The sequence below is a fragment of the Cupressus sempervirens genome, chromosome 3, assembly GCF_028749045.1.
Source record: "Cupressus sempervirens isolate cs-2001-9-10 chromosome 3, ASM2874904v1, whole genome shotgun sequence".
Lineage (NCBI taxonomy): Eukaryota > Viridiplantae > Streptophyta > Pinopsida > Cupressales > Cupressaceae > Cupressus > Cupressus sempervirens.
In genome coordinates, this window is record NC_143120.1 from 403,108,347 (window position 1) to 403,252,525 (window position 144,179).

Consider the following 144,179-nt stretch of genomic DNA (forward strand, 5'->3'; position numbering starts at 1 on the left):
TATATTACCTTAAGCCCTACTTATAGTGTCCCCTTAAGAGAAGTCATAGACTCGTGGCTCACTTTGATAAAGATTCTTCTTCCCCTCTCTTTAGGAACCTTAGCGATCCTATGGTTTCTCATGACCCTAATCCTTCTATGGAGCATGCCTCTTCTCCTTCATCTCATGGTGATGACGAGGCTTTAAGGGTTCCTCCTAAACAAGCTCATAAGATTGCTACTGAGATGGATAAAATGCATGATTGACTTCTTCGAGAGAATAACAATACCGATACTATGGTTGCTTTTGATGCTCTTAAGAAAGTGATCTATAATGATGGACATAGATCTTTTGCGTGGTTTTATTCACCTTGTCCACACTCACATTAAGCCTTCAACTCAAGCCACATCTGAAATAGGAATGGATTCACGTATCACTAGTGTTGAACCTACCTTGTCTCTTTCCAAACCTATCTCTAGGATTCATTCTTATGTTGCTCCTATTGTGAATACTTGTATTCAACCATTTAGTCCTCCTATTAGTGGTCTTACTATTTATTCACTATCTTTGAGTGTTCCACCTGCTTCATTTCCTATCTCATAACCTTTAATAAATAGTGTTCCTTACACTTATCCTAATCCTCTTACTATGGTTCCTAATGTCCCACCCGTAGCATCTTCTATTCCAACTATTTTTTACACTCTTCCCAGTGTATCAAATGTGTCATTGCCACCTATTTCCTCTATTGATTCCACTATCATTAGTATTGCTCAAATTGTTTCTTCCTTGCAACAATAATTTGCTTTCCTTACTCAATCCGAGTTTAATGTGCTTACGTGTGATATGGGTAGTTCTGCACAAAAATAATGCAAACTAGGAAAAAAGGGCAGAGTTCGACAATTTTTTTACAAAAATCTATCATAGCTGATATTTTTAGAAAGAAACAAGCCATAACCCAGTTAAATTGTTCTAGTTTCTGATTAGCTAGGTTGATTACAAATTCCTGGAGAGCTATCATCAAATTAGGTACAATAAAATGAACAATCAACTGTTCCTAGCTAGCAGGATCAAATACAATTTTCCAAGGTGATAAAATTGCATATGTAAATGTATGTATGTATGTATGTATAGATGCATGTATCTATATATGCATGTATGTATGTATGTATGTATGTATGTATGAATATATGTATGTAGATATGTATTTATGTATGTATGTATATATGTATGTATATATATGTATATATGTATGTATGTATATATACATATGTATATGTATATGTGTATATATACATACACACACACACACATTTCACATGAACTATTATTTCTTAGGGGACATTTTATAATATTGGATTCATTTTATGTAGGAGGTGATGAGGATATTCTTGGATGTACCCGTGTTAGATATATGGTAATCACTAAAGAAATGTGATGAATTGCTCGTGACCAACGTAGATGGACTTCCCTTGAGAGTAGCATGAGGTGATGAGGACATTCCAAGTACTTTAAAGGTTGATCCTTTCTTAAATATTTTAGATGCTAATGTGGAATTCAGATGTTGGGGGCGGGTTGAGGGTTGGGGCCAAATGAGTTTTCACCTTGATGTGGTTGGCCTTGATTAGTAGAGAATATTAAACTATTCTCAAAACCAAGTGAAGCTCAACATTAACCTATGATTGCATGCCAAATAATTGTGTGAATCTCTTGGTTTTAGGCAATGTAGAAGGAGGCCATAGTTCAATATGCAATCTCAATTCATATGCATACGCCATTAGGTGGAGCTGAAAAAACCCAACAGGTTTGCATTTTTGTTAGAGGTCTTTAAATTAGGTATTTTAAGTTACAGACCATCACAAACATTGTAACTTTGAATCTTATAGGCAAGGGTAATGTCCTCAACATGCAATAAAATCAAGACTTACTATGTGTTGGCTTGCTGAGGACATTCTCTATTCCATAGAAGTTAGAGTTCTAATGTTCATGATGGTCTATAATTTTATAAAATTATTAGACCTATTAAATAAATGTAAATGTGGTGGGTTTTTTCAGCTCCGCCTATTGTCCATGCATATAGAAGGCAACTACACGTGCATTCTCAATTCAGAGTGGAAAAATCTTATTTTGGATGCAACAGAAAAATGGCATGCACCAGAAGATGGGAAAATGATGTTACTTTTGTAGGTCTAGAACCTTTTTTGTACTTTAAAGATTGATCCTTTCTTAAATAAAGATTTTAAACATTAATGGGAATGTAGATGTTGGGGGTGGGGGGGGGTGTGTGGGGCCAAATGAGCTTCACCTTCACATGGTTGGCCCTGATTAGTAGAGATTATTAAACTATTCTCGAAACCAAGTGAAGCTCAACATTAACTTATGATTGCATGACAACTAACTGTGTGAATCTCTTGGTTTTAGGCAATGCAAATGGACACCATAGTTTAATATGCAATCTCAATTCATATGCATACAATATCAGGTGGAGCTGAAAAAACCCAACAGGTTTGCATTTTTGTTAGAGGTCTTTCATTGATGGGATATTTGGCTATTCTTAATGAAGTTTTGAATGAACACAGTCACACTTGTGTAGAGAAAACAAATGCCAGGGCATAGACTTAACCACTTTCTTATAAGCTATCTCTATGCTCCAATTATGTTTTGTCCATTACAATATGTACTCCTAAAACTAAAATTTAAAAGTACAATACAAGATTAATTGACAAAATAGAATCTTTATGTCTTATAACTGAAATTTGAGTCGAGCTTCTCTTTTCACTTTATTTGGCATCAAATTAACAATTACAATTTTCTTTCTATATTTATATTTCAATTATTCTTAATGTGTTCTATTTTTCTTTTCATTTTAAACCATCCGATTGAATTCCATTTACACTTCACATTTATTGCATCATTGTCATGTAAATGCTATTGTAATTCAAATAGCTTTAAAGTTTTGAGAATAGAACACTATACACAATTATATGTGAATGATAACCAAAATAGATTGATTTGATGGCAAAAACGTGCATCCACACAGATGTCACAACTATAAAGGATACACTGATATCAATTGGCACTTGTATGAAAAATGATTACAAATAACAATAATAGACATTTGTAAGACATGTCAAATCTTTGTCCCTTGTATAACATTTCTTATATTATTGAGCTTTGTATGTCTAACTTGGTCATGTAGCCTCTGAGATTGCTTCAAATGACTCTGCTCTCAAGAAGATCTAAAGCTAAACACGTATTTGGCTCCTTTTGCCTACGGTCTTCAAAAGCAGATGAGCACTCAAATCCTATTCACAGAACCAACTAGAAAAAAGGTACAAGCCACTCATCATTATACTTTCAGAAATATCATCTATAACATGGTTATATAAAACAAATTAGACTCTAATGTCCCATGTGGTATTTTGTACATAGACCATTTGCCCACTGAATTTACAGGTTGGTCATTTATAAATGATCTTCATTGCTACAAAAAAAGTCTTATAATATTCTCAGCAGTAAAAGGACCTCATTAGACAAGCAACAATTTAAAAAAAATAATTTGGCTACCTATTGCAATTGCGATGACTTGTTCCAACAAATAGTTGTCTCTCTCACAGCACAACTGTCGCATACTCATTGCACTTGCGACGACTTGTTACAACAGATAGTCATTATTCCCACAACACAACTATCGCATACCCGTCACACTTGTGACACAAGACTGAAAGATTAAGTTGTTGTAAGTGTGATGGTCTCTTGTTGTAATTGGGATGACGTGAAGATGAACTCTTGCCCTTGTCTTCTTCTAAGTTGCGACAGTTCTATCCGTCGCAATTGTGACAGATGCCCTTACCATCACAAATTTTGATAGCAAAAGTCTAACGTCCATTCGATGGGAGCCAATTCGTGGTATTGTCACTTGGGAAATGGGTGGCCATCATAATTCGGGCCCAAATATAGTAGTGCTCAAAGTTATCTCATGGAATAAGGATAGAGAATGGGGTCATCACAGAGGCACACAAGTTGAAATAAAATAAAAAACCATTTCCCTATACAAAAAAAATTCTCGACCATTCCTAAATTGAAAACTAAACCATAATATGAATGCTTATGGATTGCACCCCACGGTTGGACTGAGATTTAAAACCCACATAGTTTTAGTAACAAAAATATAAAGAGCCAATCAAACAAAAAAACAAAATTCTGGTTACAAACCAAGAAATTAAACAAGACAAAAATAACACATGCTTCAAATCCCTCCCTAGGACACTACCTATAATCTTAAATGTTACATAAAAAGTGGTTAATTATCTTGTACTTGCAACTATACATGTATTACGAGGACAACACACATGGATCATTTTTTCTCCCCTATTTGTTTTCATAATAGTAACAAAAAAAGCCACCAGATGGTTACAAAAACCCACAAAAATTACAAACAAATTCAAGAAAGCGCTTCATTTGGATAGTCATCTATAACTCATGTGGTTTTAGCTATTGTAAGGAAGTCTAATTCAGAGTTTTATTGCTACCAAAAGAAGATTTTTAAGGTAAGTGATCGTATTTGGGTGACTATAGCTAAACAAGTAATCAATTATAACCAATTTTATCAGTGAAGAAATACCAATGAATAATTGTACAATAAGTCACACCACAACTAAACCAAAAAATGAAACAAAATGAAAACAATCACGATACCTTAAAGCCCTCACCCGACCCTCTCTTGATTCTTTCTTGATCCTTGTCCAACTAACAATATTACATAACAAATAAAAAAATCTCATAAAATTTTTAAAAAAATTCAAGAAAGTCGTGTAATTGGACCAAGATCTAAAACCAATGGGGTTTTGTCCATTGCGAGGAAGACTTATTCACAGTTTTTTCCCATTGGTTTTTTTTTCTTTTTTTCCTAAAGGTCGGTGTTCATACTTGGACTACCACAACTAAACCGACAATAAATTGTAATCCATTAGCTGAACCAATTAATGAAACAAGACATAAATAATTACAATACCTCAAAGTTCTTGCCTAGCCTTTGCTCGACTCTTTCTTAGCCCTTGCTCAAAAGGTAATGCTAGATAACAAATAACAAAACAAATTCAAGAAAACCATAAAAGTAGGCTGAGATCCAAAATCCATGTGCTTTTGATTGCTGCGAGGAAGACTAATTCACAAATTTCTTTCACACTAGGGATTATTTTTAAGGTAGATGGTCATGTTTGGGTGACCACTATTAAACCAACAATAAGGTGTAAACCATTTTAACAATGAAGCAACATCAATGAATAATTTCAATAGCAAGTCACATTAGAGCTAGTCATACCAGAACTAAACCAAGAAATTGACTTAAACCAAAAAAAAAAGAAAATAGTCACCATACCTCAAAGGCCTCCCTCAACTCTTGGTTAGCCCTTGTTTCTCTATTTCTCAACCCTTTCTCAAATGACAATTCAAATAACGAGAGCTAAAACAAATCCCATCAAAATTACCTCACACATATACTACCCAAGAAATTAAACTTAAAAATAACACTCACCATACCCTCTTTGCTCAACAACAATAGTGCAAATAATAAGAATTAAAACAAATCCCATCAAAATTAACTTTTGCAAGATAGTACCTATAATCTTAAATTCTACATGTAAAATGATGTATTGTTGTGTTTCTACTACTATGGATGTATTTAGGAAGAAAACACATATGTACACATTTTTCTCACTATTTTTAATAATAAATATTAATAAACCATCATGGATAATATAACAAATGATAAGTCAAATTGGAATATTATTATAGGATATTTTTTATTATTCATGAAATATAGATCAATGAAGTTGAATCCTAATAACAATATCACAAATATAATGAACCTATTTAAAAATGAAAAATATACATAAAATTACTATTTATAAAATTTAAATATTATAAAAGCTTGAAAAATATAAAAAATTACTCACACAAATAAAATAATTTCTCTATTAAAAAAATAGAATAAAAAAATTAAACAAATTATTCAAAACAAAAGTATGCTCTCTCTTTAAAATACGAAGTAATAAAACCTGAGATGCACCTAGACTGGAGTCAATTTCAGATGATAGCGTAGTGCACTGGCATAGGCTTTAATCGCTTCAAAATCTGGCAGCGGGCACTGCATATAAAATCATTACAATTCTGCGTATTCGAGGTTCGGTTTTAAATTTGTTTGGAGAAGGGCTATCAATATATAGGAATTAAGAAGGATTGAAGGAGAAATGGGGAAGAAACAGCATAGCAAGGATCGTATGTTCATAACCAGCACAGAGTGGGCTACTGAGTGGGGAGGAGCTAAAAATCGTGATAAACGGGCTCCCTTTAAGCGTCTTCCTTTTGATTGCTGCGCGTAAGTTTCGATTCAATCAGTTTTTTCCTTCTTCAGGAGACCCTAATTATATTTGCTTTCTTTTTATATTATGCCACACATTAGCTTTTGATGTATATGTATATCAGGCTGACATTTACTCCGTTCGAGGTGGCCGTGTGTACATCCGAGGGGCACGTCTTCGATGTTATGTAAGCATCCTCGTTACACAGTTCAGATTTCATTCTTTTCAAAACGATAAACCCAAACAAAGATGATAATGTGCACGTAACCTTTTTTAAATTGAGATGCCAAATTTCTAATTATTGCCACTCTAGGGTTTTATGTTATTTGAGTGGTTATATGTTTCTGGGAAGCCTTCATATTGTGGACTATTGTTGGATCACAATAGCAAACTAAGTTACTTTTTGATTTCATTATTATCTCACTACAACTTTTTATATGCTTGGAACGTGGTCCATTCGGAGGATATGCGTACATTGTCTGTCTGCTAGTTTTTGCTAAGTCCGGATTACATTTTCAAGATATAGAAACTCATATCGCGTTCTGATGCATTTCATTATTATTATGTGATAACCTTGGTACAGTTTTCTTGAATGATTGGCCTCCTTTTATTCGTTAGGGAAATTTTAAGCTTGTTCATGCTCGTGTGAGTGTCCCCATTACTATTAATTCAGCAGTTTTGACAATCGACTATGAATCTAAAGTAGGCAGAGCTTAGGATTTTTGTAGATGTGTCAAGGAATATGCCATCGAGAATTGCACTGGATATCCTTAAATTTTAATGAATATAAATTAGGAAAGTATTGGTGTTAAGTATTTGCTCTGCCACTGTCTTATGGAATTTGCACATAGTGTCAGCTTGTGATTCTCAAGTCATTCGGTCAGGGTAGGTTGTTGCAGAAATGCAAACTTGTACAAGTTGCAAAATTGCACTGACCTCGTCAGTGAGTGAAAGTATCATGACAAATATTCAAAAACATTGGAAAAGCATTGTTTTATTGTCCCTTTGGAGGATATTACTATATTTTGCTCAAAAATTACAATCCCAACTAAAATAGAAATGTAATATAGTTAAGGATATAAATGTACCAATTGAAATACCTTTTAACGAGGTTAATGTTAATGTTTTGAACCAGAATACAAGAATGCAATATGCAGAAATACAATAACAGAAGACACAAATATTTACCTTGGGAAAACCCTCCTACTCGAGGGAAATCCCAGTCACAACCGAAAGATAGATCCATTATTTAGATCTCAATACAAGTACACATATTCTCGCTTATGATTGTAGTATTAGTCTCTAACCAGTCAATCAGTAAGCCTGATTTTTCTCTTATCAAAACTCTCACCAAGTTCACAAGGTTGGCTTAATGATCACACTCAGGTAAGGTCACACTCAGGTAAACACTATTATTACAATACAAAAAGTTATACACTCAGGTAAGGTCACTTCAAAAAGTTCTGTACTAAGTGCAATGATAACACAGAGCTTCACAGAGTTGAAATTACAATCACAGATGAAAAATACAACACCTATATTCTTAGAGTTGCAAGATGCTAATCTCTGAATGCAATAGACTAACAAAGGAACACCTGATACAGCATATCTCTACAATATACTCAGAACACAAAAACAGTAATAATGCTATCAAACAGCAACAGAAATCCTCAGAGCTATCCCTCTGATGGTATCACTGAGTGCATCCCCCAACACACATGTTGTTTACCAAAAATGAAGAGTCTCACAGAATACCAATTGAGAGATGTTACGGAATGTACACATCCACGTCCACCACATAATAATATAAACATATAATCCGCAGGAACCCGGATGTCATCTCACAATATAAACTGCCAACATAATAATGATGCCATGTCATATTATTTATGGTGCCAGTCATCCAATATTGATACTAGCTGGGCAGTAATGAACAGAGAAGAGAGTCGCAGATGTAATAGCAACTTCAAACAGGAAAAACAAGGACCAGAAATATCTCTTGCAGCTACCAATACATTAAAAGTTAATCCTGGTCTAGATCCTGCATACAGTAATCATAACTGGAAATTGACATTAAATCACAAGCCATACTATCATATATCATGCTAATCATGAGTAAACATTGTGCTATCCATAAACATCATTCACATTGAAATCCAAATAAGTCATTGCCTTTTTAAAGTAAATTGGTATAATAGTCTCATTAGGAATTTGCAAACTGTAGTCTCAAGGTTGGGCACCCTTGTATTGCAAGAGCCTGGAAGGTAGGCTGCTCTTCCATCCCTGAGTTCACCTTGAAGGCACTCTTGCCTCTTTGATTAAGTCCAGGAGCACTAAAAAGCCCAGCCCATGACGCTTAACCCCCAATAAGTGATGTGCTTGATGGACCTCATGCCCAATGACACATGAAGCTCCTTGGCGAACAAGCCTAGCATTTATCTTGGGCTGGCATACTTGATGATATGTCAAGCCCAAGGGCACATGAAGCCCCTTGGCCCATGAGCACAACATTCACCTTGGGGTGGCATAGCCGAGTCTCATAAACTGGAAGGGTTGATTGATCCCACATACAAATCTTCCATTGCATATTTATATTAGAAAGAGTATTAGGATTACTCAATAATCACTGCTAGTATCACTAAAGCACAAATACGTATGCATAGATCTATATTTCCTCCTAGTTTACCAGCTTTATCACTTAATTAACACTGCTAGTAATTGATAAGCAGAAGTTATTTTCCACAGCAACTGAAATTGTAATATTGCTATCAAGATCTAGCTGTGTGATTTTTGAGTCAAACTTATTGACCCATATTTCATGAGTAGTGGTTCATTGAACCCATCTCTTATGAGAATGAATGGAACACTTAGCACTCATTGGATCTAGGTGATGCTCACAGATGTGACCACTAGGACTTCCCGGGAACTCACCCATCCCAGTACTACTCCAAGTCGAGTGCGCTTAACTATAGAGTTTTCCTCCATGGTTAAACCCACTCTGCTTGCAACCCCATTTGCAAAACCTTTACCAAGTGTTGTGCCTTATGAACCATTCATTAGAAATCCCCTTAAAGTCATCAATTGATAAGTAGTAGTTTTTTCCACAGTAAGTCAATTTGTGATATTGCTATCAGGACTTAGTTGTGTGATTTTTGAGTCAAACTCATTGACCCATATTTCATGAGTAGTGGTTCACCGAACCCATCTCTCATGATAATGAATGGAATACTTAGCACTCATTGGATCTAGGTGATGCTCACAGAGGTGAAGCACTGAGAATTCCTGGGAAGTCACCCATCCCAGTACCAGTCCAACTCGAGTGCGCTTAGGGTGCTGTCCCATGAGGGGGCTGCAGGATCGATTTCCATGGATTGGGTGGTCTGATGAAGCCAAAAGATAGTTTGCCATGGGATTAGTTGGAATCTTTTCCTTAAAAATGGCAGCCCCTACTTTTTAGGATGTGAATTTAAGTGGGTGGAGAAGGTGGGGGGCTAGAAATTGCCCCAGCAACTTAGGCTTTTCTTGTGCCACTTGTCAATCATATACCAATTTCAAATTTTTATCAATAATTTTTTTAAACATATTTATTTAGTAAGTGAATTGAATATGTTAAAATAAAAATAATCACGAAACCAGATGCTTCCATAAATTATGAGGCTTAAACTTTTTAAGAACGACTCCACTACAAAATTCATGGGACCTCCCATTTAAAAATAATCCTAAAAAATTTCTAGAGTACTCGCTGAATTTCCACTCTGCTTGCAACCCCATTCTCAAAGCCCCTTAAGTTCATCAATTGATAACTAGCAGTTATTTTCCACAACAAGTCAAATTGTGATATTGCTATTAGCATTTAGCCATGCTCCACGGAGTTTCCGGGACAAGGACGTTTTAGAAGACGAGGACGTGCTTTCGATAGGACTACGTGTTTCCGGTACAGGAACGGGTTGAAGCCAAAATTTAGGGGATGAGATCTTATGGGACGACAATTAAAAATATAGGGGATTTTTTAATATATATAGAGTATTAGAGACATAATTCAAATATGCATATCATAACATTGATAAACCATTCACCATAGATTCATAGACATTTTACAAGATCAATACATGGAAATTGAAAATTATCAAGATTCAAATCAAACTGTCAATATGATATATGATATATCCGAATATTGCATACAATTAGCAAAAATGCCCAAAAGCTCCAAGTATCAATATATCATCATCATGCATTAACATTGAAATCAAAATGACATAATGAAAGTAAATAGTAGAAGTAAAAATGAGATGTCGAACTCCATAATAATCAAAAGCAATAATGTATCTGAGTATCTGCAAAGCAGAAGGCCAAATGTATGGCTGTCCTCTAGGAAGTTTAAAGCTATATCTAAATCAAGATCACCGCCAATCTCTTCTTCCGAATCATTGGCAGGGGTAGGCAGAGGGTCCTCATCCAATGGAACACCAAGCAGCCCTGGAGGTGTGTCATCCTCATCAATGTGCAATGCATCCTTGGGATTAACATCCCAATGTAGTGCTGGAGTTTGTCGATACTCAAGACTTTGCCGCTCCTATAGTCGCAATACACTGTGAACAGCCACAAGCTTCTCCAATCTTCTAGAGGTAAGGTTGTTCCTCTCAATTGATTCGATGAAGCTATATGTAGACCAATTTCTCTCTGTAGCAGAGGAACACGCAACCTGTGAGAGAAGATGCATGGTAAGACCTTTCAACATAGGTGCATCTCTACCATGCCATGTCCACCATCTAATCGGGTCCTTTTCAGCTAATATAGTTCTATTAGTCCTCACCTCTGGTCTACCAAATGTTGGACCACGAAGATTGGCAAAGTCAAGCCATTGCCCACGAATTTTTGCAGCATCCTCTGCATTATACATTTTTGAAAGGTCCTTGAAGAAGCCCTCCTTCACCTACATTGAACAAACAAAAATTTAGAAGTTAGAGTCTCAAAACTTTAAAAACATATTAAAATATCAGAAATCTTAAACATAAATTAAATTCACCTCCTCATCTGCAGATGTAGACACTCTACCAAGCCTTGGTGCATACCATTTCGGATTGACTGCATAGGTTGCCATATGAAGTGGGGTGTTCCACCCTTTCATCACAATGGGCTCAAGATGCTCCTCATAGAACTCCAAATTAGGTTCCTTGTCTTTAATAGCTTGTTTGATCTACCCAAGCATGCTATCAAAGGTCTCATAATCTCTCCAAGACAAGGAGAGTCAGTAACGACATATCTAATGACTTGCACAATAGGGTCAATGAAGTAGCAAATTTATCTGCAAATGAAAGAAAATTACAAGTGAGAAACATCATAATTTAAAAGAAAATCAGCAAGTGCTTAAATAAGAAATATTTTGATTAAATCAGCAATAACAATTATGATGTTAATTATTTAAGTTTCTCACCTCATTGTGGTCCACCGTTTCTCATCCAGGATTCTTCGTTTCACAAGTCTTCCATCCAGGTTGCTTGATTCATACCATTTATTCCACTCTGCATTGACTGCCATGGATTTCAAGGCCTCTTAGACCTCAAGCATTATCTCCAACAAAATGAAGTAGTTAGCATAACTAGTGTCCAAGGGCTTGAGGAATTCTTTTTTGGAAAATGTCCTAAATAATTCAAGAGATGTGTGATGATTGTAAATAAACATTTGAACATCTATAGCCTCAGACACCATAGTCTTTATCCAATCAATTTTCCCAAAAACCTTCAAGGTGTTATTCAATGCATGTACACAACATGGGGTCCAAAAAATGTGTCTATAGGTGCTCTCTACTATCAATCCAATTGATTTACACACCCCGGCTAAATCATTGACTACTTGCACAACATTTGAAGCCCCTACCTCTTCTATAGCATCCTTCAAAATCTCAAATTGGAAGGATGCATCCTTCCTTTTTTTTGAACAATCAATGGCTCTAAGAAAAGAGGCCCCTGTAGTACTAGTGACAATAAGATTGATGAGTGGCCGATGTTTGATATTGGTCCACCCATCCATGATGACAGCACATCCATCACTCATCCATGTTTGTGTTATATCCTCTATCAAAATCTTTACTTTTAAGTACTCTTTTATTGAGGATAGTGGTGCATAATTTAGTCTCTCTTGGTGGTACAAATGAGGGACCAACAGCATATATATCTTTGCATATTTGTTTATAGAATGAGGAACAAGAAACATGAAATGGTATGACATGAGCAAAAAAAAATCTGCCAATGGACTCTTCAGCTCTCTATTTTGCCTGTATGTTAATTAAATCAGCCACATTGGTATCTCTCTTGGCCTTTCCCTTCCCTTTGCTAGTAGTGCTAGTGGGAGTGAATGAGGGTGTGGTTGTGGTACCTATAGGACCCCCTGCTTTCAATAACTCCCCCTCCACATGCAACCTATTAGCCTCAAGTTTTCATTAGCTTTAATTTTTTTGCAACCTTTCATCTCTTGCCCACCTATCCATAGAAAATGACAATACACTTTTGTGTATCTCCCAAAATAATGTTTCTTACATATATGGCACTCCCATTCCCTACTACATCCCAAAATTTTCTTCTTATTGTTGTCTACTTTTGTGGCAAATTGTAGGAGAGGTTTCTTAGGGTTGAATGGGCCTTTGGCATATTTGTTTAGGGATTTGGAAGGGCACTCAAATGTATTAGGATTTGCATCTTCCATAGAGACATCTATATAAGGCTCAATTGAAGAATCATCCATGGCTGCTCTAGGTCTTTTTCTTGGTTTTGTAAATGTGACACTTGAGTTTCTTGCACGACAACATCCAAGCTATCACTACTTCCTTCACTCTCATTGCTGCTCATGTTTTTACCTTTGGATTTTACAATGTTATACTGCTGCAAGTTATGGAAAAAAAAAAACATTTCAATGTTTCATTCAACATGCTCTCGCTATGCCATGCAAAAAATGAAAAATGACAACAAACAACAATAAAGTTTGAATCAAACAAAAAGAAAATAAGAAACATACCTGGAATGAAGAAGAAATGAAGGCAAAATCTCATCTTGCACCTTCAAAATGCACTCCTCTCTTGTTGCTGTTGTTTTCCTCTTCCTCTTCCCAATTAGCAAATAACTCCAAATGAGAAGAGACTTGAGTCTATTGTGTTTTAAAGCCAAAATAGGGTTTGCTTTTTAAAGATTTCCCAACATCCATGTGGGGGGCCCGTGCAAATGGGAGAGAAAACAAAAAAATCATTTTTTAAAAACCTTTTAAAGAGTTGACACTATTGTGGGAAAATGGGGATGGGAATAGGTATTGGGGATGAGCAAGGTATGGGAATGGGTCCCCGGTGGGGATTTTCGTACCCCTATTTCATGGCAATTTGGAAATACCGTTTCAAGGATGGTACCTGATATCGGCCTTTTGGCGCGGCACAAGGGACAGTAAAAAGGAGTACCCGTGCCCCCGTTTCATACCTGGTATTGGTACAAGGTAAAAAAAACCCAGAGGACGCGTCCCCGTGGAACACAAGAATTTAATTGTGTGATATTTGAGTTAAACTCATTGACCCATATTTCATGAGTAGCGGTTCACCGAACCCATCTCATACAAGAATGAATGAAACACTTAGCACTCGTTGGATCTTGGTGATGCTCACATAGGTGAAGCACTAGGACTTCTTGTGAAGTCACCCAACCCAGTTTTTCTCCAGCTCGAGCATGCTTAACTACAAAGTTTTCCTCCATGGTTAAACCCACTCTGCTTGCAACTGCATTTGCAAAACCTTCATCAATTGTTGTGCCTTATGAACCATTCATTAGAAAGCCCCTTAAGCTCATCAATTGATAAGTAGGAGTTATTTTCCACAGCAAGTCAAATTGTGATATTGCTATCAGGATTTAATTGTGTGATTTTTGAGTCAAATTCATTGACCCATATTTCATGAGTAGTGGTTCACTGAACCCATCTCTCATGAGAATGAATGGAACACTTAGCACTCATTGGATCTAGTTGATGCTTACAGAGGTGAAGCACTGGGATTTTTCGGGAAGTCACTCATCCCAGTACTACTCTAGCACGAGTGTGCTTAACTATAGAGTTTTCCTCCATGGTTAAACCCACAACGAAACCATGGAGGAAAGCACTGTAATTAAGCGTGCTCGAGCTGGAGTAGTACTGGGATGGTTGACTTCTCGGGAAGTCCCAATGCTTCACCTCTATGAGCAATACCTGGATTGAATGAGTGCTAATTGTTTCATTCATTCTCATGAGAGATGGGTTTGGTGAACCACTACTAATATAATATGGGTCAACGAGTTTGTCTCAAAAATCATGCAAGTAAATTCTTATAGCAATATTACAATTGCTACTAATAACCAGATCAATTCCGATTTTCATTCTATTTTTGCTTATTTTGTTTGATCATGCTATTTCTTAATCCTTCATGGATAAATTGTTCTTTATTTTTTTATCTTCCATTTGGAGGGAGTCATATCTCTTCATGAAACATTCTGTCTATTACAAGAGTCACACCTTTCCAAAAAAAGTCTTAGTTGATCTCTTTAAAGAAGTCACTATTATTTAAATTTTATTTATAATTCTCCTTATTCCAATCGGCCTCTCAATCCTAGTCAACCCTTTATTAATAAACATGGCCCAATTTTTTTTATTCTTATTTTGGGCTGGCAGTTATATTTATTCAGCCGCCTAGGGTTGGTTATAAAAATCTGAGATCTGTTTCCTTTTTCATTTGAAACACAACCTCTTCCAAATTCTGCAAAGAGATAGGCTGGATGAGAGCCCCATTCATCTCATTAGTAACTAGAGGGGGAATGCAGTCTAGAATCAAGGTTTCCTTTCTTCCTTCTCGCGGTGTGTTGTTTTTGCAACTTGTGTTGGGTGTCTGAAATTTATTGTATTATTAATTTGTGGGGTCTGTGTTTGATTGGCTGCTAGTGCTTAATGCTGTAATCTCAGAAGGGTTTTCTCTGCTGTGATTGGCATTAGGGTTTTGATGACAATGGGTCTACGATTTGTTGCTCCCCTCCGCAACTTCAACACGATTGCTCATCCCTGCTGTGATTGTGATCTTCATAAGTTTGTGAGTTGATGTGTTTTACTGCTGTTTCTTGCTGTTTATAATGGTAGTTACGACGACTATAGGAGATAACCAGAATCAAACCATCACATACCAGCGCTTATGTGATCGCGTTTTGAAGTTGGAGAATGATAACATCTTGCTGAAGGAACAGGTTTCTAAATTGATAGCAGAAATTGCAAACCTCAAACAGTCTACGGAATCGAACACCTTGATTATTCAACATTTTTCAAACACTTTCATCTGTAAAATGACAGGGTTAAAAACTAGTATAGAGGGTGTCATTGAACAGTTAGACAGATTGGACAAAATTAAAGAACAACAGACTGAAATGGCAACAATTCACTCTTCTCTGATTACAAAAATTGAATAGAAGGTGAAATCATGGGCTTCTCTTTGTACCAATATAGATACTACTACCCCCAGGCTGAGTATAGACAAGATTGATGACGAGCGAGTGAGGCGTGCACGTGAGCTCAACTTACGTGTTCGTGGTCTTACACCGACTTCCAACCCTACTGCTTCTGGACATGCCTTTCTCTTTGATCAACTTGGTATCTCGAATATTACCTTGGATAGATGCTAGTTTGGTACGAGAGACACCCTTTTCATCAGTTTTTTTCTTTTTCAGATAGGCTTCGTGCCCTTAGAGCGAAGAGAAAGTTGTTTTCTCTCCCCTCTAAAATTTATCTGGATGAAGATCTTACTAAGGCATAGTTTACAGAACTCAAACAGCTCGGGGAATTGTGACAGATGCTAAGCGTGTTGGGAAATGGGCTGTTATTAGGAATCTTAGAGCAATGGTTCGTGATTCTCCTCCTATTGGTTGGGTAGAGAGGACAACCTCCAAATTAGTATGACGATTTTGACAACAGTCTGACAAGAGGAAGCCCCCTTCTCTTCTTGTCAATTGTTGGAATGGGAATGGCTCTTTATGGTCATTACCCGGTCTTTTTCAGGATGCGGTGGGGTCCTCAAATATTTTGGCCGTTACTGAGACTCATGAGAGCCCTATGCGCCCTCTTCCTGGTTATCCTGGTTATCAGTGGTTGTCAGTTTATAGAGATGAGGTCTGGACTTCTGGTGGGGTCCGTGGGTCTGGGGGGGTTGTTTGCTTGGTTTGTGATGATATTTTCAGCTTCACTTCAATTGTTCACTCTGACGCCTTTGCCAGATTTATGTGAGTCCGGATTGGTCAGCAAAAATACCGACAAAAAGATATTTTTATTGCTGTTTGTTATTTTCCATCGACCTCTCCTTATGCTATTCATGACCTGGAGAATGGAGATCCTTTTTGTGATCTTCTGGAGAGCATTTCATAGTTTGAGGCTTTAGGTGATATTATTATTCTTGGAGACTTCAATGCTCGAACTAGGGATCTTCAAACGCCTTTGCATGATCGTGGTTATGACTCGAAGTGCACTTCTGAGTTAGACTCGACTAGTATGGGACTTCAGCGCACCTCGGAGGATGTTCTTGGACTGCTTTCGGGTTATGGCCCTCACCTCCTTGAGCGCTATGTCTTCTGGGTTGTTGATTCTAAACGGTTTATCCTTCCTTCCTGGATTGGACCTCTTTACTTGCTGGCCGCACTGTGGGGGTGCGAGTGTTGTTTACTATATCATTTCCTCTCATTCCTTCATTTTTTCTATCCATAGTTTCACCATTTCACGTCTCCCTTTGGCTGATCATACTCTTCTTAGTATTTCTATTTGCATTTCACCCCACCAATCGCACTCCTTCCAGTCTTCTCAATGCCCAACTAATACCGTCTCCTTTCCTACCCGCTTTCATTACCACGAAAGCGATGGTGAGCTTTTTATTTGCCACTTTAGGAGACTTCTAACGCTCGCTAGTTTTAGTGAGTCGCTTGCTGCCTCTGACATGTTTGATTCACTTCCCTCTGCCATTTGGGATTCTGCTCTCCTTTCTATTCCTCATTGTTCCCCTCCCTCGCTCAGAGCCAAGTGTTGGAATACTTGTCCCATGAATAAATGGTTTGATACTAATTGCAAAGCTTTCCATCGCTTTGTTCGCGTTGCCTTTGAGACTCAGTCTCCTACTTTCACCCATCTGTGCCTTTCATACCTCTGTTTTCTTCACTCCACTCTCCTCTACCACTCGCTGACCTCCCATATCATTACACTTTACGACATTCCTGAGTAGCCACCTCTTTACTCCACTCCTCCTCCATTCTGCCATTTGTTCACCTACTCCAGTATTATTGAGGCCATCAAATCTTTGAGATGCAGCAGAGCAACAGATGAAGAGGGTTTCCAAGTTGAACTTTTCAAACTTGGTGCTTCGGTTCTTGGATCTTACCTTCCTACACTCTTTAATAGAGTGATTTGCACTGGGTTTCCTGAGTCTTGGTCTAGACATGTGGTTTACCCTATTCACAAGTTTGGGCCTACTTTCGATCTGGGTAACTATAGAACTATTATGATTGGACATACTTTTGCCAAACTTTATGCCACTGTTTTGAACACCATGTTATCTAGTGAGCTTGATAGAAGGGGCTGTAGAGCTAAAGGGTAGGCTGGTTTTTGGGCAAACTATCAGACTATGGATCATGTATTCACGTTATGGGCTATCATTGAGGAGGCTAGACATCGCTCTCAGAAGGTATATTGTTGTTTTGTGGATTTTCGTAAGGCTTTCAATTCTGTTCCTAGGTTGGCCTTATTTCAGAGACTTCATGAGATTGGGATCTCAGATATTTTGCAGAGTGCTATTATGAGACTTTATGAGAGGGTAACCGGTAGGCTCAGGACTCCAGAGGGTTTTTCTGTTCCGATTCAAAGCACCATTGGGGTGAAGCAGGGCTGTCCTCTTTCTCCTACACTGTTTGGTTTGTATATTGATGAGTTGGAGGATTTTCTTATGAACTCCTCTCAATTGGGAGATGGCTGCTATTTACATCAGGTTTTGATCTCCATTCTCCTTTTTGCTGATGATGTGATTCTCTTGGCCTCTTCTCCCGACAGCCTGTAGAGACTCCTTGATGGTTTGGCTTCCTTTTGTGTTTAGCGACAGCTTGTGGTAAATTTGTCTAAGACTCGGGTTATGGTCTTTAGCTATTTAAAGACCTCTCATCTTCATTTCTTCTTTCCGAGCCAGGAGGTTGAGATTACTTCCTTTTACATGTATCTCGGTGTGAAGTTCTCAAGGCCGCGCTTTAGCTTGAGACCAGCTATTCAGTCCAGAGTCAGTAAGGGCATGGGCTCCCCGACTTTACTTTAAAGACAGTGCTTCGAACATCATTTCCAGGATATTTCGCCCAAGTTGTCCCTGTTTGATTCCTTGGTTCGTCCGACAGTTCTCTATGGCTTAGTGGTTTGGGGGCCTTCTCTTATTGCTTTGGATTGGGGTTCTATAGAGAGGGTTCAAACATTGATGCTAAGGCGTATCATCCGATGTCACAGACTCACCCCTCACAGCATTGTTTTAGCCGAGTTTGGAGCTCATCCTTTCAAACTTGCCACCATTTTTGATTTGATTTGGTTTCTTCATCACCTTCGTGGTTTTATGGAGTCGGGTGTTGACCGGCACAAATATTCTCATTTGGCATACTGTTCCTCTGTCGAGATTATGAGCTCTGACACCTCTACTAGGTCCTGTTGTTGGTACGCCTAGGCCACCTCTTTGTTGGGTTCGATTGGTATTGAGATAGATCGTCTTCCTCCCTACCAGTTTTCATTTGATGCTCCAACTCATCTTCTCCCCTCATGTCAGGAGTTGAACGAACATGTTAGACAGGATATTTATAGGCAATACATTACTACTACCTGGAGTAAGCCCTCGGGAGGTTTGAGACCTAGGATGGCCTTTTATGTTGAGCATTTTCTTGAGATTCAAGATGGTATTATTGTTTGCCGTGCTTATCTCTATTGGCGTTGGAATCATGCCTTATGGGTTTCTTTAGGCTCATTCAGAGTTGGTACTCCACCCGCCTTAGGGCTTGGACCGACCACCATACAGATCAGGCGGATCGGATATGTTAGTTGTGTACTTCGACAAAGGTTGAGACTGAGACCCACTTCATTTTTTGATGCCCTCTTTACTATGAGATTAGAGGGAGATTTTATTGCCTTTTCAAAGACTGTTTTTCTCTTTCGATGTTCTTCAGCTATATTGATCAACGATGTCTTGCACTTTATCTTCAAGAGGCCACCCATCTTTGAGAGATTACCTTGCAGTCCTCCATACCTCGGGGGCGTACTTTTGATCAGCTCATTACTGCCTTTTTCTCTCCCTTGTCTCCTCCACAGGGTTTGAAAAGGCCGTCTAGTACTTCTCATTCCAAATCGGTTAAACATTGCACTAGTCTCTACAGGCAACAACGGTCCTATAGCGGCTCTACATGACATTCTAAGGCTATGGATCGTTCACATGTTTACCCCTCTATTATTGATTTCTTTGTGACAAGGAAGGACCCTTAGTCCCTGTCTTCTTGTTTTGGTTCTTTTGAGTCATCATTTAGTGCTTCTATTTTGGCCGTCTCTTCTGTTTGTATGCTCAGTCCCATAAACTTTGTTGGTTTTTCGTGGACATTAATATTATTATCTTATCTTATCATTAGCAAGGAGAGAAACCTCCATAATTAAAGCTCAGGAAAATTGTGGAACCTCCCAAGAAATCTCACTTAGAGAAGAAAGCTGAATCCCATTCAAGGACAAGAGAGAAGTAATAAGATTTCCATTTCTTCTAGCTTAGATAGAGTAATGAAAAAGATAGTTTTCTTATGCTTTTCTTAAAGCCAATCGATACGTAACTTCCGCTTCGAGAAAATCTTGTTACTGAACCCCCATTCCCCCAAATCCTTCACAACTGCTGCCTATTGTCTTTCGAGTTCTTCAAAAAGCCTCTGATCTTGAATTTGTTGAGTGATAACATGTAAGAGGGCTTGAGTAGTCATTTTAGCGAAAAAAAGTTACCAAAGCATAGTTTGGTACATTTTTTAAAGCTTTTAGTTAACAAACTGGAATCTCTTGGTAAAGGAGCATTTCCATGCCATTAATTGTTGTTTTCTGGTGCTCGTTTACCACAGGCAACGACACAATCTTGTTACCGTGCCAATCGTAGATGGTAAAGGCTTATCATCTCCCTTGAGCACTGCTGCTTCTCCACAAAGCAGATTGTATATCTCTTACTAAGAGAAGAAGATTAACCTTCCTTTATACCAAACAAATAGGACCCAAGGAGGGATGCACCCCTTCCAAAGATCGGGCCCTCAAATAATATAATTATTATAATATGATAACACTGGCCCATAAAAACATATTATAATTATATAATAATATATAATTATCACAGAATATAATTACCACAACTCATAGTAATAAAATAATTCTATTATCAATATAATTATTATATTATTGTTAATCAATAGTAATAATTACAATAATGTAATCATATTATTACATGCTATAATTATACCATCTCGCAATGTAATAATTATATTACTGATATAATTTTTATATTATCAATCACAATAATCCATATAACTATTGTACCACAATAATTATATTAACACTTATCACAATTGTATTCTGAGTCAGCCAAGAGGGGATTTGACCTAGCTATCAAATCAACATTCCCTCTTAGCTAGGGAGGAGTCCTTTTGAACAATCAAGACAAACGGTGTCAACCATCGCAGTTGCTGGTTCATCATGACTTGCTACCACAAGAGCTTACTATCATATTAATGTAGCTACTCCAAGAGGAAGAATAAGCACAAGCATGAGATGACATCCACCATACTTAGAGAGATTGATTTCACCATACCTTTTCGTAGTGGGTGGATACATAGAGTTTGCACCTCAGACTTCTCCCTTTCGAAGAAGAAATCATAAAGTATCGATAGATTACTTGAATGATAAGACTCCCTCTTAGCTGAAACTCCCTCTCAATTTGAAATCGACCTCCTAACCTCCTCATCCAAGGTTGAATAGTTAAATTCCCTTTAACTGGAATCTCCCTCTCAACAGGGACAACATTCTCACAGCATATGCTGTTAAAGGTTTGGATCTCTGCAAATGTAATAATATTGCTGTTATAATTGATATTTTTCAAATGCAAGTCACAAACTCTTATAAATATAAGAGTAGGAGACGTGTCTCATGAATGATACATCATTATCTATGATTAATCATTATTAGTTTATCTATTAACAAAATTAATGACAATATAACATATGTATTATATATAGTATATATGTATAATGTAATATATATATATATATATATATATAATATTTTTATTTTTAGTGTGTATATATATAAAATATTATATCAACATTGTATGTTAAGATTAAATCAATCCGATTGTAGCTATAATCTTTAACACTCCCTCTTAGTTAGGGAGGATTGATATAGAACACATTATGCTCTTGAGTATATGAAGAGATATCATCTTAGTATGATATTTCTTGAATGGTATATTTAAGGATGTCAACATAAATCCATCAACACACACACACACACACATTACATATGGAATTTGCTTCAATTCACTATAAGACTAAATTTCTCAATACTCCCTCTTTAGCAAAGAGAGAATTAAAGCAATTATAATAGAAGATTTGAACACCACCTTAAGTGTGGTCCAAGATAGATTTAAGTTATGGTGTCCGGCAAGATCTGGCCCGGAAGAACCATGATGAGTTGATTATCAAGGTGTTTGGCAAAAGCCTACCCAAAGAACCATGTTAAGTTGGTTATGAAAGTGTCCGGCAAAATCCGTCCCAAAGAACCAAGATAACACTTGCTCCAACACATTTTGGTGTTAGGAGATAGGTCAACTATTGATAAGATCGTCACCTTACAATAGTTACCTTCTATTTGTTATCATAACTTCCGGCACTCCAGGACAACAACTTAATGTAGTCTGTTGTGATAACAGGTCCAACTATTGATAAGATCATCACCTTTCAGTAGCTCCCCTCTAAATATTTACATCAATGAAAGATCGTCACTTTTCATGACATAATCACAATAGATCATGTAGTAACTCACATGATATCCACCACGAACCAAGTCAGAGGGTGGACCCACCATAACTGCTACTAGAGGGTGGAACAAGGGTTTTAACCTCAGACTTCTCTCTCATAGAGGAGAGCACATTACAAAGAATTTCACTTAGAACTTCTCCTTGTAGAGAAGATATCATCCACAAAGGATTGTACCTCAAAATTCTCCCTCTAAACATTGATCTTGGGAAGTCAGGTTTTCTAGTTACTTCTTCAAAAGCTCTCTTCACCCAAGGATGTCTGTTGAACTCACTCTGAATCTGATATCAATCTTTTGATTTTCTAGTTATAAGTCAATACACTTCCTCATGATGCACTCAAGAGTAGGCCCATAAAAAACATGTAGTCACACACATCTATTTCAAGACTCCCTTTGAGTATCAACCTTCTAAGCTCCTACGTTGCCTTTGAAGAATTATCTTACTCTCTCTTAATGTGGAAGAATACTTATAATCTCAATCATCAAAGATATTTTCTCAAGAGCTTCACTTTATCCAGCTTAATCACAACTTCTTTGAAGCTACTGTCATAAGCTGCTTAATGTACCATTCTTCTTTTCCTGCAAGATCAACTTTAGATACAAAGGACAAGATCAAGGAAAATATCTCATATAGTACACATAAAAATGCAAATGATAGAGAGATCATAATGAGTAGATAAATGTAATATTAAGAATAAGAATACTTATCTGCACAAATTACACCAATGAAGGTCCAAGTGCATCAAATTAGAAAATACCTCCATACCAGTATTTGTGAAGTAATGAGAATGCAACATTGATTATTGTTCCCCCCATAATGTAAATTCCCACTTCTTCCATTGTTTAAAATTTCCATTCACTTACTCATCTTCCCTTTACTTCTATTCAATGGTATTCCATATGGACTTGTAAATTCATCTACTATTATTTTAACTTAACATTATTGTTGACTATCCAACTCTAATGCTGATGTCTACTTGCCAAAGAGTAAGGTGATGAGTTGAGTTGAGTTGTGTCTGATAAGGTTGATGCTAACTGCACGAGTCATTCTGATTTGTCTTCGCCAAAGTCTTCAAACACTGCAAATGGGTTGCACATTCTTTAAGCTCATTATATGTGAAGGTTCTGTAATTTCAAGGTCATAGAAGTATAAGATGGTGGCCATCTCCACAACTGTAGTTGGAATAGGCCTGAAAATATGCCAAGAAACTAAGATTGAGATTTTTTCCTCTCCATTTGTTAACATTGAAGATAATTTGCACTAAAAATCAGATGACGCGGTCATTTTTCACATATTGCATGGATTGGTTTGAGAGGCTAGTTAAACACTGTTTTATAAGCTTTGGAAGTTTGACATGGGAGGTGTCGTACACTTACACAGGAGTCTTGTCCATTCACATTGTAGGAATTAAAATGATTCAAGACTTTCTATGGCACACCAAACAAAATTAGTTTGTCACATGGAATTTAAGAAGATATTCCAATTAAGATTTCTTATCAGTGCACTTAGACACGAGTCATAATTTACACTTTGTGTATTGGTAAAAATGTTTTTAATAATAAGACCATGGGTGTTTATGTGGAAGGAATAAGCAAACTAGAGACTCGGTCTTTAGTGGCATCTACACTGGTTCTTGAGGTTGGATCTTTACATTGGGAGGCATTGATGACAAAGGTGGCTCATTTTGGTATGCAAATTAAAATGAAAGTTTCCATTATTGTATGTTTCTAAGAAGGGCCAATTCGATTGACCTTTGACCTCCTCAGGCGAATGCAAAGCAAGAGAGAATACAGGCTATGAGAAAGCAGACAATTTTGACACTTTTTTTCTTATCAAACATGGATCCTGTGTCTTAAACCAAGAGTGGAGGACACCGAGAACTAAGGAGAAGTGCCAAATTTAATGATGCCTTTCTTTCCAAATCTATTTAATGCAAAGGAGACCCAATTGGTAGTTCGACATAGGAGTGTCTTTATAATTTTTTTCACTCAATATCATCCCATGTGGTCAAACAAAGAAAATACGTCAAATGGTAAAGGGCTGGAGTTATGATTTCTTAGTCTGCAAAGAATGTTTGAAGTTAATTTACTACTATTTGGGGGGTGGCCATTGGTTTGAGGCTCATATGGAAAGAAACACATCAGCCCATTATGACTGCAACCAAATTCAAAGCCTCAATTATTGAATCCTCCACTCAATATTCTCACACCAAAAACAACACAAGGTAATAAATGAATTGACTATCATTTGCCTGGGTCTTGTGCAAAAAAATGGTGCAAGAGTTCTAAGAAGATGTGATGTCGACTTCTTATATAGATGCCTCTAAGTGTGCCAGTTAATGCATGGTACACGTTGGAACATCTATAAGGAGAGAAAGGGGGTTATATATGCAAACACACAGTTTGGAGGGAGGTGACATTGTAATAAATGAATCTCAAGATAATTGCAGTCTGCAAAGAAAGTCGGGTGGGCACCAAAGCAATGATAGGTCTAGTCACCATTTCCTATAGGATGAAGCCTCGATCCATGAGGTAGTTGTGCACCGTAATTATGATTTTGACCAAAAAAAAACCTTCATCATTGTGCTACCTCCTAGCCTGCTCACAAAAATAAGATAAAACAAGGGGATCGATTCAACTATTGTCCACTAAATGGATGTGGAGAGCCCTGTTACCATGATTTCAGTCCCCTATATTTTTCAAACTTCTAGGATAAGGATTGAGTCAATGTGATGTCATGTCTGTGTCTAGATTGCCTTTAAGGAACTTCTCTTCTCATCTATTCCTTTGTGTACACCTTGGTGGGCATTCAAAAGCAATCTAATGCATTCGTTCATATTAGGTGATTAGCTTAGGGAGGGTAAGTTTATGCATTTCCCAGATGAGAAGAAAGTCTCTAACTCTATGATCAAGTATTTCATTGAAGGCATGATACATCTGAAGGAAGAAATCACGTTGCATTTAGAATAGATGGCGACTAAAAGCATTTGGATCAAAACTCAAGACCAAGGTGTAGATCACAGGAACATCATGAAAACCAGAGAAGTTGAATCGACTGTAGGAGAAACAGATAAATCCTCAAAAATGATGAAAGAACCTGGTCAAAGGTGGTGTGACTTTCTTTGAAATCCAATCGATGGCTTATATTTAATCCGTGCGTCTACGTTGCAAAGTTGACAATTCAAATGACTTAGAGATTAAATCCAGATCGTCGGGATGAAGACCAGATTGATGGATTGTGTTTTAAGATGGAATTATAATGGTCCTCAGAGATGTATCTTCCCAGCCATCAAATCATAAAGATCAACGATCGTCGCATGTTCGTCGATGATTTAAGGTAACCTAGAGTTGACATGGCAAAGCAACGAAAACCATTATTCGCAAGGTCGCAAGGGGTTAAAGATGATCTAAGGTTAGTGTCACGACAGAGCGAAAGGCTTGTGTTCGCAGAGTCGTAGGTAGTTTAAGTCAACCTTGGGTTAACATGGTGCACAAGCAAAAACCAATTCTCACATGGTCGCGAGTGGTTAGAAGAAACCTAGAGTTAAGGTAGCGAAAGAGCGAAAGCAGAATGATCGCATTGTTGCAGAGGTTTAGTCTTAACCTAGAGTCAAGGCAGCGACAGAACGAAAAGAAAAGAATTGCATGGTCGTAAGGGTTAAAGATAAATCATGAGTTAATGTGGCGAAGTAGTGAAAGCCAATGATCGCATGGTTGCGGGTGGTTAAAGATGATCTAAGGTTACTATTGCGACCTGGCGAAAGCAGTAACAGTTAAGCCAAACAGTTATCACATGGTCGCAAGTGGTTAGAAGTAATCCTGAGTTAAGGTAGCGACAGAGCGAAAGCATGTATCCACATTGTCGCAGGGTTAATTGCAAAGTTAAGATTTCAAGTCACAACCTGGCAAATGCAGTAACAGTCAACCTTAAACAGTCATCACAAGGTCGCAAGTTAGAAATGACAGTTAATTTTAATGTTGCGAAAGCATGATAATGGTTAATGTGCGGTTAGCGCTAAGTCACTGTGGTTAGTAGAATGGAGACATGTTAAGTTGCAACTCGATGAAAATGATAATTCTAAGCGGTCATTGCTACCTCGTAGGCAGTTAAAGGTAGTCTGAAATCAAGGTTGCGAAGTTGCAAAAGCTAGTAATCACATTGTCGCAGGTAATCAAGCAATTAAAGGTTTTTTAAGCTGCGAAATTGCGAAGGGTACATAATAGTTAGAATCTCAAGCTCTCGCATGGTCGCGAGGATTTAAAGTTAATTTTGAGTTTAAGTTGTGAAGCTGCGAACAATAAACCAGGATAGTGATCACATCGTCGCAATGGGCTAATCATAACCTGGGGTGAAGGCTGTGAAGGAGCGACAATAGGCATTCGCATATTTGCAAGGGATTAAATGAAACCTTGAGTTAAATAAACAATGAAAATCGATTGATCACATCGTTGCATCGGAAGAAGACATCTTATGAATGACTATGGCGAAGAAGCGACAAAGGAGAAATAAGGAGGTTTATTATGTTTTAATCATGATTGTTGATAGGAGATCGACGGTAGAGATTTAAACCTGCTATGATCATTGAGAGTCAAATTATATGAATTTGGTGCCAACAGATCAGAGAAGAATATGAACCATTTTGAGGATTTCTAATCATTTCTGCTTTCTTTTTTTGATATATTGAATTGTAATCGATGACTATTGGATTTCTAAGCGATTCATGTGCTCTGTTAATAGAATTGATGAATTTGTAATTGGCCAAGAACCCTAAGAGGGGGCCTATATATGTAATTTTCTAAGTTAATAGAAAGGATTGGCAAATTTCATGCATTTTCTCCCCCTGTAGCAGAGACTATTGAGTGAGAATCGAGAGGTGTATGGAATGGAGGATTAGATTGATGTTTGTAACTAGGTATTGTGATGTTATAATTCCACTTAGAACTAGCATGCCTAGGTTTCCTTCATTGTCTCCTTTAGCTGAGCTAACATGCATGTAGATTAGTCTTTTTGGAATTGTAGGACAAGTACTTATGAAGCTGTTAGTATTTGGGCTAATCAGAGTATTAGTAGTATGGGTTTTAGAGTGCTATCTTTCTTAGGTATTTCTGCTCTTTTCCGGAGCTGCATAACATCCTGCATTTGTGATGTGAAGTTAGGATTGAAGTGTGCTAGGAGTTTGCGACTGGGTAACTTTGACCGGTTAGAGAGCCACTTAGGGCCATGGATGTTCTTCTTCCATTACATCTCCTTGCATCTCGTAGTCTTAGATGCATTTAGGAGTAGAGTTAGTGTTAGACCTAAAACCTCGCCTAGGTTGCTTATGTCTATGAGTAATCTGGTTAGCCTCTTCTGCTCTCAGGTTAAGAGCATACCGGTAGTCACCGTTTTGATCACATAAAAACATCATTCCAAGTATATCTTGCATATAAGGGAGTTGTACCTTATAATTCAGAGGGCAGTGATATAACACATACACTAACCCATTTGTTGGTGACATCCTTTTGTTTCCTCACATTCTGGGCATCTAGAGTCAAGATAAAGCCAAGTTAGAAAGAGGGACAAACTATTAATCAACAAGCCCGTTAGAAATCTTCTAGGAGCCCATGTCGCCTTTTCCAAAGTTTGATGTAGATTGTAGGGGAGGTGTTTTAATACAGCAGCTTACTCACAAAACACATGAGAAATTATGAGTTGCTTTGAACATTCTTTCCAACGTGATCAAGGTGGAACCTAATAAAATCAAAATCGATGTCTGAAGGGTGGAAAACGGTAGGTGTTGAGATGTAAAGACCCATGAGGAGAAGGGTTGGTGGTTGTCAACAAAATATATTCAAGACTTTTATCCACATTCGATTTGTTTCCAATAACTTCATTCGATATTGAACTAATCACATATGCATCACTTAATGCTCTTGATAGACTCCTTATGCGATGACTTATATAGTCGCCAGTGCATAACAATTTATCATAGCCATTATGTACCTATTTGGGATTTGCAAAGATATCCATTACTAACCATGTGATGACAAGACCAAGTTCCACCGAATATATTATGGTCTAATTTTACAACCAATCTGGTTGATCGCTAGTTGTTGGGATAAAGGTTTTATGCCATTATGGTTTACTAGATTGTTTGGTCTGTGTGCCATGCAAGAATGACACTTCCCTGATTGTCTTCGGTATCCATTCTCCATATTCTCTTTTGTGCTTGCTGTACGAAACTCGCTAGAAAATTCGTCCTCTTAATGAGTTTGTTGCTGACTTCTCATTTTGCCTCTCAGGAGATTACGACTCCAATCGTATTGCATTCCATTGATTCGCGGTTCTTCTGAGTGGATGTCGTCTCTCCTTTGTTATTCTTTTTCCTAGAGCATCCGATGAGCCTCCCTTCTCTGTTAATGAATAGTTATTGACATGACATTGATGTTCAAATCTGTGTTCCATATAGATTATTGATCCGGAGCTCTAATATGCATCTAGATTTGCAGGGTTAATACTATTTGCAGCCTTGCTCTGATACCATGTTAAGGGTTTGGATCTCTGCAAATGTAATAATATTGCCGTTATAATTGATATTTTTCAAATGCAGATCATGAACTCTTATAAATATAAGAGTAGGAGACATGTCTCATGAAGAGACATGTCTCTATGATTAATCATTATTAGTTTATATATTAACAATATTAATGACAATATAACATATGTATTATATTAGTATATATGTATAATATAATATATATATGCATAATATAATATATTATATTATATATATATATACAATATAATATATTTATAATATTATATATATAATATAATTATATCAACATTGTATGTTTAAATCAATCGAACTGTAGCTATAATCTTAACACATGCTAGAATCCAATCTAGCTGATTTCAACATTAATATGCCTCTGCATGCCACCATTCAAGCATTAAGTCCTGAAAGGAAGGATCCCAAAGCCACATAAGCTCAAATTTAAAGGAGGGATTTTTGATGTTTTGAGAGAAATAGCTGACAATTTGATTGGCCAATGATCTGATACTTTCCAGTCTAAAATCTCTGAACTGGTAGCCCAGTTATCCCCAATCCAATAGCAAGAGACCAAAATCTTGGCAAGCGAGGATTAGCATTCTCTCCACTTCTATTATTTCAAGTGAAAAGGCCATCATTAGTCTTTATATCTATTGACTTATAAAAAGTCTATATTATTCTTCAGAAGATTGGCAGAGGGCTTAAGCTTAGCAGTAGCTCCCCTTTTTCCTCTAAACCTGAGAGTTGAGACAGCATTGAAGTCTCTAGCAATAATCCAAGGAAGGTAATGGGGAAAGGACCAAGCTCGCCTGACTGACTATAGCAAAGAGTTACCAAGGAGATCAAGAGGAGCATAATCATTAAAGAATAGAACAGTTTAACCAGATTCCAAACTTGAGGCAGCCATAGAAATAGAGGATCTACTTGAGATCCACCAAATTGGAACAATCTTATGTGGGTCCTAGACAAGTCACACCACCTGAAGTACCATGGTCCTCAATATATTGGCACTGACGACAGACTAGATTTTAGGAGCTCTAAACAATATACCCTCTACTAACATTTTAGTTTCTTTTATGGAAACAATATAAGGAGAATGAGAACTAATCGAATTACAAATAGCCTTTTTTCTAGGGATGCTTTATACCCTTCACATTCCATGAAATAATAACCTAGTTACCGAATTCGTGCATTTACCCTTGAATCCGGATTCGGGTCAGATTCGGATCCGGATCCGCATATGGATCCTTACGGATCCACAGGCAAGATTATGGATCCTGCCCGGATCCTTGAGGATCCACGCACGGATCCGCGTGAATCCGCAGCAGGGTCCAAAAAAATTTGCAAAAAAGTGGGCCCAGCCTCATTTTTTAATATATATATTTTTTTCTAAAGGTCCTAAACCCTAAAAATGACTCTCTAAGTCACAATGCAAGTTCATTTACTATCTATAATCATGAATGTGTTGATTTTCTTTATAATCATGAAAATAGATTAATTATCAATGTCATTGATCAAGTATACTAGATTCATAGATGCTTACTATGAAATGATTTAGTTTTAGAATTATGTATATTTCTCTTATTTTTTAGCATATATATATATATATGCACGAATCCTCCACGAATCATAATTGGGAAAATAAAAATTCCCCGAATCCACCGATCCGATTCCGTGCCCGAATCGGATTCTTGTCACGAATTGGCAACTAAGAATAATAATCATTTTTGTAATTGGATACCCCTCACATTCCATGAAATAACAATCGTTTTTGTGATTGGAAGAAATAGGAGTCGATAGTTTTTACTGGCCCAAATTTACTAGTGCATCACCAGCTAATCCATTTTCTCCTAATCAGAATCCACAACTCCCTTCTCTTGAGGAGGAGCCAATTCAGTGAAGGCTGTATAATCTCACAATAATATAACTCCGTAGTTTGGAAGCTCTAGGTATCTGAGAAGGCTGATCAGTAGCCATCTGAGCTCCTGCAAATCAACCTGACACATTTGTTTATCAATTCTCTGTCCTTTGACAGAACTGCCCTTAGGGAGCGAATATCAGTAAGCAACTCTGTTGAAATCACCTCATCGTGACCTAGATTCTCGAAGGCATCAAACTGATTGAACATCACATTATTCTATCTATCCTTGAGAGTTTTTATTCTGACCTTTGCCTTGATTGCGTGACAAGAATACAACCCTCTTTATTTGCAACAGCCATCAGTCACAGGGGCTTTCCCATTATCAAACTTAGGCGCAGAATGAGAGGGAATACTGGTTAAAGCAATTCGATGGTTGAACCTGGGACACTTTCTTTGTAGATGCCTATGCTCACGTCAAGTCTGGCATTAGAATGAGAGAGTTTCATAATCCATTTGGTGAATCCAAGAAGAAGACCCAAGGCAATTTTCTACAGAATTTAGGAAGGGTTACTTAAATCAATTTCAACACAGATCTGGGCATAAGAAATACACTTTTTTTCCAGTGTTTGTTTTGCCAAACCTACTGACTTCCCAAGCGGAATAGCAATCATATGTAGAATATCATTCCTCAAAAACTCTAGTAGAAGCTGCAGGAGGCGAATTTGTGAAATTTAGAATCAGAATGGCAAAATCAGAGAGCAGACATATTAAAACAAAAGAATGCCAGAGCTACCCCGGGAAAACCCTCCTTGTTGAGGGGAAAACCCAGCCACACCAAGAAAAACCACTTCATTCAGTAATGAATATGTCTGAATACAATTCACACAACAAATATTAAGACTTCTCACCTTAATGAACATTACACTTTCCTCTTTACAACAATATATACTCAGATAAACTTCTCTCACAGACTAATTCATGTCTTCATAGAAAACTTATGATACACCATACAATACTCACAATGAACTACACACAGATTACAATTTGAATCAGATAGGCATGATCGAAACCGAAGATTTATGCAATAATCGATCATATGGAAATGACATGTTCTGCAGATAGTATTCCTGAAAGCATAAACATCATCCACTTCAGACTTGACACAGCTACCAGTCTCCAAAAACAGAACCAAAGAATGCCAGACCATCAGAAACAAAGTCTTGATGCAAGTAGAATTACCATTGGTTGCACAGACGGTAATACTAATGTGAATAGACCACCACAATAGCCACATAGGAGCAGTTAAACAAAACTCTTTGGGTTTCAATAGCTACGCTGAAATAATGCTCTTCCATATTGATAGTTGACTTAAAGAAGGGAGGCAAAAAGAATCTTGACGGCCGCGACAGTTACAAGGAGGGACCATCCAAGTTGCAACAAAGAAGTTCCTTCATTGTTCTCCAGCATTAGAAAACAAATAGACAAAACTCTACAAATAGATGTATACAACTGTAATAAAGAGTCTTCACAGTCTGACAAGAAATAGATGGCATGAGGGAATGGACATCACAGTAATTTGAACAGATTGCTGATGCATTTATCTCAGGTAAGGAAATATATCTTCTGCAGCTTTAATTTTCAGCACTCCCTCTTAGCAAAGGAAATATAATCTCCAGATTCTCATGTCATGGAGTCTCTCAATGTGAAATTCACAATGGCTACACCCATTGTGAAGTAAGCCAAAACTTTATCACGGAATCTCTCAACGTGATAGCATCATGAAGTCACTCAACATGATTTTCAACATGGCTACTCCCATGTGTTAAATAAATATGAACACATGTTCTCATCACGAAGTCACTCAACGTGATCTCATGGAGTCTCTCAACATGACATCCACTATGACTTCTCCCTTGAGTGGAAAGAGCAATGCCTCTGTCTCAGAGCAAACAAGGGCATTCACCTCAAAATTCTCAGTCCTAGAGAATAGTGCATTACAAGGGCTTTCACCTCAAAGTTCTCCATCTTAAGAGTAAAAATACATTATGAGTGCTTTCATCTCAATTTCTCCGTTTGGGAGAAAAATGCATTACAAGAGCTTTCACCTCAAATTTCTCTATCTTAGAGAAAAATGCATTACAAGGGTTTTAACCTCAAATTTCTCTGTCTCAAAGAAAAATGCATTGCAAGGGCTTTCACCTCAAATTTCACTATATCAGAGAAAAATGCAAATAATAAGAACATTTGAATGCTGAGACTCCCTCTCTGTAGAGACTCTCTCTCAATAAGAGCAACAATCTCACAACTTTGATTATCACAATAAATTACAATGGCTGTAATGTTTGACCAAACAAGGAGCTTTCAAAGTGATGCAATGGAGCCTAGTGGGATTGATCAAAGGGATGATCAACTGGTCCAAAAACCCTCTTCACTGAAGTCCTTTTCAACCAAGTGCCTTGGAATGATGATCAAATGTGCAAGCACCAATCACAAGTGCTTCAAGGATGATATTAGGTTATCAAAACCACTCATCCAAACAAGGAAAACCCTAATCACAAGGGAACCCTATGAACAAGACAACTTATTACAAGTTGCTCATAATGCACAATTTGACCCAATTTGGTAAAACAACCTTAAACTTCATTAAATGACCAGGGGAGACTCATACTCATGGAAATTGTCTATTTAGGTCATAAATGGAATAATGCAATGATTAAAAACCAACTATGCAACTTCTGGCATATGGTTGCTTTGTAAGCCACTCAAAAAGGCTAGTGGCCCTTTTTGATGAAAATTTGACTTAAAAGGAAATATCTCCACACAACCCAGAGAACGAATTACAGTTTTGGATACCCTTTTGGGACTTACAAAACAGACTAAGGCACCAAGGTTTGATGACACCAACAAATGGGCTTTTGTTCAATTTCTCGCCTAGACAATTAGAGCAATTAGGCCTCCATTTACAAAGGAAGTACATGTTCTAAGACTCCATCCTACAAACCAATGATTGTAACATTTGAGGTCAACCCTAGACAAGTCACAAACCTGATTTCAAGCCTTGATGCCAAATCTGGTTGAAGTTGTGGGAGATGCTGCATCCTTTCCTAGCATGCACATGAGTCTTGCATGCCTAGGGCATCAGATGATTCATAGATCCCTGCAAGTACAAACCTAAAACCACTTGCATCTTAACATACATTTTAAACACTAGGATTTCACCAGAGGCCGTTAGATTCCCATGGTGAAATCCCTGGTTATGTTTGAAAACCCTAGGTTAGCAACTTTCTAGACCAACTTGTGCAAAAATAAGGATAACTTGAGTTAAGAGATAGATGGAGACTTCAAACCAGATGCATTGCAAAGCTATTTCATCTACCTATCCAGAAATGTAAGTTTCAACACCAGATGAGTCTGTACAAATCCGTACAACACAGGACATCAGGCAAATTGCATAAAAACAGGGTATTTTTATTGATTTGAAAAGTGAAAGTACATCATTATTGCCTATCACCCGCCTGAAAGGGCTTATTATAGGCCTTCCAAGGGTCATAACAACATTTTGAATTTGTTTGAGCCATTGGGGAAGTTTTTGCAACATTTTGCAAAAAGTTGCTAAAGTTGCTTGACAACTTTTTAGCAATTTTTGAATTTTTAGCAAATTTTGCAAACTTATAAATCAAACTAATGAAACTTAGTCTAAAGGATCCAGATAGGTCCTAAACATGTAAAAACATGAAATAAAACAAAATCTTAAGATTCTAAGCCCTTTGACCATGTTTGACCATAGTTGACCAAGGGCTTATAATTGTGCCAATCTTGGAACTAGGTCTTACAATTTGGTCAAGATGCCTCATTGATTGATCTAACCTATTCTAGGTGTTCTTAGGACCTTGATGATTCACCATTTATTGTGGGTGCTCTTGCAGCATACTCCCCTTGACTTTTTAAACTCATGTTCCTACTTGAGGGCAATTGCTCTACAGAAGTGCCATATTGTTTGATTTGGTCTTCTGTCATCCAAGTTGCATCAATATTAGGGAGCCCTTTCCACTTAACTAAGTACTGCACGTACTTCTTGGTTCTTGTTTGTTTCAGCAACTTGGTGTCCAAAATTTCTTCTAACTCCACTGGTTTGCTTTGAGGGAGATCAGTTACATAGTCTTCATCATTGATCTCTGCTTGCTCACCTTGTTCACTTGCTGAATCTGCTATGCCTTTGTAGGGGGTGAGGTCTGCAACATTGAAGACTGGAGAAATTTGCAAGGCAGGGGGAAGAGAGATCTCATATGCATTTTCACCCATCTTGTTGAGTATACTGCATGGTCCTACTTTCTTCATCTGAAGTTTTGAATATCTACCCTTAGGTAGCCTCTCTTTTCTCAAGAATACCCAAACCTGTCTCAAACTTTAAAGTGGACTTCCCTTCTTTTCTTGTCAGCATGTTCCTTGTATTTCAATGTTGATTTTTGTAATGCTTCCTTGACCTCATTCTGCAAGAAAAATGGAAGAGGAGGCAGGACCAATCCCACTAGGCTCCATTGCATCACAAAGCCACGCTGCTTCACTAGTTTGCTGATCCTCTGCAAAGGAATTGTCACTCTCCATCTGCCGCTAAAGCTCTCCCTGAATCTCTAACACGATATGTAAAAAGAGTCATTGCTGAGTATTTGCACACTCGAGCCAGATAATAGATTTGAAATGCTTTGCTCAATGCAAAGAAAGAACTTACGGATTGCAGTCATATCCAGATAAAAGATGTCTGTAAATTCCTGCTTATTACTCGCATAATATGAATATACTGTGCCTCTGTTGATGATGCCTAGCTTCCATTTCCAGCAGCTGATACAGTAGCAATAAGTAGACACATTAAATTTCCAACTATAGAGAATTTCACTCTTATGTTCAACTGTTTGAGAGCCAAAAACGAAGCAAGAGATGGGCAGCCATAGAAGAAAGATGCACTTGTTCCAGTTGATCAAAGTCCATGCTCAAGTGCAGTACAATAATTACTTTCAGCAACAAATATTCCAAGGACGAGCTTACTCACAGTGCTTGGTAGAACCAATCAACTTTATGTGGTTTCCAGATAGTATGTAGTCACCCTGAATTGAGGATGCAAACTGTTGGTAATATTTAGTGGTGCTGTTACAAATATCCGTTATTAACAGCTTAACAGTGGCTAAAGAATGCTTCCAGCAATAGCAACGCAGATAGCAATACAAAGATCAAACTGCATGTAATGATGATCATAGGAGACTCAACCCAGCTTGACTTGCAAATCATACATTTATAGTATATGATAAAACAAAACACCAATATCAACGAAATAATATAAAATACGACTACTCTAATGTCTAACAAAATCATAGGAGGACTACATTAAACATTCATATAATACTGTATTATCATTAATTAAAAGAACAATGCTAATCTTTAACTATTAAGCATTAAAGAATAAATCCTTTTTTAATATATACAATAAGTTGAAGATTGTGCTAATAAAATACTTATCTCAATGATTGTTTAATCTTTCTCGCAATCCATCAATTGTTCTTTTCTGATCTTTGCAACCAAAGATTGAGGTCACTGGAGTGTTTTGACCCTTTAGACTTAGCTGCTCTCAAGAATAACATGTATTGACTTCCCCTCTGATATGCAATTGATACTCCTTAGTGTGAGTTATTGCAGGACACATCAACACCTCCAAAGTCACCAATTCTTGAACAGTCTTGAATAATACAACCACAAAAGTTGCACTAATGACAGTACCACATAGCTGTCCAGAACTAAATCAGCACTTTGCTACTGTATGAGTTGTGATATTGCTATCAGGATTTAACTGTGTGATTTTGAGTCAAATTCATTGACCCATGTTTCATGAGTAGTGATTCAACATGAATCCATCTCTCATGAGAATAAATGGAACACTTAGCAGTCATTGGATCTAGGTGATGCTCACAGGGGTGAAGCATCGGGACTATCCTGTAATATGAGTTTTGGACTATGACTCTATATTAATGTGACATTACTATTAGCATTTATTTTAGTCTTTTAGTTTTACAGTTTTACTATTTTGTAACTAACAATAGACTCTTTAAACTACTAAAAGAAAATTGCCATCTCCAAGTACCCACGTTTCCTATTTTTGAAAAATAGTCATACCGGCACTAGTACCAAAGACCTCCAAGTCTCCCAATGACCTTGGTTTATTTATTGAAGGGTGCATGAAACAAGTTTTCAATCGATAAGTAGGAGATAATTTCCATAGCAAGTCAAATTGTGATATTGCTATTAGGATTTAACTGTGTGATTTTTGAGTCACTCAAAAATCACACAGTTAAATCCTGATAGCAATATCACAATTTGACTTGCTATGGAAATTATCTCCTACTTATCAATTGATGAGCTTAAGGGGCTTTCTAATAATGGTTCATAAGGCACAACACTTGGTGAAGGTTTTGCAAATGGGGTTGCAAGCTTTGGGTTTAACCATGGAGGAAACTCCATAGTTAAGCGCGCTCAGGCTGGAGTAGTACTGGGATGGGTGACCTCCCGAGAAGTCCCGGTGCTTCACCCCTGTGAGCATCACCTAGATCCAATGAGTACTAAGTGTTCCATTTATTCTCATGAGAGATGGATTCATGTTGAATCACTACTCATGAAACATGGGTCAATGAGTTCGACTCAAAAATCACACAGTTAAATCCTGATAGCAATATCACAATTTGACTTGCTATGGAAATTATCTCCTACTTATCAATTGATGAGCTTAAGGGGCTTTCTAATAATGGTTCATAAGGCACAACACTTGGTGAAGGTTTTGCAAATGGGGTTGCAAGCTTTGGGTTTAAACACGGAGGAAACTCCGTAGTTGAGCGCGCTCAGGCTGGAGTAGTACTGGGATGGGTGACATCCTAGGAAGTCCCGGTGCTTCACCCCTGTGAGCATCACCTAGATCTAATGAGTGCTAAGTGTTCCATTTATTCTCATGAGAGATGGATTCATGTTGAATCACTACTCATGAACATGGGTCAATGAGTTTGACTCAAAATCACACAATTAAATCCTGATAGCAATATCACAATTTGACTTGCTGTGGAAATTATCTCCTACTTATCAACTGTACGAGTTGTTCAAAGCCTCCAACATGCTCAGGCAATATGTTGAAGGGTGACGATTTAAGAGATCAAGTACATGGTCCAGCCAGGCACGGGGAGGAATAATGATCTCTTTAAAATAACACTTCTTTATTCATCACATAGTTGACACATAGGATATGCTGTTTTAATTCAGATTATGCATATCTTCTGCAACAAAAAACACCTGAGCACAAATCCTTCAAGTCCATACCTCAAAACATTCACACACCTGAAGGTTGGAATGCAAGTGAACACAAGCAAAACCAAAGTGATGATCTTCTCTTTGAAAAGAAACAGGAGGACGCAAAACACTTTCCTTTTCAACAACAATCCCAGTGAGATTTTGAATGAATACAAGTATCTTGGGATTGATTTCCACAGCAAACTCAGCTAGGAAGCATGTAGAGTGGAAGGAATTCAGAGAGGCTGGAAAACACTATATTCTTGTCAAAATAGATGTAGGAATGCAGAGTTATGGGATTGGAAAACCAAGAAGATGCTTTTTGGTTTGTTGGTTAGCCCAGTGATCCTCTACAGATGTGAGATTTGGGGCAGCAGCATGTCAGATCAGAAATGGAGGCAAGTATACAGAATCTAAAAACATTTAATCATCAGCAGCCACCAACTAAAACAACAGTCAGGTCAGGAATCTTTTTGGCGGAAACACACATTTTCTTTTTAGAGGCCTCAGCAATCATTTGGTTTTTAAGCTATCTAAAAAAAACCCAGAGTATGAGAAAATATTGGTGGCCTAAAGTGATCATAGAGGAAAGACTTGATAGAAGAAAGAACACGTGGATGAAACAAAATGTCAAATTGATGATAAAATGTAATGTTAATATGCATGATTGTCTGAATAACAAGGATGCAATAAAAAGTTTGTGAACAAAAAATTTATGAGTCTCATATGCGCAAAGCAAAGTGGGTGCAGAAAAGATTATTATATCAAAGAATTTAGCCCCAGGCGAGACCATGAAGAGAAAGCATACATAGGAGAAATATCAAATGGAGATCTAAAATGCTCATAGTGAAACTTAGGACAAATTCTCAATATTTGAGGTGTGAAATGGGTAGATGGATGCTACCTAAGGAAGAATGGGAGGAGAGAGTATGCTTATTTTACAACATGGGAGTGATAGAGACAGAAAAACATTTTATTATAGAGTATCCAGCATACAAGGACATCTGGTCTAGACACGAGGATATTCTGGAAGCTGGCAATTTAGGTACTCTTTCCAAAGAATCATAGAAGACAGGACAACAAACTTAGAGATAAAAAAACATTGTCAAAGAGTTGACATAAAGAAGCAGTTTTAAAAGGCCTAATATTCGGGTACCCTATTTGAGGGTGTGTTATTTCTTAAGGGGTCCCTTAGGCTGCTTTGGCCTCACAGACATTATTAAAATATTTCATTCATTTATTCAAGCATATCTTTTAAAATCCTTCACACCTCTAATGATATCATTCCTCTTTTCAGTCCAAATAAGCAGAAAATATTCTCACACAGAGCACTAAAGTTAGCAGCCTCTCTTTAGAAACTTCTCTATCTAAAAAACAATATGGCAGAATTGCCACACACAACACTACCATAGATGGTTATAGCACCCAACAATGTAACCCACGATAGCCTTCAAAAAACGACTCTTCTGTTTAAAACAGCAGAAGGAAGAAGTTTCTACCAACGGATAAGATATGTTATTACTTGAATGACTTTACACACCCAGTAGAAGAAGTTAGAGCCATAGCTCCAAAAAGTGCCCCTACTATAAGGAGATCGATGCTCAGTACACAACACTCTATAAAGCCATAGCTCGAAAAAGTGCCCCAACAATAAACAAATCGTCGCCCAACACACAACACTCAATACTGCTGCGAAAAGAATCCCAAAAGAGATGGTAATGGTTTTCAAATTCCCAAAAGAGATTGTAATGATTTACAAATCTGATCCTTTAATTCACAAAAAGTTTGTTCCGCACAAAATAAACACACGGCTAAAAAGAGATGGTTAATGCAGACACACAGCCAACTCTGGTTGTTTGCGATATCAATCAAATGTTATAACAGAAAGTGAAGCTGTCCCATTCATACAAGGCAGTAAGGCTGACTTGGGAGGAAAGTGGACAAGCAAGCAGCTGACAAGCTGCTGAAGTAGACACAAAGGCACCTTAAGCACCTCAACCAAGCAAGCAAGTAGTTCAATCAAATTTCTCCAGGAAGCCCCATTACTATCACCCCTGCTCTCCCCAGATTGTATCTGCTCTGATACCCTGTTAAATTTAGAATCAGAATAGCAAAATCAGAGAACAGAAATCTTAAAACAAAAGAACACCAGATACGCCCTGGGAAAACCCTCCCCCTTGAGGAAAAAACACAGCCACACGAAGAAAAACCACCTTATTGTGTAATGAATGAGTATGAACACAATTCACACAACAAATACTTAGACTTCTCACCTTAATGAACACTACACTTCTTGTTTACAATAATATATACTAAGATAAACTTCTTTCACAGACTAATATATGTCTTCATACAAAACCTACGATACACTATACAATACTCAAGATGAACTACACACAGATTACAATCTGAATCAGATATGCATGATTAAAACAAAGAACTCCTGCAATAATTGATCATACAAAAATTACATGCTCTGCCGATAGTATTCTCAAAAGCATAAACATCATCTGCTTCAGACTTGACCCTAGCTACCAAAGAATGTAAGACCATAGATACAGTCCTGATGCAAGTAGAATTACCATCTTTTGTGCAGATGGTAACTTTAACGTGAATAGACTACCACAGTAGCCACATAGGAGCATTCACACAAAAGTCTTTGAATTCCAAGAGCTTTGCTGAAATAATGCCTCTGCCATAATGATAGTCGACATAAAAAAGGGCAGTGAAAGGGATCTTGACTGCCGCAACAGTTAAAAGGAGAGACCATCCAAATGCCAGCGATTAAGTCTCTTCATGGTTCTCTAGTGTTAGAAAACGAATAGAGAAAATTCTAAAAATAGATGTATCCAGAAGTAATAAAGACTCTTCACAGTCTGATAGGAAATAGATGGCAGCAGAGAATGAACATCACAGTTGCTTGAACAGAATGCTGATGCTTTCATCTCAGGCAAGGAAATATATCTTCTGTAGCAACAATCTTCAGCAGAACCCAGATAGGGACCTGCAATAGCCTTGTTGTATTTTCCATACACAAGAAAACCACCATGAATTAATTGTTGGCAGAAAACACTAATAGGTATCTCCCTTGGGGCTCGAAGTGTGCTGAGACCATGATTTCAAAATCAGGAAAGAAACCTGGATCCCAATGAATTTGTAATGATCCCATCTTTTAGCAGTTGACCAAGTGTGTGTGCGTTAGCCTTGTTCTACATGGTCCCAAGGGCTAACGAAGGGTTTAATGGGATCCTGGAGTGTTTTGGCCTAGTCATGTCCAGTTTGGGCCAAAACGAAGTTGATTTACAAAGTTTCAGGTATACTTACTATTTTTAGTAAGTCGGCAGGACACAGTGCATGTCAATTTTGGTGATTGGATTCGATACTCCTCGGTGAGAGCTTTCCGATGAGCTATCACTCGCATTATTCGGAGTCCGATTGCTAATACATTTTAATGCCTTATGTTTTATTAAAGTAACGTCTAATTTAATTGTAAAATATTAAAGTGTTACTTTAATATTTATTTTATGGTGATGTGTACCCAAGGGAGACATAAGGGATATTTTAATATATGTTTTATATATTACACATCTTTTATCCCACATTGCCCATATGAGTTGAGCGGACCCTTGGAAATAGAATAAAAGGAAGCATTTGTGGCTTCATTAGACAGGTTGAATATGAGAAGAAATTGGTGTGAGTTGCAGCTTTGTTCTTGGCATTTGAGGACGTCTATCCTCTCTTGTAACATTCTAGACGTCATTCCCTTGGGGTTTGGCCTTTGGAATTCTTTCTTATTGGCTTCATTATCAGGCAGTTTAGTTGCATTTCCGGCTACAGGCAGATTTGATATTTTGCTTATATCTTCTTCACTACTTGTCCGACGCTTATGCCGCTTGGAGGGAATGGTATTATGAAGGTAGTGGACTGATTGGAGGACAAATTATTGTAGCAGCAAGTTCGTAAGCATGGGCTGGAGTATTATGACAATATTGCTGAAGTAATTAGTGAGTTGATAAATCTGCCATGTATTTGGTTTTATGAATTCTGAAAATAACATTTTATTAACAGCTGTTCATTTCCACTTTGCATATTATTGTAGTTTCTTTCTTGTTTATGTTGTATGATACCAATTCCATGCACGAAACACAACAAACAAATAAACGTTTGATGCAAACTGTTTGACATAATTCCTTTCAGCAATTTGGTTTAGTTAGTTGGGACATCCAAGGGTGTCCACTACAGTGGTATCAGAGCTATAAGTCCTGCCATCCTGTGGAGATCATATTGATAGCTAGATAAAGATGTATATTAGTCTAGATCAAGATGTGATGTTCAGACAGTTATTGGGTACATTAGAGAAGGGGCAACATATGCAACAGGAGCAGAATAGGCGAATGGATATGATGTTACAGCTTATGGCTAGACGGATGGGCATCAACATTGATGATTTGTATGTTGCTCCAGAGCAGAAGGTAGTCGATTTCTCAGGTGGGATCGAGACATGTATAGAGCCAGCCAGCTATGATGTTAGTGATGTGGGCATTTCGGCAAAGTCAGTAGAGACATGTGTGCGAAGTCAAGAGACCACATATGAAGCCTTGTCAGGGGATGATGATGTAGCAATAGTGGAATTAGGAGAATGCAAGGGAATTTTCATATCAACAACCACTTCTATGTTAGTTGAACCATCCAATGAGGAGTTGGTAATAAGCATGCGGTTGTAGATGTGTGCTCTGATGATAGTACACTTGTTATTGCTAATGAGGTGAGCAATATAGTGACAGAGTCATATTATACTATCGATCAACAAAGTGTTAATGTTCACTCTTGGGATAGTACTATGTTCAACATGGATGCAACATTGTCTTATGACAATCTGATGTTTGAGGCTGATGTTAATCATTCACCTGAGTGGAGTTGGGCTCGGTTTTCACTATCTACAAAGATTCAGTTTTGTGTTGCAGCAGTTGGGAGGAAGAGGTTTCATAGATCTTCTATGGAGCCGCCTTCTGGTGACATCCAGACTTATACTTCATCAGCACAAGTTTTGGGAGCTAACTTGCAGGACATGTGGTTGGTCCTAATGATGTTCATTTGCAGTTTGTTTAATGTCTATATGGATATCACACATTACTTCAATTGGGATCCAGGTGGAGGTTGGAGTTCATTGTGTTACTTAATTGCTTGAGGACAAGCAATTTCAAGGAGGGCGGATTTGTAATGATCCCATCTTTTAGCAGTTGACCAAGTGTGTGTGCGTTAGCCTTGTTCTACATGGTCCCGAGGGCTAACGAAGGGTTTAATGGGATCTTGGAGTGTTTTGGCCTAGTCATTTCCAGTTTGGGCCAAAACGAAGTTGATTTACAAAGTTTCAGGTATACTTACTATTTTTAGTAAGTCGGCAGGACACAGTGTAGGTCAATTTTGGTGATTGGATTCGATACTCCTCGGTGAGAGCTTTCCGATGAGCTATCACTCGCATTATTCGGAGTCCGATTGCTAATACATTTTAATGCCTTAAGTTTTATTAAAGTAACGTCTAATTTAATTCTAAAATATTAAAGCGTTAATTTAATATTTATTTTATGGTGATGTGTACCCAAGGGAGACATAAGGGATATTTTAATATATGTTTTATATATTACACATCTTTTATCCCACATTGCCCATATGAGTTGAGCGGACCCTTGGAAATAGAATAAAAGGAAGCATTTGTGGCTTCATTAGACAAGGTTGAATATGAGAAGAAATTGGTGTGTGAGTTGCAGCTTTGTTCTTGGCATTTGAGGACGTCTATCCTCTCTTGTAACATTCTAGACGTCATTCCCTTGGGGTTTGGCCTTTGGAATTCTTTCTTATTGGCTTCATTATCAGGCAGTTTAGTTGCATTTCCGGCTACAGGCAGATTTGATATTTTGCTCATATCTTCTTCACTACTTGTTCGACGCTTATGCCGCTTGGAGGGAATGGTATTATGAAGGTAGTGGACTGATTAGAGGACAAAGTATTGTAGCAGCAAGTTCGTAAGCATGGGCTGGAGTATTATGACAATATTGCTGAAGTAATTAGTGAGTTGATAAATCTGCCATGTATTTGGTTTTATGAATTCTGAAAATAACATTTTATTAACAGCAGTTCATTTCCACTTTGCATATTATTGTAGTTTCTTTCTTGTTTATGTTGTATGATACCAATTCCATGCACGAAACACAACAAACAAATAAACGTTTGATGCAAACTGTTTGACATAATTCCTTTCAGCAATTTGGTTTAGTTAGTTGGGACATCCAAGGGTGTCCACTACAGAATTTGCAAATTAGAGCATGTTTTCTGAGGTATGGGACATCATACATGATGGGCTTTGGTTGAATCACCAAGACCAGGCAACCTTAGCTCCTCTCTATACAAGCTTTGACCTTTTTTAATCTTGGAAGACCATTCAGCGGCAATCCACCTCCATTGTTACTCAGAGATGGGTAAGGACTTTTGGACGTCCTTGATCTTATCCTTGTGTGCTGGATTCCTTTATGCTGAGAAAGGACAGCTAGCCCTCCTTTTATAGTTCCTTTTCTTTGCTTTCTTGATCGCCCTTTCCCAAGTACCGTTTGGTGCTCCTGGTGGGTTGCTTTTCCCTGGTGTAAACTTCCAGTCCTTTGGACCCTTTTGTTGGTCTCTTGTTGGACATTAATAATTTTATCTTATCTTATCAGGAAAGAGATTTCATCAGCAGACGCCTTAATCAAATGATCCACGGGCCATCCATGCTGCCAAGAAGAAAGATCTGTCTGCAAAGAGGGTTCACTAGTTGATAAGTTTAGAGTGGAACCCGGTCCTCCATCTAAAAAGCGAGGACAAGAGCAAATGAAAATATTAGCAAAAGCTGAAGGCACAAACACCATGGGAAAACACGGCAGCAACACCCCTAACAAGCCACTACAAACAAAAGTCTATCTACAGAAGAGGAACCCAAGAACACCATGGGAAAACACGGCAGCAACACCCCTAACAAGCCAATACAAACAAAAATCTTTCTACAGAAGAGAGACCCAAGCAGCATGGAAATTCTTTATGCCACTAAAACTGCCACAGCTTGCAAAAAATTTCTCTCACCTTCTAAAAACCTCGCAGTTTTAACCCTGACTACCTGTGCTTCAAAATATCCCCCAAAAAACTCTGAACCAGTGCACAGAGCAGGGGAAACAGGCGTGGTTAAGGCATAACCCTAGTTCATTCGGCTGGATGAAATGCTCTCCATTTGCCACCTATTTTTCCTTAGTCAACATCATTAATTTTGTAATAAAAGGTTTTGTTTTGTCATAATTGTAAAGGGCGGAAAACAAGAAAAAGTTGTACGAGGTGCCCTGCTGATGTTTACATCTTCTATAAACCTGTTTCAAGGGTGGCAAAATGATTCTTATTGGACCAGTTAGAATAAACTAGCAGTGGTTCTGTGTTTCCACACATGATTAATAAATTTCAGGAAACACGGGTTTCTAAAAAAGGGAGCAAAGCATAGATGGAAGCAACATGTCTGGAATGGAATGCAAATTGGAGTGATGATGATGATGCATGAGGTGCCATCCAGCATCAAGAATTATGAATAACATTTCCCCTCTCCCACATTGCAACACACTTTGGTGACAAATCACCACACCTATCTACTCTCTGTAATTTTTCCTTTCCAGTGAGGAAAGAAATTTTTTTTGTTGATGTTGGCAGCAGTCCAGGGTGGGCACAAGAAGATCGGCATAGTGGTGGATCTGTGGGTTCCCAAAAGGGCCCACAGAGAGCTTGGGATGCCCAAGCTCAACCCTGGGAAAACCCGGGGCCCTCCTGGCCTGTTATTCAGACCAGAAATATGCCCACTAAAATACAGAATTAAAGTGCCGAACCCAATAATTTTACGTAACACTAAATAATTTTCATTTTGTGGGATTTTGGGCTATTGATCACAGATTGCTGTTCATGCAGAACGTTAAGGGTTTCAGATTTTATGATTTTGCATCCATTGTGTATTCATTTGGAAACAGTATGTGTGGAATTGTGCATTTTCAATCATTTTCCTACATGTATTGCTTTAGTTTTCATTTGAGTTAGACAAAGATTTACTTCTGATGGTAGTTTATGCATTTAATTGTGAAACATGATATAAGGATGTTTTTGGTTGGTGCTCATTAGCTTTTAATGTCAAAGGATCCTTTTATATGCTTCAACCAAACCTCTTTTCAAGAAACGAGCTTTAGTTACTGTCTTCTATCTTTCTTTCTACCATTTAGAGTCTTAGACCTTATTTGTTGGAGTTATTAGTCATCTGCCTGATGACATAAATTTGCGTGCCTTTATAGTTTTTAGAAATATGCTTGTGCTTGCTACTGTTTACTTTGTTGCACCATATTTTATTTAGTTGGTTTAGCTTCCTTTTTGGCCTATGGATTTTTCCATTGCTTATGGAAATCCTAGACATCAGTCATGAATGTTCATCTTGTGTTTGACTAGGGTAAGTATAACATGGACTGCATGGGTGCAACATATTATTGCCATTGGTGCTGAGTATGCTGGGTTATGTCAAGCCTAAGATGAGTATGCATTGCTATGTTAGGTGATAGTTATTAGATGAACTCCAGGTAATGTCCATGCACATAACACATGCCGATTGACAATCAAACACAGCAATTGTTGGGTTAATGACTCCTGGGCTTGATTTGTGTATACATTTTGTATCCTTATTTGAAATGTGGCGATTCTTGAATTGGATTATGAATTTGGCTGAGGACCTGGTCTTAGGGTAAATTTGTATCTGAGTTGATTTCTATTTCAATTAATTTTGTTTATGGCATCATAGTTTTATTGATTCCGTTTTGGGAAATCTAAACCATGAAAACAATCAGAATTGTTTGTTCCCAAGATTATGCATATTTTACTTACAGTTAAATGGAATTGCAGGCATATCATCCCTTATGTTCAGAAATATGGGAAAAATCCTGTGAGTGGCGCACCTTTGGCCGTGAAGGACCTTAGAAAGCTCCAGTTCCATAAGAATTCCGAAGGTGAAAAATATCATTTCAAAGAAGTTTGGTTATTTGATATCTATGTTACCATCTTAATCAATGGAATGTGTGCCTTTTTGTTCAGATTTCTATCTTAAGAATCAATGATATACACAGCTAGTATTAGAGTTAAATCTCTATTTTTGTTTCTCTCTCTTCCATAGATTTGTTTCTATTTCTAATGGTCACTCCTCTTCTATGTTTCCATATTCTCACTCTTTTCAATATGAAAACTTTCTTTTTTGTTTCTTTTCAGAATGTTTCAATCTCTCTCTTTGTTCGTTAAAGAAACATTCTTGTGTATACTTGTATATATAGATCATTTATGATCTTTGTCTAATAACACATTCATTATTTTACCATAATATGGTATCAGAGCTATTTTTTACAAAAAATAATAATTTCCATAGTTGAAAAACTTGGTTTTGGCAATATATCGGGTAACCCCAAATTTTAGAAAATCTTGGAATTGCCAATAACTCAGTGAAAGATTGGGCAATAAATCAACACTTTTATCGAATATTTGAAAATATACAATTTATTAACACATTCTTAAAAATTGTGAACATATAATGATTTGAGATATCCACCATGTATCAATCAAAGTTTTGAGTTTAATAAATAGTAATTCATTTCATTTAAAACTTAGTAGATTAACATAGTGATAGACTCATATAGCAAATAGCAAGTACAACATTTGAATAAAAACAAGTTCAAGTTCAATACATATAGAAGTCAAACTCAAGTTCAATACGTATAGAAGTCAAACTCTATGAAACTACAACTTCTGAATAAATTCTAAGTTCAACATTCAGTATCAATAAAAACTAGAAGTAGAAATCATATTTTGCATCTACAAGTAAAGATCAAAAGAGATCGCTGCTACTTCGTGGGTGGTGCTGAAGTAGTTGCAGTCGCAACATCCTCAACAGGTGCCTCAGGCTCAACAAAAGCCTTTGGTGGCTGACCAACCTCATATTCCTCCTCATGTGCTGCCACTTCTGCATACCAGTCATTTGCCTTCATCTCAAATTCAGCTAGGTGCTCATCAGTCAATAAATGATCACCCACAAGCGCATCTGCATCCTCACCATCAAGAGGAGCAATCCAATCTGCTGAATATGGACTAATGTCATCCAAGTCAAGTGCTTCATACGAAGCTTTCCCTTGCACCTCATCTTCGTGCAAACAAAGGTTGTACCACACATAAACCAAGTCATTCAAGTGCTTCTTAGTGAACGTATTGCCCTTCTTTGTGTGTATGTTCTCAAAAGTACTCCAATTTCTCTTGCAACCAGAAGCACTACAAGGCTGCAATAAAATTCGGTGGCAAACTTTTGAAGATTAGGCATTATGGCACCATAATCTTCCCTCCACCGATCTGCAAGGATCAAGAAATGCATTTTCAATCCACAATAATCTCACCAAGATAAGTTTATCAACATCGATTTGCAATGAATCAATATTGATCTGCTGTGACTTTATGTCACTGAGATAGAATTAATTGAATGGCTGTATACTTGTTTTGCTCTGCACTTAAGTGATTTCTGTACATATCTAAGTATTGGAGTGGCTTCAAATAAATTAGGTAACGTGGAGCAATGTCTTATGTAGAGAGATGGCTCTATGTGAAACGACTGAAACCTTGTCTCAATGTGAAATCTTGTGATTTCACATAGAGACGTGACATTGATCAACTTATAATTTGTTACCATTAACAACCGTTCGATTACCCTTAGTCAGCAATATCATTAACATGTCAATCATGATTGATTATATCTGCTGCAACACACATCATAATATATCGATATGAATTAGCAACGCACTTTAGCAATAATATGTTTATTAATTATTTCAATATAATCGATTATGTATATATATTTAATAATATGACTGTTATTACCAATCAAAAAATAGTAATATGACTATTATTAAATACATATACATAATCAGTGATTACTAATTCACTGATTAGTAGTCATATATATTGCAAAGATTAATTATGATAACCATAATCATAGCAGATAATCAGATCAGAATGAGGTTAAAGGATAGAGATCAAATGTTTAAGGCCGATAGGTCACTTATACATTTGATTACATTGGGTAGTGTAAACCGACCGAAGCTACAAATTTCTATTAGTAAGAGCAAAGTCTTCAACAAGTAGTTCCATAAGTTTTTTCCCTATATTTTTTTAATTACATTTTGATTTATAGGACATTGTATCTGCACTTGAAGCATTTGGAAGAAGTGCTTAGCATTCTTTAGGGGGAATCTTTGTTAGCAAAAGAATCAAAATGTGAATTTGGATTAACAAAACTTCTATATCTTGGTTATATAATCAGCTCTAAAGGTGTTTGTTGATCTTGAAAATCAAAGCAATCATTAATTGGCCTTCACCTACAAATTTATTACAGCTTAAGGGTTCCTTTGGTTTGTGTGGATCCTATAGGAGATCTGTAAAGGATTTTCATAGGTTGCTGCCCCACTGACCGACTTGACCAGAAAGGGAGCTTTTGTATGTTTTGAGAAAGCACAAAAACATTTTGATCATTTAAAGCAATTAACGAGTTACACGTCTCAGGTTAGCTATTCTTGATTTTCTATGTTTTTTCAGCTTGAATGTGATGCATCTGGTGAAGGATTAAGTGCTGTTTTAATGCAGAACAAGTGTCCTACTGCTTGTGAAAGTAGGAATCTGAGAGGGGCAGAGAAAGGTTATTCAATTTATGTTGAGGAAATGTTGCCAAATTTAGACCATATCTTGTGAGAGGTTAGTTTACAATGAAAATTGATCACAACTGTATTTTCTGAGTTAACAGGATTTGAGTGAAAGATAACAAAAGTGGGTAAGCAAGATGAAAGCTCATGATTTCGACATAGTTTTTATCAAAGGGAAAAAGAAAGTAGTGGCTGATGGATTATCTAGGAGATCACATTTATGTTCTCTAGTTGAAATTACAGCAGATTGGAGGGAATCAATAACAACTGAACATGGAAAAGATGCTTATGCTTCTATGATTATGGAGGGTACCCCATATGAAGACAGGTACACAAATCAAAATGTGCTCATTTTCTATAAAGGTAGGATATTTTTGGTGTCTACTTCTAAGTTCAAATTTGTTGTTATAAAAAATCTTTTCGTGATAGACCTATGGTTGGTGGTCCTGATTTTTTTATAACATGCAAGGAAGGGAAAGGTTTAGTTGAAAAAGGCTCAAAAAGGAATTTCAAAAGCTTGTTTTGGAGTGTCCTACATGCCAACAAAATAAACATGAAAAAACATATCTTGCTGGCCTATTGCAGCCCCTGCCAATTCCCAACAAAAAATGGGTAAGTATTTCAAGGAATATTATTACCGGGCTTCCCAAAGTCCAACAAAAGAATTGTATTTATGTTGTTGTTGACAGGTTATCTAAATTTGCCTATTTCTATTAGTTGTCTGAAAGTTGTATTATCTCTTGGGGATAGTTAAATGTGTTAGGAAGTTGTTAGTTACCGAAGGGCATTATGACGTGACGGTTGAGTAGCAACCCTTTAGGTACTATGTGTATGTTTTATCATTCACGAGAAAGGCATTTGATGTTATCTCATCTGGTCTTGTATTGTATTGTGATGTACATGAGAGAAGCATTAATGGAATATATAATTGTGGTTTCTTGAAACATTGCATTTGTATTTACTTTTGTGTTGTAGTGCTATTTCGTAGCATGTATGAAACCCAATTTACTGTAACCAGTAAACATTTGGTGCTGTTACCTTTTAAACATTCCGGGAAGTAGTGATGATTGATGGCAAAGGGAATGTGATGGACAACCGGTAGATAATAACCGTAATAGTGAGGAAGATGAGAACCCTGAGTTGTTCGAGGGTTAACGAGAGTTAGCAAGAGACTTTGTGTCACTACTCTAGGCATTTGTAGAAACACGTGCGTAGAGAAGTCGCACAGGAAGGAATTCCTGAAGGTGTTTTTTGAAGTGCACTTGGAGTTAGCCTTGTTGTTGATCGTTTGATGAGCCGTCTCCCACATTTACTTGCACAATCATTTCTGACACTTCAAAACCAAATGGAAGAAATTAAGTGAGAGAACTCATGTCTAACAAATCCTTGCACATTTATACCAAGAGAGGGAGGAACGTCGTCCTTGTGATGAGGAAGATGAAGCCCGCCGTATGGGAGATATAATGTGAACCCGAAGGGAAATGAATAAAGAGAACAGAATGTCATGATTATATCCTCTACAAAGACATGAATTATACACCAAATATTATATAAATAAGTGTTCTTTAAAATTTTATCATGTGTTACTTTCTTGTGGATGAATAAGTGAAATATTTATGCCAAACCAATTGAATAAGAATGGAAATACGAAAAAAGAAATAGAAGATTGGGAGGCTACTGGAATGGTCGTACTGCTACAACAACAAGCAGAGAGAAGGCAACGATTCTGAAGAGGCCGGAGGTGAGGCTGTAGGGAGTGGACACGGAGAGGAGTTTGGCTACATTGACAAACATAATAGTGAGGATTTCATTGGAGAAGGAGGAGTTTGCTAGGCAACCTAACCTTAAGTCCACGTATGGAGGCAGTGGAGGCACGAAGGAGGGAGAGAGAAGAAGCCAAGAGTGGAGAAGAAGAGGATACTAGTGCCGCCATGAGTATTGAAGTGATTGTGGGGCATAGGGATCAAAGTAGTATACCAGGCTTAGAAACTTCTAGTGGTTCATAGAAACCAAGTGGAGTACAAAACACTTTGGGTAACGAGAGACCAAGCTCAAGGGTATCGAAATAGCCGACGGTACTGACACAACCTATGGTACCAACACAACTAATCGTACCAACACGGTGAGTACCTATTTCAACCATTGTGGCGAGGCAAAAACAAAAATTGCCTAAGTTTGTGGGTGGCAAGAAAGAAGATCTCATACAACATTGCAAAACATGTGAGATCTTCTGGACAACCAATGGGGTGACAGATCAAGATGAATGGGTGAAGTAGTTCCCAACAACCTTATGGGTTAGCCATAGATTGGTACTCTGAGGCAAATAAATCTAAAATGGCCACATGGCCAGATCTATGGAAGGAATTCTTAGCCATAGATTGGTACTCTGAGGCAAATAAATCTAAAATGGCCACATGGCCAGATCTATGGAAGGAATTCTAGGTAGAATTTTGGTTGCTAAGGGATGACAATGAAATTGTTGCCGAAACCTTACCAAATAAGGTAAGGATGAAACCGTTCGGGCATATAAATGTTGATTTAAAGAATTGATGGGGAAGATGGAAAGTACACCAGTTGACAACTTGACAAAGCATTGGTTTATTGAAGGGTTTAAGCTTGCTCTTCGAACAAAAATGATGATAGTGCCTCTGACATCATATGATGATGCCTACAATAGAGAAATGGATTTCGAGAGTGAGAGCAGTGAAGAATCAAGCAAAAAAATTCAAGCTCCTCAAAAAGATATGCTCCGGATGATGAAAGGATTTAAAAACATGAAAAGCAACACCACCAAAAGTGACTTTTGGTGTATAGGCTGTAAGGGAGGTGGTCACACGAAGGGTTCTTGTCCAAAGAAGCAATTTTGTGTCACCTATAGAAATTGTTGGACATTCCACTAAGCAATGTCTGTACTAATTGAAAACAAGAGGGCCTCAACAAATCTTAATGACATAGAAAGCATCTAATTCAGCAAAGGGGGCAGCAAACAGAAACACCAATTCAACATTGTTTGATAGTTATAGAAATAATAGACGTGGAGGAAGAGGTGAAACAATAATTATAATAATAATAATGGGGGTCGTAGTCGTATCTAGTATGATGTAAGTGGATGCCTAATGATATAGTGCTAAACATGTAACCAGTGGGGACACTTTGCAAGAGACTATACAAGGGCAGAAGTGCTGCTGTTTCTAAGCAGATGGTTTGGTCTCGGAGACCACGGCGATGCGAAGTGTCTGAAGCTTGGAGTAAACTTGTTGAACATTGAAGGGAGCAGAGAGGAGGACCTCGCAATCATCTGAGCACAGGCAAAGAAGGCTACCTACCCAAACCCTGAAATTGAGAAAAGGAGAGCGTAGGAAGCAAAGGTAGACATTGAAAGAGAAATGATGGTAGAAGGAAGGGAGACAAACAACACTGTCAACACCTCACTAAGGGGTCAGACAACACAAAACATCGTACAACAGGTGTTACAAACTGAAATCCCCATCAAGTTGTAAAACCTCGTTGCTATGCCACTGTTGAGAACAAGTCTGCTAAATTTGACATCATCCCCAAAGGTGTTAGGTGGGACAGAAGCAAAGGAAACCCACGGTGAAGGTGAAAACTCTCTCAGGAAGGAGAATCCTCTCGGGATTGCAAAAGATCCCATGTTACTTGCGGTAAACAATGGAAGGTATTTGACGGTGGTAGAAATGGGCATTTTGGGAACCGTTTTAATAGATACCATTTTGGACGACAACTTTGGTGTCAATGTAAATTCGGAAGAAATTGTTGGACTAACAACCGATGTTTCCCTTCGAGATTCGCGACGTGGATTAACCTCTTCTCGTGTTTTATAAGTCTTGCGGTTGTATCGAATGTTAACAGGTTGATCTTTTAGCGCATCGACAAACATGACGACTTTCAAGTTTCTAATAATTGGTATCAGAGCTTGGTTAGATGTTCGAATCTCCTTGGGTAACGCTGAGGGGGGGATTGTTGGACTAACAACCGAAGTTTCCCTTCGAGGTTCATGACATGGATTAACCTCCTTATGTGTTCTATAAGTCTTGTAGTTGTATCGAATGTTAACAGGTCCATCTTTTAGCGCAACGACAAACACGATGGCTTTCAAGTTTCTAATAGAAACATGGACGAGATTGGGGGCCCTACGTTGTGGTTGCCAATGTTTATGCTCATAGGTGTTGATCAATACGACATCAAATCTATTCGTTCCTTAATGGCACAACAAGTCATGATTGGGACACAACTCTTCGTCACTCAAGAAAATGGTATGATGCTATCCTTGGCAGAGGTTGGTTCGTATAGGTGAAGGTAAACCATGAATGGAAGAGGAATACTCTCTAATTTGAGAGAGGTGGTAAAAAATTTACAATTGACCAATGTACACAAATGGTGAGTGAGTACATGGCATCTTCGTTTGAATTAGAAGCAAAGGAAGAAATCAATGAAAGGAAGCAACAAATGGAACCAAACCAAGACGAAGTTTTGGAAATATAGGGATGTTTCGATGACAATTTGGACTTACTAAATGGACTCTTCCATTGGCAAATGGAAGATTATATTAAGATCACTTACATATCGAGTGCTCCTTAAGAGTAACAATTACAACTTATTCAAGCTCCTTACGAGCAATCATAGTAGAAACAACAATTGGAAGACCAAGAGACAACTTAGAATCCACTTTTTACAATGAGACGAGTACAACCAATAGAAGACCAAGACTCACAACTTAGAATTCCACAAAGATGTCCCTCTTGGGATTTGAACTAGGGTGTCCACAATGAGAACTCATTGCTTTAACCAAGCTAAACCCTTTGGACACAAATGATAAATTATGCACTGTTCCATTGCAATATATTGCAGATGGACGACAGAGAGGAAAAGGCTACATTTCCTTTGGAGTACGCCAAATATAAAGAAGGGGATATGCAAATAATGGAAGCACCTGTGCACCAGTTTGACAAAGAAAAACCAATAAAGTACGAGGAACCTTTGGTGAAGGTAATGAACTTGGGAGACGAAGCCAATCCAAAGAATATTTTCGTGGGTGATGACTAGAACCCCACAGTGAAAGAAACTCTATTCAAAATTTTTATGGAGTATAAAGATGTATTTGCTTGGACACACAAGATTTAAAAGGGGTTTCGCCTGAACTTTGCATCTATTGGATCGCGCTAGTGCAAGGGGCCATAGCTGTATGCAAGCGTCCGTATAGGATGAGTAAAAACTATGCAACACGGGTAAACGAAGAGATTGAAAGGATGCTTGATGCAGGCATTATCTTTCGAGGCGCAGAGGAGCGTGTGGGTGTCCTTGATAGTGATTTCGTTGAAGAAGGACGATAATCAATCCGAATATGTGTGGACTTAAGGTGTTTGAATGCAATCACTATCAAGGATCTGTTCCCAATGCCTTTCACAGAATTCTAGAGGAAGTTGCAAGACATGAGATCTATTCATTTATGGATGGATTTTCTAGGTACAACTAGATATCGATAGCTGAAGAGGATAAATTGAAAACAACTTTTGTTGTGGAAGAAAGAGTGTATGCATACAATTGAATGCCCTTTGGACTTTGTAACAGTTCGACAATGTTCCAAAGGATCATCGTGCACATTTTTGACAAGATGTCAGTGGAGAACTTCAAAGCTTTTCTTGATGATTGGTCCAATTTTAGTGCCAAGGACAAGCACCTGGTAGCCTTGAAGGAGTGCATCAAGAGATGCTAACAGGCTAGGTTGGCACTTAATCCTAGAAAGTGTAGATTTATGGTGTCTCAGGGGAAACTATTGGGACACATTGTGTGCAAAACAAAATTGAAGACAGATCCATAGAAGGTGTGGGTAATTATGGAGATGGAACCTCCTATGGATGTGATTGAGGTGAAGTCATTCTTAGGACACATTGGGTATTACAAGAGATTTATCAAAACCTGCCCAAGTGTCTTACCCACTGGATAGGTTGACTCAAAAGGAAGAGCTCTACATGTGGGTAACAGAGTAGGAGAATGCATTCGAAGAGCTCAAGTGGAGACTAGTGGGAGCACCTATTCTTGTGTACCCGAATTGGGACAAGGAATTCCATGTCCATGTGGACGCATCAAACTTTGCCATCAGAGTAACTTTGGCACAAATAGGTGATCATGGACTAGACCACCTTATTTATTTTGCAATTAGGCCTTTGACAAAGGCGGAGAAAAACTATAGTGTGACATAGAGGGAAGCCCTCGAGATGGTTTGTGTCGTGCAAAAGTTTTGACATTACGTATTGGCAATTTCGTTTGTTTTCTATGTGGATCACTAGCCTTTCATGTATCTTGGGAATAAACCTATCATCCAAGGGCGAGGAAGTAGATGGCTACTCCTCTTACATGAGTTTACATGCAACATTGTTGTATGACTTGGGCATAGCCATGTAAGCTTAGATCACTTGTCAAGAATCAAACGGGGAGAACCGTTCAAAGGAGTAACGATGACTTTTCAGATGCACACTTGTTCTGAATACTAGTGCTACCATCCTGGTACACAAGTATCAGGGAATACCACTCAATGGGGCAATTTCCGCAAGAGATGCGACCAAGTGAGCGCAAGAAGTTGGTCTTGAGGAGCATAGTGTTTCAGTTGATTCACAAATTGTTTTACAAGATGGGGCATGACCATGTCCTTTGCAATGCATTATGGAGGAGGAAGTCCCGAGTGTATTGAGGGAGGCACATGAAGATCCTACAGGAGCACATATGGAACCAAACACAATGACACGAAAAGTGTTGCTTGTTGGGTTGTGGTGGCCAACAATCTATAATGGTGTGGGAACGTTTGGTGAGTTGTGATGCGTGTCAGAAAGCAAGGAGGTCCCTCAAGAAAGACTCATGCCTTTGAACCCCTCCAATGCACAAGTTGTTCGAAAGATGGGGACTAGATTTTGTGGGGCTACCCAAGGCAAGCTAAACATGATGGTGTAGGTATATCATCGTAGCGACAGAACACCTTACGAAGTGGATTGAAGCACAAGGTCTCTTGGATAACTCAACCTTGAGTATGGCAAGATTTTTATATGAACAGATAATCACATGATACAACATACCCATCCATCTTACGAGTGATCAAGGGGGACACTTAATCAACCATGTGATAAAAGTGCTCACCGTAGAATTCAAGATTTTTCTTTCTTTTTCTAGCTCATACTACCTGAGAGTGAATGGCCAGGTTGAAGCCACCAACAAGATATTGGTGTTGGTGATATACAAATCATGCAGAATTGAGAAGATTGAGAGAGCGGTTGCCATCCGTATTGTGAGCTTATTGTACCACTTAGAAGGTCACTATGAGACACATGCCCTTTTATTTGATGTATAGACAGGAGGTTGTCGTACTAGCTGAATTCATGGTACCTAGTGTGAGGATTGTTATTGAAAGCAAGTTGGAAAATATGGAGAGTCTGAAAGAGATTGTAGAATCTCAATAAATTGGATGAACAAGAACTCACAATACAGTGGGTGACAGAAATAGCGTAGCGACGACAAGCACTTGAAGTAGACAAAATTTGCCCTAGGGCAATCAGTTTTAAATACAATGCACACAACGAGATCAAGTCGGGCAAATTTAAAGTAAAGTGGCTTGGGTCATACAAGTTGTGGGAAGTTGGCAAGAATGGATCAATTAAACTATGGACTCTCGACGGAAAGGAAATACTACACTCAGTCAATGGTTCAAAGTTGGAAATTTACTACGAGAGCCAAGAGGGTCAAGAGATAATGGCTCACACTCCGATAATTGAATTAATTTAGACTTGAGCAAAAAAAATTTAAAGAAAAAAAAATTGGAAACAAGAGGGAAATCATCATACAAATATTGTAAGGTGAAGGAAAAATAAAAGGAAATTGGGCAAAGGAACAAGAAAGCACTGTATGGACATCTGAAGGCGAAGGGAAAATCCTATATGACCAAGAGAGACATTACAGTATAGAGGTGGATTGCTGAAGGAGACTTCCACGATAAGGATAGTAGAGGACGCAAGAGAGATGTAGGAAAGTACAACATTGAAAAGACCATAGACCTAGGAAAGTAGAACTCACCGCACAAGCACAAACTAGAGTCATCGAATGACAATAGCATGAGCACAAAAGACCACCGTACGAAAGAATAAGCACCATACAGTTCGACCTACTACTACCGTACAGTAGGAAAAGAACTTGGGATTTTGTGTGGCATGAGATTGGACGAAGCATAGGCTGGCAAATAACCAAGAGAGACATTACTGTATAGAGGTGGATTGCTGAAGGAGACTTCCACCATAAGGATAGTAGAGGATGCAAGAGAGATGTAGGAAAGTACGACATGGAAAAGACCACAGACCTAGGAAAGTAGAACTCACCACATGGGCACAAACTAGAGTCATTGTATGACAATAGCATGAGCACAAAAGACCATTGTACAAAAGAATAAGCACCGTATAGTTCGACCTACTATTGCCATATGGTAGGAAAAGAACTTGGGATTTTGTGGCATGAGATTAATAACGATTGTAATGTATGGAGTCATAGAGAAGAGTGAAGCATCCTGGGTTAGCATGCTACTGCCAAGAGAAAATGAGAAAAACATCACTGCACGAGCTAGGCCGTGAAAGAGTGTAGCAGAAGAGAAAGGCGTGGGAGAGAGCACAAATTTGTACCATCCTGAAAACAAATGTGCGAAAGTGAGAAGTGTAGGCAAAGCACGACAATACTAGTGCACAGACACAATAACGATGGTATTGCACACTTAAGAGAAACTAGGCTGTACAAAGAGATCACATTGGACACATCCTAGCATGAAGGTCATGACATCATCTCAAGCACATACGAAGGTATTGTAGGGAAGAAGAGAACACGTGCAAGCACCTACGACAATTCAGCAATTGAAAGGAAACAATGAATCCACCCTGGCTACGTGTAGGGACCATACCACTCGTTAAAGGAAAATTCAGCAAAAGGGAATCATTAGAAATTGAAACATCTAGGTACGATGAAGGGCAAGTGTTGTACGCCCAAATATTGTGTGCATAAAGAAACATGACATAAAGGCAGTGTGGAACGACAAGTAAATGAATAGGCCACGACCTTAGTAGCCGAAGGTATGGGAGGAAGAAATTATTGGAAAACCTAAAGCACCAAAGAGGAGAAAAATAAGAAACGTTGTGCCAAGAGGGAGAAGGTTAGGCGTAAGGAGGAAGTTTCCAGGCGTAGTTGAAGAGTGGAAAGTTGTGCAACACAAAAGGAGGAGAAAACACACAAGCCCTAACCGTTTCTTTTTTGCACAAAAATGACAAGGCAAGAAAGTTTTATGGACTCAGTTTGAAAGAGAAGCTAGAACATGAAATTACAAACGCAGGCATGTGGCTCTGGTTCTAGTAGCAGTATGAATCGAAGCGCACAAGTTTTTTCCTTTAGGAGTGCAAGTTGCAGGTCACATTGATACTAGAAAGAAAAAGACAAGACCAAAAGTACAAGTGTAGATGATGCCTGCAAGTTCGTCAAAGGATTACATTACGCCTCCGGCCATACCCTTCAAGGGTTTGAACGGATTGGATTGTTGGAAATGGATTACATCACGTCGTGCCAAGAGGGAGAAGGTTAGGCGTAAGGAGGAAGTTTCCAGGCGTAGCTGAAGATTGGAAAGTTGTGCAACACAAAAAGAGGAGAAATCACACAAGCCCTAATAATTTCTTTTCTGCACAAAAATGACAAGGCAAGAAATTGTTATGGTCTCAGTCTGAAAGTGAAATTAGAACATGAAATTAAAAACAAAAGCATGTGGCTCTTGTTCTAGTAGCAATATGAATCGAAGGGCACAAGTTTTTCCTTTAGGAGTGTAAGTTGCAGGTCACATTGATACTAGAAAGAAAAAGACAAGACCAAAAGTAAAAGTGCAGATGGGGCCTGCAAATTTGTCAAAGGATTACATCAGGCCTTGGGCCATACCCTTCAAGGGTTTGAACGGATTGAACTGTCAGAAATGGTGGCAGGAAACATCTGAGAATGATAAGGTAAAAGATAGTCTAAGAAGGGCACATGTATAGTGGGCAATCCAAATGCCTATTTTTGTATCAAAGAATTCGAGGGTCCCTTGTGCGCTATGATCGAGACTTTTTAGAGGCACTCCAAGGTGAATACTGTTTCCTACCTTGGTCATGATTTGGAGATTTCCTTCACTATAGTTGAGTTCACATAGGTTTTTGGTATACCTGGGAAAAGACAAAAGATTGACTTGAAAGCCAAGAAGAGAAAACAAGACGTGAAGGAATTATATATCAGAATGGATTGGAGAGACGACCTCACACTAGCAGAGATAGACTCCTTAAGGAAGAGCTCCAAGGGAAGGGGCATAAATAAATCTTTCATCTGAGAGGGATATTGGCGATGCTTGATGGACTTGGTGAAAAGTAGGCTTACTGGATCAAGTCGCACTTCTGACATAGCTTTTCCACAAATTGCGTTCATGAACGGATCACTGAATGGTAAGGTTTTTGATTGGGCTAGGTTTCTCTTAGAGCAAATGTCTGAATTGATGACACTACAACACAAGACTTTTTACATGTTGCATTATGCTATTGGATTTTTTTTGGATGCTACACTCAGATAGATTTTGGTAGACATACTTGAAGTCAAACCAGGACCCTTGGAGCCAAGAGAACCTCCCATCATGTGTTGATGTCACTTGGACACACCTAGAGGATAGATGGCTGCCATAGGACCAAAAGTTGTTGTGGGACAAAAATGACATAGGCAAGAGGTGGATTCAGGATCAGAGCACAGAGAGATGAATAGTGGTCAATAGGAGGCTACCTTCAAGATTTCCCAAGTCAAAATGGAAGGGGCTACCTTCCGCAAACTTCTATAAAGACTATTGAAGCTCAAATCAGGCCATCCTTTCTATATGTCCTTAAAGCTATTGGGTGGAGCTGAGGACCATCCCAGTTACTCGCATAATCATTGCCAACAAGAGAAAAAAGGGCATTCTAATAATAAATGGTCAATGGATTCCTCATTTGGTTCACAAAGTACACACTTGGAGGGCCCTTCAAAATAGAGATTTTGAACCATTCAGCCTTTAAAATTCTCCCTTGCATAGCAACACATAGAAACATGCCAGCTTTTGGAAGGCATGCTTTGCCCCAACACATGAATAGGTAACTTCGATTTTTCACATGGTGCTGTTTCACCAAGGTCGTGTATTCATCCTTCATATTATACTCTCCTGTCTTAGAACCCAACCAATTTAATCTCTGTCCCTAGTTTAGGAGTTATGTCCCTACCACCTAATACCCTATGCTAATCTGTTAAGTGATATCTCACTCCTCAGAACTGGCATATCTTCAAGAGATTTCCATTTCCATCTTAGAGAGAGTTCTAACTCTGGGAATTCGAAATAATTCTTAACCCGGTGCCCCCCCGTGTTCCTCAAGTTACTCTCAGATGTTGACCAGATTGGGATTCTTTTTAATGTCAGGGCATCCTACCCATGAGTCAGTCCAGAAATGGGCTTTATCCCCTTCTTGAATATTGTAGGTTATATAATTATTAAATAAATCCTTGCATTCTAATAGAAAATTCCATATCCTAGAACCGTTTGGAGGGTTTGCAGTCCTAAAGAAACTCTTTGGTGAATCATTGCTTAGATATTTTTTCTCAAGTATTCTAGCCCATTTGCAAGTGAATTTCATGCAAGTTTGGCTCCAAGAGTCGTATTCTGAGTTTTCAGATTTTTGCGGCGAATGCATCCAGATTCTGTGGGTCGACCTAACTTAATCCAACTAATTAATGCCATTTCATTCTTCTCTGGATTACTTTGCCAAAAGAAGGTACACATTTTCTTGTCAAAATTGTTTTTTTCTTTCTTGTGTAAGAGAGGCAAGACATTTGAAAATTTGGTAAAGCTTCTAAAATTGATTTCAGTATGGTAGATTTAACAGCTGATGTTAGCCATTTCCCTTTCCAGCTATCCATTCATTGATCCATTTTCTTCTCAAGTGGTTTCCACATTTTATTTGTTCTTGTGCCTTTGTCCAAGGTAATTCCTAAATATTTACTGGGAAGTGATCCCTTTTTAAAACCCAAATGTTGCAGATTGCTGCTTTCTCTTTATTATTCATATGGAAAAAAATGATTTCGGATTATCTTTAACTTCTGGCCCAAAAGCTTTGGAGTAGTTATTGAAGAAATCATTGAGTTTTCTGGCTTCCTACCTCATGCCTTTGCCTGCTATTATGGTATCATTAGAAAATTACTGATGGGTAGTGTTAGTAACGCCCTCTGCAATCTTAACTTCATTGATTAGATTTTGATTTTGTATCTTTGCTATAGATCTCCCTAGTGATTCTGCCATGATAATATAAAGAAAAGGGGATAATGGATCTCCTTGCATAAGGCCTCTAGAAGGACTAAAATACCATTCAAGAGTCCCATTGATTGAACCTGAGAATTTGGGAGTGGATATGCAACAAAATATTAACTTAATTCATTGCTTAGGAAAACTGAATGCATCCAAACATTTGCATAAGATTCTTTTTCAGTTAGGATATTGGAGATTTTTTTGATGATTTTTGTATAAAAAATTCAAGGATTTGTAGGTTTCAAAAGGGCTTTTTACAGTTTTGTAAAGTACTTGGTGTGCATTTGTCTTGGGATTTGTGTTAGCTCTTCATTGAAGGTTCTTTTACTTATTTTTGATAGAAAAATCATAATTTTGTAAAGCTAGTTTGCTTCATTTTTTGTGCATAGGAAAAGGGCAGGGATGGCATTATTAACCAACATCATGTTGTAGGGAAATCAACAGTTCAACGACAAGAATTACAATACTTGGAAGTAGAGGATGCTTTTGAATTTTGAGTACCGATGCTTGGACCAACTTGTTTTGGGTAACACTACTTTTCCTACAATAGTGGGCAAAGACTAGGACAAGTTTGATGAATGGAACTTAGAAGTGGTCATGTTGCTGAAGTTACCTATCACTGATGAGATGCTCCCAGAAGTGCCACGTGACAAGTTTGCAACAAAGATTTTGGGGTACTTGAAAAGTCTCCATGAAACATCGGATAAAAGTTGAGTTTTTTTTTGAAGAATACATTGTTTTCTTTTGTAATGGATGAGAAGATGTCTATGCATGAGCATCTTATGAATATTAAGGATATGCACAATCAATTGGATGTTATTGGTTCCAAGATGTAAGAGGAGGACATCGTACTGATTACGCTGATGAGCTTGCCACGGTCCTACAAACACTTTGTTGAAACACTCAAACATTACCTCCACTAATGTTGACTTGAAATTTGATGAGTTGTGCAATACGCTATTGCAACAAGAAAGGTGGCGGCAGCTGTTTGGTAGTTCTAGTCACGTAGTCAGTGCGAAACAAGTATTTTTTGCTACAGATAAAGGCATGTCCACTTAGGAGAAAGGATAACACACATCTGAGGAGGCTTCCAAGAAGTATCATATCTGTCACTATTGTTGGAGCTTGGTCATATCTAGATTTTCTGAAGAAAATGGTTGGCTGATCAAAAGACCAACCAAGGAGAATCTCAACAGCAAGCCCATGTGGCAGAGCTGTTTGAGGAGAACAAGGAATCAGCTTTTTATGCATTTTGATTTGAAAGTCTTTGGGTAGTTAGTAGAATGACCATGAAGGGAGGCTGATAAAGTTCTAAAATTGGTGCTATTATGAAAGAATTTTGTATTCCTATCCCTTTCAGATAGCCACATTTGTCTGGTGTTTTGCTTCTAGTTTCCTCTTTAGATAATAGTTCCTCATATTTGCTTAGGGCCCGTTTGGTTGCTGGAATACAATCAGAATAGGAATAGAAAATTAGAATTCGTTTTTAATTCTTTGTTTGGTGCGTCCAATCAGAATTGGGAATAGGAGTACGTATTCTCATTTTGCCCCAAAATGAGCATTTGTCCATTCTCAAAAATACTTGTAATTAGAATTGCTATTCCCATTCTCATTTTGAATTTTTCTTATTTGAGAATGTTTTCAGATCCGTCTATCAAAACAGAACCATTGCACCCCTCAGTATTGTCTATCTGAACAGAACATGCTGCGGAAAAGTCAAGTTCCAAAATGGAATCCAAAACCTCTCTTTTAATTGGAAAAAATTACATTCAAAGATCCATAGCCAATCAAAACGACTAAAGAAGCAAGCTAACAATGAAGAATCGAGATCTCAAGATAGCGTGCGAATCCATCTACTGAAAAACCCTTCGTAATTGAAAACGAGGGTTGGACAAAGTATAAACCCTACCATAACATCTAACTTCCTGCTCATTGCTTCTTCTCGGGTAAGTAAAGCAAGAGAAGAACCGAGCTTCAAGAACAAAACCCCCATTTTCTTCCGTTTGACGCATCCCACGAAACCAATGTATGGGCAAATGGAAACACAGTAATGCAAGGCCTCGCCTCCTCCTGCCTTACATTCCAACAACAGGCGTGACAGCATGAGAGTTGTTTGTATTACAGAACAAGTCCGACAGGTCCAAAGAGGTCACTGGTTCAAATCATGCCGCGCTCTGTACTGCATCAAATTCTAATTTCTATTTTGTCTATCCAAACAGAGAAAACAAATTTCTAGTCCAGAAAAACAATTCGAGAATAACAATTCAAGAATAGCAATACTCATTTCTCAATTCCTATCCCCGCAACCAAACGGGCCCTTAGTGATTCTTTCTTACTGATATAATTTACTTGGTCCATACCATGTCTCATTACTTCTTGATTAAGGATATTGATCTCTTCTTCTGCAATTTTTTTTTTCCTTGAAAATGTTATTGAAATGGCATTGGTTCCATTGAAGAATTTTCTACTTAATTCTCTTTGGTTTTGTGTTGAAGCAATACATTTTTGATCCATCAACCTCTTCATTTTTGCACCACATTTCTAGTGAGTCTAAGAATCCTGAATCTAGCGGCCACATTCTTTCAAAGTTGAAGAGGCACTTCTCTGGTTTAGAGCCCTCTTCAATCTCCAAAGCAACTGAAAAGTGATCAGACAGCTCATTGCGCAATATTTATGCTATAAGATTGCCTTGAAAATATCCTAAATACCTTTCTGAAAAATAACCTATCAACTTTCCCTGCTTTATTGCTGAATCCAGATCTTCAGTTGTTCCAAGTATAACATCCATTGTTGGAAGCCATTTCCATGAGGTTGGTATTTTGAACCCAATCTTTTAAATTTATTTGGGCTTGTGATTGCACAAAGGAGGCCCCTCTTTTGTCGTAGCTATTCAATATAGTAATATACCATTGAAGTCTCCTCCAAGTATAGAGTTGCAGTCCGGATTTAAGAAGGCTCCAATTTCTATACATAGCTCTTTTGTTTGTTGGCATAGGGATTGGCTCAAAAATGTTGATGAGAAAAAATTATTAAGTTATTGTTTACAATGTACATTCCTAATCCAACCCCTTGCCAATTTCTGTTATTGACCATATTTTCAGTGACTTTCCTGGGGTCCCATATGACTCCAAGACCTCTCGAAGCACCATCTACTGTCATATTATGTATTTTCTAGACACCTAAGCTTTTGTTGAGATTGGTTACTCCACCCAAATTCAAATTAGTCTCCTGGATCATAACTGTTTCTGATTGGAAGGTGTTCAAAGTGCACTTTAACAAGCGCTTCTTGTTAGTGGTTTTTCCCTAACATTCCAAGTAATGACCCTCATTTCTCAGTGGGAAGGCACTTCCCCTTGTCAACATGATAACTGTTTCTGATTGGATGGTGTTCAAAGTGCACTTTAACAAGCGCTTCTTGTTAGTGGCTTTTCCCTAACATTCCAAATAATGACCCTCATTTCTCAGTGGGAAGGCGCTTCCCTTTGTCAACATGCAGAAGTGAGGTAATCTTGATTTGGTCATCTGCTGCCCCAGTTTGGCTTAGTATAGAAATAGGTTTCCTCCCCCTCTTTGTAGGGTCTTTGCCACGGTCCAGATTAGTTTTATCAAGGCATCATGGGTCCAATCCCAATTTCAGCAGGATTGCAGAGTTTGCAGCTAAATGAGGCTCTTCATCGTCTGAACCAAAAAAGGCTGCGTTTTCTTCTAATTCCAACTCATTCAAATCTGCAAGATTTGTAACTTGATCTTCAGGAATAATATTGTTCTCCATCTCTTCTTGCATCTTTTCATTCATCTCCTTCTCCGTAATTTAGCTATAAGAAATTGCTTTTCATTGCTAATCTCTTCCATATTAATAAACTCTTCCACATGCCCTCTACCAATATATTGATAACCTCATTACATAAATGCTTAGGAACTAATACAATGCCATCCTCTATAATACCTACCTCCACTACCTTAGTATCCTCTCCTTCCAAAAGTGAATTCACAATTAACAATTGTTTGCCATCAGAGATGTGTGTCCATGGGTTTGTACTACTCAAAATAGGGGAGTATTCCAATAATTTTTAATAGCTCCAGCTTTCCTTTGTTTATTGCATACGGTAAGAAGTTTAACACATGTATAATACGATTCAATTCAGAACAAGTACTTTATTCATGTATGCATTTGCTGATTACAATCTGATTACAATGACTACAATGATCTATCATGATTCCAAAGTCCATCTCGGACGTGTACATATACCTTTCCGAAGGGGTGACTAAAGCGTCACGCGCCCGTTTGGATACTACTCTACTCGTCGGCTACACTATACATTTTACTGACAACATCATCCCCTACAAAAGAAAAAGTCGTCTTCGGACGACAATTACAAAATATCTGAGACAAATTAACAACAAAATACATTAATTGACTAGACAAATTAACAACAAAATACATTAATTGACTAGACAAATTAACAACAAAATACATTAATTGACTAACTACAACAAGATAGATTTGTTTCTGTCACATCACTTTCACATTCGTTCTGTGCCTGCACTAAACTGGTCTTCAACCCACATTACATCTAGCCACAATATTGTCTCCTTAGCTGACCTTGATAGCCACTCATGCCGCTTTCTCTGTTTCCAACTCCTGGGTACACTGAGCCAAGTGTCATTGTACTGCCTTCAATTGGATGATCAGCTCCTCCCGAGCTCTCTATGCATCCACCAAGACGGCCTCATGCCCAAACACCTACTCCAAGTGCCACCTCTGACACACAGACACTCATGCCTATAGTTGCAGCTCCAGGTCTCATCAACTGGTCATACTTCCCACGACTGATAATCCACAACGACTGGGGGTCTAGGGGTCGCGATACAAGGCGGAGTCGCCGCCAAGACCAAATTAGCACTCCGAAACCCACACAAAACTGCATGGAACACACTATTTCTGTCATTTTCTTCCAATTCCACACTCTTTCTGGAAACTGCTTATGTCTACCCTTCCCTTCGGCATCATGCATTACTCATTCCGAACTATTTCAATTTATTGTCATTTTTTTTTTTTTTTTTTTGCTCTTCCCCTTCCTCTTTCTTGCAGACTTGCTTTGTGAATCGACTATAGCAATTCCTCTTCCTTTCCTGATACCCTTCGTACGACTGTCCCAGCGTCTCCCTTTCCTCTGGTTACCAAATCTATTTGAAATGCTTTCTGATCCCACCGTATGGACTTTATTCTTCATGAGCCTTTAGTACGGATACGCTTGATCTCCTAGGGAAATTATTTTCCAGCCGTATGGCTTCTCCTCCTTCCTAGCTTGAGACTGTTTTAAGACGGCTTCAAATATCTCTTACATATAACGCATGCATTCTTATATGCTTCCTGCTCCTGTAGCCGTACAGACCTTCTTTCTTCCTCCTACGTACGACCTTGCTTCCTCTGGTCCCCCAATCTGTACGAATTCAGGCCGCATGGTCCTTTTGTAATCCTTATTCCACCGTACGGTATGGTCTTTTCCACTAGAGGTCGTATGGTCTATCTATCTTCCGTACGGTACGGTCTTTCTATCTTTTGTACGGTCCTGCTTGCCCCCTCACCAAAGCTTCGAGGCTGTACGGTCATGCTTTTGTTCCTATTTAATATTTTATTTAATTTAACATATGTTCTTTTTGGGCCATACGGTCATCTAGCTAAGCCGTACGGTCATTTAACTGCCTCCATTTTTCTTTTGTTAGGCCGTACGGTCTTTTCCTCCCAACTCTTCTTATTTTATGACTTACTTTATTAATTTGCTTCTCTTCTATATAATCTCTGCCAAGGCCATACAACAAACTTCTGCTCCCGATTACTTTAAAAATTTGCCTCTTAATGCCTTTACTTTATGCTTCATTTTATCACTTCATACTTTTACATTTTCTCACTTGACATTTTAAAACTATATTCAACTTTATTATTATACATATATACATTATTTACAGACATCTTTTCTTCGTTCAATTATCTGCCCGCGGAGGATCCTTCCTTTCTCTGTATATTTTCAACTTTGATCCATTTACGGCATCTGGTATTTCTTTTCAGTCTAGTGTCCACAATTTAATTGCTCCGTTATATCCAACTTCCCGTATCTTGTATGGTCCAACCCATTTAATTTTAAATTTTCTAGGCCTTATTTCATTTCGTCCATTATACTTCAGTACCAATTGACCGGGTTGAAAGTTGTTCAATTTTAAACGCTTTTGACGCCATACCTTCCACCTGTTTTGTGCAACTTCTGTGGCCCATGCTGCATAGTTCTTATTCCTTCGGTATGACCGCTTCTGTACAAGTACCGCACCTTCGATTAATGGTATCTGATGGACACATAGCTCTGGTGGTACTCCTTTTATGTCTTTATACATCCAAGCAAAAACATCCTTGTACTCTATGAATATTCTGAATGTTGTTGTCTTCAACACTGGGTTCCAATCATCTCCTATGAGGATGTTATTCGGATTTTCCTCATCACCCAAGTTCATTGATTTCACCGTCGGCTCTTCATACTTCATCGGTTTATCTTTACTGAACGTATGGGCCGGTGTTTCATCCACCTGCGCTTCTCCTTCCTTCAGTTCATTGTACTCTTTTGGAAACTCATCGCCTATTTTTTCTTCTTTAACGCTCAAGATGTTGCAACTTGGAAAAACCTCATAATCTTCCATTTGCCAGTGTAGCAGTCCATTCACGGAATCTAGGTCGTCATCAGTTGACCCTCCTTCTAATCTTAGCACCCTTTCTTCATTTGGTTCCATCCTCTTTTTCCCTTCGTCGTCACTCTCGCCTTCGCCTTCAGAGTCTGAGGACGCTGCTTCGTCTCCTACCATCTGCGTATGCAAATCAATTATAAATCTCCTACCTCTTTTTTCCATGGACAGGGTGTTCCTTTTCCAGTCATGCTTTACCTTAGCTTGCACCAGCCAACCCTGTCCCAGGATGGCGTTGTACCCTCTTCTCTTTAGTGGAATGACTACGAAATCTAGTAAAAATGGTTCTGTCCCAATTGTTACCGACTATGCCATCAGAGTGTCCAAGGGTTTTATCCCATGTTGATCTGCTGTAAGTAACTGAAAGGTGGGTGGCCATAGTGTTGGTTGTCCAAGTTTTTTCTAGATATCTTCCAGTAGTACGTTCACTCCCGATCGTCCATCTACTACTGTATCCGTTAGCACCGTACCCAGAATGCCCATCTCCACCACTGCTGGGTGTCTACCTGTTGTAAGTGCTAGTAACATCGGGTCTGTTGTTGCTGTCGTGGTTGTTTCCTTACTATCCTTTGCTTCCTCCGTCACTCTTGAGGACTGTGTCATATTTATAATAGCCGTACGCAACTGTGGCATGGTGAGAAGAAGATCATTTAATTTAATTGGCACTTCTGTTTGCATTATCTGTTTCACCATGTTTTGTTCCGCCAAGTTTCTTTCCGAAGTTTCAGTAGTGTCTTTTACTTGTGACTTCTCCACTTTCATCTGCTTCTCTATCTCTGTTCGGGCTTTTTGTAACTTATCCTTTTCTTCTTCCGCATTCGGATATTTTTCTTTCCTCGCCTGCTCTCGCGTGATCGCCAACACGTTCTCCTCACATGTTTCAATACTTAATAAATTTACACCTTGCTTTGGACATTTTGAATCTTCATGGTCCCGTGGACCACACCATCTGCACAGTAGCTGCGGGGTCTCCTTCGTAGTATAGTCCCTCGCGAAGTGACTCCAAAGATTACATGCCCGACATTGTATCATCGGCCATCCACTCGCATCATATTGTATTCTACTTCGGCCTTCATTGTTATTGTTATTGTTTCCACCCCTTCCGCCTCTATTATTATTTCGATATCCACCTGAAGTTGCATCATTGCCCATGTTATTACTATTGTTCGATGCTTCCTGCATTAGTAACACCTGCTGGTGTCCTTTTGCTTTCAAGTTAAACGGGCACTCTTTCAGGGAATGCTCTGCCACCTGGCAGATGTCACAAAACTGCTTCTTCAAGCATGAACCCTTTGTATGGCCGTCCTTGCAATCTGTGCACCACAGTTCTCCTTTTACTGTATCCAGATTCTTTTTCAAATTTTTGAATTCTTTCATCATTCGAAGCATGTCTTTCTGTAGTGCTTTCACCTTCTTGTTTGATTCCTCATCGCTACTACTACTTTTCGAGGATGAATCATTTGAATCAGAGGATTTATGCTTCTTCTTCTTACTCGTCTTCTGTTCGCTTTCCAAATCCATGGCATGAGTATACGCATCGGTGTACGATGCTGGTGGTGCAATCTTCATTTTCTTTTTAAGAGCCGGCTGTAGCCCCTCCACGAACCACCGTTTTTTCAATGCATCCGCTGGTTGACTCTGCATAGGTTCAAACTGTCTCATTCTTTCCTTGTTTGGTGTTGTATATCTCTGCCACTATTTCATTATCATCTCAGAGCAATCGAAATTCTACTATAAATTCTTTTTTAACATTCTCCCATGTATTAAGTTTCTGAGGACTACTGTCAGAATACCAATCTATCGCCATAGCCCGTAGGGTCATTGGAAATTGTCTTACCCAATCATCCTCATCCGTCACACCATTTGCGGTCCATATGGTTTCACACGTTTTACAATGTCTGATAGGGTCCACTGAACCATCACCGTGAAACTTGGGTAACTTTTCTTTAGGGCCCGCCATCGTTACTTTCCTTTAATTCTGAGGTACTTTTGTACCTGCGCTATTTTGGATTCTCGCGCTGTTCTGGATAACAGTCTTGTTTCCAACAACTGTGTTGTCTGGTGAAAAGTCTTCAAGTGATTTTGTTCTATTTTCTGCCTGTATCCGTTTATCCGGTGTATCAAGAACGAAGAGATCACTCCACGCTCGTGCTCCCTCGGCATTCTGAGCCGTGCGAGTTGTTTCCCTTCTGTTTGGACACTCTCCCCTCGGTGTATACAGGTTAAGGAACTCTTTTTCTTGTTTCCTCCACCAAATTCAAGCGTTGTAGAGTTTCTTCCAGCAATTCCTGGACACTCCTCAGTCTACTAGGTGAGTGCACTACCTCTATCTGTGCCTCTTCACCCCTTCGGTGCCCCTCAGCAATCTGCTGAAGTCTTTGTTTGCGCTTTGCTTGCTGTGTTAAAATAAAAATTTCTTTTGCTGTACTTAGTTCATTTTTATCTTTTACCTTGTTCCGATCCTTGTTTGGCAAATTCGGCATTAATCCTCATTCCTTCGTTCCAGGTACATTTGGCAACGACGCCAAATGTTTACCGTACAGAGTAAGAAGTTTAACACATGTATAATACGATTCAATTCAAAACAGATACTTTATTCATGTATGCATTTTCTGATTACAATCCGATTACAATGACTACAATGATCTATCATGATTCCAAAGTCCATCTCGGACGTGTACATATACCTTTCCGAAGGGGTGACTAAAGCGTCATGCGCCCGTTCGGATGCTACTCTACCCGTCGGCTACACTATACATTTTACCGACAACATCCTTCAATGCTTATAGTTATTTGCAACTCCAATATCCACAGAGATATTCCTTCCCATCATAGGGACAACCAAGTTTCATCCTCCAAAATCTCCCCTTAACCTCTATAGCTTCTATTGGTGTATGTGCTAAGGTTACCGGGGGACATTGTTAAAGGGCAAGGATTGGATTCTTCCCTAGGATGTGTCACTAGGAATAAATTACTTGGTTATGCTTTATATTTTCCACATAAGCTTGATCAACCACAGCTAGTGCAGTATCCATATCATCCTGAGCAGAGTTTTTATGTGCAACATGGGAGCAAATTTTGGAAGTACCTATCTATCTTGCAATAAATGCACTTAATTCCTTTTCAAAACAAATTTTAATATCCCTCTGAGGGAATTTGGTGTGACATGATTGTTATGATTCTCATTGTCACGAGGCTCGATTTATCTCATGCCCAGGTTGAGCCTTCTCCGTTAGAATCTCCAACCACGCGTTACACTGGCTATCACTACTTCTGACTCCTCGTATGGTCCAGCCATTTTTTTCGTTCACTTAGACTATGCCTTACCTCCAAACTTCATCAAGTGTCCACACACCCTACTGCCTAAACAAACACTCCTGCAGAATAGAAGCGCATGCCGAACCACCTTGGTCCTAATCCTTTGCTGGTCCATGCATGCATTCTTGAGCTCAAAGCTCTACTCCTATTCAACCCATGTTGAACCCCTTCTTAGCCCTTTGATATCTTTGCCTCGACATCCCCCATAAGACAACTTTACTCCAATATCGACCATATGTGATCTCAACTCTTCGAGTTTCTTGACCAACCTTGATCTCCATAGCGCCACTCCATGAATGCCCTGAACTACCACAAATCCCCTTGATCAACCATGTTGACTACCCAAGCCAAGCACTGCATCGAGAATCACATTGCATCGAGAATCACCACAACTCCCTTGTTGAACACTGCATCCACCCTGAGTGACTTAGACCACTGAGTCCTCTCTTGCTCACTACGCATATTGCTAAAGCATAATTGGTACTACTAAAGCACCTCAGAACATCCTAGAGTCCTCCAATCCAATCTAGCATGTTACCTTAACACGACTTTGTCTCCATGACACTCCATCTCTTGTTGGTCTCCCCTAGCTCACCATGAACCTTGAAGCCCAATCTTGTTCCCCACGGAACTGTTGACTTCCTTAGCCAAACTCTGAATCCAAACACTGAGCTCCGACTGCTTTGACTCCATGTTTATGTCTCCATGCCCTCATTGGTGAACACCTTGTTCTCATGCAACCATTGCACTCAAACCAACCCTTTACACATATGCACAATCTTAATCCACAAATTCCTTTTCAATACAAGACCTACTTGAGTTCCAGACCTTTGTTCCATGATCCACCGAATCCCTTGGACACTGTACTCGATTTCCAACTCGGTTATGCCACCATAGCTTCACCTATAAATCACTTCACCCATTTCAGTCATGCACCACAAGCCATCACTTCTGGCCATCCATCATGACTCGCCTCTTCGAGCCATGTCCAACAACTGCCTCTTCAGATACTTGATATAGATTTGCCACATGACTCGGCTCACCTCGAGCACTTCCCTGGAATACCATATCATGATCGCCATAGTGGACCACCACAGTCTGAGAGATCTCATCCCAATCCAAATCCAATCAACCAAGTAACCTGGATGTGACCAAGTGCCACACCCCTTTGATATTGCTCTGCACATATAATTGGCTCTGCAACACATCCCCCACACAGTTAATCATAAGCCCCCAATGCTCCTATTCGGACAAACCATTTGTCTCCTACCACAGGACTAGGTACTCCACTTCCCCAACTTTCAGACATTAGACAACTCCCGTTGAGTCATCACCAACATTGGCTTAGTTACTCCGCTTCACTAAGTTAGGGACCCTTGTCTTGTCGCCAAACCTCACCACATCATGATAAGGTGGAGCTACTCTTCTTCGCTCCTACAACTGCGTCACCTCTATCTCATTCGGAGACTGGAATACTCTTCTTCGTCCCTCTTGAGGGATGTCGACCGTCTAAGCCGCCCATGATGCATGGCGATACTTATCCTCCGTGGTTACACCTCATCTCGACTCCACGCCTCGCCTTCACCACAACTCATGCTAGAGGGAACATCTCATAGCATAGCCCCAAGATTGCACTTGGGCTCAGTTTCACCCTGGGCCGACACCACAACTATGTTGGAGGGAACAACACACAACACAACCCCATTGGATACTCCTCGGATCATGTCCTGGACAAGATCCTATGCCACAACTATGCGTGCCCAACACATGACATAGCCCCATTGGATACTTCTCAGCTTGGCACCATGCCTCACCTACTCCACATCTATGTGCATCCCGCTTTGCCTCACATGCCCATAACTTTAGAGTTTCATCTTGTGAATCAACAACCCCTTTAATCCTCTCCCATTCTAAAATAGGCGACGTCCTCGATGTCGGCAACCACTACCACAACCTGTCGAACGGATCTACAAATGCCCTTGTGTACCAAACACTGACTGTCATCATCACCATTACACCTCTTTGCACCTTTTTTGTTTCCACAACATACTTGATGCTATTAGTATCCTAGATACTGACCCTCTTGCATGAATCCACTCCATGTCTCACTGTAACCGAGTTGGCCATATCAAATGGCACCCTAAGAACTACACACCGAATGCTTCATCTGCACTCAACCACCTTTTTGTCATCCACTAACAACCCAAGTTTTGTCTTCCACCTTCAACTGCCTAAGGGACCATTCCTAACATCCATTGAAAGACATACTTGCCACATCCCGGATGCACCCCCAAACTGCTTTCCCAAGTTCGCACATTCAACCTTTGGCCCCTTGGACTTCCTGTTGTGCCACTTCGTTTGCCTGCTGAAGAACCCTATGGCTTGCCTACTGATTCACCTCCAAAACATTGTGCAACCCCTAGTACTTATACAAGCCTTCCTCAAACCATGTTCCTGACACAATCCTACACCAAACTGCAGCTAATAGCTCCCAAATCCACTTTCCCAAGTCATCACTTTCAACCTTGGTACCAGGCCTTCCATTGTGCCATTCTGCTTGATTGCTGACCGACCCTCTGGCATGCCCTGCATCCAACTCGTCCTTAATACATCAACCCAGAATACACCCAACTTTTGTCTGCCAATACACTTCGAGAACCTTGTGACTCCTCAATACTTGCTTCTTGTCCTCGAATCTGACCCAAACATCTTCAAATCGCAACCCTACGCCTCTCTGCACTCACTCGACGGCCCAAACTTTACACCTCAGATGATGCACTTCGAATCAACCTACACCACACGATACCACATCGCCTAAATTCATTGATTCATGACATTGCTGCCTAGACCTCAACTATAGCTTCCAAGCCAACTTGCCACGCCATCAGCACATAGTCCTCAGATTTCCACCCTAAAAGTCCTACACCGCACCATTCCAAATGGCCTTAAGCTTTAACACATCTGAGCTTATGTTGTGTAAGCCCCCACTTCACTGCTCCGAGCAGCTACTTCATTCTCCTCGAACCCACATCCTGCAAGTTCTACACCACACTGCTCCAAGCAGCCCAATTGTTACACCTCAGATCTACACCATAGAGATCCTACTCCACACTGCTCCAAGCAGCCCACTTGTTACACCTCAAGCCCCATATCAAATGAGTCCCTACACCTCACTGTATCATACAACCCACTTTCCAATCTACTCCACGTAGCCTCTCGATTTGGCCTCGGATAATGTCCTAGACACCATCTTACTCCATAGTGAGACTGGCCGACAAAGTCACCCTACAACCCAACTTCTTTACTCCTTAGAGTTGTGCCAAACAACGCCTACACCTCACTGCTCCTTGCAGCCCATCTGTATACTGGTCTTAAATGTACCCGACTCTGCCATCTTTACTTGAGTTACATTCCAACAAACTCACAACATTGTGTTGCCCTACGTCCATCTTCTTGCATTATGGGCTTGTGACACCATGCCACTTCTCGACTTCCAAAGCCAAGTTCCACTACTTAAACCATTTCCAACAATGTCAATATCAACTCTCCACAAGCTGCATATCAGTTTGACCATCTTTAATCCTTGATGCCAACTCCAAGAATCGGTGAAATAACCCAAAGCCAATCTACCAAAGATCTTGCTCCGCAGTCTACTCCCCACGAGTTAGAACAACCCAAAGCCACACTTTGTTTGGATCACGCTCTAGCACCTACTCACCAAAGTTGGGGCAAACCAAAGCTCGATCTCTCCAAGATCACGCTTTGATACCAACTGTCACAGGGCTGGATTTAGCTCAGGCCCAAGTTGAGCCTTCTCCCTTAGAATCTCCAACCACGCGACACGCTAGCTATCACTACTTTTGACTCCCTGTATGGTCCAGCCATTTTTCGTTCACCCAAACTACGCCTTATCACCAAACTTCATCAAGTGTCCACACACCCAATTGCCTAAAAACACTCTCGCGGAATAGAAGCGCATGCCGAACCACCTTGGTCCTAATCCTTTGTTGCTCTACGCAGGCATCATCGAGCTCAAAGCTCTACTCCTATTCAACCCATGTTGAACCCGTTCTTAGCCCTTTGATATCTTTGCCTCGACATCCCTCATAAGACAACTATACTCCAATACCGACCATATGTGATCTCAACTCTCTGAGTCTCTTGACCACCCTTGATCTCCAAGGCACCACTCCTTGAATGCCCTGAACTACCACAACTGCTCTTGCTCAACCATGTTGACTACCCAAGCCAAGCATTGCACCATTGCATCCTTGCTGAACACTGCATCCACCCTGAGTGACTTAGACCATTGAGTCCTCCCTTGCTCAGTACGCATACTGCCAAAGCATACTTGGTACTACCAAAGCACCTCGGAACATCCGAGAGTCCTCCAGTCCAATCTAGCATGTTATCTTAACACGCCTTTGTCTCCATGACACTCCATCTCTTGTTGGTCACCCCTAGCTCACCATGAACCTTGAAGCCCAACCTTGTTTCCCACGGAACTGTTGACTGCCTTAGCCAAACTCTGAATCCAAACACTGATCCCCCATTGTTTCGATGCCGTGTCTCTGTCTCCATGCCCTCATAGGTGAACACCTTGTTCTCATGCAACCATTGCACTCAAACCAACCCTTCATGCATACTGTCATGTCCCCTTCTCAGCTCTAGTGCTTTGGCATCGGGTTAATCTATCTCCACATCCGGATAGATTAACGGCAGTAGCTAACAGGAGGCCTACCATTCACATTAGAGGTTTTATTTTATTTACTTAAGCATTTGTTAAGGTGTGCGGATAAAGTCACTTTATGTTATAAAGTTATTTACTTTATAAAGTGACTTAAGTGACTACAGGATGAAAATTGTGTTTTATCCCACATTCCTTGCTCCTTTGTTTCTCCCTTACTTTGAGGTTATAAATGAGGAGCTTGCATTGGGATTTGGACACACAAGAATTTATGAATTTAATATCCGGAATATTGGTTGCTTAAATGTGACTGAGTTATCACGAGGATGAAAACTCTTGGGAATTAGAAGCTGGATGTAGCCCCAGTCTTCTTAATTGAAGTCTATATCAGAGTTTTCAGAAGTTTCGTTGGAAAATATCAGAGTTTGTGGGGAAGTCTTCATATTTGCATGGGCACTCAGGTTGGACATTTTACCTTCCTCTCATCATTCAGTTAGCTTGTTTTAGCGTGGGAAATATCAGTTGGCAGTTTGACATTGGGTTTAGAGCCAAATACACGATTTGTTCTTGACGTGGAGCTAAGCTAGACTTGGCAGCCAAGGAACCTTCACCGCGGCATGGATATGGTCTCCTAACGGGTCTCAGAATAGCTACGGGTCGGAAGGTAATGGGTCACGCAGTTATCAGTTATCAGCTCGGACGGACCAGAAGCCAGTTGTGATTTATCTCTCCTTAGTCGGCCAGCAGAAACATGTGAAGGACAGTGAGTTACACAGCAGGGGATATGATTAGGAATTAACTCCTCCATCGGCATTGTTTCCACCTTATTCCACATAAAGAGAACAGTCTGAATGTTAGCCGGCAACGTGATTTGGAGCTAGCAGCAATAAAACTCAGTACCCAACCAGACTAGGAGAAGCGTCCAGTAAAATCGGGTCTCTTATTCTCGTTTTCCTGCACTTTTTAGGCTTACTGATTGTAGTGTATGGTTATATTCCGAGCAAAGGGTGTTTTCATTGTTCACTGTTTAATGGACTGATTTTTAACTGAATTTCAAATTCAGATTGCATAACTGTTTACTGTTCAAATTCAACCCATAGTGTATAAGTCTTAACAGTGTTTTGGAAGTTTTTAAGACTTTGGTACATGAAGCACTTGGTATGTATGACAACTGTTTGATGCAATTCCCCATTTTCAGTACAGAACTTTGTGGTTGGAATTAGATAATTTATTACACAACTGTTTGACAAAAATTCCATCAGCATAAATGTTAATTTCCCGAGCAGATTAAGCAAGAATTGTTACACATACACACAATCTTACTCAATCCACAGATTCCTTTGAAATACAAGACCTACTTGAGTTCCAAACCCTTGTTCCATGATCCATCCAATCCCTTGGACGTTGTACTCCATTTCCAGCTCAGCTACGCCACCATAGCTTTACCTATGAATCACTTCACCCATTTCAGTCATGCACCACAAGCCATCACTTCTAGCCATCCATCATGACCTGACTCTTCGAGCCATGTCCAACAATTGCCTCTTCAGATACTTGATACAGATCTGCCACATGACACAGTTCACCTTGAGCACTTCCCCAGAATACCATATCCCGATCGCCATACTGGACCACCACGACCTTTGAGATTCCATCCCAATGCAAATCCAGTCAACCATGTAACTTGGATGTGCACCAAGTGCCACACCCCTTTCATACTGCTGTACATAGATAACTGTCTCTGCAACACATTCCCCACACAGCCAACCAAAAGCCCACAATGCTCCTACTCGGACAAACCATTTGCTTCCTACCACAGGACTAGGTACTCTGCTTCCCCAGCTTTTAGACATTAGACAACTCCCATTGAGTCATCACCAACATTGGCTTAGTTACTTCGCTTCACTAAGTTAGGGACCCTTGTCTTGTCGCCAAACCTCACCACATCATGATAAGGTGGAGCTACTCTTCTTCGCTCCTATGACTATGCATCACCTTTATCTCAGCTGGAGACTAGAGGGAAGGACTACTCTTCTTTGTCCCTCTTGAGGGATGTTGACTATTTAAACCGCCCTTGATGCATGCCGACGCTTACCCTTCATGGTTACACCTCATCTCGGCTCCATGCCTTGCCTACACCACAACTCATGCTAGAGGGAACATCTCATAGCACAGTCCCAAGATTGCTCCTTGGCTCGGTCCCACACCGGGCCTACACCACAACTATGTTGGAGGGAACAACTCACAACACAGCCCCATTGGATACTCCTCGGATCATGTCCTGGATAAGACCCTACGCCACAACTATGCGTGCCCAGCACACTGCATAGCCCCATCGGACACTCCTTAGCTTGGCACCATGCCTCGCCTACTCCACACTTGTGTGCACCCCGTTTTGCCTCATAGGCCCATAACTTTAGAGTTTCCTCTTGTGAATCAGCAGCCCGTTACACTCATTACCATCTGTTTGAGGGAGACTTCTCTTCCTATTTGAGACTACCTTAGTATGAATGCAATCATGATAAAGTTTGATGAGATATGATGAATGATTAGTGATTAGTTTAATTGGTAAGGTAGATTTTGCAAATAAATCACGATCTACAGAAATTTAAACAGCACATGAATCTACTTTTTTTCCTCTAGCCCTACAAATTCTCCCAATAAATCTCCATTTTCATTAAGATTTTGCCATGTAACAGTTCAATCCGGAGATTAGGTATGCTAATCCATTTAGCTACTTTGATAGAATGAGAACTGCTGGTATCAAAATTAGGTTTCCAGTCGTAAAACTTAAGATTATATCATTACAAATAATATGATTACCAGATTAAAAACTTTCCTTTCTTGTTGCATCCTTGCAATCAATGAATATGAAATCCTCATGAAGTGTAGTAATACCTACCCTGCCCATATAGGTCTCCTTCAACCATTGTCATTGCTTTCCACATAAAGCTTAAAACCACACTCTTTTGCAAATAAGCTGGATTCTTGCAATAATCAGTAAATATGTCTGAACTGTAGGGATTATGACACTCTTCCTTAGAGGTTTAGGGATTCCATTTTTGTGATGTGTTATGCAATGGTCGTAGAGGAGGTATAGGGTTTCTGATCATCTGCATATCTCGCCTTCTTGTATTTTTGGAGGGATCACATTGTTTATTCATGCCTTGCTTATCAACATGCCTTTGTTCTATATTTATACTTTTCAAGGGCTGAGAAACCTTGGCTGGTGGGGTGTTGAGAGGGGCTGATATATGTGAACCTGAATTTTGTGGCTGTGAAGATGTGGCCTTAAAGGCAAAATTAGGGATCCTGTGGGAGATGGGGATTGCCCATAAATGCTTGTCGAGATCACAGCGCTCTTCATTGTCATTGACTGCCACTTTGCCTTGAGAATTCTGAGCTTGCCTCTCCTTCCACCCTCTAAACCTGCCATTCTTGTTGGTATTCTCTGCTCTGTAATCCTTGCAGGCCCTGTCGTTAAAGTTTCTTTGCCATGGCTCCGTCCTGAAATTTAATGCACTAGAACCAAGGTTATTTGAATCCCTTGTTGAAGGAGTATCCACCCTTCTAACAGGAGGTGGATGGTGGCCTAAACCCCTAAACCAGTTGGAGAATGCAGAACTCCTATTATAGCTATAGCAGAGGAAGTTTGTAGTGATATTCACTCTTCTTCCCAGGGCAGATTTTTCCCGTGAATGCAGAGCCGTAAAACATAATTTTGGAGAAATTGAATATTTGTTATATTGGTTTAGTTGCAATTGTTCATCCTTTTTCTTTAATATCATAATTTTTGAGAGATTAAATATTTGATTTATGGGTTTATTTGAAAATTTTCAACCTTTTTATAATAATAAACTGAATTGTAATGATGGTCGTCTTCTGAAACAGTTTGGATTTCTTTTTGGTATTTTAAAATTAAATATCAATAAATAAACTAATAACGTAAGATATATTTTCTATCTACTGGTCTAATGGTACAAATAACTGTTTGTAAATTGTTTTACTTTTTATATAATTTGATTAGCTTTTTATTACTTTGTCAGATTAGAGAAAGGTACATTTGATCGTGTAGCATAAGGGATATTTGGATGTGTGTTCTGGCATTATATATAATAAATTAAGTTGATAACATTCTTATTTGACACTCATTTTTAATCTGCAAAGCATTCAATAATTTTCAGCCTTATGTATCTTTCTTTGATTGTACATCTATAATTATATATCAGTTTCATTATTCTCAACCAGGTAAATATCATTGTCCCGTGTTGGATAAAGTGTTCACAGAGTTCACTCACATTGTTGCTGTGAAGACGACTGGAAATGTATTTTGCTATGAGGTATGATTGGTGTAGACCACAAGTGAAGGATAGTTATACAGTCTTATATTTTTATCTTTGTTTCTTGTGAGGCTATGCATAATTCTACAATTCTGGTGAGAATGAAAAGTTCTGTAACTAAAGATACCTTTTGATGGCGATGCTATTGAACTTGGAGCGATTATAATTAACCATTCATTGTACTGCAGGCAGTCAAGGAGCTAAATATAAAACCAAAGAACTGGAGGGAATTGCTTACCGATGAACCTTTTACAAAGGATGACATAATAACAATTCAGGTGTTCTGTTTATAAAAAATATTCAATTGTTCAAAGGAAAGAACTTTGTTGTCTGTAAATTATGAGTTTTCTGGTATCTCTGTGCAGTTCTGTTTTTTGTTCCATTGAATATAAGTGCTTTTGATCTTGATTAACATTCATTTACTTTCTTTTCCTATTCAGGTGAAGAATGTAAGAATGTTCCTAATCAATTTTTTTTATCTTTGTGTTTTCTGTTCAATAATTCCTGTGAGGTTCATTTGATGCAGAATCCAAATGCCCTGGATGCAAAGGTCCTTTCAGATTTTGATCATGTTAAAAAAGACTTGAAACTTGACGATGAAGGTTTGCAAGTTTCTTTCATGTATCTTATCTTCACGATTATGGTTTTAATTTGGGTCTCCAGTTGATGCATTTAAGGCAGGGTTTATTTCCTGTGTGAGCATTCATTTTTAGACAGGTGTGGATATTCAATATTTAATTGCTTAGAGTTTTGTCTTTTTTGTTTCTTTATCATCTACTGATTTTTATTTGGTCTCATCATGAGAATGGTGTGCTCACTGCAATGTCTTGGATCATAACCTTTTCTTAATCATTGATTCCTATCAAACCAGAACTAATGGGGACAAAGGATGATCCATTCCATGGTATAAATTTGTCTGGCGATATTAAGAGCATGCTTAAAGAAATTGGGACTGAAAAAGCGAAGGAAATTGCAATGATTGGTGGAGGTGGTGGCAAAGCTCAAACTGAAATGGCAGCAGCACTTGCTGCTATACATACTGCCAAAGCACATACTACAAAGAAAGAAAAGGAAGACACCTCTGGTCAAACCAAAGGCACTCAGGCTTTCAGTATTGTAGATGCCGCATCTGCTTCAGTTTATGGAAGAAGTGCTGCAGCTGCTAAAGCAGCTACAGCTGAAAAGACTGCTGCTCGTGTGGCTGTTCACATGGCAGGTGAATGTGCGCCTGTCAATGGCAAGATGGTTAGTTTAGTTAAAACTTGAATATAATTCAGTGAAGTTTGTGACTGTTTCAGTACATAAATATAATTTAGATGTTTTAATGACTGTTTATGGCATCATGTTCAATACCAAGCCTTCTGTAATTTTTACAGATGAAAAGCCGATTTACATCTGGGGCAGCGTCCCGGTCATTTACGTCAACAAATTATGATCCAGTTACCACGAATGAATATGAGTATGTTAAAGTTGAAAAAAACCCCAAGAAGAAGGGATATCTTCAACTCCACACCACACACGGAGATCTTAATTTAGAGTTACACTGTGATATAACACCTCGCACGTGTGAAAATTTTATTACACTTTGTGAACGTGGGTACTACAATGGAGTAGTCTTTCACCGGAATATTAGGTATGCCTATAAATTACTTATTCTATCATATTTTCCTTTGATCCTCATGCAGGTGGCTTGAGGTTTCTGTTAATTCTGTTATGCTATCTTTACTTGTATTCTTTGTTATTGTAGAAATTTCATGATTCAGGGTGGTGATCCAACTGGGAGTGGAAGAGGAGGAGAATCAATCTGGGGAAAACCTTTCAAAGATGAATTGAATTCCAAATTGCTTCATTCAGAGAGGGGCATTGTCAGTATGGCAAACAGTGGGCCTCACACAAATGGATCCCAGTTCTTCATTCTTTATAAATCTGCAAAGCACTTGAATTTTAAGCACACAGTATTTGGTCGAGTAGTGGGCGGGTTGACCACACTCTCAGCAACAGAGAAGGTTCTGGTGGATGATGATGATAGGCCTCTGGTAAGACAAGGAAGATCAATAATGCAAGGTTCTAGTAGATGTGCAATTGCTCATTTCATGTTGATTAGGAAGGCGTGCTTGATAATTTGTGCTTTTGTATGGAAATTATATGCCTTATGATTGAAATAAGAAAGCACAGTTAACTGAATTTTCTTGTAAGGTTCCTTTTCATGATATCTTTGTGTTCACTGCTGAAGCTGTCTTTGTGATTTTTTTTTGTCCATTCTGAGCTGTATTTTACATTTTTAAAGTGACATGGTGCTCAAAATGGCTTAGGTTTTGTAGTATATGTGGGTAATGCTCACTTTACATCATTTTGGGCAAGTATTTAATTACTGCTTCTTAAGGTATTTTGGTAGACATAAGAATGTCTTTCTTCCCCTTTCTTGAGGAGCATGAAAAAGGAAATATAGTATTAGTTGTATTTTTAGCAATGCATCACTGGAAGCTCCATTACCATTTAATTTAAAGCAAGGTTAATATTGAGTTTGTAGGGGAAGATAACAACTTTGTTTTGACCAGAAAGCTAATTGCTGGGTGTTAAATGGTATTATGTGTTTTCAGGCTTCAAAAAGTATTTAATTTCTATTTCTTAGGGCACGTTCAGAACAGAAAACAAGAAATAGCAACCAGAAATGTAATTGTGCCAAATTCAATGGAAGCAAGGGGGAATTGGAATGGTGTGTTTTAACAGAAACCTCCCATCTTACGTTTGATGGCCTTCTGCATGTCAAATTAATAGCTAGTAGTTAAATAAAATATTCATATATTTCAAGGTATTTAAATATTTAAATAATATCTTTTACAATATATTTAAAAATTAATAATTGAAATAGAACATAATATAAAAGGTATAATATAAATACAATGTTATCTATGAATTATAAGTAGTAGTCTAATTTTGTAGATAACATCGGAGTGGTTTGTTGGGGCCCTTGGCCAAAAAGCAAAAAACAAATGAATACAACCATCATACTGTGAAGATGACAGCCTATTGCTAATTGAAAAACCAACCAACTTTTAGAGTGGAATGTCAGGCCCTTGTATTGTCCCCTTCCTAATTTGCCCTAGAAGTTGCCTTAAATTACAATTGCAACAGTTCAGGGTTATTGTTTACCAAATAAATGGTTTCTTTAATTATGTGATCCATAACCATTCACTACATGAACACAATGCTAACATACAAATAAATTTTTACACACACACAATGCTAAGAGTAAATCATAATGCAAATATTATTCATAAACAAATCTACGGTTAGAATAAAGAGAATATATCTTCATCATTATGCTGTAAAATGATATGTGAGTTCCACTTATAGATGTGGAGTAAGGAGGCATACTAAGGTGCCCTAAGATAAGATAGCGGTTATCCCTCAATACGGCCACCCTCCATTCTTCCATGGTTGGAGTAAACTACGATTCACCAATTGTCCCTTGATGTAGGAGTTGGAAAGATACTTGCAATAGGATGCCCTTAGTGGTTCTCCCTCTCACAGTGCAGTAGAGTGCCCTCCTAGCTGTTCTCTCAATTGTCACTGCAACAGGATGCCCTTGGCAGTTCACTCTTTTTAATCCAGATCAAATTCATATTTTAATGTTTAATAGCAGCAGACAGAGATACATTATAAGTACATACAAATAAGTTAGTCATGTTTCTGCATTACCAATAATGGGATAATACAAGCACCCTAGACTTAGATTTGTATCCTATCCTCAGTACGAGAGATTTGTTCTGCTGATGGTCTTAATTTTCTTGTTTGGATCCTATGCTTGCTTCTTGTCTTTGATGCCTAAGTTGTTAATTTATATATATTATATGCATATGTAAATTCCTGGTTACTGTTTTTGCAATCTGTGTTAGATGTTGATTGTTCTTGCTTTGACTTTGCTGGATATCTTCAGAATGCTGCCAGGATATTATATATTGTATTTTCTCTTGTTCAATCTCTTCCCTTCCTTTGATTCTTCCTCACGTGGCTTAATAACCTATCGTGATCCTCAAGGGGTGGGTCTCTGGAAAGTTTGTCCCTTCACGAGGGTCGGGATTCTTCATTGGTGTTCCCTGGATAATCATTGGTTATCTCAATTAGTTTGCAACACACCTCTTGAGGGATTGCTGACTAAGTTCTTTTCATCAACTCAATTGCTGCACTATTTTTCCTAATTGCTTAGGTGATGAAGTATTTTATTACAGATGCATAGCACTTGGAAGTTCTCTCAAACATTCAAATGACAGACCAGATGACACCTTCAAAGGTGCTAAAGATATGAAGTGGACGTGTATTCAGATCCATCAGTGTCCTTAACTCAAAATTCATTAGTAATACAGAAATGAAATGTCAGATTGAGGCACTAAACTGCTACATGGATGGGCCTGCAAAGCTGGTTTTGCCATCTCCTATCAACAATCTACCAAATGGGGACATACATATCCTCAACTCTTGCATATATGGATCTAATGGCCTCCTTGGCCCTATCCATGCCCTCATTTATACAGCCCATAGAGGGCTTCTCCCCATCAACAATTTGTCGGAGAACTACAAGGGGCTCAGTAACCTACCGATAATTTAAACAAAAGCTGTTAAGTCACAAATCAAATAAAAAATAAGCAAAATCGCAAAGTTACAAATGACACAAAAATATGCATATAAATTTAAACTAATTAAGATTTAAGTTTTAACACATCTATCCTAGTAGTGGTTGTAACATAGGATGAGGAAGTCCACTCCTCACCAACAGACATGCGCTTCTACATGGCCTTTGATGTCATGAAGGATTTCAGTGTGAGGAAATTTGAGGCAAATCTCGTGATACCATGACAAGCCAACGCCTTTTGCCTTCTGTATTGACTCATAATGCTAAGGACCAATGCATGATTGTAGATAAACTCACAAATATTCTTGGCCCTTTCAACGCATGATTTCACCTATTCAGGCTTACTAGTATCCTCCAAGATGAGGTCAAGGCAATGGGCCACACATGGAGACCAATTATTTTTTGGTTGCTTCTCCATCAAAAGATTATACGCAACAATTTTAAATTAATTAGAAATTTGGACGTGTTGAGAAATTTTAAGTAAATTCATAGATGCCTCTCCATCAAAACTTGAAAGTTAAAAGTTTACCTGCAACAACATAACTCGCTGCATTATCTGTTAATGTTTTAGCCCAGATATTAGATAATCAACAACAAAGAAAAGGAAAAAATAATACACAAAAAAACTCAAGTCATTTATCCTAGGAAAACCCTTCGACTTGAAGGGAAAAACCCAGCCACACCAGCAAAATATGACTTTTATTGATAATCAAAATGTTTTAGTACAAGGCTTTCGCTTCACTAATTTACAATATACCAAGAAATCACATAAATAAATTGTATAAGTCTTTTCATCTTGCACGTGAAGGTCTCTTTGAGTCCCAAAAATAAGACCCTTCATATGTCCACATATTCAACACTTCATATCTCCATACATATGCCTCTTCACATGACATATGACACATGTCTTTTTACATAATATTAACTTAATATCTCGTTCAGCTGAAGATGATCATAAGGGTCATAATAAATATATTTCAATCTCATAAAATTAGAGATAAAAATCTCTATTGCAGCTACAAATTCAACACTCCCTTTTAGCAAGAGAGAGATCTTTAGTTAGGTATGCACACATAGTTGCAACCAAAGATGATAAATTTCCATAACATATGTTATCTCAGCATAACATAATCCACCATAGTTACTTCATAAGCACACAGAATGAAGTCACACATCTTTCACCATGCTTGCTTGCAGAGGGCAGGACAGATTTTTATCTCAAAACTTTTCCTAGATAAGGATACATCCCCACCATGCCTACTTGCAGAGGGTGGTCCACCATACCTACTTATAGAGGGTGGAATGAGGACTTTCACCTCAAACTTCTCCCAGAAAAGAATGCATTTCCATCGTGCCTTCTTGTGGAAAGTGGCCTGCCATATCTATTAGCAGAGGGTGGAAAGAGGGCTTTCACCTCAAACTTCTCCAAGAAAAGAATGCATTAATCACTGAGATTTTGTCTTAAACGAGTCTCCCTCTCAGCAGGGACAACTTTAAACACCATAAAAAGGAAGTTGATTCCAAGTTTTTTTTATTGCCACACAAGCTTCACAATTGGTTGGACATCTTCCTCAGTCACGAAATCCCCCTCTAAAGCTGAATAGTCTCTCTCTAAACATGACCTTCCTCTTTTAATGAAGATAATGTGCCACCAATTTTGTATCAAGATTGCAAACAACGTTTGCAAAATCTCTCACTATCCCATTGCACCTTGCAACCATGAGAGATATTAATAACTCATAACCATCAATGCTACAAGCAATCACTATTTATAGACAATATTCAAGAGATATAATCATAAATACTTATCTCTTTGTGATCTAATCTCAATATGGACACAAATCTACATACATAAGAGAATATATAGCTAATGCAATACTTACGGCATCAATAAACAATACGAAACTAACAATTTTTTAATCTCCTTATCATCTAATCTTTCTCACAATCCACCTATTGACTTATTCACAACACCTCAAAAATAGCTTTTGAAGGAACACTCAGGCCTCAAATGCTGTGGTTAAACTCTGTTACACAGGCATGATACATTGATCTACAAAAATGAGGTAGCAACTTATGTGTGTGCTGGCAACTCAACCATGCGCAAATCTGGACCAATTAATCAACCATAACATGAGCAATCAGGTGAGAGTTTACATCCACTCTAATATCCCTTAATGAATCTGAGGTAAACTTTTTGGGTAAATGCATATACACAGATTTGATTCAAATGCATCAAACTAAAATAATGACATAATTCATATATACAGACTTCGAATATACTTTGCTGCTCAAGCACACACTACAGAAAAGGACAAGATATTGACAATGACCAGAGAGAAAATAATATAGATAGACTAAATATACTCATAATATATAAAGCTTTACAATCTGAAAATGGATCGTTCAAAGCACATTAGACTTTGAATACACACAATAAATAAGAGCTATGCAGCATAATCAAATATATCTACCTCACACACAAATCAATATGACGAACGTATGAAACCATAGTAACACGGGGATGCGTCCCCACCCTTTTTCCTTGACTCACCCAAGACGAGGATGCACCTGGGATGGGTGGAAGACGTTCCCGCGTCCCTAGAGGCGCCACCATTGGGTTGTTGTCTCACTAGGGACGGGGGGACGAAAACAAGTCACTTGAGGGGACAGGGGACGGGAACAAGTCCCCTGATCCCTCCAGGGGATGATTGGGTGTGCCTTATCCAACCAAAAAATATTGAAGTTTGTTTAAAAAAATTAAACATTTTTTAATATTCTATTAGGTGTATTGAATATCATATCATATTGCTCAATGTAATCATATCTATGATGAGATACTCATACAATTGATATCTATGACTATTATTATTTAATATTTATATAATAGAACTTAGAAGTTATAACTCTTTCATTTTCTCATTCAAGTATTTAAAATTTTAATATTAATTGTTTAATGTTCAATGCAATGTTCAAGGCTCAAGTATTTAAACTTTAGTAAATTAGTAAGTACTATTTTACATCTTTACATATTTTCATTACTAACATTTTTAAGTACCACAAGTATGGTATATAGTATATACAACCCCCCCACCTGTTCTGTCCCCCGCTGCGGTCCCCTGCCGTCCCCAAATTGAGGCCCCTTTGTCTCCTTGTCCCGGAAACTTGTCCCCCGTCCTTGCATCCCCTAGGCCAGTGTAACTATGTATGAAACCATGGACAATAATACTGAAACATAACATAAAATCGCATGTCATTGAAAGAACTATTATGTTAATGTATAATAAAGTGAAAGGTTGAAGGTCAAAAGACATAAGTTCAAAAACATCATTTGGCGATGTTCATAATACATCCATTGCATGACAACTGGCAAAAGGGATATATATAGATTAAAAAATAAAAAATTCTGCAAAATAATGGTCAAACATTAGAACATTATTCGATGACTACATAATATATTAAAAGAAATCCCTAACTTACAGACTTCGCCCTCTCAAAAGGTCCGATGCACGTACCACGGTACCACTAATCATTCCAGAAAACTGACCAATCAATATCACCTCAAATAAGAATAATCTTCATCGAAATGAAAAACTCAACTCAAATAATGATAGAACTGAAATCGCACATCACAATAGGCAATACAAAATCATCTGCAAAAATAAACGACATATACAAAAAACGACATACATATTAGGGTACAGATTTACAAAAAGAAGGTAAATCGTCAGCTTCAAGAATGTTAGGATACCAAAAATGGAATCAACCGCCCTCCCACATCCTTAATGAATTTTCCTTGATGCGAAGTCAACACAGAAACGCTTACAACTGCCAAATCAGCAAACATACAAAAAAAATCTCCTTAAAAATAAGGAAACACACAATGCCAGGAGTTGGAGAGAAGCTTGAGGAATACTCAACAACGTCAAGATATTCCCAACTTGATTCCAATTTTCTCCCAAAAAGGCCCGTTAAAAGATCTATTGACAGAGTTTTCCTTGTTGTCGCCCTTATCACCGGCGATTTGAATTTTGTGACTAGCAACTCTTGGACAGATGGCTCCCACCATGCGCACATCTGTCAACTACAGCTTGCTGCCATTCCAAATTAGCAACACGAAAAGATAATATATACGAGATCTTTTTCAAACTATGCTAGGTTGGCTGCCTCCTCCAAGTGACGCAACTATGAAATTACAGCTCACTCCTACAAGCTTTGAATCAAGTTAGTCGATTATAGTTAATAACTCTCGCGATGACTACTAGAATTGGCTTAGAGATCATTGATACATTTTATGGATGGACTCTTGGAGGCAAAAATTCTCTCAACGGACCTATTAAAAAGGAATGAAGATCTCCCTCTATTGGAAATACAGTGTAAAGAGGTGGTGAACATTCTGACGAGAATATTGAGTAATATACCAATATCTTTACATGGACAATGATAACAAACCAGAGCAATATCCCTTGTATCTACATAATTTGTCTTGAAGAGGCATAAAATGCTCAAAAGGCATTCAATGACATCTCATGGTGATAACCATTTTTTCTAGCACTGACCAATACTTCTTCACCTTCTACCTCCGTGCTCAATATCCAACTTTGCCAAAAAAATAAAGAAAAATGGACTCTCTTCTTTTATCTATCTAGTCATGTTGGCACTTGACATGAGGAATCAACAGATGTTAAGCATTGCAAACGGTAAGCATTTACAAGGGATCTCTGAAAGAAACAAACAACTCGAGCAACTTTTGGAATTTGTTATTGAAGGTAGAAAAAAATGAAGCTGCCAAAAGAAGAAATCGTCATAATAGAATAGTGCCTATAGATGCTTGAGTGAGAGATTTCCTTCTCATTAAGTGAACATAGTGACTATGGTGAGAGAATGTTTCGCACCACAATAGGAGGGAGGAGCCATGACAACTTGAAATATACACAATCGCAAAGATGAGCCTTTTTAAATGAAATAAATTTCCTTGACATATAGAAACGATGCATGAAAATAGAAAGACTTCCAACATATTAAAAACTCCTCCGCCGGATATGCCATATTATTAGGCACTTAGCGTTCACATTAGGATGAATAAGAGATCATGAACATACGTCGGTGAAATTATGTACAATAACTATAAATTGCCAGGTCTAAAGAAGCATAAATTCATAACATTTACTAAAGCTACTTCTTTCTCATGAAATTCTGATTGTTATTATCCAACCTAGCTGTGATACCATGTTAATGTTTTTGCCAAGATATTAGATAATCAGCAACAAAGAAAAGGAAAAATTAATACAAAAAAAAAAACTCAAGTCATTTATCCTAGGAAAACCCTTCCACTTGAAGGGAAAAAACCCAACCACACCTGCAGAATATAACTTTTATTGATAATCAAAATGTTATAGAACAAGGTGTTCACTAATTTACAATATACCAAAAAATCACATAAATAGATTGCATAAGTCTCTTCATCTTTCACACGAAGGTCTCTTTGAGTCCCAAAAATAAGACCCTTCATATTTCCCCATATTCAACACTTCATATCACCATACATATGCCTCTTCGCATGACGTATGAAACATGTATTTTTACATAATATTAATATCTCTTTCAACTGAAGATGACCATAACGGTCATAATGAACATATTTCAATCTTATAAAATCAGAGATAAAGATCTCTATCACAGCTACAAACTTCAACATTTTCTGTCACCACATGCACCACATTTTCTTCCCCCACCTCTTGTATTACTTCCCCAATAGCCTCACAGAAGTATGTGATGTTTTTCTCATGCGAGGAAGCATCAATAAACTTCAAGAACACGGTGGATCCTGAAAATTAAGAAAAATAATTATCATACATCATGGATCAATCAACAAATCAAAACTTAAATTATTCAATGCATTTAGAGAAGTAGAATGATCAATCATGTCCATAGGAAACATGAAAATTTAGGAGTGTTCTAATCGCCCTTTTGGCTCCAAGATTGTCGGTGGTCCTCTAGCTTAACTTTTAATCCTCAACCATTTCTAACAAGAGGGGCTACTTAACTCAACATCAGTATGGGCTTTAAACTCCCCTCCACAAATGGTTACGATATCTACCATGCCTTGCCAATAAGGAGACATGTCACAAATAGATTATGAGTAGATCACTAGACAAAGTAGAGTTCAAGTTCAAAGTTTCAAATTCAAACAATAAATTTTGGAATTTAGTTTTCAAATTAAAGCAATCAAATAAAAAAGAACGGCGCTGGCTAAAGTCTAGACAAAATGCACCAAAGAGAAAAAATAGTCAAACATTTTTTTTTTAGATTCATGAAAACATAGTGATTTTTTCTCAAATTTTTTATTGTTTTTGACGACAAAATATGCAGATCATGAAGAACAAATTCTGAAAATTTCAAGAAATATGTTGTGTTTTTGATTTTTTGAATTTTGGTCAATGGTGCATTTTGTCTGGTGTTTAGCCTCATCCAAAAATAATTACCTAGTTGCAATAAACAAAATGTTGCAAAAGTACCAAAGTTTGCAAAATTGTTTTTTCGCAACATCATGAATCTTCTTGTTCCAACCCATTCTCTCAAGCAAGGGTTGTGCGCCAGAGGTACTGTGTGCCACATAAAAACTATCCAACTTCAATCTTTTCACTCTAGACCAAAGATGACGATGCAATTAGCAAGAGTAGAACTAACACTAGCACTAGACTAGTACTAGGACGAAAGGGAGGATTGGTAAAACCCTCTCCAACACAGCTCATTGATGCGGATGTGAATGTGGGTGCATGGGAGCCAATAATACTTAACTCTTCCAATTGTCTCTTCTTAGTTAACTTTTCTTGTTCAAGTGTTTCTAACTGAGCATAACATAATGTTTTGCCTTGGCAGTTTGTTTTTTAAATATCTCAATATCATGGTGAAGTGTGGCAATAAATATGCTATTTAAATTTATTGATGCAACCAAAGTTGATTTCTTTACAAAAAAACCGTTTTGTTTGATTTTTTTGCCTGCCAGGAAAATCTTATGTATGTTTCTAAGCCACATCCATTTTAGGCACTGTGAAAAATGAATGATTTTAAAATTTTATAAAGTTATAAATATAAACTAATAGAAACAATCAGCAAACCTCACATTTTTTGAGAAAAAATTGTATATACATTTACAAATTTCTCATTGAAGTATGCAATTTATGTTTTAATAGAAAGCGTTCAAGATTTGAAAAGTTACACTAAAAAAAAAAAAGAAATGAAAATCCCATTAACATACCAAAAAAAAAAAACCAATAAAATCTACAAAGTTTAACACTTACCTCTTCCAAATGAGTTGATAAGTCTTGCTATGGATTCCTTGATGCTCTTAGTGCAAGGCTATGGCCTCCACAAAGTGATTTGTGGTCTGTTTGATGCTCTTCTTCCTTGCTGGTTGCAAACCTATGGCCTCTTGTTTTCCTTCCTCTTTCTCTCACTTTTCCTGTTTTCTTCTCACAAAATTGCAATTGGAAGACCTTTTAGGTTTAAATGAAAAAGAAATACAAAAAAAAAAGCGAGGAATTTTTTTTTTCCAAAATATTTTATGCATGCCAAAAATCCTTGGCTGATGACATGAGTCATCGTGTTCAGACTCTGTGTTTTTTGGCATAACTTGCTGACTTGCTGAGTTAGGTGAGTCATGCCCAAAACTTGTGTAGTCAAGCTGTCGAGTCAGCAAAATTTGGCCAACCTGGCTTTGCTCACCAACTCGGCAGACTCGTGGTGAGTTTGAGATCTTTGGTCTTAACCTATGTTACCCCAAGTTTCGGGACGAGGAGATAAGGAGACGGGGAAACGTGTTTTCGGGACATTCTTTTTGGCTAGAGCATTGGACGGCTATATATATACATATTCTCATCAATTTCACATTCATTGCGGCAACATAGTTTAAATTTATCAATTCCATTCATCAAATAATGATTCATCAATAATCATAGAGCATATCAATTAGCATCTAATTGAAGTATCATAGAAAACAACATCAATTTCAATCATCATCTAACAACACCAATAGTAAGTCATCAAATGAGAGAATAAAAAGCATCATAGATTAATATCACAAGGCTGCAATTTTCAAGTTTCAAGTTTGAACATGATGAAAACATTGAAAAATTAAACTTATAACGTAGTATCAGCTGTAGTCTATCAATGATCATATAATTGTTCCATCAATGTATCAGCTGTCAATGATCATATAATGTCAAAACACTCAAGTTTGAAACATCAAAGTCAAACTGAAAACAAATATAGTATGATAGCTGCCCCTATTCATCCATATCAATGTCATTATTACTGTCATCTTGATTTGATATGTAATCAAATTTATAAAGTTTGTAACATTTATTTTATAATTTATTTGAAGTCCCGACTTCCAAGCCAAGGTCCACAGACGGGTAAAATGTTAAAAACAGGTTTTCTAATATTTTTTGGTGTTTAAATTTTTTTTTTTAAAATTGGAAACTGTTAGCAGTCCCTGGCATGGATAGGAAACGACAAGGGACAATCAACGTGATCTAGAAACTTGACTGTTTCTGGGATGCATATCTGATTTTCCTATTTGGATGGGGATGTTAGAAATAGATAATACTTTGGGGGGGGGGGGGTGGTGAATCAGTATTTTCAATCTTTTTGCCCACAACTGGATATTATTAATTACTTTAATACATGCATAAGGAAGTAAACCAATAATGTTGAACAATATAAACAATTATACACAAAGAGAGCTCATAACACCATATTTTGTTAACTAGGGAAACCCTGGCCAAGGGAAAATTCGGTGGGGTTGAAACCCACAAGATGGTTCACTATATAAAAGACTCTGGTTAAGGATCTTGACTCTGTTAGTAGTCTATGAAGAATGTATAGTGTGTCAAGTCCCTGTTAGGAGACTAGACCTTGTTAGAAGCCTCAACCCTATTAGGAGTTGCTTCAACCCTGTTAGGAGTTGGTGGATCATATACAAATGTGTGCAAGAAGAGCCCACTGCCCTAACATGCAACTATACAATAAGTTCTTTAGGAGAATAGATATACATACAATACTGGATCACTTGCTGTACTTCACAGTTCTTCTGATTGTCAGTGCTTCATACAAAGAGTGACTGCACATATATCAATTTGCATCATATCTCGCATTATCATAACATTACTTCGCATCACATGGCATCCTCACTTCGCAATTGAAGTTCTTTACTTATATCAATTATATTAATAAATTCTTCCTTAGTCGGCTGACATATCATCCTTAGAGTCGGCTCATCAAGATTTAGTAATCAAAACAATTTTGTAAGTCGTACAAGTCAATTTGCTGACATGCTCTGTTCTGCACTGTGAAGTAACTGCATAGGTATTTCCTTCATAACTTGAATTTGGTTGCTCGTACGGACATGCGCATTGGTATGCATCATTAGAGTGACGTCATGCATCTATGGTTTACTGCGCAAGAGAATATTCCACTATCAATAAATCTCATCATGCTGCTGTAACATTGTCCAATACTTGGACAATTTTCCTTCACAAATAATCACAATTAAACTGCAAAACATATTTTGCCATAAATGACAACCACATATCTCACCTAATTTGACCGATTGGTCATATTGCCAACAAGGGACGGCTAGGAAATGTCCCCTGCTGTCCCCCCATCCCCAAAACTGTCTCCGTTTCCAAAACCTGAGGCTTAGGGCCACAAATATGTCCCCGGGTAATTTAGGTTTTAGCCTTGTTTATGGTGCTAGTGGTTCAAAAACAATCCAGTATCGCCAAAAACAATCCAACAAGTTCCCATGCCTTAGAAATAGTTTTATGCTGTTTTGAGGAATTCTCAGTTGCGGATGGATTTGAATTTTACCTGAGAGTAATTAACTTTATCAGCAAAGGTAATAATGCAGTGATGAGTGACTTTTTCACCCAAGTGAAGCTATTCACAGGAACATCAGGTGGTGCAATGGAAAAGTTAAATTTCAGATGAAAGACTAAATAAAGTGCATAGTGAAACAGTGGGAAAGACATCATAGTCTATTCCGAAATTTGATTTCTTTGATTGGAGAACGATCCGCATGCATACAGAATATAATATTTCATTTGCAAATCTGATTTCTTTGTTTGTAGATCATATTTCTTTGATCTTTGTCAACCCATGTTGGGCGTGATTTTGAGTTAAATTATACAATGTTTAATCTGAGCTATGCCTCAACTATAACCCAAGTTTCATAATTTTTGTTCAAGGGTGGATAATTGCCTTTAGTTAGCCTGAGTTCTAGGTTTCTGGGTTTCTGGTCATGTTTTTCGTTCCTTGGCACGAGAGGATGACCTGTTTGTAAGCAAGTAGAGGTCCCTAATGTGTCAGCTATTATGTATTAATGTTCCTGTAACTTGATTTGTAGCATATATGTGATTACATTATTTTGTGCAATTGTTTCAATGTCTGGATGTAACTCTAATGTGTCAGCTATTATTTTTTAATGTTCCTGTAACTTGATTTATAGCATATATGTGATTACATTATTTTGTGCAATTGTTTCAATGTCTCGATGTAATTCTCTTTTGAGTCAAGTAATCTAGATGAACTCAGTGATTTTAGGTTATTTTGGTTCTTCAGACACCTATGCTGTTTTACTTATTTATCCACTTGCTGTCCATTCAAGAATTGGTGTAAATGCTTGCATGAAGATGGTGAAAGTATTGTGTTGACAGATGGACGATTAAATAGAGCTGCACAGTAGGCTAAAATGCATCTATCACAAGTTGGTAGATGAGAATAGAGTCACGATCAAGATCATGTTACAACATCAAAATATAGAATGCATGATATGTGAGGTTGTAGTCCAATTGCAGGCACTAGTCTTGCCTTGGCATTACCTACTGAGAAGCTTTCCTGGTCACCAGACCATTTCACAAACATAATTTACAAATCATTTCCCTTTTTAAGTTTTTCATATTTTTGATCTGTTCTATCAAGTATAAGCCTAAAAGTCTAGAAGAGCTGCACAATTACATGCTAAACGTTGCATCCTCTTGTCTCAAGCTATGTGATTTATTTGCTGTCATCAATTGTATTTTCATGGGCTGTCAAGTGTATATAAGCCCACCCACCTAGGTCTGGCAGAGCCTAAAGTGTAGGAAGTTGTCATATTAGTAGAGGTGATCCTTTGTCAAGTTGGCCAACAACTTGAGGTTTCTGAGCTGTGCTCAGAGTGGCATATTTTTAGGAAATTTTAAAGCCATTAGTTGGAACAACAAAAAGGTTTTATATTTTGTGATACTTGTTATGGCTGCAAGTGAAATAGTGGGTATTTCATGCTGATCTGCATCTACTGTTTTAAATTTAGTTTTTCATGGTCAATTTCAGTCATCTTGTTTCTAGTATTAGCTTCAATCATATTGATCTTCATAGGATGTTTAGTGGTTTAAGGTTTGCACTCATGTCCCTTTGACCACACCTTTTATCAATAAAAAAAAAGAATAGTCCTCTTGCATATAAATCAGCCATAATAGTTGGTTCTACTATTATTCTGGAGGAGTAGTTTCTTATTACTTTTTTTTCTTTGTTTCCTAGCCAGTGTCAGGCAAGTTCCCCCTCTCAGTCGACATCTAACCACCTTTAGATAGTCTTTGCTCACTGATTGGCTTCCTCAAGAGCAGTGTTACAAGACTCAGACTTGCCTCAGATTCAGCAAGCTGGCTTTTGACTTGGACTTGGACTTAATGTGAACTTGGGGAATTGAAAAAACCCAAAGAAATTAAGAGATTTTTAATGATTGAAAACTTGTGATATTGCTATCAGGATTTAACTGTGTGATTTTTGAGTCAAACTCATTGACCCATGTTTCATGAGTAGTGATTCAATATGAATCCATCTCTCATGAGAATAAATGGAACACTTAGCACTCATTGGGTCTAGGTGATGCTCACAGGGGTGAAGCACCGGGACTTCCCGAGAGGTCACCCATCCCAGTACTACTCCAGCCTGAGCGCGCTTGACTATGGAGTTTCCTCCATGGTTAAACCCAAAGCTTGCAACCCCATTTGCAAAACCTTCACCAAGTGTTGTGCCTTATGAACCATTATTAGAAAGCCCCTTAAGCTCATCAATTGATAAGTAGGAGATAATTTCCATAGCAAGTCAAATTGTGATATTGCTATCAGGATTTAACTATGTGATTTTTGAGTCGAACTCATTGACCCATGTTTCATGAGTAGTGATTCAACATGAATCCATCTCTCATGAGAATAAATGGAACACTTAGTACTCATTGGATCTAGGTGATGCTCACAGGGGTGAAGCACCGGGACTTCCCGGGAGGTCACCCATCCCAGTACTACTCCAGCCTGAGCACGCTTAACTGTGGAGTTTCCTCCATGGTTAAACCCAAAGCTTGCAACCCCATTTGCAAAACCTTCACCAAGTGTTGTGCCTTATGAACCATTATTAGAAAGCCCCTTAAGCTCATCAATTGATAAGTAGGAGATAATTTCCATAGCAAGTCAAATTGTGATATTGCTATCAGGATTTAACTGTGTGATTTTTGAGTCAGTTTGACTCAAAAATCACACAGTTAAATCCTGATAGCAATATCACAATTTGACTTGCTATGGAAATTATCTCCTACTTATCGATTGAAAACTTGTTTCATGCACCCTTCAATAAATAAACCAAGGTCATTGGGAGACTTGGAGGTCTTTGGTACTAGTGCCGGTATGACTATTTTTCAAAAATAGGAGACGTGGGTACTTGGAGATGGCAATTTTCTTTTAGTAGTTTAAAGAGTCTATTGTTAGTTACAAAATAGTAAAACTGTAAAACTAAAAGACTAAAATAAATGCTAATAGTAATGTCACATTAATATAGAGTCATAGTTCAAAACTCATATTACAGGATAGTCAAATCTGATTTCTGAATATTGCATATGATTGTCATTATATCAGATTAATAATTGCTGAGATTATCATTACATATTCAAATTTTAAATTCAAAAATATATAGTTTGATGCTAAATCGCTGACATGCAAACAAGATTCTTAGAACTGTAAACAAAAATTGAAAATCTATCTAGTATCTATTATCTAGGATGATGATGATACTATCATCTACTCCACAAGGTTGTGATCCACAAATTCCAAGTTTCAACAAATTTCAACAAATTTCAACAAATTTCTGTCGTCGTTGGTAGGGTTGGGAATGAAACAAAAATAAATAATGACGTTTATGAAGTAAAATATTTTTCATGTCCTTTAAGTTATTAAAATAAAACAATTTTCGTTGGTTGGGTTGGATTCTGGAATTATGGAATATAAATAAAAAATGTTTGCAATGTTTTATAAGTTAATAAATAAAATATTAAAATGACTTAAATGATTAAATAATTTAAATTGCCTTTGGTTTTGCATTAAAAAATTACAATGAGGGCCAAAATACATAAGATAATTTAATATTATATTTTAAATTTATCTTTTAATCAGGCGACTGTGGGAAGACTTCATTTTTAGGAATTGGAGAGGAGTTTTCAGGAGACTTCTTCATGAAGTCCCCAACCCTTTTTGAGGTTTTCGGAGATGCAAAGTCTTTGAGACAAGTCTTCGATGGGGGAGATGAGTCTACCTATGACACTGAAATAAATCCTAAAGATACTAAAAACTCAAGTATACGTTGATTCCATAAGTAAAAATTCAAAATAGTCAAATACTCAAATGTATACAAAACCCATGAATATGAAATCTTTGTTATCAAAACAAATAACAACATGAAACATGTAAATCTATGGCTTAGAGAATCGTGCATTACTCATCCTAGCATTACAACAAGTCATGAGCTACTATTTAAGATAGGTCCTGGTGGACAATGTAGCCATGATATTTGCTTGTTTAGTGACTGGTTTGTATATTCAAGTGAGGAATTTATTAGTAAAGCTTTCTTAAGCCTTCAAGAATATGTTTTGTTGTCAAGCTCATGGACAAAGAGGAAGTGTTAAGTAAAAGCAATAAATGGTTATGTTCTAATTTTACCTTAGATAGGATACTAACCGGTGGGATTGGTTTATGAGTTGTCTGGGTAGCGCATGATTAATGTATTTTTGCGTTATGAAAATGGCATTTATTGCCAACTATGACCTGTATTCAGTAGTACAATATCTACCATGCCAACTTTTCTTACGACATCCCTTGTATTCTAAAAATGTGTCCAACGCATAAAACTCTATAAATCTTGATTGTGACTTCGACTGTGAAATCTACCAGGATCTGCAACAAGGGATATGTATTTTGTAGATTTTTATGATAATGATTCATCATCTACAATGAACCCTGCTTGCTCACTCTGAAGCTATGCAGAACAATTGTCTTTTTGTGTTTGATTTTTTGAATTTTGCAATTTTTTGTTGTTTTGGATATACATGTTTTTCTTTTTTCTTCTTCAGATATATAGAAATGCTCATAAAAGTGAACACAAAATTAAAATTGATATGAAACGCCAACACATTAATTTCAATTGCAATGATCCAAGTTTGCAATTATTACAATGCAAGACACATAAGATATTCAATTTAATTAAAGAACCTGATTCTAGATGGTTGATGTTGCAGATTTGGAGATTGCAGTTTCTTAAACTCTAATGCCAATAGAAAAAGTCTGATCGCAGCCCAAGGAAAGTCGTACGCTGCCCTGTTTGGTCAAATGCTACCTGTAAAAACCTCAACGCCGCCCTTATAAAGGGATCACAGATTATGATTCAGATCACAACCTGTATTGAACTCCACAAAATGGCATTTAATATCCAGGATTGTACAGCAGATTCAACGCCACAATGTTTAATTTTCCTTACCAAACTGCAGCGAAACAATTGATTAAATGGTATACAACAACACCATTCAATTTCTCAGATAGTCCCAAACCAATACTCAGCAGATAAAGCACAATTCACCTTGTATTTCATAGGTTCAAAGTGCTGAAATGGTGAAGCATTCACAATTCTCCAACAATGTTGAGACCCTTGTTTCAATCTCTTCTCCCAACACAAGTTATCAAATGCACAAAAAAAAAAAAAACATAAGCAATACAATGATTGATCCTTCTGATGGAGTGTTTTTTATAAGATTGAAAAGCCAAAACTTCACCATCACACCAAATGCCATGTAGTTCCTTAGATACACCTTTCACTTAAAAGCCCTTTGCATTATACTTAGGCTCATATTTGAATAATTGAATTTATTAACTCACTTTGGCTCCAAAATGACTTTTTGAACAATATTATGATATTTTGACACACAAGGTCATTTTTTCCTATCCCCAAGATTTAGAACTCCTCAAACTGGTTCCAGCGAGTTGTGACACGAGAGTGGTCAATATACAATACCAACAAAAATAGCAACCTCAATGTATTTAATTGAATAATAAATTAATAATCATAATTCACTTGTCTTGTGAAAATGATTGATGAAGCATCAGAATCAAAATCTGACAGCGTGAGTGATCTTGATGAAGAAAGACAACAGATGAACATGATGGGGTGACTTACTAAAAATAGAGGCTCCCTCGAAGATTCTTGGAGTCGAAACCAGAAGCCAAAAAAAAAAAAACTAAGAGAATCATTCAACTCTTCTAACTCCCCGAGCTTGCTGGAACCATCCATTGATTTACTATAAATAGTAAGCCCTGCCTAACGGAGCCATAACTCTCAGCAGGGTCTTCTAATCATTGGCAGTAGCCTACAAGGACCCAGAAGTAGGCTAAATCCATCCACTATCATGGTCATGCTAAAAAGGGGACATCATTGGCCTATTACTTGATCAAACTTATAGTTTGATGGGAGTTTGAGGGCAATACCCCAATGGGGTTGAGCAACAGTACCCCTCACAGGGTCTGGGGGCAGTGCCTTCTTGGTGCAGACAATTTTCATTGTTATTGTGAACACTAGATGGGCATGTCATAAACCTGATAAGAATTGAAAGGTTGTAAGTTCTTGATTAGAAAAAAATGGGAAAGCTATGGTGCCAGATTTGAGTAGACCTAGGGTTAGTTGACATTTAATAAATAAGACACAGGAATTAAATATTCTAATGAATTTAACTGGAGGCAAAATGGTTAGGGAATAACCATGTTCACACCACTATACATTTTATTTATTTGATGGACACTTCTCCGCCTTCCTCCTCAATTTAATGTGCACTATACACTCATATAAGTACATTTTATTTAGAAAAAGGCTACCTTGATGGAGAATTTTCTGAGCATTCAGATTCAACCAATTACTGAGGAAGATTGCAAATACTTGTTTGGCACTATTGAATATTGAATATTGACTATTAAATATGTGTATGCTTATCCATTTTGGAGGCAAGCAAATAAAACTTGCCAGAAATACATTGAAAATAATGTCACATTTTTTGTGTTTGTCATCGTTCCTGACTAAGTCACAGGGTTGCCGAATTTTTGGCTTTAGGTTCAAAATTCTGCGAACCCATAAAAAGATAAATCTAAATATTCGCCCAAAATTTGTCTGCAACTCAACGTTTTTGGACTTATGAAATCGTGGACTCTGCAAATGGTGGACTTTTGCAAATCGTGGATGGTGGCTGTCTCTGCAATCCTGACACTCGTCCGTTGTTTCTATGACTTCTGCAACTCCCATCGTTATTTCTATGTTTGCACTCCTGACTCCGTTCGTCATTTCTGCATTCTGATAAGAGGCATGTCTGTCAGTCTGCAACTCCCCATCAACACAGATCATGTTCCACCTACGACCACCAAGTTATAAACAAACAAGATTTTTATTGTGTTTTCAGGGTTGAGCATTTTATGTTTTAGTTTGAATATAATTTATTTTAATTTATGTTGGTATAATTTGTTATATATATTTACAATATTAAAATTTAATACAATTAAAATATTCTCATTTATGTTATTGTATTTTATTAATTTATGTTTACTATTATTCACTTAAATTTATAATTAAAATATTAATAATTTATTTCCTTATCAATATTAAAATATTACAATTTATTATTTTATAATGAAACTCAAACATATAATAATAAATGATATATATTTATATTTTTTAAAAATTACATTAGGCGAATTTAATGTTGATTTTTTTTCAATTTTTTTGACTCGTTGAACTTCATAGTTGTCGAACTTGAACTCGAACCTGAACCTTGTGACTTAGGTTCCTGACATGTTTTGGATGTGAGTGCACTAGGCTCTGCACTTTCTGAAATTGGAATGCTTTTTGCTACCATGAAAGCAATCTGTATTCTGATTTCCAATTTGCTGATCCATTTGGATTCATTTTTTTAAACTTGTTTGACAGTTTGATTTATAGATTCAGTAGAAATTAAGTGCAGTGGAGGCATGCTCTAAATTGTAAATTGAATCAGTCGTGTTCTACAGAATTTTGAATTTTTAGCCATAGCTATGTCATATTCTTCTGTTTCCTGTTTACAGTTTTGTAGAATATGAAATTACAATAAAAAGTTATATGGATTCCTACAGTTTAGTTATACAGTGGAAAATGTGTAATAGTTTGGTCCTGCAGCATGTTTGACTTTCTGAAATTCTTGTATTAAATATGGGAGTATGCAGATGGCTTCTATCTAGTTTTACCCATCTTCTTGAAACAACCAAAATCATGAATTTAGCTATGTCAACAAAGTTATCAGGTTGGGTACAGCAGGGAATGTGAATCGTTTCCAGAATGGATTCTTCTGGATGCCATTTTTCAAGGGACTGCTAGTTAAATAAAGGAAAATTTCAAATATCCATATGATATCATTGATAAGACATTCTCATGATATACATTGATGGAACTTTAACATTAGAGAGCTGTATTGAGATTTTTCATTTTACATGACATTTGACAAGTGACATTCATCATAGATTATATAACCTTAGGTCCTTAGTACATAACATTAGGGTTGAATTGAGATTTCACGACAGTTGACAAACAAATTAACAGAACAATCAATTGCTTTCATCATATAAGTTATCGAACCTTAACGTATGACATCAGAGTTGAATTTGGATTTTATGTGAAAGTTGACGAACTAACAATATTTAATTTTTTTCATTGTGAATCTGCATATATGTTTGTATAAAAATTATAGCAAAATGCCCAAAAGTTGCAAGTTTCAACTACAAAATGATGACAACAGAGAAAACACTGCCCCTAATAAGCACCTGATAATATTGTACTGAAATTGGAGTCTAATTCTAGGCTAATGGGTATTCTTTCATCCAATGGAACTCCCATTTATCCGTCTTGTGGCTTCTCATCAACTTATGTGGTATCTTTGGGCTAAACATATTAATGTGTGGTTAGAGTATACGAATACTTAGTCTTTGTCAATTTTGAAGTTGCAAGGCTCTAGGCGCAGTCAGGAACTTATCCAGTTTTCGAGAGGTAAGCACATTCTTCTTAATTAACCCTATGAAGTTGTGAGGTTGAGGAGGCCAGTGGGATTGAAGTGCAACACCCTTTCCGCAGGTCTGGTGATACTGCCCCTTGTGGGGACTCGTGGCAACACTTATTGTGTATTCCTTGTTACAACATAGGATGTGGTTGAGGGATGGAGCCCTCACTACCAAGTCTAAGTTAAAGCCTTTGAGGCCACACAAACCTTCAAGCCATGTCATTTATTATAATTTTATTGTTGTTAAGTTAATCATATGATTTTGATGCTGTCTTGCCTCGTCACAACCATTGTTCTCTGATGACAATTGTTCTCACTGTACCTTTTTTCTTCACAATATGGATATTGGTAAAATCTGTTTTTTCTTGTTATGAGTTGTTAGTATGACCTTTTTAAGTCAAGGTTTGGTGTAAAAGGGTATGGGCCTTGTGGGTCTCTTTATTAAAAAAGCGTGCATGTAAAACTGTCTGTCGTGTTTCCTGTCTCAAAGTGGTTGTCATTGAAATGCTTCTATTTTCTTTTCAAATTGGGTTCTGGGCATGGTACACACCTGTCCTAATGTCTGTGGAACATTCTCCATTGGGGATGAGGTCAAAATATGCATAGGACACATGCACGAGGTACATAAGATTTAAGAAAATGCTAGCTGATATGTAGTATGACAAAATATTATTGTGAATTTTTATTAACACTAACCAATTTCTGTTTTATATGTTTTTGCAGGAAGAAATTAAAATTTTGAAAGTGACTGTATTTGTTAATCCGTACAATGACCCAGATGAAGAAGATGGTGAAAATAAAGAAGTGAAAGAAGATATCACTGACGGTGAAAGTGTAAGTTTCTAATTATTTTGAAAGTGGTGTTTTGAAGTGCTTTGGAAAATATTTCTTATATTATATTTTTGGTAAAATCTGTTAAGGAGCCCTGTTACCAATGTTTTTCTTTCTTTTCAGGAAAAGTTTGGTTCTTGGTATAGCAATCCAAATTCCGGAGTAGCACCTTCAGCTAACGGTTCTGGAGTTGGGAAATATTTGAAGGCAAAACCAGATGAACAAAAACAAGCATCAAAATCTTCTATAGAAGAAAACAAGGATGAAAGTTGTCTGAGCAAGAGAAGGAAACTGGTAATGTCTGAGACACAGTTCAAGGATTTTTCTGCATGGTGAGATGGAAACTTGTTGCGTGGTGCAAGTTGTTCAAATGTGAAGCAGTGATGAGAGCGGGCTTGTAACAAAGATGATGCAATTTCCCGCATAGTGACTATCAATGGTAGGGTGTAAGATAGTTGAATCATCATGTTCGGTCTTGCCAATCTGTACTAATTGCTTATCTTTAAGAAGCACCTAAATCAAAATCATGTTCAAATTATAAAACTGGAGTCCCTGTTTAAATTGTCATAAAATTTTGACTGTTAATTGTATATTATCAAAAATCAATATTGTACAAAATTGCTTAAAATTCATAAATCTGGGCACTTGAGAGCAAATGGGATTGAAATTCGTGAATTAATCAAATGTATCTGATTTCATGGAAAAAAGCAAATCAATGAAATTGATGTGTGCAAAAAGGGGACAGGAAAGCTATAGATAGACGTTTCTGAGGAGATGCCTATTAAACGATGTTCAACGACATCAATTTAATACCCTTTCATCTATTAAAGTCAAAGAGGAATGTCTGATTTGTAATGTTTATCAACAGCAAGCTAATACCCTTTCATGTAATAGACAAGCGAGATGCTACAATTGAGTTTTTCTTTTCTTCTTTACCAAGGACAACTAAGGGAATAATCAAAGTATGGTCATTGACAGATTAATCAAATTTGCCAAATTCATCTCTTGTTGCAGGACCTGTTAAAAGGTTTTTGGCTGATCCAAATGCATTAATGTTTCCAAAAATGTTCATGCCATTGGGAATATTGGTAAAGATATGAGTCAATTTCAACTTGAATCTTATTAGCAGCCAGATAAGAGTGCTGTCCCTTACACAACTACAGTCCAAAAATGCCAAAAGTGCTGTCCCTTACACAATTACTGTAAAGTTTCTGCAATTTCTATGATTGAATATAGATTAGATTCGATCTTCTTCTTCGTGTGTGGGCAGTAATGACTAAGGAGCAGACTTGTCTTTGTTCTTGTGTTCTCGTAGACTTCATCCTTACCCTCTATAAGTATAGGAATCAAGGGACATGTCCTTAGAAAGAACATGTCTTACAAAGTTATTTGCCTAACCTCTAGAAGTCAGCGACTTTCTAAGAATAATAAAGTTTAATCACAAACATAAACAATGAAGTTTAGTTTACTCTTAAACTAAAGTCTTAAGGATAGATGCTGATCTTATAAAGGGAACAAAGCAAAGACTTAAGTCCTTTACTTATCATGCCATATCAGATCGGATTGATCAGATCAGTATGCTAGCAAGTTACAAAATTAATACTCCCTCTTAACTTGATAATCATATTGAGAGATATCATATCTAGCAACATCAATAAAGATGAACAAGCAAGAATTGATACTCTATCTCTATCTGAATCTTCTTGGCATGTGGTATCATAGAACACATGATACAATGTCATATTACTAAACTTGTAGTAAGACAAATCATTGCTACTAGTGATAACCGTATTGCAAAGAATACAATGTACAAGATAAATTTGAAGAGTAATTTAATTTCTTCATTTATCCAAGTTGTGACTTATAGATACTGGTATTTCTATATCACAACATGATCCTGAGTTTAAGACTTACCAGAATACATGATAAACCTGATAAATAATAAAATTATTCCTTTATCCAAATTGTGACTTATTGACATAGCAATGCCAACATCACAATTTGATCTTGAATTCATCGAGATCTTACAGTAGAACTCTATTGTTTAACACATTATCTAAGAGATCGTCATCTCTCATAATGTCTTTTATACCAGTGTTCATTATCTTAGAGATCGTCACCTATTAAATAATGAATACAAATGGGAGCCCATAATAGTCAATAGCTTGACAAATAAAATTATTTTATTAATAATTTAAAGAACACAAATGGATTACAATTCAACCATACCAAGTCTTCTTCTGAAGTGGTCTATCTTCACTCTAGATAGGGGTTTGGTGAGTATGTTTGCTGTCTGATTTGCAGTGCAAATGTATTCTAATTTTACAGAATTCCTGTCTACCATATCTCTTACATAATGGCAAGAAATTTCAATATGCTTGGACCTCTTATGAAAAACTGGATTTACCAAAAGCTTGATGGAATTCTAATTGTCACAATGAATAATCATAGAATTCATGGCTCGCCTAAATAATCCCACAAGTAACTTCCTTAGCCAAACTGCTTCTCGAGAGGCCATTGCTACTGCAATGTATTCAACTTTTGTGGAGCTTTGAGCTATTGAAGATTGCTTTTTGCATATCCAAGACATCATTGCTGGTCCTAAACTAAAACAACATCCTGAAGCACTTTTCCTGTCTTTAACACTTCCACTCCAATCTGAGTCAGTGAATCTATGTAATCTCATAATGTGTTTAACTGCAACTAGGTGAAACTCCTTTGGCTCACACATAAATTGGCTTAAGGCATTAACATCATAGCAAATATTAGGTCTTGTATTTACTAAGTACATAAGGGACCCAATCATCTGGCTATAGAGAGTAGAATCTATGGAAGGTGATTCTGTTGCTGCTTCTTTAGGTTTATATAGATTAGTCTCCTTTGGAGAAGACACAGACTTGCAATTCCACATTCCAAATTTTTTCAAAATGTCTCATGTATACTTGATTAAGTATGATATAGTCAGAATTCTACCATACTTTCCGTCTTAGGAAGTAATGAAAGAGTCCCAAGTCTTTCATCTCGAATTCTCTAGTTAGATCTTTCTTGGATTGATCTATAAGATGATCATCACCTATTATTAGTAAATCATCAACATATAGTATCAGAATTACCATATCATCTTTATCTCTTTTATAATATAAATTTGGATTAGCTTCATTCTTGGAGAATCCTAAGCCGGTGAGATACTTATAAATTCTTTCATATTAGGCCCTTGGAGCCTGCTTAAGCCCATAGAGAGCTTTCTTGAGCTTGCAAACAAAAACGTTAAAATCATGAGTTTCAAATCCTTTAGGTTGCTCCAGATATACTTCCTCTATAATCTTTCTATTTAGGAATACTGTTTTTCATCCATCTGATGTACTTTCCATCCTTTCGATGCTGCAATTGCTAGGATTGTTCTTACGGAGGTATATCCGGCAACAAGAGCAAAGGTTTCTTCATAATTAATCCCTTCTTTCTGAGAAAATCCTTTGGCTACAAATCTAGCTTTATACTTCTCAATGCTACCATCAACAACATGCTTTATTTTAAATATACACTGGGAAGAAACAACAAATTTTCCTTTAGGTCGTGGAACAATTTTGCAAATATCATCATTCATAATAGATTGATATTCTTCTGTCATAGCTTCATTCTAGGCTGTATGTTTAATAGCATCTAAAGGATTGGTTGGTTCTATTTTGGACAAATAATTCATGTTTGCTGTATAACTAGAAAATCTTTTAAGTCTTTTGCCTTCTCTAACTATTCTAGAAGGAGCAGCAAAGTCTTGTGCTTCCTCTACTGTTATGATGGCCCAAAGTGGTATTTTCTTTGAATTATGAATTTCTTCAAGATTTAGATTTTGAATTTCATCTTCAATTTCTTCTATGTTCTCCCTCTGAGACTCAGTATTTCTTTCAGAATTGGGTAAAGAAGAAGGTTCTTTAGAACTTATGGCTCTTTTGAATGCTAGATCTTCTTCAAAAATTACATCCCTACTAAGTTCAACAGTTTTCTGTCCAGGTACGAAAATCCTATATGCCTTAGATGTTTCAATATACCCTACAAAAATACATTTCCTCCAAGAGGGTTCTAACTTGGTTCTCTTTTCTTTTGGAATATGGATATATACGGGGCGCCCAAAAATTCTAAGATGACTTACAATGGGTTTAACCTTAGTAAAGACTTCTTTTGGAGTTTTATCTTTAATTTAAGAGTGAGGGCTTCTGTTTTGAATATAAACAACAGTACAAGAGGCTTCTGCTCAAAGATAATATTCTAGATTTTGATCAAATATCGTAGCTCTAGCAACTTCTATAATTGTTCTATTCTTTCTTCCTACAACCCCATTTTGTTCTGGATTATAAGGAACAATGTACTTTCTCTTAATTCCTGTTTCTTTACAAAACCTTTTAAACAAATTTGAGGTGTATTCCCCTCCATTATCGGTTCTAAGAGTTTTAATTTTATGTCTTGATAAGTTTTCAGTTAATGTTTTGAATTCTTTAAATTTCTTTAGAATTTCTTCCGATTCTTTGCATTTTAAGAAGTAAATCCATGTTTTCCTAGAGAAGTCATCTATGTACAAAATATAGTACTAGAATCCTCCAAAAGAAATAATAGACATAGGTCCACATAAATTTGAATGAGTTAATTCTAAAACATTATTTGTTTTTTCTAGTGCTATCATGAAATTGACTTTTGGCATTCTTACCCAGTGCATACCCTTTGCATATGCTTGAGTGGTCTTTATTGAGTTTAGGTAAACCAATAACCATATTCTCCACAGTTGATAAGGTTTTGAAGTTTAGATGCCCTAATCTTCTGTCCCAAATTTCATTTGTCTTCAGCTTCATGAATTAAGGCTTGAATAGGTTGACTAGATTTTGAATTCAATTCATACAAATATCTTTTTCTCTGACCAATCAACTTTGCTTTCTTGATTGAGGAGTTTTTTGCCCAAGTTATTACTTTGCCATCCACAAATGCAACATTATGCCCATAATCTTCAAGTATTGTAATTGAGATTAGATTTCTTTTAAATCCTCGTACGTATACTACACCTTTGAGAAGAAGAGAATTTCCATATTTTAGTTTCAAGGTGCAATTTACAATTCCTTCAATGGGATGTGCTAAATTATCACCAATGGTAACTTGGCCATTGACCTCTTTTGAAATAGAGTCTAGTGCTTCTTTGTATCCTATTATATGTTTAGAAGATCTACTATTAATTACCCATACTTCGTTTAAGATTTCATTTAATAGTGACGAATATAATACACAATTCTCAGGATCATAATTATCTTCTTCCCTAGTAACACTTGTACAGTTCACTTCTTGTTTAGAATTCTCAGAACAATTAGATTTGAAGTGTCCAAAATTTTCACATTTGAAACACTTTATTTTTGGATAGATCTTTGTTGGGTTTTCTATTCTTTTGATTTCCCCTTTTCTTCTTGAAATGCTTCTTCTTGCCCTTATAAGAGTTTGTATTAAGAACATGAAGTTCTTCATCTTTTGTTTTTAGTTTCCCTCCTTTCTTTAATTGTCTGGATTCTTCTTGAAGACAATCACCCTTAAGTCTATTGTGAAGGTTGGCTTAGATTTCTTGAAGACAATCACCCTTTCTTTAATTTCTATGATTGAATATAGATTAGATTCGATCTTCTTCTTCTCCTTGTGATTTGTTGAGAATAACTTCAAAGTATTGCCTTAAAATGAATTAGAAATGCAATTCAAAATTCTATCTTTTATTTCTGCAATTCGTATGTGGGCAATAATGACTAAGGAGCAAACTTGTCTTTGTTCTTGTGTGCTCTTAGACTTCATCCTTACCCTCTATAGGTATAGGTATCAAGGGACATGTCCTTAGAAAGGACATGTCTCTTCCAAAGTTATTCACCTAACCTCTAGAAGTCGGCGACTTTCTAAGAATAATTAAGTTTAATCACAAACACAAACAATGAAGTTTAATTTAGTTTTAAACCAAAATCCTAAGGATAGATGCCGATCTTATAAAGAGAACAAAGCAAAGACTTAGTCCTTTACTTATCATGCCATATCAGATCGGATCGATCATATTAGTATGCTAACAAGTTATAGAATTAACACTCCCTCTTAACTTGATAATCATACTGAGAGATATCATATCTAGCAACATCAATAAAGATGAACAAGCAAGAATTGATACTCTATATCTATTTGAATCTCCTTGGCATGTGGTATCATAGAACACATGATACAATGTCATATTACTAAACCTGTAATATGACAAATCACTGTTACTAGTGATAATAGTATTGCAAAGAATACAATGTACAGGATAAATCTGAAGAGTAATTTAATTTCTTCATTTATCCAAGTTGTGACTCATAGATATTGGAATTTCTATATCACAACATGATCCTGAGTTTAAGACCTACCAGAATACAGGATAAACCCGAAGAATAATAAAATTAGATTCCTTTGTCCAAATTGTGACTCATTGACATAGCAATGTCAACATCAGAATCTGATCTTGAACTCATCTAGTTCTTACAGTAGAACTCTATTGACTAACACATTATCTAAGAGATTTTCATCTCTCATAATGTCTTTTATACAAGTGTTCATTATTTTAGAGATCGTCACCTCTTAAATAATGAATACAAATGGTGGAGCCCATAATAGTCAATAGCCTAACAAATAAAATTATTTGATTAATAATTTCAAGAATACAAATGGATTACAATTCAACCATACCAAGTCTTCTCCTGAAGTGGTCTATCTTCACTCTAGATAGAGGTTTGGTGAGTATGTTTATTGTTTGATCTGCACTACAAATGTATTCTAATTTTACAAAATTCCTGTCTACCATATCTCTTACATAATGGTAAGGAATTTCAATATGCTTGGACCTGTCATGAAAAACTGGATTCACCGAAAGCTTGGTGTAGCTTTGATTATCACAATGAATAATCGTAGGATTCATGGCTCGCCTAAATAATCCCACAAGTAACTTCCTTAGCCAAACTGCTTCTCAAGAGGCCATTGCTACTGCAATGTATAGGACTTCTGTGGAGCTTTAAGCTATTGAAGATTGCTTTCTGCATATCCAAGATATCATTGTTGATCCTAAACTGAAACATCCTGAAGTACTTTTCCTGTTTTTAACACTTCCACCCCAATTTGAGTCAATGAATCCATGTAAATCTAAGCCAACATATCCACAATGTGGGAGGAGAATGGGAAATTGAAGAATGATATTTCTTATGCTTTCAGATCTCCATCTAGGTAATACTATCATTAGAATCTACACCGCAAGAGGCAATAAGTGGGGACATCCTCTCTGTAAAGTGCCAACAAGGTTACACATAATTAGCCAAAGGGTGGCGCAAAATGAGAATAATAGATAGAGAAGGGTCCATGCAAACAGAGGGGGTCACAGTAGTAGCAAGAGGTGGCGTTTGAGGAGGCCAAATCAAACATCATCTTGAGGGGAGTTGCCATCAACTTATGAAGAGTCATTAGAAGAAGAATTTGAAGCCATGATAGTTAGATGTTCATCATTTGACTCTTTCTAACAAGTTCCAACACCTTTACAATGTGAGAGAGATATACTAATTGTTAAGTGACTAGTAGAAATGTACCAGTGACATCATAAAAGGAGAACCTCCAAATCAAACAGTTGAGTCCATAGACTATACCCAACCATAAGGACTACATCTCTAGAGAAACATGTGGAGGTGTCGATGTCAATCAAGGTTCAAGCAAAGGTAGAGAGTCACTGTCAAGTGACTGGTAGAAACGTATTGATGACATTAGAAGAGGAGACCCTCAATCCAATAGTTGAGTCCATGGAGTATACCCAACCATAATGACTACATCTTCAAATGGCGGTGTTGATGTCAATAAAGATTCAAGAAAAGGTAGAGAGCCATTGAGGCCGTGGTATCATCTGCCTTTAAAGAAATTACCAATAAAGTTGCCAATGGTCCAAGCAAGAATTTTCCCAAAAATGCAAAAGAAGATTGGGAAGACGAACCCACAATGGGCACACACTGAGTGGTTCAGGAAGAGGGTTGAAGGAGGTTGGCTAGGGTTTAGCTAAAAGGAAATAAGCCCTCAAAATCCACAAATTGCTCATTCCCATATCTTGTTGCTTAGAAGAAACAAAAGCAACAATGGAATTCCTTAGCACAAGGGAAAAACAACATGTTATCAATAACTAAGTGTCTCTAAGAATTAGTCACCTAACATTAAAGATTTGATAGAGAGGGTATTTTCTCTTATTGTTAGTGTATTTGGTAAGGTTTGCTTTTGTATATCATTTAACTTTGCCAATAAACTAAAGGTCACTTAACAAGATAACTAAAATTCTCTAAAAGTAAATACACAAAAAAGTTAATTTTTTCAGCAAAATCTAAATACAATCACATAGCAAGTTGGTAAGAACCCAAAGATAAAATTGTTGGCTGAATTTTCTAGCAAATTAAAAACCTATTGAAGGGAAGTTGTCCTCTCACATAGCTACTAGATAGCCTTGCATGCGTTTCATCGTTTTAATGTAAGATATTGGTGGAGAAAATTGAAGTATCACATTTTTGGGTAACCATTTTTAATTCAGAGTTTAGGGTAAAAGAGCGGACTCATAGACTAATGTGGAAGCTAGGAGTGGTTTGATTAAAACCCTATGCCTTTGATTATGAGCAACAAGAAAAAAAACACTACATTTTTAGGAAAATTGTGTATGGATTTTTTTGGGATAGATTTTTTAGGTCATTTCAAGGCGATTACAAGAAATTACAAATTTTCGATAAAAATATAAGAAATTGATAAGAAAGAGACATTTTTCAGAAGTTAAATTGTGATACTGCGACGAGGATTCAACAATGTAGTTTTTTGAGGCAAACTCATTGACCCATGTTTCATGAGTAGTGGTTTACGTGAACCCATCTCTCATGAGAATGAATGGAACACTTAACACTCATTGGATCTAGGTGATGCTGACAGAGGTGAAACATCTAGACTTCCTGGGAGGTCACCTATCATAGTACTACTTCGACTTGAGTGCACTTAAGTAAAGAGTTTCCTCTATTGTTAAACTCACTCTGCTTGCAACCAAGTGTTGTACCTTAAAATCGTTTATTAGAAAGCCCCTTTAGGCCATCAATTGATAAGCAGGAGATATTTTCCACAAGTCAAATTATGATATTGCTATCAGGATTAAATTGTGTAGTTTTTTGAGTCAAAATCATTGACTCATGGTTTTATGTGTAGTGGTTCACATGAACCCATCTTTCATGAAAATGGATGGAACACTTAGCACTCATTGGATTATCAAGTGATGCTCATAGAGGTGAAGCACCGAGACTTCTTTGAGGTTACCCATCCCAATATTAATCAAGCTTGAGTGTGCTTAACTACGAAGTTTCCTTCAAGGTTAAACTCACTTTGTTTGCAACCCCATTTGCAAAACCTTCACCAAGTGTTATGCCTTATCAACCATTTATTAAAAAGAACCTTAAGCTCATCAATTGATAAACATGAGATATTTTCCACAATAAGTCAAATTGTGATATTGCTATCAGGATTTAATTGTGTTGTTTTTTTAATTAAACTCATTGAGCCATGTTTTGTGAGTAGTGGTTCATACCTCTTATAAAAATGATGGAATACTTAGCACTCATTGGAAGTAAGTAATGCTCATAGAGGTGAATCACAAAGACTTCTCAAGAGGTCACCTGTCACAATGCTACTCCATCTCAAGTGCGCCTGACTATGGAGTTTCCTCCATGGTTAAAACCACTTTGCTTGCAAACCCATTTGTAAAATCTTCATCAAGTGTTGTGTCTTATGAACCATTTATTGGAAGTCCCCTTAAGCTCATCAATTGATAAACATGCGATACTTTAACACAAAAAGTCAAATTGTAATATTTCTATCTAGATTCAGTTGTGTAGTTTTTTTGAGTCAAACTCATTGACCCATGTTTCTCTTAAGAAGTAAAGTCCACAGAGAACTGAGCGAGGGAGGGGGTGAATAAGTTTGAACATATACAATTGAATCCAAACTTATAAAAATGATCTCCAAAAATAAAAACAATGATACACAATGATTTGTTGGCCAAGGAAACCTTTGATCAAAAGGAGAACCCCTGTGGGGATGGTACCCACAAGACAATGTACTAATAAATAAGTTCCTTGTGGAAGGATGTGACCCTTTTAGGAGTCAATTAAAATTCATTTCGTACAATAGTCCTGGTTGGAGAACACATCCCTATTTGGAGACCTTAAACCCTTGTTAGTAGGCTCTAACCCTATTAAAGATTGAACATAACAAGTATACACACAGTATAAATGCTTCCAACAAAAGAAAGATAGCACTTTCAAGATAACATATCCAACAAGCATGACCTGACTAATCCACAACTTAGTTGCCAAAGCTCACATCATATGTATTAAGACATACAAGTCATTTCCAATTCAAACAAGGAAAACATCTTTCCTTTCTACTCCTTACAAGTAATTAATAAGGTTGGGCTATTAGAGTTTCCCCAATGTACAATTAATTACATAGGACTATGCTAAGGCATATATGCCTTCATAAACATCAATACAACCATTATTTTAAATTTCCCACATAGTACAATGAGAATATAACTTTTTTCAATGATAAAACATACACTACAATAACACATTCGACTTCTAGTAAAATGCATCACACATTACACACTAGCAACCTTTTCAAAATATTCCAAATGTCTCTCACTTCCGAAAATACACACACAAACAAGTCTTCTATCATCTTCCATGTTCACTAGCATTAATTCTTGTTCACCATTAATATATAGCAAAAATACTTTTTAACTGTTTGTCATGATTCCCTATAAATTGGTATGCTACCAATCTTCATTAATCAATCTGTAACTTAAACCAAAACATAACATAAAGAACACCAAACATAGACATGATGTCTACACTTATTCTTCTACACAAATGTAAGCTTGCATATCAAAATTTGTCAACCGCTATTCTCACTAATTTGATAAATAATGGACAATATACAAATTTCAGCCTGTTATGAACTAAAGAACATATGTTATCATCAAAGACAAAACCTGTCATCAGTACAACATCTCTGCAATACATCCAAGTGCCATCAATATATTTAATTCCTAACAATCTCTTCCTTTTGCATTGATGACACCATGTGGTGAAAAAACACCAATCCAAAAGTGAACAAAATTATAAATTTTTTTTGTATATGCTAAACATATACAGTCTTCAAATTTAGATTTACATGAGAAGTTTTTCATTGATTTTCTCTTCCCCCCTTTGACATTAATGGCAAAGGAGCCACTATGCTAAGTACCACAAATCTTTAGCATATCAAAGTACTCTCCCCCTTTGATAGTAGTCTCATTAAAGTATTTGCATTGGATCAAACCAATCTAGAAACAAAAATAATGTCAAGTGCCAAGAAATAATGTTATGTCAAAAATGATTACCTAAGAGCTATAAGACTATCTCTGCATCATGTGGCCACCCTTTCTAAGGATCAATACCAAGCATCATATCTAGATGAATAAATGTACTATGAATACACTGGACTAATGCATATCTTCATCAATTACTCTTCATAAGGTGAGGCCATTACTCGAAGCATAGCTCTGAGGTACTCAAAAGTTTCCTTAGCCAAAGAATTAGTAAATATATCTACTACCTACTCTTTTGTGCTCACATATTCCAATCCGATTGCCTTCTCAATGACTTCTCTCTTAAAAAATGACACTTTATAACAACATGCTTAGTCTTTGAATGTAAAACTAGATTCTTGGACATGTTAATTGTACTTGTATTATCATAGTGCATGATGATAGGTCTAGAGAATGTTATACCAATATCTTTAGCATATGTTTCATCTATATTAGTTGAATACAATTACTCGTTGCTTTTACATATTCTACTTTTGTTGTAGATTGTGATATGCAATCTCGTTTCCTTTTCAACTATGAAACTAATCTTCCTCCAAGAAAAAAATGCTCCTCCACCAATACTTTTCCCCTCACCAATATTTCTTTCTTAATCTCCATCAGAATAGACATATAATATGAAATTATTTGATTTATTATATCATAGACCAAATTCCAAAGTTCCCTGCAAGTATCCAAATGTTCTTTTTATTGCTTCTAGATGTGATTATTTAGGATTTACTTGATATCTCACCACAATACCAACTGTACCAGCTATTTGAGACATAACTTGAGTCAAATATTGTAAGACACCAATCATATATCTATATCTTGTTTGAACAATACTAGGGGAATCATCATTAGTAGTCAACTAACGACTCGTAACCATAGGTGTTCCAACAGGTTTGCAATTTTCCATACCAAATCTTAATAACGACTGCTTAAGATACTTATTTATAATCCCAAAAAGTATTTCATTTCACCTATCATGGACATCTCTGTTGAGTAACAAGGATTGCCTCTACAAATGTACTAACAATGCCATTATATTGATTATGTTTCAAATGCAAATGGAGGCTTATAAATAAGAGAGGAGGAGACATGTCTCTGTGGTTAATCATCACTAGTTAACATATTAATATATTAGTAATATAAATAACCACACACACACACACATATGTGAATTTATCAGGAAGGTAACAAGAGAGTAGACGAGCTAGCTAATATGAGGATTGATGAATCCCTTCCAACTACTTAAATAAAATTTCAATCTTCACTTGAGTCCCCTTTAGCAATTATTATATAAAACAGATTTAATTATTACTCGTTATACTTTCAAAATCCTTAGCAGTGTTTCAATTTATTTTCCCTTTTTTCAATAATCGTTTCCCTTTTAAAGCTTTATAATTCACTTTGTTATTTTTGTTATTTGTTTCTTTTCAATTTTAATTTAATGTATGTTGGTTCCTTTCTATCTTTTTAGGATATCAATGTCTTTAGTAGATTTATGTCTTTCTCACAATTCTCTAACCTCCTAACAAGTAATATAGAGTTTTGCTGGTTGTTTATTTGTGCTATTTCAGGTCACATAAATAGATGGGCTAACTAAGGAATTAAGGAATCTCTCCCAATAGTTTTAAATTTTGTCATCCAATGGTTTTGATTTGAAAAAGGCAATATTGATGGACTATAACCTAACTTGTCCTCTCAGTGACCCTTGAATTGGGTTGTATAGCTATTTTTCTATTGATATATGGCTCCAACCTCTTGCTTATAAAAAAATAAAAATAAAATATGTGTGTGTGTGTATATTATACACAGTAATATATATTATTTAACATGGATAAGTATATACATAGGAAATGATGATTTACCAATAACAATAATGCATATTAGATCGAATCAATCCAACTGAAGCCACAACTTTAACACTCCCTCTTGGCTAGGGAGGATTTTTAGAACACATTACACTCTCAAGTATATGAAGAGATATCATCTCAGTATTATATTCAATTCACTATGAGGCTAAATTTCTCACCTGTCATAACATACAATTGAAAAAAATTCTATAACTTTAATATAAGCTTAAATATCACCTTAAGTGTGGTCTATAATAGTAACTATGTCATGGTGTCTGATAAGATCTGGCCCAAAGAACCATAACAAGTTGGTTATCATGATGTCTAGCAAAATCTGGCCCAAAGTACTATGATGAGTTGGTTATCATGGTGTCTGAAAAAATCTAGCCCAAAGAACCATGATAACACATGCTCCTAAACATCCAACACATTTGGGTACCACAAGTTAATGTAGAGTATCTAGGAGACAGATCAAACTATTGATAAGGTCATCATCTTACAATATTGACCTTACACACATGAAAGATTGTCACCTTTCATTACATATCATATGCGAAATAGTAACCACCATAAACCAAGTCAGAGGGTGGTACAAAGGCTTTCACCTCAATTTTCTCTTATAGAGAAGAATGCATTACAAGCATAGAGAAGATACCATTTACAAACAATTGCACCTCAAAATTCTCCCTCTAAACAATGATCCTAGGAAGTTAGGTCCTCTAGTTACTCCCTTAGAGTTCTCTTTGCCTACGGATGTCTGTCGAACTCCCTTTGAATATGATATCAATCTTTCGACTTTTTGGTGACAAGTTGTTACTTCCTCATGATGTATACATGTGTAGGCCCAGTTTAAAATCATGCAGTCACACCATGTATTTTAGACAACCTCTAAATATCAACCTTCTGAACTCTTATATTGCCATTGAAGAAGTGCCAAACTCCCTCTTAATAATCATCAATAATATTCACTTTAAGAGCCTTACTTTATCCATTTTGATCATTAGATGACTAATGAATTTTAGATCACAACTTCTTTCGAGCTACTATCATAAGATTGAGTCTACACAATATTTTTGTAGCATGTGTAAACTACCAGCCTTCTTTTCCTACAAGAACATCCTCAGAAGAAAAAAAGAAAAAATCAAGGCAAATAACTCTTGTAGTATGTATAGAATTACAAACGAGAGAATGACTACAATAAGTAGATGAATGTAAAAGAATACTTATCTACTCATCCTTGATACATCCTACTTTAATGGAGGCCCATATGCATCAAATCAAATGATGATTTAGATTTGAAACAGTGATGATGCCCCTTCCCTGAAATCTCCCCCTTTTAAAGATGGTTTAAGTGGGAATGAAACATTGATTATTATTCCTCCCACAATGTAAAATTCTCACTCTTGAACAATTTTGCATCACATTAAATATGACAAACTTCTATATGTGCTTTCTTTTTCTTCTTGCAACACCCCTAGAAGAATTAAAGAAGATTCTTCATCTGCTCCCTCTAACACAGATGTATACTCTTTGAACAATAACCTTCATGTCCATAAACTTTGAAGATTATAGGATAGTTTGTGCTTAAATGTTCTCTAACTCTCGAGTCCTTAGAAACAAATAAGTCTTCTGCAAAAACAAGAATTGCAACAAGTATTTGAGCAAGCCATTTTTCTACAACCAAAACTTTTGATTGTTCTTGAAATACTCCTCGGGCAATAGCTATCTCAAAGACTTGCTAAAATCCTATCATAAGACAATATTCCCAATGTTTAGATAGAAATTCAATAAGGGTCTTCCTTATCCCTTATGAAGCCCAACAATAGTCTTCTTAGTTATAACCGATATCTTTAAACTATGCTTATCACTCTTAATGCTATGAATATATTAAGATATATCTGTATCACCATCAACCCTCCCCATACTAGAAATGAACCCCTAAATCACGATGAACCCAACTTTTATCTCTTCTAAAGTATAGAGATGCCAACCATTTCAAATTGCTTTTACAAATTTAAGGAGATCAAATTTATTTCATATGAAGCATAAAACCACCATATATTCTTGTATTTTTAATATGAAGATCCATATAGGATCTCAGATTCGAGTGCTATAGATTTACCCTACATCGAATTTGAGTCGTTTGCAATCTCTCAGCTGTATCTTTACCAATCTATACCTCTGTGAGAAATTCAGATAAGAGAATTGAAGAACCAAAATGATGATTATCTCCAGCGCGGTCCCTTGAGGATATTATCTTTAGGACTTGCAAGAAGTGTCACTTTTATTATTCCACAAGCAAGGCGGTATGAATGCACATCAATGACAAGTAAGAGGGTTATTACATTTCTTTTGTGCTAAGTCCTTCAACTCAAAATAGTAAGAGTTCTTGTAGTCAATTGGTTTCAAGAACCTTGGAGGCAATCATGAGAGTGAGAATGACGAGTTAATTTTGAATTATGGATGGAATTGAATAAGACAATGAATATAAGCGTATGCCACCACAAATACAGAAGGACTGCAGTGAACACATCTGAAAGTTCACTCCAAGTATTTTTTGTATGCTAATGTCTGGTACCTTCACTCCATTGAACACCTTGTACTTTGGTGGGCTAAATGTGAGGTTGTTTTATACCACTTATCTTTTTATCTTTTGATTCATTTCCCCTCTTATAGATTCATATGCACGAAAATGCTACTTCTAGATTGCCTTGGAAAATGAGATACCATTCTTATGATTATTACTTATACTCCCCGCATTGTAAGATACATGATTTGACTTCACTAATGACACTTCTCAATCGTATTGTTTGTCGTCTTTCATGAATTGGAGTATTTTGATTGCTGTCACTTAGTATGGATCGATAATTAAATTTTTTTTTTTCTATCATTCGCTAGTCAACAATGGTCTTCGAATAAAAAATACTTCATGACTGCCAGTTCCTATTACTTGATTTAATCGAACGTTCCCTTCCAAGTTGATGGCATATTTGTTTTTCCATATTAACGTCAATAGGAAGCTGTTGGTAGCAATGATCTTGTCACAGATGTGTGTCGTTGGTAAAAAATCTATGTGATCGAATGCCAAAGTGTTTCTTATATGAACGCATTACCTTATGCATACTTCAAATACATTCAATGATAGAACAATTTCTCCAGTCAAAGCTTCTGTCATTTATTATCACCCTTTGTTAGTTGCCAATATAATTATTCCGTTCGAAACTAAAGTTGATGTCTTTGGGGAAATATTTATATCTTTATAATCTCCACCATAGGGAATATGTATTGAATTTGTTCAAAGTTATTCTGGTGCCGGGTTAATCTCCTTCATTCCATGAGCCTTCCTTTGACCTATCACTCAAACTATATTATTCCTTTACACATTTCAATTGGTGACTAGGCATTCCTTGCTAATTGTTTTTATGTTCTCTACGTCCCAACAATAATGAATATGTTGTGGCTTTTGTCCACAATTATGTTTGTAACTTTCCTATGGTCTTGAATAGGTTCAATCATAGCTTAAGCATGTATGCATTTTTACCCTAACACTCTTTATGTATTCATATAATGATCCTTATGAAATGTTCTTCATTCCGCTCCATGCTCTAGACTGAGATACTAATGCAATAATTTGATAACTTGGACTGTAATAAACTTATATCTTTGCCATTGTTCACATTCAATATTTCCGCTAGAATAGGATCATCTCATCTACACTTGTCTTCATGCTCGATGTCCTTCATGTTGAGATTGATGTTTCTTATTTCTTCTACTAGATGAATGTCTCCACTCAAATAAATATTTTATGGAATACTTATCCTTTTATTTCTCAGTATCCAAAGTACAATGTTTTTGTTATCTTCCATGGCGTCATTTATGCAGAGGTATTCCTCATGCTGCGTGAATCTTCATGAAATTTTTACAAGCTGCGGATCCTTCTTTTTCAGCTACCCATATGAATTGGTGCTATTCGAATCCAATGCCACCTCCATGTAGGATGAAATCCTTGCCATTTTTTTTATGCTATGCACATTTCGTGGGAGTTTCATATTAGTCATATTTGTCATTTCAGGATACTTGTATAGTTCTAGAAAATGTAAACTCTTCTAATAGTCGAGGAGTGATGTATTATTCTGGCACTTTTATATTATAGGAGTTACGTTCATAGTCTAAACTACCCGCTAGAGAACTCAGAAGAATTCACCGATCAATTGTAGATATAGATGACAAAACTTGATTGGAAACTCCATACAGAAGAGGCCAAGCCCGATATCGGGGATAAACACATTTGATAAGTATACTGTGCAGTTGACAGTAAAAGCTACGTCACTGTGCTTTTCCTCTATGTGTATTGTCTTCTGGTTTTAGAAAGGACAAAATAAAATCTCTATCCAGGCACCTAGAAATGATAAATAGTTATTAATATCCACGCAGTGACTATCTTCGTGCCATATGCTGAAGCTTGGTGTTTGGGGATTCATATAATACAGTTAATTGTATCACTGCTCAGATATATATTCAACAATTTATGCACTAAAATATTTGTAAACTTATTTTACCTCAATTCCAAAAGCTATTCTTACATTTGCAGTTAGTTCTGATACCATGTTGATACCATGTTGAGTAACAATGATTGTCTCTCCAAATGTACTAACAATGCCATTATATTGATTGTGTTCCAAACAAAAATCAAGGCTTATTAATAAGAGAGGAGGAGATATGTCTCTATGATTGATCATCACTAGTTAACATATTAATATGTTAGTAATATAAATAATCATATATATAATATATTATTATATAATATGTATAAAAATACACACACACACACACACACACACACACACACACACACAATATATTATATAATATGTATAAAAATACACACACACACACACACACACACACACACACATATATATAATTGATGCAAGAACATCTTGGGTGTAAGAGCAAACTTGCATCATTCAAAAATATTTTCTTTTTAGTCTTCTATTTTAATAAGAATTAGTGGACAAGGTGGTTACTATTTATGGGAGCTTGCTAATTTTAGTAAGTTTGTCATATGAGCTTAGACTGTTCTCATTTTATACAGGAATGCTCATTTTAGAGTTATAAGCCTACCATAAAAATCTCATTGCTCCAGTTTAACTATCAGAGAAGTTATTGCGGATTTTTGGTGGAAAAATTTGTAGAAAAATCTTCAGGCTCACCGTTGGATGCCTTAGAGCACCCAGATGAGGTCCGAAAACTTGAGGAAAGGGCATTTGCGCCATTTTGAACCTATAGATCAGCAGCTGACATTTTTAAAAAGTGGTTATAATAGCCAATCGACGCAAGGGTTCGAGAGTTATGGACTTTCAAAGTTGGGCTACTTGAAATTCCTAAAATAAATGTCAAAAAAATGTATTTGGCCGACTCTATATGTATTATTAGGGTCTGTCGGCCGTAGGTATTAAGTTTGAGCATCTAGAACCTTCCCAAGTGGCATAAAATTGCCTATTTAAGAAAGGCCCAAACATTTTCTAAGAGAGCTCTAGGTGATAATTCGCAGTTTGTCTTGTAGATTATTGTAATGAAGGTGCCCATGTGGGTTAGCATATTGTACTCGTGAATTTTGTAATATCACATTTGTGGCACAAATAAGAAGTCCATATTTTGTTCTCGCATTTGTTGTTTTTTTGTTTTTGTTATGAGTTTATGGTATTAAGGGGAGCACCCTTCATCAAGTGGTATTAGAGCTAGAGTTCTTGAGTGTGTGGACAGATCGCCGACTATGAGGCAATTCGTACCAAGATCGTAGTTTGGGCTGAGCATGTAGACAAATCATCGATTGTGAGGTAGTTTGCACTAGGGTTTCAGCGGAAGCATAAAAATGCCTCCATGAAGAGAGCATGGTAGAAGAGTTGTAGGTGTTACACCTGAGGGTTTTAGAGCTCTCCAAAGACAAATGCAAGCATTAGAAGAACAAGTGCATAGAGGAATACATCTTCCTGTAAGAGATGAAAGTGAGGATAAGGGCATAGTAGAAGAAAATTTCGAAGTAGAGGTAGTTCTAAACCCAGAGAAAGAGAGGCTTTTAGGGCCATCTTCAAGATTGGAAAAAGGCCTAAGTTTGAAGCTCCCACATTTTTGAGAAATCTTAACCCAGAGGAGCTGATTGATTGGATCAATGAATTGGAGGAGTACATTGAGTATGAAGATATTGATGATCCTAATAGGGTCAAGTTTGCAAAGGTGGAACTAAAGGGACATGCAAAGATCTGATGGCAAGAGGTTCAGTTGGAGCAAAATATAAAGGGAAAGGAAAAAATCACCAGATGGAATGAATGATAGCTAAACTGAAGTGACAATTCATTCCCATGGATTGTGAGCTTGATTTGTTGAAGAAAATGTAAGGGTTGAAGTAAGCGAAAAAATTTGTCCAAGAGTATACCTAAGAGTTCTACCTAGTTCTCATTAGAATTGGCCATACAGAAGCTGATAAGGAGAAAGTCATTTGTTATCTTAATGGGTTAAGGCCAAGCATTCAAGATGAGTTGAGTCTGATTCAAATGAACATTATTGAGAAGGAATACTAGTTTTTCCTAAGAGTTGAGGAGAAACTAAGCAAGAAGTTTGACAACAAGAATAGTGGAAGAGGTTGTTGTAGAAGATCTGGTGGATGATATTATAGTGGCTGTAATGATGATCAAAAGAATAAGGATGAGGTTGGAAGTAGTAGTCGGAACCAGAGGGTAAACAATTCCAATCGTTTCCATGATCAGAACAATAGAGATTAGAGAGGAAGAGACAGAGGACAAGGATCTAGAAGAGGATGCTTCTGTGGGAAATGTTTTCATTGCACAGAAGAAGGACATAGAGCATTTGAATGTGCCTATTGCTAATGAAGGACAGATCGAAGAACAGAAGGCCAGGCTAGAGTTGTACATGTCGATGAAGATTCCAGATCATCACATTCTGAAGATGCTGAAAAATGATAAGTCCTAGTTAATAGAAGAGTCCTACTAAGTGGTGAGAATGAATCTGATAAAAGAAGGAGCTTGTTTTGCACAAGGTGCAAATGTGAAGATAAGTTTTGTGATGTGATCATTGATGGTGGAAGTACTGACAATCTGGTGTTAGAAACGATGGTCACCAAGTTGAAGATGAAGAGGTAGAAACACCTGCATCCATACCATATTGCTTGGGTGCAAGATGACCAAAAGTTCATGGTCAATGAGTAGTGCTCAGTGAAGCTTAAGATTGGAAGCTACTAGGATGAGGCACTTTGTGATATCATACCTATGGACATATGTCATATGTTTTTGGGTAGGTTGTGGCAGTTTGACAGAGATGCTATACATGATGGGTGAGAAAATACCTACACTTTGACCAAGGATGGAGTGAAACATAATTTAAAGCTATTGAAGGAGAAATAATAAAAGGTATGTAGTGCTGCTAGAATATGTTTTTTTGATGGAAAAGAGTTTTTCAAAGGTATGAAGTGTGAGCATATGTGTTTTGCTATAATTCCAAAAGATAGTAAAGATGAAGTTGAGAAGGTGTCTGTAAAAGTTGCATATATGTTGGGAGAGTTTTCTAATATTGTATCGGATAATGTACCTGATGGATTTACCCCAATGAGGAATATCAATCATTGGATGGATTTGGTTCCAAGAACTAGTTTGCCAAACAAAGTAGTGCATAGAATGACACCAACAGAAAGTGAAGAGTTGAATAGACAAGTTCATGAGTTATTGTAGAAGGGGTTGATTTGAGAGAGTCTGAGTCCATGTGCTGTACCAACAATATTAGCACCAAAGAAGAATGAAGAATGAAGAATGTGCACAAATTCTCACACTATCAACAAGATCACAATCAAGTATAGATTTCCATTGCCAATGATAGATGATATTATGACTTGTTTGAGTGGAGCTGAGTATTTCGCAAAGATAGATTTGAAGAGTGGGTACCATCATATTCGTATCAGAGAAGGTGATGAGTGGAAGACTGCTTTCAAGATCAAAGAAGGACTGTACGAGTGGTTAGTCATGCCTTTTAGGCTAACCAATGCATCAAGCACTTTCACGCGGCTCATGAATGAGGCACTGAAGGAGTTTCTGAGTAAGTTTGTCATTGTTTACCTAAATGATATATTGATCTTTAGTAAGACATTAGAGGAGCATTTGATTCATATTCACAAGGTGTTTGATAAATTGAGAGAAGAAAAGTTCTTGATAAACCTGAAGAAGTGCAGTTTTTAAAAGGAGTTGGTGTACCTGGGATTTGTAGTCTCAACAGAAGGTCTAAAAATGGACCCAAATAAAGTGAAGGCTATCCTTGAATGACCTACTCTAAGGAGTGCAACAAAGGTAAGATGTTTTCATGGACTAACTAGTTTTTATAGAAAGTTCATAAGAGGTGTTAGCAGTATTTGTGGACCCTTGACTGAAACAATGAGAGGGGATAGGAAAGAGTTTAAGTGGATTGTAGGAGTAGATAAGAGTTTTAATCTACTAAAACAAAAATTTACCGAGCAACTTGTTTTAGCACTTCCTAATTTTAACAAGATGTTTCAAGTAGAATGTGATGCTAGTGGTACTATACTAGAAGCTTTTATGAGCCAAGAAGGTAGACCTATTGCTTATTTTAGTGAGAAGTTGAATTATGCAAAAAAAAAAAAATTCTATTTATGATCAAGAATTTTATGCTATAATTCAAGCATTGAAGAAGTGGAGACACTATCTTCTTCCTAAGGAGTTTGTTCTGTAAACTGATCATCAAGCTTTGCAATATTTGAATAGTCAAAGAAAATTGAACCAAAGGCATTTGAAGTGGGTTGATTTTTTGTAGAGTTATACATTTGTTTTGAAACACAGGAGTGGGAAGTCTAGTAGAGTTGTAGATGCTCTTAGTAGAAGACAATTTTTTTTGACAGAAATGCAAATAGAGGTGGTTGGGTTCAAAGAACTTAGTAGTTTGTATCTAGATGATCTTGATTTTGGTGAAGCGTGGAAGGCTTGTACAAAATCTGTTACATTTGACACGACAAAGTGGTTGGATTTCATGATCCAGGATAATATGTTGTTCAAAGGAAGTCAATTGTGCATTCCCAGAAGTTCAATGAGAGAGAATCTCATCAAGGAGAAGCATAGTGGAGGATTGGTTGGACATTTTGGTAGAGATAAAACCATAGCTTTGGTTGCTAAAAATTATTATTGGCCACAGTTGCAGAAAGATGTGAAAATTTTTGTACAAAGTTGTAGAGTATGTTAGATGGAAAAAGGAGTAAAGTAGAATACAAGGTTATATCAACCATTACTTGTACCAGAGAAGCCATGGGAGGGTGCCAACATGGATTTTGTTCTTGGATTACGAAAGACAAAACACATGCATGATTCTATTTTTGTGGTGGTTGACAGGTTTTCAAAGATGGCATATTTTATTCCTTGCAAGAAGACTAGTGATGCTATTTATGTGGCAAAGTTATTTTTCAAAGAAGTAGTGAGACTACATGGTTTGTGAAAGAGTATAGTTTCAGATCAAGATACCATATTTTTTGGGTATTTCTGGCATACATTATGGAAGAAGTTGAAGAAAGATTTGAAATTCGGTTCATCACATCATCCACAGATTGATGGACAAACAAAACTTGTGAATCATAGTTTGAGAAACTTGTTAAGATGTTTAGTTGGAGATAAAATGAAAGGATGGGATATGAATTTACCACATGCAGAATTTGCATATAATAATTCTATCAATAGGAGTATTGGTAAATCACCATTCCAGATTGTATGTGGGAGTAGTCCCAGAAATGCTTTTGAATTGAGGCAGTTGGATAAATGAGAAATAGTAGTGCTGAAGCAGAAGAATTTTTTGAACATTTGAAGAAAATCCATGAGGAGGTGAGGAAGCACATCATAAAGATGACTACATAGTATAAGACTAAGGAAGATGTGAAAAGGAGGTATAAAATTTTTTAGATTGGAGATGAAGTCATGGTTCATTTGAGAAAGGAGCGTTTTCCATTGGGTACATATAATAAGTTGAAGATGAAAAAGTTTGGACCATGTAAGATCATAAAAAGGCATGATTGTGGAAATGCTTATGAAGTTGAGTTGCCTATTGAATTGAATATTTCACCACTATTTAATATTTTAGATTTGAAAAAGTATTATGTAGGAGGTGATGGAGATGAAGTCGTAGAAGCACTGTGGAGTATTTCAACAACTAGTCCATTTACAAAGGAGATTGAGGAGATATTAGACAGTTGTATTGACAAAAGTACCAGGAACAAAACTTATGAGGAATATTTGGTCAAATTGAAAGGGAAGCCAGTTGAGGATTCATCATGGCATGCAAGGGAGGAGGTTAACCATCTTGGTTTTCCTCTGTACACTTGAGACGTGACAGAGTCACTTCTCAAATTACTGCAAGTGTTTGATGCAGGAGCATCCTGGGTGTAAGAGCAATCTTGCATCATCCAAAAATATTTTCTTTTCAGTCTTTTCTATTTTAATAAGGACTAGTAGACAAGGTGGTTACTATTTATGCGAGGTTGCTATTTTTAGTAAGTTTTTCATATAAGCTCGAAATGTTCTCATTTTCTACAGGAATGTTCATTTTAGAGTTATAAGCCTACCATAAAAATCTCATTGCTTCAGCTTAAGTATTAGAGAAGTTATTGCAGATTCTCAGTGGAAAAATTTATAGAAAAATATTCAGGCTCAACATTGGAGGCCTTAGAGTGCCTGAATGAGGTCCAAAAACTCAATGGAAGGGCACTTGTGCAGTTTTGAGCCTATAGATCAGAAGCTGGCATTTCCAAAAAGTGGTTATAATAGCCAATCAGAGAAATAATTTTAGAGTTATGGCCTTTCAAAGTTGGGTTACCAAAAATTTCTAAAATAAATATCAAAAAATGTATTTGGCCGACTCTATATGTATTGTTAGGGTCTATCGGTTCTCGGGTAGTATAAAATTGCCTATTTAAGAAAAGCCTAAAAATTGTCTAGGAGAGCTCTGTGTGATAGTTCATAGTTTGTCTTATAGATTATTGTAATGAAGGCGCCCATGTGGGTTAGCATATAGTACTTGTGAATTATGTAATACCGCATTTGCGTTGCAAATAAGAAGTCCATATTTTGTTCTCACATTCATTGTTGTTTCTCTGTTTCTTTTATGAGTTTATGATATTAAGGGGAGCACTCTTCATCAATTATATTATATTATATGCAATAATTTATATATGTATTATATACAATAATATATATTATTTAACATGGATAAGTATATATATATGATGGTTTACCAATACCAATAATGTATATTAGATCGAATCAATCCGATTGAAGCTACAACTTTAACAATTTCAAATTCACCTTTCATCTTGTTAGATTTATTACTTACCCCATCATTTCCTCCAAAAGTGACATCATCTACAAAAACTTTAATTTTCAATAATCCTTTTGAACTAGTTCTTAAGTACAGATTACTATCTACATTTCCTCTTTTAAATCCCAAGTTCAACAAGTGTTAATATAACCTCACATACCAACCTCTTAGTGCTTGCTTCAATCCATAAAAGGACTTTCTTTATTTTTCTTACCATGTCTTCTTGCTCTCTTAATGAAAATCCATTTGGTTGGTCAATGTATACTTCCTCTAACTCTCTATTCAAGAATGATGATTTGACATCTATTCGATACACTTTGAATTTCTTTTTAGCCACACGTGTTAAAAATAATCTAACTACTTCTAATCTTGCTAAAGGGTCAAAGGTTTCTTCAAAATCAATACTTGCTTATTGTGAATAAACTTTACATACAAGTCTTACTTTGTTTCTTACCACTTCTCCTTGCTCATTCAATTTATTTTTGAATACCCACTTAGTTCCTATAACATTCTTGTCATTAGGCTTAGGAACAAATTTCCATGTATTGTTCCTTTCAATCTATAGCTATTCTTTCATAGCATTAATTCATGATTCATCTTTGCATGCTTCATAAGTATTCTTAAGTTCAAATTGTGAAATTAAAAAAATCTCATTTCTCATTATTCATTTTGTTATTACTCCACTATTTGCATTGTCAATAATTTGGTCATCAAAATGGTTCAAAGAAACATACCTTGGTGTTCTTCGTTCTTCTTTAGGTTCTTCAAGATGAACATGAATTCCATTTTCAATTTTAAAGAATAGTTCTTGTCCTACATTCTGACTTTATAATGTTCTCTAACATGCGCTCACTTGATTTGTATCATCATCTAAATCATACTCAAAAGTTCTTTCTTGCACAAAAGTTTTTATTATTATCAATTCATACATTTACACTTTCAACAATCTTCTCTAGCCTTATATTATATCATTTTCAAGCCTTACTTTTTAGTAGAATATCCAAGAAATATATGGTCATTACTTATAGGATCAAACTTCCCTATTTCATCATCTCTTTTGATATTCCATTAACTTCTAAAGATTATGAAATACTTAAGAGTTGTATGACCAAACCAAAGTGCACAAGGTTTTTAACCTATTCTTTATCTAATTTGAACTCTATTCATGGTGTATACTCCAATATTTACTGCTTCCCTCCAATGTACATGTGCCACTTTACCTTCAAGTAACATCACTCTTGTTGCCTCAAAAACCATTTTGTTTCTTTTGTGTACTACCCCATTCTATTGTGGTGTTTTTATTAGCATGAATGGTGATAGTATTCCTTTGGGGGAGTATCCTAAGAATTTCTAGAACACTTGGAGAGATTTTATGATTGGCATGTTTTATTCATGACTATGTTTATCATTGATGTCATTATAGCATTATTTCTATGAAGATTGGCATAGTAGCAGAGAGAGAACAAGGTCGTATGGACTGAGTATTGATGATCAGGTTATGTGCAGTTAAGGACATGTTCTACACTATATCCTAATGAAGTTGTTAAGTGCACATGTAGAGAATTGAAGAAATCTAGAAGATATGGTTGATTTATAGAGGACAATTTATAGATAGAGTACCTGAGAAGTAGTTTCTGATGTTTGGAGTGTATAGAATTGAAGAAATCTAGAAGAATTGGTTGATTTATAGAGGACAATTTATAGATAGAGTACTTGAGAAGTAGTTTCTGATGTTTGGAGTGTATCTCCTAATAGAGATAGAATCTCAATATGCGAAGCTAAACAGTGATAGTAGACATCCTGCTAATGATGTCAGTGAGTGTGCAAGGTCAAAGGTTGCACATGTGAGAAGTTGTAAAGAATGTGAACAAGAGTGTTGTGTAAATTGTAAAATAATTAATTATCTTAAAGAGGTCCTATTATAATTAATTTTGAAAGCATGAAGGCCAATTCAAGGAATTAATTTGAGGATATGGTATAAAGGAAGGATATTTTCCTTGTTTGGAAATATGCATGAAGTGTGGATTGTGCAAACAAGAGCAAAGTATTTGGTAAATGCGAGTAAGCAATCCAAACTATTATTGGATGTGAAATTGGTGATTTGGTATTAAGACCAGGATAGAGGATTGGTTTAGTTGATAGGAAAAAGAAAGAGGAAGTACAAGTACAATTTATTATATTATTCTACAAGGAATAATATAGAGATCAATTGGACAATGAGTTCAGTGGTCTTGCCCTTGAAGCTATTTGGATAGTGGGTCCATCTGCCTTCTACAACTCGTAACATGGTTGGAACAACTCCTAATAGGGTTGGAATCTCCTAACAAGGATTCAAAGTCTCCTAACAAGGGATGATATGTACTGAATGTATTTCATTGGATCCTAACAAATTCCATCAAAGAATTTTTATATTAGTACATCATTTTGTGGGTACCATCCCCACCGGCATTTTCCCTTTGATTAAGGGTTTCCCTAGTTAACATATATGGTGTTATTGTGTATGATTATCTTATTATGGTTGTTGATTATACTAATCCCATGGTTAAGGATTAATAAGGTCGATAAATGTTCTAATAGTTGGATAACTGATTCACCCCCCCTCTGATTTATCTTGGTAGACTTTACTTTCTAAAAATTGGTATTAGAGCATCAGGTCCTTGAAGAGAAAACAACTTTGGGAGGTCAATGGTGGGTCACTTCAGAAAAGAAAGTCCTAATTTTGATGGAGTTAACTTTGACATCTAGAAGGAGAAGACAAAGACACTTTTTCTATGTATGGGTCTAGGATATTGGCTTTTGACAAAGAATGACAAAAAGTTTGTGGAAGAAAGTAAGCTTGAGGAATACAGTGAAGCTGAAAGAGATCTGTTTATGTGCAATATGTGAGCTAGAGAAGCATTACTGTCAGCTCTTCCTGAAAATGAATACAATCAAGTAAGATCTTTAGAAACATCTCATAAATTTTGGAAGGCTTTAGAAACTACTTTTGAAGGAGATAAGCATGCTAAAAGAGTAAGACTAAAAAATTGGATATATTTGTTTCAAGATGCTAAAATGATGAAAGATGAATTTCTAAGAAGCTATGTTGGTGGAATATTAGAGATTGTTTTAGGAATTAACTCTTGTGAAGGATCTAAAGAGGAAGATGAGATTGTATGGAAGATTTTGAAAAATTTAACACCACCATTCAAACAAGTGGCACAAGCAATTGAGCTTCTGATACCTTGCACTGAGATGTTCACTAGGGAAACTTTACTTGGAAGATTGGAAGCAACACAATCAAGTTTGAGGAAATCTGGAGAATTGACTAGAGTGAAAATAACTTTTAGTGCGTTGATTGTTCATCCTTGTTTATCAAGAAGTGCAAGCGCAAATGGAGATTATGCTAGTAGCAATAGATCTAGATCTGAAAAAGACAAGAAGATTGAAGAAGGAATAGCCCCGTTTGTGAGAAGAGAACCAGATGTTAAGATTTTTTTTAAAATGTTGGACTTGCAATGAATTTGGTCATTTTTCTTCTAATTGTCCTAAAAGAGAGAAAAATTATAGAATGAATTCAAGCCTAGAAGACCTATATATTGTTTGTATGCAAATGAAGATGATGAATTTGAGGAAAGAGTTCAAAGTGAAAGTGATGATGAGTTAAAATTTATGGTTATAAAGGAAGAAAATCTCGAAAAAGAAAATAGAGAAGAAAATGCCTTAGTTTCACAAGTTGAAAATAAATATGATTGGATTATAGACAATGGATGTTCACATCATATGACTGGTGACATGAACAAGTTTGTTAAGTTGAGAAATCATGATGGAGGAGTTGTTAGAGTTGGTAAAAATACAACTTGTCACATCACAGGAATATGATCTATTACTCTTGATGGATAGACTAACACTGTTGATGTTTATTTTGTTGATGGATTAAAGCATAAACTATTGAGTGTTGGATAGTTGGTTGAGAAAGGTTATCAATTATAATTCACATAGAAGACAAGGATGGTAAGTTGATTGGGATAGGTACAAGATCCAGAGGTAATGTGTTTCAATTGAACACTATTGAGATGACTTGTTTGGTTGGAAAAGTCGACAACAATTGGATATGGCATATAAGGTTTTGTCATATAAATTTTGATAATATTGTGAAGGCTAGCATTACATTTGCAGTCAGAGATTTACCTAGAATCTTGAAGCCTAAAAATATTGTTTGCAAAGAATGTATTATGACTATGAAGAAGAAGGTTCATTTCCCAACAAGAAGTTCACTACCATAGAGACATTGGATATTGTTCATATAGAATTAAGTGGTCCTACCAGAACAAGAGGATTCTATAAAGAAAGGTATTTTATGGTTTTTTTTGATGGTTTCACCAAAATGATGTGGGTAGCATTTCTTAAAGAAAAGTCTGAGGCATTTTAAAAGCTTAATATGTTTAAGAATAGAGTTGAGAATAATTATGGTGTAAATATTAAATGTTTGAGATCAGATAGAGGTGGAGAGTTCACTTTTGGAGAGTTTAACATATTTTTTGAAGAAAATGGAATTAAGAGACAATTATCATCACCCAAAACTCCTAGGAAAATGGGATAGCAGAAAGAAGGAACATATTTGCATTAGAAGCAACAAGAGCAATGCTGTATCCAAGACATTTTGAAGAGAAGAAGTCAACACAACAATATACACCATGAACATAGTATAGATTAGAAAAGGTACAAACATGACTCCTTATGAATTATGGTTTGGACATGCATCATCGGTAAAGTATTTCATAATTTTTGGAAGTAAATGTTACATAATGAGAGATGATGATATTGGTAAGTTTGATCCAAGAAGCGATGACGGTATGTTCCTTGGTTGTTCACTGAAAATCAAAGATTATAGATGTTTTAATTGAAAACTAAGACAATTGTTGAATGTGCAAATGTGAAAGTGGATGAAAAGTGTTGAGTTAAAGGGATAATACTGGATTATATTTTTGATGAAGAGGAAAATAATCCTAAGCCTGTTAGAGAAAATATTGAAGTTTTATCTGAGACTAATAATTATTTGCAAAATTATGTTCAAATTGTTGAGAAAAGAGGAGAAAAAATATTAGAACAAAGAGATGAGATAAGAGTTGAGCTAACAATTCCTACACCAAACAAGAATTTGGCAAAAAATCACCCTGCTAAACAAATTATTAGAAGTAAATATAAAGGAATGATGGAAAGAAACATAGTACATGAGGAATTATGTTTGATTTCTCAAGTTGAAGCAAAGAGCCCAGATGAGACATGCAAGGATGATCATTGGATTCAAGCAATGACAAAAGAACTAGATCAGATCGTGAAGAATGAGACATGGGAATTGGTTCCTAGGCCTAAAGACAAGAATGTTATAGGAACTAAATGGGTATTCAGAAATAAGATGAATGAACAAGGAGAATTTTTGTGGAATAAAGATAGATTGATATGCAAGGGGTACTCAAAACAAGAAAGTATACATCATGAAGAGACATTTACCCATGTTTCCAGAATGAAAGCAGTGAGAATGTTCTTGGCTTATGCAGCAAATAAGAAGTTCAAAGTGTATTAGATGGATGTAAAGTCAACATTTCTAAATGAAGAACTTGAAGAAGAAGTTTACATTGAGCATTGTGAAAAATTTTCTTTGACAGAAGATAAGGATATGGTATTGAGATTGAAGAAAGCATTGTATGGTCTAAAGCAAGCACCTAGAACCTATTATGCAATATTGGACAAGTATTTCACAAAATTGGGATTTTCCAAAGGTATAGAAGGTATTAATTTGTATTTGAAAGAAATTGAGAATGGATTATTGATCATTTTCATATTTGTTGATGACATAATCTTTGGAGGTAATTATGAAGCAAGTGATAAGTTTTCTAATGAGATGAGATGAGTATGATTGGTGAGATAAAGTTTTTCTTGGATTTACATATTGTGCAAAATAGTCATGGTATTTTCATATCTCAAGCTAAGTATCTAAAAGACTCTTGAAAAGATTTGGTTTGTAAAGTTGTAAGCCTGTGTTAAGTTTGTAGTTGCAATCAGATTGATTTGATAATGAGATACATTGTTGATGGTCAATCATCATTAGATAAATATTCTTATATATATAATATATATATTTAACATATAATATATTATATATAATAGTATAATAAGATAATTATATATATTATAATATGGTTATTTATATAATTGAAACATTAATAGAGACATGTCTCCTCTCATATTTATGAGTCTTCAAATCTTCATTTGGAAGAAATCAATTACATTGACAACGTTAATACATTTCAAGAAAATGATCCATGTTACTCAACATGGTATCAGAGCATATGACAGATGTATGAAGGGCAAGCATAAAATGAATATCACATGCAAAATAGAGGAAAGTGACACTAGAGACTACTTACAGTTTGGAAGGAGAGAATGTTGATAAAGGAGCTTCCTTATCGCTAAGTCTAGAAATAAATTTGTAAAAGGGGATGACTAGTTAAAGTGAGGAGATCTGACTCCTCAACACCAAAGGTTACAAACTCTTCATTTAAATATATAGAGAGATGCCCAAATCCAATCATTGGTATGCAATGCATAAACATAATATATACTTCTCAACCTAAAGATTTAATATGGCAATTCTTTGGCTTCACAAGAGATATGAGATACAGAGTTTGGAATGAATAAGATTCAATAAGGAGGATGACATATCATAATATATCATTTGAACTTAGGGATAATATATTGAGAAGACATCAAATAGAATAATAGGGTAGTCTAAGATTGAAATCGAAACTCAAAGGAGGAGGAATACATTTGGTGCTTCATTTCTATTTCTCGATCAATGGACATAATTTGTATGGTTTGGTACTTCATTTCTATTTCATACTCGATTAACTTGGTGATAGGAAACCACACATTTGGGGCAATATTATAGGGAAGTGTGTAAGCAAAGATCATTATAATTTACATGTACACATTTGAGATATGAACTTGGACAATCATATGAAGACTATCAGGGTAGGAATGAATACAACTAGCATGTAGAATATAATCAACAAGGATCACACACAATGAACAATGGTAGCCTCCAACATATTCAGGACAACCAACAACCTCTGTAATTTTTTTTTCAAGAGTCAGAGAAATCTGGAAGGTATCAGATATAAATTTATAAAAATATAGAGATTTGATGGTCTGTGATTATAATGAATAATTCATTATAGGCATTTTTGGGGATTGAGGAGGAGTAGAAAACATAGGGTGCACGTTATACATAAAAAAAAGTCATGCAAGGAACATGAATGAAGGAGGATTAATATATTTTGGGAAAGGAACACAATATCACTCATTATTTTAAACAAGTTTCTTTCAACAAATAAGAAAAGTAATAACTTGACATGTGATCAAAAGACACAAAAAATACAATATCGGTCAACTTCACCTAGTCAACTTATAACAATCAAAACTTATATACGAATGAAGAAGTTGACATCAGTACTTATGGGAAGAAATAGAGACAATGGGAGATAGTGACCCACATGATATTGGAAGCATGGGCTCCAGTGCAGTCAAAACCCCTAGACAGATATAACAGGGATGAATAAGGTCAAAGAAATACTATGGGTAAATCCTCATTGGTTGAACCGCTTTATGCATAAACAAAGTGTTAATAAACTATATCATGTGGATACTACCTTCATGATTTGGCATGGTAAATGAGGCATTTTCATTTATACTAGAGGTCCTAAGAAAAATAACGGATGATGATAAATATTAAAAGATTAGCAATTTATCAATCCTTACATAGAATGCAAATGGGAGTTTCAATGTGGATAGATTGGACACCCAATGAGTTCAAAACCGCTTTATAGACCATGTAAGAAATTACATGGAGATAAGTATTTATCTATATCATTGTGAACATGTAAATACATGTGAATGTCAATTTAATTGGTATGGATGTTTATTAGGTATTAATAAGGGAATGATATATTAAAAAAATTATATATACACACACACACACACACACATATTGAATATATGTATATTATTTAAATATACATTAGATACTTATTTAATGTATTATATAATTATATGAAAATTCTATTATTAAAAATTACTTTCCAATAATTACTATTATTAGAAATATAAAATAAAGAGTTACTTATGTTCTTGTTAGCAATAAGCATGATTTAAATTACTAATATCCTAACTAATGTTAATATTCTTATTAGTATTAAAAGAGCTATTTTCCTTGATCTTTTCCTCTGAGAATGTGTTCGCAGGAAAAGAGGTAGTTTGACACATCTATCTGAAGGATCAAATGGAGGATATGATTCAGTCAACGTTCAGTGATCTTTGATTATATTTATTCAAAGGGAGAAAACTATGCTAAGATGGATTCTTGAGTGATCAATAAAATGTAGCAGTCAAGAGGAACAAGAAACATGAATACATATTATATAGCTACTCATTGTAGATAAATAAAACACCAATCACCTTATAAAAGATAGCATTGATGTGAATAGTGGTGTTTATAAAACAAGAATAAAACATTAGTTTCCTTATATTTTAGCAGTTGGGATGCTTAAGAAGATTGCAAATGGGATTTGAAAAGAAAGCGTGCAGATACCAAAGAATGGTCCACATTACTGAGTAAGAGGTTTGGAAAATGGATGGTCAAATAAAAAGGGCCCATGACATTAGATAAGGTGCAAATTGGGCATTGCAAATGGTCACACATGATTTTAAGATGTCAAGATCATAAGGATCAGTCACCAACTAAGAATGTCATTTCATGTGAGGGAGTTTGGATTTTGAGGGAGCATGAAATTTCATTAGAGGCAACCTTGAAAGAGAGGGATCAAATAGAGGAAAGATGTATTCCGAAGAATAAAACATATATGATCTCCTTAAAACCAAGGAAAACCCTACTACATATCAAAGTGAAAGGTGAGAAATATTCTACAAGAAATCTACAAGGATCATTCATGGAATAAAAACTTTAATACATTCCTCAAGATACAAATTGCATATACAAAAATTATTGCTCATGAAAACTAAGTATCACTAAATAGATACTATCACCCAACAATGTTGATGAAATGAGTGAGAAGTTTACATTGTAGGGGGGAATAATAACCAAAGTTTTATTCCCATTTTTTGAAAAATGTTTATACAAAGACATCATCTTATTTGATACATATGGACCTTTATTGGAGCAACTTGCATCAAGAACATTAATATGTAGATAAGTATTTATTAACCTTGAGTATTATATTTACTTGCTTATTGTAGTCTCTCTCTTATTTGTAATTCTACACATATTATAAGAGTTAGTTGCCTTGATCTTTTCACTTGTATCTGAAGTTGATCTTGTAGGAAAAGAAGAATGACACATTAGGAAACTTATGACAGTAGCTTAAAAGAAGTTGTAATCAGGCTGGATAAAGTGAGGCTCTTGAAGAAAATATCTTTGATGATTGATATTATGAGTATCCTTCTACATTAAGAGGGAGTATGAAACTTCTTTGAAGGAAACACATGAGCTTAGAAGATTAATACTCAGAGGGAGTCTAGAAATACATGTGTGTAACTGCTTGATTTTGATGGGCCTACTCTTGAGTGCATCATAAGGAAATATTGTCTTATCACTAGAAAATCAGAAGATTGATATCAGATTTAGAGTCATTCTGACAAGAATCCTTGAGGGAAGAGAACCTTTAAGGGAGTAACTATTGGACCTAACTTCTCACGATCATTTTTCAAAGGGAGAATTTTGAGGTGCAATCCTTTGTGAATGATATCTTCTCTATGAGGAGAAGTTATAAGTAAAATTATTTACAATGCATTCTTCTCTATGAGAGAGAATTGAGGTGAAAGCCTTTGTACCACCCTCTAATTAGGTTCATGGTGGTTACTATTTTGCATATGATATGTAATGAAAGGTGACGATCTTTCATTGACATACATAGACAAAAGGTAACCATTGTAAGGTGATGATCTTATAAATGGTAGACCTATTATCATGAAAAACTTCATTAAGTTGTTGTCCTAGAGTACTGGAAGTCATGATAACAAAAATCATGATAAGACAGAAGGTAACCATTGTAAGGTAGAAATCTTATAAATGGTAGACTTGTTATCATGACAGACTTCATTGAATTATTGTCCTAGAGTGCTAGAAGTCATGATAACAAATGTATCATGATCACACTTCATTAAGTTGTTGTTCCAGAGTGTCAGAGATCATGATCCTTGTCATGATAGAGACCTTGACATTGCAATTTCTTGTTATTTGGTATACTATATTAATTATTGTTCCAAATTGCCAAAAATTAGATAGCTCATATCCTTCTAGGATATAATATATTCTTTTGGTAGGCATCAATGATTTGATGCTAGTGCACATACTGTTATTTATTTTTCCCCCCGCCAAAATTTGAATTTTGAATGCCTAAGCCCACCCAACGGTCACCTTCCATTTTTAATAGTATTTAAAATGCCCAAGAAATACAAAAAAATAAATAAAATGATCAAACCTTCTTCTTTCCTACAACTTTCTGCGCTGTCAGATCTTGCCTAGATCCATGGTGGGCACTTTCTCGCATTCTCCAAATGCATGAATTTTACATAATGAAGGTAAGCACCATCACAACACATGGCAGGTGGGTTCATTTTCTCTTGTGGGTTGTGGAGAGTAGACAAGGTGGTTGGTGAGCTGGCAGTTTGATTGGCACCCACTTTCCCACATTTTGTCTTCTGTTAGACCTTCTAACAATGTGGGCAAGCACCCTGGTGACACCTATCCCATAACGTCCCATGTTCCCAGTTGTACCTTGCACCATCAGATCTTCAAGGATCAATGGCTGGCACATGCATGCAATAAGGAGTTGCGAGGAAGTTAAAAAATGTGGGTATGCGCCCTTGTGACACATGGCTGATGTGACATCCTAGGCTCACCTTTTTTAGAGGGTGATAACAACTTTTCCTCCATGGTAGTTGTCAGGTGAGTTAGAGTACAATGAACACATCTCATTGGTCCATCTAACTGACTAGGTATACCGTCACATAAGATTTTGATCACCGTAGATTCAAATCAGATCAAGGGTTGGCACTTCCTCGCAAGATGATGTAAGGACTTTAAGGAATGTGGGCATGCGCCTTGCTATCACATGTCCTTGTGGGGTCGAGTTTGTTCTATATGCCATAGGGTGAGACCAAGGTGGTACCAAATTGCTGAGTTGGGTCGCTGACGTGTATGCTGAGTGTCTCGTGGGCCCAAAAATTTCAAGGGGGCAAATACAGTCTTATAAGGATCTGTCATGATCATCGATCTTGTAGAGATTGACGATCAACGCTTCCCCACAATATAAAGATGTGAGGTGATTAAGTAATGCAGGAAAGTGCTTGAAGGACACGTGCCCTTGCGAGCTTGGCCAAGGTATTAACGATGAAGGCAACATAGTTAGGGCTGAGCGAATTGTAGTTACATCGTAGTCAAGGTTTGAGGAGGTGGCGCAGTTAGTTAAAAGATATGGTCAACCGTGTGGAGACTCTACGGAGTGGAAAAACAAAAGAAAATTATTGGCCCATGTGATCTATTCTGATCATAGGGTCTAGTTGACTTGCTAACCTTGCTGATTCATGATCCAAAAAATGAAGAGAGATCAAATTTTCCCACGTGATTTGATCCCTGTGATCAATGCTAACCACTCTTGGATGAATGCTAAACTCAGTGAACGAGGGAGAACGCTCCACCACCTCTGATTTATCTACTTGGTCAGACAATTTAATGGCACCATTTTTATTTTCTTAGGGCCTTGTTCCAACAAAGATCAGATATCATTACATTTGGATCTGTGCTCAGATCAGATTTTCTTTAGATCTCCATGATTATTCTCTGTAGGGCTTAATGGCAGTGGTTGTAGAGTAATTTTAGTTAGAAAATATCTCAGTTATTCCTTAGCTATAAAGGAAAATTTTGTAGATTTTGAAAAGGTTGACTCTTCTCTGTTTTCTCTGATATTGCTTTGCAACTTCAGTGTAAATTCCCTTTGCCTCTGAACTGTATGACATTCTACCTTATCTCCTTTAGACATTGATGTAAAATGCAAGAATTATTTTCCTCTCATTGGTGTATTGTAGAGATTTGCAATCTTGCATGACTGTATCTCTTTTGGCCTATGAATGGTATATAAGTGAATCCTCTCTTTCCTTGTGTCATTCATTTGGGTTTCCTGATCTACATGTGATTCTTAGATTAAAGCAAGTCTGAATGTGTATATGTTTTGGTGTCATGATGGTTCAATAGTGCATGTATGGGTAGAGATTGGTTTGAACACTCTATTTTGGTGCATCACCCCCCTAGGCTAGAGTAGGTAGATTTGCTTTCATGCATTCCTTCTCCCTTTTCCTCTCCAAGAGTAGTTAGGTGCTCCCTGATAGTAAAGGAAACTGAGCTTCTCTGGAGACTCAACCTCACAGTTCAAGTCCCACAGGTTGGAGGTTGTTTCCATGTTTCACAAGGTTGTCCTTAGGTAAAAAAATTTGGACGTGGGTGCAAACTTTTGTGAAAACACATACCAAAAGAATATACATATGAAGAATATCATATGATTATGTTGGTTAATAGTTTTTCTTCCTTGATTTAGTTTTATACCCTGACTCTTAATGTGCCCAATTTTTTGATAGACAAAGTAGTTAACAATAGAATGGGTCAATGTAGGAGTTCTACCAAGAACCCCTGAATTGAAAAGTTAAAAATCCATTGTATGCAAAGATTTGCAATGAATGTTTCTTTTAGTAAATCAACAAGAATTATGGGTATGCTCTTAACTAGAAAGTAGTAGAGGTATGGACAAATTGCCCAAAACTTTAGACAATCCAGGCAGATTTTAGATGATAACTCACAAAGCTCCACAACTATGAATGCACGTGAGTCACTTTAAGTTCTTCTAACACCTAAATGCAATCTATCCAATCTAATGAATGTAAGATGCAACAATGTAAGACTATCTAACAATACATACTGCATAAGAAGAGAAACTATGATCAACTAAGCAATTCCTAGATTGCCCAAACTACTAAGATTTCATAAGAACTACTTGCTTCCTACTCAGAAACTTACATCAAGAAAATCCCAAACTTCTCACACAACCATGAAAATGTGCATGCGCTAACTTGCATATAACATAGGAAATGAGATAATTCTATAAATGAGGGAAATACAACTTATAACCACTCAAAAGAAACAAAACCTAGTTTATTTACAATCCCACAACTTTCATTAAAAACAAATTTTGTTCCAAGAACCATACAAGAACTAAAACTAGACTAACATGAATGATTTATAAAAATATGGATGCAAAGTCTCACATAGTAGTCCTAGCTGCAGGGGTTTGCTCACATCAATTTTTTTGCCGATCTTATTTACTTCTCAGAAAGTTACATTTATAGGCTCTTTAGAATTGGCTAGTTATGTATTTGGTGATTAATCAATAGAGAATCTTTGAACAAATACATTCCAAGATTAGGATTGATTGGACATTCATCCGTTACAAAGTTTTAGCCTATGAGGAGAATGATAAATATGGCTACAATATCAGAAAGCTAGAGAGAGAAGGGGTGACACTTGTGATATCTTATAGGGATAATGTAATAATTTTTCAAAGCATCAAATTTTCTTTGGAGTTACAAATTTGGCTCTGTAGGACTTCATTGCATTAGTTTCAGCTCATGGACACTTGCAATGAGAATATTTTTAGCTCTGATCATCCAATAATCATGCATTTCTATCAGTTCTTCAACTCTGAAGACCCTTGATTGTAGCTTCTTTGTTGCATGCTTTAGAACACTATCCATTGCTAAAAGTTCTAGAATATTTGCCACTTGGAATTTTGATGGGTTAGTAACACCTTCAATGTGTTGGCTTGAATTTTCACTTATCCTAAAATTTGATATCTTGTGAAAATCAGAACAAAATATTTCTTCATGATTAGGGTTTCATGAGTTGTCATCATTTTTCAAAAGGAAGCCCTAATGTCTTTTACTCATGCCCTAGTTTTTTTCAAAGCTTTTAAGGTTTTGGTTTGCAATTTTAAAAGAGAGAGATATGATAAAAATTTTGTTATATGTGTAAATGTTTTATCCCTAATTTAAGTTTTAAATTATATGATATAAAGTTATAGTCCTAAAATGCTTTAAGACACAAAGTCGTGAAAGGCCTTTGATCGTAGAATCTCTACATTATGTTCTCTAA

General features: G+C 36.8%; 1 protein-coding gene and 1 long non-coding RNA gene across 2 annotated transcripts; both read left to right on the forward strand.

The window, feature by feature from the left end:
- Positions 1-6,027: 6,027 nt before the first annotated feature.
- PUB49 (plant U-box 49) lies at positions 6,028-105,906 on the forward strand. Its single transcript, XM_089820047.1, has 11 exons — positions 6,028-6,355; positions 6,463-6,525; positions 47,088-47,191; positions 81,271-81,362; positions 81,551-81,640; positions 81,889-81,964; positions 82,234-82,607; positions 82,739-82,995; positions 83,110-83,398; positions 105,143-105,253; positions 105,374-105,906. Exons 1-11 carry the CDS (start codon positions 6,228-6,230, stop codon positions 105,584-105,586), a joined length of 1,797 nt encoding a protein of 598 aa, XP_089676173.1. The 5' UTR covers positions 6,028-6,227; the 3' UTR covers positions 105,587-105,906.
- On the forward strand, positions 49,123-50,222 carry LOC149566712 (uncharacterized). The gene is made up of 3 exons (XR_016361576.1): positions 49,123-49,775; positions 49,857-49,964; positions 50,156-50,222. It is a non-coding gene; the product is annotated as an uncharacterized LOC149566712 (long non-coding RNA).
- Positions 105,907-144,179: the final 38,273 nt, after the last annotated feature.

Bases quoted from the DNA above. Each gene is read 5' to 3' on its own strand.
- PUB49 (XM_089820047.1), top strand. From the start codon at position 6,228: ATGGGGAAGAAACAGCATAGCAAGGATCGTATGTTCATAACCAGCACA. The intron at 81,641-81,888 runs GTGTTCTGTTTA...CATTTGATGCAG, and splicing joins ATGACATAATAACAATTCAG to AATCCAAATGCCCTGGATGC. The intron at 105,254-105,373 runs GTAAGTTTCTAA...CTTTCTTTTCAG, and splicing joins ATATCACTGACGGTGAAAGT to GAAAAGTTTGGTTCTTGGTA.